Raw genomic sequence first — 144,179 nt, forward strand, 5'->3', positions numbered from 1 at the left:
TAGGTTGGTTTTTCCATTATAAGAACTCTTAGTTGATTATCTCAAAGGCTTTAAGCCCATTCCCCTTGATAATCTTTCCACTTGCTCTCTTGTTAAACCTTTTGTAAGCGGATCCGCAATGTTATCTTTTGACCTTACATAGTCGATTGAGATAACTCCATTTGAGAGCAATTGTCTAACGGTGTTATGTCTACGACGTATGTGTCGAGACTTCCTGTTATACATGCTACTCTGTGCTCTACCAATAGTAGATTGGCTGTCACAGTGTATACACACTACTGGCACAGGTTTAGCCCAGTTTGGAATATCCACTAAGAAATTTTGAAGTCACTCTGCTTCTTCTCCAGCCTTGTCCAATGTAATGAATTTTGATTCCATAGTGGACCTCGCTATGCACGTTTGTTTTGAGGATTTCCAAGAAACAGCTGCACCTCCAAGTGTAAAGACATATCCACTTGTGGACTTTGAGTTTTTAGTGTCAGATATCCAATTAGCATCGCAGTACCCTTCTGGAACGGCTGGATATCTTGTATAGTGCAGACCAAAATTTTGAGTATACTTTAAGTATCCCAAAACTTTTAGTATGGCAATCCAATGATCTCTGCCAGGATCACTCGTATATCGACTTAGCTTGCTCACAGAGTATGCTATGTCAGGCATTGTACAGTTCATGACATACATTAAACTGCCAAGTATACGAGAGTATTCTAGTTGAGATATGCTATCTCCTGTATTTTTGGCTAAATGAAGATTTACGTCAACTGGTGACCTTTTTGGTGTGATGTTATATTTCTTGAACTTTTCAAGAATTGTCTCAATGTAATGAGATTGTGATAGAACAAGTCCATCATCCGTCCTAGAGATCTTAATTCCTAGGATAACATCAGCTGACACCTAAATCTTTCATGTCAAATTTACTAGACAACATTTATTTGGTAGATTTTATGACATCCATATTACTACTCAAAATTAGCATATCGTCTACATAAAGACAAACAATGACACATCCCTTTTGAGTGCTTTTGACATAGACACACTTGTCACACTTGTTTATTTTGAAACCGTTTGACAACATTGCATTGTCAAATTTCTCATGCCATTGCTTAGGTGCTTGCTTTAATGCATATAAGGATTTAACAAGCTTGCAAACTTTCCTTTCTTGTCCAGGAGCAATAAACCCTTCGGGTTGTTCCATGTATATTTCTTCATCTAACTCACCATTCAAGAATGCCGTCTTTACATCCATTTGATGTATCTCAAATCCATGTATTGATGCTATTGCTATTAGGATCCTTATGGAAGTTATTCTTATAACTGGAGAGTAAGTGTCAAAATAATCCAATCCTTCCTTTTGTCTAAAGCCTTTGACCACAAGTCTAGCTTTATACTTGTCGATTGATCTATCAGTCTTAAATTTTTTTTGTGAATGTCCACTTATATCCCAAAGTTTTGGAACCTGGTGGTAAATCCACCAGTTCCCATGTATGATTTTGCATTATGGATTCAATCTCGCTATTTATTGCTTCTTTCCAATAAGTAGCTTCTGGAGATGACATTGCCTCCTTGAACGTTTGAAGATTATTTTCCAACAAGTATGTTAGAAAATCAGGTCCAAAAGACGTTATCGTCCTTGACCTTTTGCTACCTCTAGGTTCCTCCTCAATTTCGCTTTGTGTAGAATGGTTACTAGTTGTAGCGTCTAAAGTTTTCTTTGTTGAACTTGGCTCTATACACATGTTATACGGAAATGTATTTTCAAAGAGTGAAGCATTCCTTGACTCAATAATCGTATTAACATGTATATCTTGAATCTCTGATTTATGAACGAGAAAACTACTATTGTTTGCATATCCAATGAATACACAATCAATAGTTTTGGGTCATATCTTCACCTTCTTAGGTTTAGTGACTTCCACTTTAGAAAGACACCCCCACACTTTTAAGAATTCGTAGGAAGTCTGATGACCTTTCCAAAATTCGTAAGGTGTTTTAAGCGTCTTCTTGTTAGGAATCTTATTAAGAATGTAATTGGCAAAAAGCAAAGCTTCCCCCCACAAATTTTGGGGTAAACCAGAACTTAACAACATAGCATTCATCATCTCTTTTAGAGTTCGGTTTTTGCGTTCCGCTATACCATTTGATTGAGGTGAATAAGGAGCCATAGTTTGATGAATGATTCCATGTTTAGAACAGAAACCTTCAAAAGGTGATTCATATTCACCTCTTCTATCACTCCTTATAGCCTTAATCTTTTTGCTTAGTTGATTTTCATCTTCATTTTTATAGTGTTTGAACACTTCAATTGCCTCATCTTTACTTCTAAACAAGTAAACATAATTATATCTAGTGCTATCGTCAATAAAAGTAATGAAATACTTTTTACCACCTCTAGTTTGCATGTACTTAAGATCACATATATTTGTCTGTATTAAGTCTAGAGGTTCTGTATTTCTTTCAATGGAATGAAAGGATTATTTGGTCAACTTGGATTCTACACAAGTTTCACATTTATGGTGTGAGTTTATTTTTATCTTTGATATATAGTCCAAATTAATTAATCTACGCAAAGTATCATAATTAACATGTCCTAATCTATCATGTCATATATGTGAAGACTCAATCAAGTAAACAGAAGATTCAACTTTATTAGCGCTCTTTGGCGCAATAGTAAAACAAGACATCCTAAAGAGCCCATCCTGAAGATAGCCCCTTCCCACGAATACATCATTCTTAGTTAGTACAAATTTATCAGAAATAAAGACTAACTTAAAGCCATTCTTGCTCAGCAGCGACCCAGAAACCAAGTTCTTGTGAATGTCAAGCACATAGAGCACCTCATTTAGAGTTAGTTCCTTCCCAAAAGTCAACCTCATCACCACCTTTTCTTTGCCTTCAACTTTGGACGTAGAAGAGTTTCCCATAAAGCATTGTTCTTCCTTTTTCACAGCATGATAAGTCGTGAACATCGACTTGTTAGAGCATATATGGCGAGTAGCACCAGTATCCACCCACCATTCCCTTTCATTTCCAATCATGAGACATTCAAAAACCACGGCAGATAGGTTCATGTCATTAACATTATCAGAAAGCATGCCCATTGTCACATTTGCTTCAGTCTTTTGCTTCTTATACTTCTTTGGCTTGCAACATTCACTTGCCTTATGTCCAGCCTTCCTACAGTTGCAGCACTTGCCCTTGAACTTAGTAGGCGTACTACTCTCTTCACCTTGAGCTTTGTCTTGGCACTTCCTCTTTCTCTTAGCACTTGATCCTTCCACAACATTGGCCTTTGCCACCATGGGATCCTTGCCCTTCTTCTCAGATAGGCGGTTATCTTCCTCTATCCTTAGACGGACAATCAGTTCTTCAAGATTCATATCTTTACATTTATGTTTAAGATAGTTCTTAAAATCCTTCCAAGATGGTGGTAATTTCTCAATCATAGCAGCCACTAGGAAAGATTCTCCTAGGGTCATTCCTTCAGCAATGACATCATGGAGGATTACTTGAAGTTCTTGGACTTGGCTAATGACGGTTGATAAGAGCCCAAAACTGTAGTTTTAACCCCTTAATAATCATACTTTTAGACCAATTATGTGAGTAATAAATAAGAGTTAACACTGATTACGTGTTTTTGATGTATTTCAGGCAATAAAGTCAATTATATGCAGAAATGTGCTACTTTGACGAGATAAAGGAGCAACGATTGGTTGCTAAGAAGTTCCGTGATAAAGGCCAAGATTCAAGGAGACAAAGCCTTTCTAAAGCCCGGTAAAAGCTAAGAATCAAAGTCAACGCGGGCAGAAACAGTACACAAAGTCAGCAGAACTTCCGAAGGCCGTATATTTGGACTCAGACCTCGGAATTGGGTCTACCTTATGTCAAAATGACCGGCTTGGGGGGAGCTTTCTAATGGTCCAAGTCTTGACCCAATCATAGGAGCAGAAGTGGACGAAAAGTATGTTGAAGCTAAATCCAGTTGAAGAGCCCTTTTCGGACTAAAAGAATTGGGTTTTGGGCCCGATTTTCCGGCCCAAAACATGGCTCCAAGCCCATGCACGATTTTTGGATCTGAAGCATATAAAAACAAAAGCTTAGCTCTTTGTTAATGGTAGCTAATTAGACCTAAACTATAGATAATTCTAGATCTAGTTTTAATTGTTTTTAATTAAGTTTAGTTTCAATTCAATTCTTGTTTTAGATTAAACTCTTAAATCATTGTTCTTCATCGATTAGATAAATAAAATAGTAGATTCTTGTTCATTTCGATTTTGTCATTTACAATTGTTTAGATCTAAATTCCTTTATTACTTGTTATTCATTTCCCAGTTATTACCTAAGATTTCAATTATTGTTTAGACAAATTGCATAAAGATAGAATTTTATATGATGTCTAGTTTTAATTCAATGGGAAATGATAGTTGTATGAATCAAGGCTAAACCTCCATTAGAGGGGTTAAAGAAGCCTTGATTAAGCTTGATCTTTGTTAAACTTAGAAATCGTCGTGATAGTTATTCCACTCTAGAAACGATTAATTCACCATGAGAATGGGTTTAATCGCTCACATGCTAGTTATGAATTGGTAGAAATGTCATGTATAATTAGGGATTAGAATTACTATTTTGATATGTGAAGCATTCAATTTGGATCACAACGAGTCTTTGTTAGTAGGAATAAGTCGAGTTAAGGTGGATTCAATTCCCTTTAATTCTTTATCTAGATTCAAACCCTTAGCATTCTATCATTTCGTTATTTGTAACTTGTTAATTGAATTCACCTCGTAGTATAGAATTCCCCTCGTAAATCTCTCACTAGACTTATGATTGATTAGTTGACACGAAACCATCGCATGCTAAAGACCTAGGAGTGGAATGAACTTCCTACTCTACTATATCTTAATTTGATTGAGAGTAGAAAACTTTGATAAATTAGATACACGAAAATAGTTCTAGTTTTACTAACGTTTAGAGTTCTCGCGAGCTTTAGTCATTGGTAAAACTACTCTTTTTACATTTATCAAATGGCACCGCTGCCAACTTAGTTCCCTTTAGCTTTGGTTTCATAGTATAATTAGTCATTTTTAAGTCCCATTAAACCCACTCACCCTTGTTTGATTCATACTGTGGTTGTCCGTTTCAGCATTGAAAAGTTCCTCGAAAAATTACACGGGCACTTTCTTCAAACGCGCGATGGAACCCTCGGCGACTGCTACCAAACCGAAAGCCACGACCGTGCTCAAACACTATAACTTGAAGTTACATGGAGCGCACCTGCGCCCTCTGCTGAAATTGCCCGATTTCCTCAGGTTTGTTTCAAACTTTCCATTTCTTCATGTTTTCAGTGTTCTAACTTGTTATACACACTGATCACGCGTAAACAAGACGCTATTCGTAAGCGAAGCAAGGAGGCATTCAAGTACTCTTTTCTTTAACACCTCGCATCTCCAGTTAGAGGTTTATACTAGTATATCAAGATTGTTTGGAGTGTTGTCGTGTTTAGACTTAGACTTGCATGAGATTAAGGTCTGGCCGAAGAAAAACACCGAATGTAATTAACCGTCAACGTCAACAAACACGTCTATCTAGTATACCAATCACTACACCTCTAGCTACTATTCCACACACCACACCTGACATAATGGCTGAAGAAAGAGAGACTCCTCTCTCTGACTTTTACAAAGCCTTGAGCGATAGCCCCAAATCTTGCATCGTTCTAGCAGACCCAGTGGGGGATTTTTGAATCCCCCCAAACATATTTAATTTGTTACCCGTTTTTCATGGTTTAGACCATGAAAAACCTTATCAGCACATGCGTAGGATTGAACAAGTCCTTACAACATTCCACCATCCTACGGTTGGTGCGGAACAAATTAAACTTAGGGTATTTCCCTTCACCTTAGCCGATAAGGCGGCGTCTTGGTTAACTGCCCAAGCGCCTAATTCTGTGGACTCGTGGGCTAAACTTGTTCAGTTGTTTATGGAACATTTTTACCCACCCCTAAAGACGGATGAGATGCTTTCCAAGATTCATTTCTTTCGACAAAATCCTCATGAATCATTTTCAGAGGCTTGGAATCGTTTCAACGATCTCCTTATAGAATGTCCACATCATAACCTAGCGAAAGACACGTTAGTTCGTGCCTTTTTCAAAGGACTTCTACACCACCATAAAGAAGTCCTTGACATAATGAATGGGGGTAGTTTCCTAAGTAAAGGAGCCTCGGAGGCTTACAAATTTTTAGAAGATCAAACTAAGCGCAATAATAATTGGGTGGGGGGGGGGGGGTAGTGAGTAGTGATGATATCCCCCGCTCTGCTAGTTCTTCTTCAACAATTAAGGCCGCCGATATGTTTGAGATGAAACCCAATCCAGAACTTAAAAATTTAATCGAATCTCTAACTAAAAAGGTAGAGGCTATTTCTGTTCAACAAAAGCCTGTCCCCGTCATGAATGTCAACTCCAACCCATGTAATTTCTATTTGAGTCCTGAGCACCCTGACTCCTATTGTCCTCTCGCCTATGAACAACAACAATCAGAGCAAGATAATGTTTGCTCCATTAATAGCTATCCTATTCCTAATGCCCCATGGAGACAAAATCCCAACTTCAACATAAAACAATCAACAAGTTACACCTCCAGGGTTTAATAACCAAAATGTTAGGCAAGCAAACAATTATAACCAAGATCCACCTAGACAAGGACAAGGTCAGGGGAATTATAATAATTATAACAACCAAACGCAACCACGACAAGGTCAAGCACAAGGTCAGGGTAATTATAATAGTTATAATACCAATAGAGGTATCGTTTTGGTTAACAATAATAACTATCACAACCCGCCCATAAATAATCAACGTGAGATAGTTCCAGTCGCCCTGTGACTACTACACAAACACAACCGGATCGTATCGACGCCTTTATACAGGTTACCCAACAACTTTTCCAAACAATGACTCAATCAAACCAATAGATCTTACAATCCATAAATCAGGGCATACAACAGTTAGCCCAAGAGAAATCCCAACCAAAAGGCGTGTTTCCAGGCCAAGCGATACCAAACCCTAAAACATCAAACACAGCCTTTGAGGTAAACGGTTATACTAGTACGGAAACTACAACCGTAGGTGAGCTAAATTCCATCACCACTCTCCGTTCTGGAAGAGTGGTTGATAACAAAGTAACTATGCCTATAGTTACCCCATCAGTACTCCCTACACCGGATATCGAACTAGATACCGAAATAGAAACTGAAGAGCCTACCACTGTAGAGGTACCAGTTAAACCACAACCTAAGAAACAGATACCCAAGGTTAGACATCCAGTTGAGCCATACGCTAAATATAGAGAGAAACCACTGTTTCCCCAGAAATTAGCCATGCTAACCAGGGATACAAACTTTGAGGAGATTAGGAACGTTTTCAAAAATCTAACGATAAACCTTCCTTTTCTCGAAGCTATTAAAAAGCTACCTAACCACGCTAAAGTTTCTTAAAGAGTTGTGCACTACTAGGCGTAAGACCAACATACCTAAAGACGCCTTTCTAACTGAACAGTTCCCAACTTTATCAGAAAATAATGGACTTGTTAAGTACAAGGATCCTGGTCGTCCTAGTGTAAAATGCACCTTAGGAGATTCCAACACAACGACCGCTTTATTAGACCTGGGGACGAGTGTTAACTTACTCCCATTTTATTTGTATAAACAAATAGGTCTACAGGAAATGCAACCTACAACTATGACGTTGCAGTTAGCGGACAGGTCTATAAAGTATCCTAAGGGTGTAGTGGAAAACGTGCTTGTTAAGGTCCAGAATTTCTACTATCCTGCAGATTTTGTTATCTTCGATACAGAAGTCGCTAACGACTCTGTACCGATCATCTTAGGGCGTCCCTTCTTGGCAACTGCCAACGCGCTTATAAATTGCCGCGATGGTAGATGTCCTTATCTTTTGGCCATCTTTCTGTTGAGGTAAACATTTTTAAAATGATGAAACAGTTACCAGAATCGTCTATAGATGAAGAGGTTAGTGATAAAAGTGAAATGAATAGTCTACCTGCGAAATGAACGATGAATTCACTCCGTAAGTAAACTAAAACTGGATTTTTACTAGACTATTATCAAAGCTTCTACTCTCAATGCGAATTGCACTAAGTGGAGTAGGAAGTTCGTTCCACTCCTAGTTCCCTAGCATGGATTGTTTTCTAAGTCTAAGAAATCGTTCTTAAGTCAATGAGAGATTTACTTAATTACTTAACTAGACTACGATGCAACTACCCACCTAAATGCAACTAGTCGATTATCGGACAACTAAGGGAATGCTACGTTGATTCGATGATAAGGAGTTAGAGGGGATTGATTCCACCTTAACTCAACTTAATCCACTAACGACGAAGTCGTCAGAATCCGAATTGAATCGCTACACAGAACAATCGGTTCTTCCTAATCCCTAATTACACATGGCATTTCTACCAATTTATAACTAGCATGTGAACAATTAAACCCATTCTCATGGTGAACTAATTATTTTTGGCGTGGAATAGAAATTACGACAACTCTACGATAAACGGGATCAAGCTTTCATCAAGGCTTCTCAACCCCCTCTAATGGAGTTTAGCCTTGAATCATTCCGCAATCATTCCCATTTAGATTAAAACTAAACATACTATAAAGCATTGAAATTTACTAATTTAAACAATAATGAAATCTAAATTAATGACTAAAATGAAATAAGAACAAGAATTGAAATTAGATCTAGAAATGGAAATGACAAAATCGAAATTGATAAAAAATACTACTTTATTGATCTAATTAAATGAAGAACAAGATTCAAAGGTTTAATCTAATAAAGGATTTGAAACTAATTAAATAAAACAATTAAATCTAGATCTAGAAGCTATTTTAATGGCTACTTTCTATTCTAACCTATCTACCTAACCTAACTGCCCCTGACTTCCATTAACACTGAGTCAAGCTTTTGTTTTTTATACATCCAGATCCAAAAATCGTGCATGGGCTTGGAGCCATGTTTTGGGCCAGAGAATCAGGCCCAAAACCCGATTCTTTCAGTCCAAAAAGGTCTCTTCAGCTGCAGTTGGCTTCCACAGCCTTTTCATCCACTTCTGCTCCTCTGATTGGGTCAAGGCTTGGACCATTGCAAAGCTCTTTCCGAGTCGGTCGTTTTGACATAAGGTAGGCCTCAATCCGAGGTCTGAGTCCAAAGATATGGCATTCGAAAGTTCTGCTAACTTTTGCTCCTTTATCTCGCTAAAGTGGCACATTTCTGCACATAATGGACTTTGAAGCCTGAAATGCATAAAAACACGTAATCAGTATTAACTCTTACTTATTATTCACATAATTGGTCTAACAGTATGATTATTAAGGGGTTAAAACTACAGTTTTGGGCTCTTATCAGTTAGTATGATCGAGAGCTTAGCTCAAGATTATTTTAACAACACGTTTACCGAAAACCATATGTATAAATTCCTTTCTTTTAGAACTTCAGATTTTGTAAATGACTCCTACTTAAAGGAAGTCAACACCATCCTTGAGTCCACACCAATTGTAGACCCTTCGGTTGCTCCATATACTGAGTATGAAGACTTGCTACCTAAGCAAGTACTCATTACGCAAGATGAGGACCCTGATGAAACATCTATTTACATTCCTTCCACCCCAGTGCTTAAACCTCTTTCCCCGGAGTTAAAATATATTCAACTTGATCCGGATGATAGTCATCCGGTAATTATATCTTCTCTGTTATCTAAGGATGAAGAGACACATTTAATCAGGGTGATTACGGAACATCGGTCTGCGATTGGTTGGTCCCTAGCCGACATTAAGGGAATTGACCCTAATGTTTGCACTCAACGTATCCATTTGGAGGATACCGCGAAGACTTCTCTTGAACCTCAGCGTCGCTTGAACCCTGCCATGAAAGAGGTGGTTAGGGAAGAAGTCTTACGATTACTCGATGCGGGTATCATATACCCAATCTCCGATAGCGAATGGGTAAGTCCCATTCATGTAGTTCCTAAGAAATCGGGGGTTACCATGGTCGTAACGCTAAGGGTGACTATGTTTTCACACAAGGTCTTATGAAATGGAGAATCTGTATTGATTACAGACGTTTAAATGCTATGACACGAAAGGATCACTTTCCTTTACCTTTTATAGATCAGATGCTCGAACGTCTAGCTGGTCATCCTTTTTATTGTTTTCTGGATGGCTACTCAAGCTATTTTCAGATTATTATTGATATTGATGACCAAGAAAAGACTACATTCATGTGTCACTTTGGAACGTATGCCTATAAACGAATGCCTTTTGGCCTTTGTAATGCTCCTAGTACCTTCCAGCGGTGTATGCTTCATATATTTAGTGACATGGTAGAGCGCTTTATGGAAGTTTTCATGGATGATTTTTCTATCTATGGAGACTCCTTCACAGATTGCTTGTCTAACTTGTCTAAGGTTTTGACACGGTGTGAAGAAAAGAGCCTGTTTTAAATTGGGAAAAGTGTCATTTCATGGTGAAAAAGGGCATAGTACTAGGTCACATTGTATCTAGTGATGGCATCGAAGTAGATACTGCCAAACTAGATAAGATAGTGACTCTACTTATACCACGGACTGTCCGTGATATTAGAGCATTTCTAGGCCATGCAGGTTTTTATAGGCGCTTTATTAAAGATTTCTCGAAAATAGCAAGGCCTTTAACTAATCTGCTTTTAAAGGATGCCATCTTTGATTTTAATTTTAACTGTAAGCAGGCTTTTGAAACTTTAAAAGCCGCCCTAACCTCTGCACCAATTATACAGCCTCCCGATTGGTCTAAACCTTTCGAACTCATGTGTGATGCTAGTGATTATGCAGTTGGTGCTGTCTTGGGACAGAAACTAGATAATAAGTCCACTGTTATTTATTATGCTAGTAAAACCTTAAACGATGCTCAATGGAATTATACAACTACTGAAAAAGAATTCTTAGTTGTCATTTATGCTTTAAATAAGTTTCGTCCTTATTTGGTTGGTTCTAAAACTTTAGTTTACACGGACCATGTAGCCCTTAGGTACCTTCTTGCAAAGAAGGATGCTAAGTAGAGATTAATCCGATGGATTCTTCTCCTGCAAGAGTTCACATTAGAAATAAAGGACAAAAGAGGGGTCGAAAACGTAGTTGCCGACCACTTATCTAGACTTACAAATGACGATGATAGTGATTCTGAGTCCATACCGGACTCTTTTCCCCGATGAGCATCCAGATATGCTATTTTTCAAAGACCTTGGTATGCCGACATTGTAAATTATTTAGCGGCTGATGTTATTCCTTATAATTGGTCAAGAAATGAACGTAAGAAGTTCTTGGCGAGTTTAAGTTATACTACTTGGGATGAGCCCTACCTTTTTAAGTATTGTGCGGATCGATTATTCGTCGTTGTATTCCCCAAAGGGGAATATAATGAAGTTCTATCGCTCTGCCATAACAAAGAGTGTGGTGACCATTTTAGTGGAATGAAAACAGTCGCTAAAGTTCTTCAATGTGGATTTTATTGGCCTACCCTTTTTAAGGATGCCCAAGTGCATTGCAAGACGGTATTCGCTGCCAACAACTTGGGGCTTAATCACGGCGTAATATGATGCCATTAAACCCAATCTTGATAGTAGAAATTTTTGACGTTTGGGGCATTGATTTCATGGGTCCCTTCCCTGTTTCCCACGGTTTCATTTATATTCTAGTTGTCGTGGACTACGTGTCTAAATGGATAGAGACCATGGCTTGCCATAGCAATGACCATAAGACAGTTGTATTTTTTATTAAGGAGTATATTTTCTGTCGTTTTGGCATTCCTAAAGCCATCATTAGTGATGGTGGAACACATTTTTGCAACAGAGTTGTTGCATCTCTAGTGAAAAAGTATGGAGTTACACACAAGGTAGCAACTCCTTATCATCCACAAACTAGCGGACAAGTAGAAGTTTTTAATAGTGAAGTCAAAAAGATTTTAGAAACAACTGTAAATCCTTATAGGAAAGACTGGTCGAAGTGTCTATCGGATGCCTTATGGGCGTATAGGACGGCTTTCAAAACTCCTATAGGTATGTCTCTCTTTAGACTTGTATTTGGGAAACCTTGTCATTTGCCCGTTGAATTAGAGCATTGTGCTCTGTGGGCTATAAAAATCATTAACTTCAATATTGATGAGGCGGGTGTCAAACGCAAGTTGCAATTGAATGAGCTTGAGGAAATCCGTAGCGATTCTTACGATCTCGTGAAGGATTATAAAGCTAACATGAAACGTGTTCATGAGAAGCAAATCTTGCGCAAAGAGTTTGTGGTCGGTCAAAAGGTCTTGCTTTACAACTCCCCGGCCTACATATTTTCCCGTGGAAACTAAAACCCGTTAGTCCGGTCCTTTTCGTTATCAAGTCACCCCTTACGGGCAATCACCTTGGTAAATCCCAAGGACAACAGTACCTTTCAAGTTAATGGTCAACGGTTAAAACATTTTCACGAACTTCTGTCCCCTGATGTAGAGGAAGTCCTTTTACAGGACCCTGTCTATAAGGAGTGACCTTTGTCATTTGGTACTTTCTTTCACTTCCATATAGTGGTAAGTGCACCATTCAGGTAACCGGGTCCTCCCTATAGAGTGTGTGGCTGTAAGTACCGGATCCTAAGTCCACGTTTCACATAATTCACATTTTCCACTTTTGCATGTTTTCTCGGTTTTTGAGTCATGTTCCTCTATGGGGTGAATTATGTATTTATTGTTTTTCGTTTTTCTTATAATAAACTAATAAAAAAATAAAAATAAAATAAAATTTCTAAAATCATAGAAATAGCAATCCAACAAGTCTTGGGAATCTGACTTTAAACGGCCCACGTTAAAACAAATTTTGTGTTTAAAAATTTGTTTGGGGGTGGGCAGTCGGTCTTTCCATCCAGATTGCTCGAACTTTCCATTTGTGTTGCTTAGGCCCATTAGTCGTAGTTCATTCGGGTTGACGTTATCTATAACTTAGATTTCCTTCGTTCGCATAACTTACGTCACACACGCACTACAAGGCATTTTTCCACCTTCTTATACGTTACACATGGTCGGAATTAAGTGTTTTATGGATCATTGGATTGGAAATTCTCTACTGATCATTTCCATAACTCATTCGCCAAAATCGGACCAGTAACGAAGCCGCAAATTGAATTTGAAATTGCGCGAAATATCGAAAAAGTTCGGAATTCGAATTGGGCTTGGTCCCAAACCGCACGCACGTGCGTGGCACATGCGTCTCCTTCCTTCCCAAAACGCAAACAGTCGTGTTTCCTTTTCCATCCCGCCAATTAACAAACTTTAAAGGAAAACCTAAAAACCAAAAATAAAAATTAAAAATAAAATAAAATAAAATAAAAATAAAATAAAAAAAAAAAACACCTATCTAGACCACGCCCATTGTTAACCACCAGCCCGAGTTCTCTCAAACAAATTTCCCACACCACCGAAAACAACCACCAATTCAAGCTGCCACCGTACCCACCATCGCCACCACCATTATTTTTAGTGTGTTTTTCATCAAACTCGCCTCCTCCACCGTCTACAAAACCATTGTTTGTTTCAAAAACTTCAATGGCGCTACGACGAAGAATTTTGCCGGAACAAGCATTTAGACCCGACCGTTTCGCGCCATTCTACGCGACGGAGATGATTAGGAGGGATTTGAATGGACTGTGGTGCTCGACTGAGGAGTTCTATCACTATGATTTGGTAGAACAGTTTTATAAGAAGCGAGAATTGGAGGGGGATAGGATTTTCATTAAGGTAGTAGGAACGAGGAGGGAAGTAACGAGACAGCGTTGTTGGAAAATTAGGTTAGAAGCTACCGAAGCAACCTAGAAGCCACCATTCAGGAATCGCAGTTTACTGGAGTTCCTGCTTTGATGAAAGATACTGTAGTGGAGGGTGAATACAATACAAGTTCTCATTGCGTCTGCCAGTGAAGTCTGAGAACCAACCAACTGACTGTAGCTCAGTGGATTGGTAGGAACATCCTCGGGAAAGAAAAAGTCAGCGATATCGGTCTGCAATGTCTGCACGTTCTCTGGATTTTGCAAACGAATAAGTATAATTTATGCATCCTCGATTTAATTTTTAATGTGATTAGAGGAGTGGAAAAAATCATTGCGCCTCTTCCCGTATTGATCACTAAGATCATGCTCTCATTTAGAGCTGTCACAAAATCTGCTCCTATTATGATCAAGTTGCATTCAAATGCAACTATTTATACTGAGTGCATCCAAAAGACGTGGCAGTTGTCGGAAGATGATGTGGTTGAGTCGGAGGATGAAAAGGGGGATATGACATGTTTGGATGAAGATGCTCTGGATAGGTGTAGCTCTAATGTAGAACACATGCAAGTGTTGCAAAATAGCTTGCGGTGCGTTTATGCCATTTGTGAAGATATACGAGATAGGCAGATTATAGTTCGAAATAAACAAGCAAACCTTCGCATCGAACTTTGAAATATTCGAAACGCGTCGAAAGATATCTGGTATAATACGGAGACAATGCACCAGTGCCAAGAGGACCACTATATAGTACTAAAGGCTGAGATGGAAGCACAGCGCTTGTTCCAAGTAGAGATGCTACGACACATGCCACCCTTGGAGGATTCTGCTTCAGACGAGTCTGAGAGGCATGAGCGTCGTCGCCGAAGGACAGATGGCTCAAGCCATTCTTCATCCCAGGACCAATCTCCATCTCAGGGTCCATCTTCATCACATGGCTAGGTGATCACCATCAGTTTGTGTTCGCTGTTATTTCATTGTTTTTATTGTTTTATTAGTTGGATTTTAATTCAGTAGTTAAATTTAAATATTAATCTGTTTGTTTTATGTTGTTTGGATTTAAATTTTTTTAATATAATTGGTTATTTTCGAATTGTATGCGTGTTTTATCATTAATCTCACCTTCCTGAATTGTTTGGGGGGTAATATTTATACCGAGCATAATTCGTTATATGATCATCTTCTGTAAAGTTGTCTTGGAGTAAAGGTTGAGAATTTGGCCGATATCGGCATATCTATGATTATGTGTGGTGGTAGCATGAAATCTAGGAGAGTTTAGAAGTTACTATTCTAAATCCAGTATAAAAGATACCAGGGTTGTTATAAAATCAAGAATATGGTTTGTTTCCGTTTTCGGGTATGGAAATTTTCTATTTTCGGAAATTGCCTTAAACAATTTGGCAACTTGCCGATTCGTTTTGGAAGCTCAGAACCTATTTAAACTTCCTTCATTCTACACTCACAACCCACACTACACCCCACCATCATCTCTCACCTTTCACTCCAAGCTTTTCCTTCTTTTTCCTTGTAAACTTCTGCTTCAGCACTTACGAGCGCACCTGAGCCCTAGACACTGATAGAAATTTTACTCAGAGCGCACCTGCTCCCAAGTTGAGCGCGACTTCGCTTCAAAAACACTTGTAACTCCAAAACACCCGAAGCGCACTCTCGCTACGACCTCAAATGTAAACCACGAAAATTTCCAATTTTTTTAGGGTTGTTCCAGGATTTTTGGAGCTGTTCCAAAGAGTAGTTGAGATGACATCTCCTATAGTTATACCTGAACAGTCTTTCAAAGACGTGTTGGGAACCGAGACCAATGGACATTGGTTTCAAACAGGATCCTACAGTTAGGATGGCCATCTACTGGTAAGTGATGACGATTCATATTCAGCACAACTTACTGCTTATTTCTACGACCACGTTAGTTTCTATTGTAATCAGGATGGAGAACAAGAATTCTCCGTCGTAGTCGATGACACGACACTAGAATTCAATAAATATGTGGTAGCTTTAGTTTCGGGATTACCAATACCTGATCCTGTTCACACATGGGGATATATGACCAATAATGCATACATTTATGATTATACATATTTCTATGAGTATTATGGGGGAGGGGTATTTCGAGTAATGGACCAGGGGAGATATAACATTGCCCTTGGTAGCCTGTCCCTAAACGTAGGCACCACCATGTTATTCATCCTATTGAATATTTTGGGGGAATAGCAGTTCACGTCTGCAAACAGTACTGCTGGTGACATTTTGCTCGCTTTAGCTAAGGGACGTCGCCAATATGACATTCCCCGCGTTTTAGTCGCTAGTCTTAAGAGAGCCCAAAGCATGAGGCGTAAGTATCTTCTTATGCCTATTTTGGTAAGCCGCATCATGCGTAGTTGTTTACCTATATTCTGTGCATAATTCACAGATTGGAAAAGGGTTGAAGTCATGAGACCCACCAATTGGGTGGTTCGCTCATTGCAAATTATGACTTGGCCGGGATGGCAGGTGCATCCTCATTTGGTCGCCCTATACATCCCATCAGACATAATAACACTTGACAGGTTAGCATTAGTAGATGATAAATGGCGGCAAGCTTGGCAAGTTATAATGGCCTGGCAGGATGTGAAGGAACCTCATCTCTTTGATGAGGAGGAGGATGCTTAAGCGGGAGATAAGGTAAGTTTTTAGTTTTGTTATTGTCTGTTTATTTCCCAAGCAATTTAATTCTGTTAACCCCATAACGGGTGGAACTCTTATAGAGTTGCGTCGGTTTTCCTTCCTATATTAGTATGTTCTACCCTTGTTTTGCAGATGTTCCAGAATTTCACGCGTTTCCATGGTATTTTCCTACCCTCATTATTTAAAATACTTTGAGGACAAAGCATGCATTTTTGTTTAGGGGGCATAGAAACACGTGTAATTAAGGCATCTGTTAGGATATAGATATGTATAATATGCAATTGTTTTCTAGTTAAATTTTTTTAAATTTAAAAATATAAATAAATAAGTTTATGTTATACACTTAAGAATATTGGTATTGTTTTCTTTCTCTATGCTCTTAATAATCTAGAAGTCTCACGTAGCTTTTGCATTAGAATAATTTTTAGAAACTTAGGTTAATATGTATATAATAATCTTTGCATCTATCTATAAATATATTACATGAGTATCTATGATTGTTAGCAGTAAGTTTCTGAAATCTAGGCTAGAGTACTTATTCTACAAATCCTATGAGAATATAACCTAAAGCCTTATATGAGTGAAACATTTGAGAAATGACACAAGGGAGAAGTAAAATCCGGATACAGAAATCACACGTCCACTTGCTTGATCACTATACCATATCCTAAGCGAGAATTTAGGCCCTCTTTGGATCGATATAGCCAGAAATTCAACCCTTATGAAATTATTTTCCGCTAGTCGCCCCTCTGAGCCTTTCCTTAACCTTCCATAAACAGCAAATCCTTTACCTTGTTACAAAAACAAAACAAAATAAAAAAAATTCAACTTACCCAATCTAGAATAAGTTTGAGAATAGAATGAGTGAAGAAAGAAGAAGAGAAAAACCTGTGTAACCAAAAATTAGTTAGTTGCTTCATGAAAAGAAAAGAAGTTTCCATCCAAGGAAAAGAAAAAGAAAAATAGAAATAAATAAAAACTCCAAAAATAGAATAAAAGGGAGTCAAAAGCCAAAGAAAAGAAAAAGAAAAATATGGCTAAGGATGGAAACAAAGTGTAGAAGCAAAAGTAAATAACAAGGTTTTCTCTAGTTACATAATATGAAGACTCTATTATCTCAGACTTGTCCTTTTTGAATATCCATTTCCTTCCTTCTTAAACCATCTCCTAATCCCCGCAACACCTAATAAAGACCTCTAGCTCAATTGGGAATAGGTTAGTGTGATAGTAAGTGGCAGATGTGTTTGATCGACTCCGGCTTCCTTGTTTGTCATTAAGATTGTAAGGTAAAGTGTGCCCACTGCACACTGGAGTAGCGAAACTTGAGCGGGAAAATCAGAGTGTTTGTATCTTGACTTATATGTGAGAACCTACTTAAGGTCGCTATTCCGAGTTTTCAGAAACGGACCTGCTATTGCATTTCATAGTATTACTCATTGTATATATGTTTATTGTAGATGATTGATTATTATGCATATATTAGCTTAGGTTTCGACTTGATTATTCTATATTCATTGCTAGTGAAATGTATAGTTAATGTAGAGCATGAATAAGGAAACAATAGTTTTATTTCTTAGTCGTTGTAGTATAGATGAAGTTTGTGAGTACCTTCACTGGAAAACTCTCACGAGGCTATAACTCGTCCACTAGGGAATTCCTAGTGGTTTAAGGCCTTGTTGCATATGGTCAATGCAATCGCACTCAGCAAAACGAGATTAGTTAGAACTCCATTTTTGGTCACTTATTCTAATTTCTCATATTTGCTTGAGGACAAGCAAAATGCTGTTTGGGGGTGGTTTGATAAGAACCCAAAATTGTAGTTTTAACCCCTTAATAATCATAATTTTAGACCAATTATGTGAGTAATAAATAAGAGTTAACACTGATTACGTGTTTTTGATGTATTTCAGGCAGTAAAGTCAATTATATGCAGAAATGTGCTACTTTGACGAGATAAAGGAGCAAGGATTGGTTGCTAAGAAGTTCCGTGATAAAAACCAAGATTCAAGGAGACAAAGCCTTTCTAAAGCCCGGTAAAAGCTAAGAATCAAAGTCAACGCGGGCAGAAACAGCACACAAAGTCAGCAGAACTTCCGAAGGCCGTATCTTTGGACTCAGATCTCAGAATTGGATCTACCTTATGTCAAAACGACCGACTCAGGGAGAGCTTTCTAATGGTCTAAGTCTTGACCCAATCAGAGGAGCAGAAGTGGACAAAAAGTCTGTTGAAGCCAAATCCAGCTGAATAGCCCTTTTCGGACTAAAAGAATTGGGTTTTGGGCCCGATTTTCCGGCCTAAAACATGGCTCCAAGCCCATGCACGATTTTTGGATCTGAAGCATATAAAAACAAAAGCTTAGCTCTTTGTTAATGGTAGCTAATTAGACCTAAACTATAGATAATTCTAGATCTAGTTTTAATTGTTTTTAATTAAGTTTAGTTTCAATTCAATTCTTGTTTTAGATTAAACTCTTAAATCATTGTTCTTCATCGATTAGATAAATAAAATAGTAGATTCTTGTTCATTTCGATTTTGTCATTTACAATTGTTTAGATCTAAATTCCTTTATTACTTGTTATTCATTTCCCAGTTATTTCCTAAGATTTCAATTATTGTTTAGACAAATTGCATAAAGATAGAATTTTTATATGATGTCTAGTTTTAATTCAATGGGAAATGATAGTTGTATGAATCAAGGCTAAACCTCCATTAGAGGGGTTGAAGAAGCCTTGATGAAGCTTGATCTTTGTTAAACTTAGAAATCGTCGTGATAGTTATTCCACTCTAGAAACGATTAATTCACCATGAGAATGGGTTTAATCGCTCACATGCTAGTTATGAATTGGTAGAAATGTCATGTATAATTAGGGATTAGAATTACTATTTTGATATGCAAAGCATTCAATTTGGATCACGACGAGTCTTTGTTAGTAGGATTAAGTCGAGTTAAGGTGGATTCAATTCCCTTTAATTCTTTATCTAGATTCAAACCCTTAGCATTCTATCATTTCGTTATTCGTAACTTGTTAATTGAATTCACCTCGTAGTATAGAATTCCCTCGTAAATCTCTCACTAGACTTATGATTGATTAGTTGACACGAAACCATCGCATGCTAAAGAACTAGGAGTGGAACGAACTTCCTACTCCACTATATCTTAATTTGATTGAGAGTAGAAAACTTTGATAAATTAGATACACGAAAATAGTTCTAGTTTTACTAGCGTTTAGAGTTCTCGCGAGCTTTAGTCATTGGTAAAACTACTCTTTTTACATTTATGAACGGTCTTACTATCCGTCATTTTGAAATCAAGAAATCTGCCAACTATGAATTTCTTCATGCCAGCATCTTCACTCTTGTATTTCTTTTCCAACGAATTCCAAAGTTCCTTAGCAGTCTTGAACACACTATACATATTGTATAATGAGTCAGCCAACCCACTAAAGACATAATTTCTACACAAGAAATTAGCATGAAACCAAGCATCTTTGGCCAAAACCTTTTCCTTGTCAGTTTCATCAGGGCTTACATCGGGAGCTTTATCCCATAGAAACCTTGCCAAGTTAAGGGTGGTCAGATAGAAGAGCATCTTCTGTTGCCAGCGCTTGAAATCAGTTCCATTGAACTTTTCAGGCTTCTCCCCATGAGGAACAGAATGGGAAAAAGCAAGAAGAAAACGAATGCTTGATGAGTAACTGGTGGTGTTGCCATATTCTGAAATACAACTACACTTTGTTATTCCTTTAAACCAAAAAAGAAAAGAAAACATAAACAAATTATGTTCAGTAAAGAAGAAGAAGAAAAAAAAAATATGTCTTAAGTTGTTAGGAATATATAACTTAATTGTACTTACTCTTTACCAATTACCAAACTATACAAACCTTTTGTCTTGTAAGTGTCTTGTACATCTTAATTAAATTCGAGCCTAGTGTAGATACAATATGTCCTTAAGACAGATTTTCCCCCTCACGGTGCTTGAAAGTTGATGGGAAATTGTCCCCCAAGATAGAACGGATTTTCTTTTATAGAAAGCTAGCACTTCAATTCTATAGAATCAGCGAACACAACATAGTATTTGACTAAGAACAGATGGAGAAGAGAAAGATCAGAACTCTGTGTGATCTGGTGTGTCTTTCTCTCCAAATTCATCCACTATTTATAGGTGAGTGGTGCCTCTTCGAAACAACACAATGACTCTTAGGAAAAAGTAAACAACTCTTTGAAAAGTCACATGTTCGAAAAGACACACCATTTCGGCATAAAACACTGTTTCGAACCAGTGCCTATTTCTAAATGTCATACTTTTTTCGGCATAATGCACTGTTTCGAACTAGTGCATCCTTTTGAAAAGGTTTTTCTCACTTTCATCTCAAGTGAGGTAACTTGAGAGACAAATTACTCGTTCATATCTCAATGCATTTATGCAAAGCAACTCCATTTTTCTAACAATTATCACATCCTCAACAGGACAGCCATACTTTAATCCCATCTGTATAAAGTTTTACTAAGTCAAAAGAAAGTATCATTCTACTGAGTGCGAGCCTAATTATGATATATAGACAGATATACTTACCTCTTTCCCCATTCAAATTCTTCTCGGAGGTGCAATCTGCAAGGATCTTTGTCTGCTCTTCTAGTTCAGTTATACTTTCTTGTACTCTGTTGTCAATACTTTTCACAAATTCAAATTTATATTCCTTGCTGTACTTCCTCCCGCAGAGTCTCTCTCCTGTGAAACCACCCCGTGTCCCAGTGCCAATATAGGGTGGCCCTCCAAAACCATCTAGACCTGGAAACTCCATCTTTTAAATAATAAATAAAACAATAATAGTTCAGAGACGCACCAAAAACAAATCCATCTTTTAAAAAAATTATATAAAAAAATAGTTCGTAGACAGAAAATAAGAAAAAAAAATTGATAAAAATTCAATGTATGAAAGCTCTTCATGGTACTTACTTCCTGAATTACAGTTAAAACACCACCAGAGATATCATTTTGGGTCAGATTGTTGAAGCAGTGAGGATATTGTACGAAAGCAAACTCATGGCCTTGTTTTTCATCCATGAAGAAACACACTGCATCTCTCACCGATTCAGAGTTGTTGGATGACATGTCACAGTCAACGTTCAGAATAATTGTCCCATTACTTATCTTTGATGACACCCTTATCTAAATAAAAATGTTATCAAATGTGAACTTCTAAGCATGTATGTTATCCATGAATTGTAACTACAAATGGTGTATTGATTCTAAAGCTTATATTACCAACGCATTCATTGCTCCAGCTTTAAAGTTATGAGGGTGGCTGGGTCTATTCTCTCGTGCCATGTAAACCAACGTTGGCAAAGGAACTCCATCTATATCAACGGCAGAAGGATTTCTTCTGTCAATTAGTACCTAAAGGAATAAAATAACATTTACGCGTATGCTAAGGAAGTATGTTCATATCCACCGTGAAGCTGCGATTGGAATCACTATACCAAAATAGGATATCCTTAACGGTTTCTAGCCGTTACTAAAAATATTTGTAACGGTTTTTATGCGTAACTGTTTGGGCGTTATTAATGTGTTAATTTAATTAGTTACGGTTTTTAACCGTTACACATTATTTATAGTAACGGTTATTTAGCGTAACTAAAATTAATTACTAACGGTTTTTTGCCAACACGTGTGTTACTTATTTCCAACAATATTAACGGTTTCCTTTAGATTCTAACGGTTATAAAATGTAAGTTCCTTTAGCTATTAGTAACGGTTTGTATAAATTGGTAACATTTGTTAAGCGTAGAATATGTGTTACTGATTGAAGCATTTACTAACGGTTTTTGCACCCATTGCTAACGCTTTTACTTCCACGTAAGTGTTACTTAATGAAGAGATTAGTAACGGTTTTTTGCCGTTACTAAACAATTTTGTATTTAAAAAAAATTATTTTGGCCCTGCCACCCATTTACCACATTTACCTGCATAACATGTCTCCCTTTTATTTTTAATGAATTCCACAAAAGTTATCAATAAACATAAAACCTCACAAGTACATCTGATCAAATACTAATTTTCATTACTACAAATCACAACTAAAAAGTCATACATAATGAATGAGTATGCGGATTTTGAAATTTACAACTTATCTGTAGACTTATCCAAAACTTTATTGATTGACCTACCTTCAGTACTTCATTATGGTCACAGTTAACAAAACCTCGTGACAGAATTTGCTGCAAAGAATGCCGGTAACACCTAGTAACCACGGTAACAATAAGGAATCAACTCCCAAGTACAGAAGACCAAAATGATAAGAGAATATAAGTTCTAGATCATACATTCACACCAAAATGATATCATATTGATATCATATGCAAAAAAACACAAGTGCAAACTCACCTTTAACACACCCATGACATTAGCTAAAGAAGACTTCATCTCATTCATTTCCTCCTTCAACTCATGTGTAGTCTGTGGAGATCTTTAAGTGCACAAGATACTTACGAACATAGCGGAAAAAAAATAAAAAAGTAGTGAAGAAGAATTACTTAAAAGATGAATTTGACGACATATATGTACAGTATACTACTAAAAATGACTTTTGCCCAGTTGGCAAAGTACGAGTACCACATGCCAGGATTCAACACCTAACAGCATCATCAAACAAGTTATCTAGCAATGTAACGAAAGAAATAGCTTGATGGAAGGCAAGGAAAAAAAAAAGGATTTTGCACTTGAACTCATCTTGCCTAACTAGGGATTTACTAACTACTCACCTTTTCTAAGGTATTAGAGGCAAGATTGAGTAGAAGTGCTGAAGTAATTTACAATAATAAGTTTACACTGATTTGGAAAATGAAACACCAAATAGAAAGGATTGGTGCGAGAAGAGGAGTAAAATCTATATGTCAATGTTTCACATATTTTGCTTGCATGAGACGTTTAGATACCAAAAAAAACAAGTAGAGTTATAATACATCACACCAGTTCATTACTACTAATACAGGCATTCCCTCTAAACTCCCTAGTTTCTACACATATTTTTTGGTCGCTAAACCCAAATTCTCCCCTCGTAACCATTTGTTATTGTTCATATCCGCCACTGCACCATGCTATTGTCCTATCTCCAACTCAAATTCAACATTCTAAAATCTAAAGTACTGATACATGTTCAATTCCATAAAATTAAGAAAACACTTTGATCAAATAAGCATTGCTCACCTGGATTTTCAGAGTGCATCAGATTCAGCAGAAGCTTCTTTCTTATAACTTACACAACCAACACACGCCACACCACCAACACCACACCTACACCACCAGCACACACCTCGTATTGTTCAATTCCATAATATGATTGAACTGTTTCTCTGTATAAGAATGGTTCACCTAATTGTAAGTTGCATGTGAAGTTAATTACTACGACTGATCAAGCTACAAAAATTACAAAATTGAAGTGCAAATTTCAATTCATAAAAGAAAAATCATTTATACACAAATATCTACCTTTATCGAGAAAGCACCACAAACTACGAAGCATTCCACAATAACCAAAACCGCAATCAATAAAAGGAACTAGTGTTCATAACCTGCAAAGATTACAAACAACCTCATTAAAAACAGACAATAACCAGTAAAAGGACGGCCATCAATAGCTTGTCGTTGGTACATATAAAATAATCAAAATGAAGAGATTGTGAGTAAATCGTTTTGATTGATGCTTGGATAGTGGATAACCAAAAGCATGTACTCGAATCACGGCAACTAAGCATATGCTGACTTTACTAGTGAGAAAATACAAAGATAATAGATAAAAGACCCTAGCTACAACAAATCAGACATGTTACTGGTCTCTCATCCAATCCACAGCTTGCTGATTTTTTTTTAGTAAAATTTCTCCCTTACAATGAAAGTTATTGGTGCCCTGTAAAGTAGCCCTGAAGACAATTTCTCTCCAAGAGCTTCAACAAGGCAACTCTGTAATCCTCATTTTTCTATTCAAACTGAGAAGAGTTTTCATTATATTTTAATATTTTGGATTACAGGTTAAGTAGCTTGTTAGGTTAACTATTAGAGTCAACATATTGAGTGGATTGGGCAGGTGTCTCATCTCAAATCAACCATGACACCTACTATCTCAAGGGAGGACTAAGAATGGTTTTGGAAGTGAAGCAACACATTACACCATTTTAAGGACGTCATCTCAGCATATCTAGTAAATTTATTCACAATCATTCAAGCTAAGTTGTCAGGGGAGAGGGGAGGTGCAAGGCGTTAGGTTTCTTGACTAACGCTTTAATACCCGCCTTAGAAGCGCCTCTGACAACATAGCATTCAAGGTGAATAACTTATATCTGTTAATAGTGCAACCACAATTCAATCAATGAGAAGAATATGAAAAACATGTGAGTAGAGAATAAACTCCATAATAACTATTAATGAGCCACTACCATAAAGTACTCACAATTTCAGAGTAACTTGGATCATAAAGATCCTCATCATGTGCCCAGTCCTCCAAGCTAAGCTCTGGACATGAACGAGTACCATTAGAAAAAAGCCATTGACCTTTCTCAACTTTTCTACAATTAGGGCATTGCATCACTCCCTTTACATTGAAGGCTGAACCGATGCAATCTGTAAAAAATAGTATAAAAATACAGATAATGTTAATACAGGAGAGCACAATCATCACATGCAGAGATATTAATCTTTTTTATAAGTTGACACGTGATAACCTTGAGATGAAACATTAGAATTTACAAACACCGGAGAGTAAAGCCGTACCAATACATTGACATGCATATATCCATTATCCCTTCTCAACTCTAAGCCACAAGATTGTAACTTCTAACACGTACTAAAATTTTCTAAAATTTTCACTTACAGAAATTAGGGCACTATTCAGAATTTTCACTTACAGAAATTAGGGCACTATTCAGAATTACCTCAATTGTAACCTCCTATGCCCCAATTGCCATGAACCCTTTTTGGCTTTTGAAACCGCAGCACCACCATCAAATGGTTCTAGTTCATCTGCACCTTGGCCTTCCTCTCGCCAGCCGGCGAAATCAAATCAAAGATACTTCAAATAAGAACATACCATCTGCAGGGTTCACTGGCCATGATTCATTTAATCAGACAAACCAATGGGGTCCATTCTCGAAGACAACTGGTACTGGAAACGTTATTGCTTCTCCGTCTACTGCTGCTCAAGAACCAACTGCCATGATGGATCAGTAGTCCACATTGCTTCAAATCTAAAAGGCTTCTTATTTTTCTTCTTTTGGACAATGAGTTGTAGTAGCAGAGGTTTTGTGATCTGAAAAGGAATTAGGAAAATGTATATTTTTTGCTTCAGGAAAGATTGTTCTCCATGCAGCATTGACGAGAACACAATCTAATCTTTTGAACACATGGTTCCGTTCTTCTTGGCCATTACACCATGTAAAGATTGTTCCCGCAAAACCAATATCCATGAACCATCTCATGAAACGTTTGAATGTGATATCGGTTTGCTGGTCGAATCCCCCATTTTCCTTCTGAGATGAGAATAGAATTAAAATCTCCAATGCACGTCCATGTTCATCATTTCTGGGTTTCAACTCCTCCAACATTGACCATTGCAATTTTTGTAAAGCGTTTTTTGTACTCACATACACACCAGTAAAATACCAAGAACCATTAACATTATCATCTACAATAGCATGCAAAATCCAATTATCATAAAAGAGAACATCCAAGTTCAAACCTGCCTCCCATAACACCCGAGTCCACGACCTTCCAACAAAGAGGCCTGACAAAAAAAAAATTATAGCAAACACTATATCATTAATTAGATTGACTGATTTATCCCAATTTGGTAGAGTTTCACACATAAATACAATCTTCGGCCTATTCTCTTTGATTTTTCTTTAACCACACTAACCATCGAGGGTTGCCCCATTCCACAACAATTCCATCCCACCACCACCATTTACCAGTTTTATATTGACTATATTTACAACTCTCAAATACAAAGAACACCCAATAAGAAATCGAGAAGAGAAGCTTTGATTACGCAAAAACTCATCAATTGAAAGGCGAAAACAAATGCTTTTAGCAAACCCCAAACACTTGCACCACAAACAAAGAAAAAGGCAACACCTTTGCCAAGATCGAGACACTTCAATAAAAATAAATCCCGACTCAACCCGAGAGAAGACTACCCGACTTTAGAGAAACACAACCACTTCGGTTATTTGTCATGTCCTTATAGGGTGACGAGTGGGTAGTCTTATAATACCCGTAGTATGAGGTGTAGTATTTAACTAAGAGAGTAGGTGAGTTGTGACAGAGCAATGGATGTTAGCAATGGAGTTGTGACAGACCAACTGACATGATGGATCAGTAGTCCACATGCTGAAGAACAGATAACGACAAAAACAAAGGAGACGGTGGGTGCTGAGAAACAGATAACCAGAGAAATTCCAGAGGAAGGCTGTTGAGAATGCTGACAAACCCGATGGCTAAGACACATGGTGAAAGAGATTTAAGAGAATACCGCGTTACGTGTAAAAACGGAGATTGGAAAGATATGGTGTTGAAAGATGCCAAATGCCAAAGATGATCCGACACCTTCTTCCTAATGATTCTATCATGAGGTAGACGGTTACGACATATTGCTAAAGCAACTAACGTAAAAGTGTGACTAATGCTTGCGGTGTTAAAATTAGGGCACTATTCAGAATTTTAAGTTTCCTCACATTATAAATACACACTAACACACACATTGGAGACCAGAGAAATGGGTACTGAAGCTTCGAGAGCACTTAAAGCAATTGTGACGATGTGTAATCATCTTTGATGTTTACCACGAAGTTTCAAGGCAAGTGGAGAGCAAATCGAGTGCATCCGAGTTCAATTAAACCCAACATACTAGAATAGAGTAGAAGCGACAACGGGATGTACTAAAGTTTGTTTCCATATGGATCGGAAACGAAGATGCACTAAATTTTTGTTTAAATAATCAACCATGACACCAAAATTCAGCACACAAACACACCCAAGATGATGAACAAGGCAAAGCACAAGACAGGCAACAAAATTTCCAGGAGCTCTCTAAATCAAAGACAGTATAGACATTCACACTAGAATTTCAGAGTAATCAGACAAACAAACAATCTATCAATCTACCTTCAGAGAGAGAAAGGTTTAAGGGGAGCTGAAATTGGAACAAGGGAGAAAGAAGACAGACGGGTACAAACAGAGGGACACATAAGTTATAACCCCCTCCCCCCACGCCAATGTATCGTCAATGGATGAAGGTAAAAAAATACAGATGGAGGGACAAAGAAAAAAAAGTCTTTCACACCTCGATAAAAAAGAAACGGTAAAGTTGTGCATGCAAATATATTAGACAAGTGAATACCTGTGGGTCAACTATCCAACCATGATATAACGGAATGTCAAGAAGATCAAATATAGCACATTCTCGCGTAAACTCAAAATCATCCATCCTGCAAATAAAACCAAAATCCTCATTTCAATCCAAAAACCAATAATCACACCCAAACAAAACTTATCAAAACCTATAATAAACATAAACACCTACTTTCTAAACTGAACATTCACATCAATCCCAGTCGCAAGCCGATCAAGTAGATTCAAAGCATCTGATATATTTTGCCTCTGATTCTCAACATGTGTACAATCAGGCATGGAATATAGCAACAAAATCAAGTAATGCTAACGCAATCTATATACCAGTGAAACAAGAAGAGTGTAAGTGACAACCGTCTTAACTAAGCTAGGCACAGGCATCTTTTACATTATTCGACAAGCTACAGAAACACCAACAAGAGAAACTAAACTAAGTTACAACATGTTAAGCAAAGACTAGTACACACCTTTAGTTCGAGAATCCCAACGCGTTCAATTGGAAAACAGTCCAAGGCTCCACCATCCTCCCTCCTCCTTTATCCGGGCTTGGGACCGCAATGCAAACCAATTATATTAATTTGCAAAGGAGTTAAAATGGGTTAGGACTTTCTTCAACCTGCTAAGCAAACAAGCATACATACACCTGCAATCAAATTTAATAAATAGATATAGTATGCGAACATATTAAAGTAAATAATCATCCATACCAAAAAAAAGACCATAAGTTTGTCAAGTCACTATGACATCCATATTAAACAAAAACAAACGGCATTCAAAACATAAAGAAACCAAACCATACTAAAAAATCCCAAGTTCGGAAAGTTTGCATATCCCAAACAACTTATTAAGAAAAACTGCATCCTTGACTCGAGCCAAATTAAAGGACCTCCAAAGACTAAAGCCATCCAAAAATCTAACTCCATCTTGGGGCCCATCAGTAAACAAGAGCATCACCAACCAAGACTTCCTCTATGTAGACTTTTTTTTTCACTGCGAGAACTTTTCGCCATTGCAATCTCCAAATTTGTCTCTGTCATGACATACCCCTTAGCAACCACTACACCATCCCTATCTAATAAGGATGCATTTGGTGAAGAACCAAGCGTCCCAGAAGGAGGATTCAAATTTGCAAACATATTCATCAAGTTTTGTTGAGTCGAGGACGAAAATCGCGTGGAACCGACTTCAGTTTACGGTGTTAGGCCGCCGCGGTTGTTGAGTAGTTGATGTTCCATTGTTTTTAACAGCCTTAAGTACATCCTGACACAATTTATAGTAACAATTAGTCATACATAATGAAATTGTATGCAAGAAAGCACAAGTGCAAACTGCAAACTCACCTTTAACACGCCTATGACATTAGATAAGGAAGACTTCATCTCATTCATTTCCCCTTCAACTTCGAACCGGATGAAGAGCTTGCTTGCTGCAATAATGCCTTGGCAATACCTGTACGTTGCAATTGCTTCTTAGACTTGTTGGAGCTGATTCCACGAGTTCTACTCCCTTTGTCAGGCCCAAAGACTTCAGACAACTCATCATTATCGAAGTCTACTTCCATTACACTACCCTCACTACCCGCACTTGCTTCTTTTCTTCTTTTACTAGAAGCATCCACTTGTTCCTATATGAGTAATACATGCATAAATTATGAGAATGGTATGCAAGTATGCAACATAGTTTATATACAATACCAACACACAAGTAAGTTCAAGCTTCAATGTTATTAGAACTTACATAATGGGTTTGAGCGCTCGCTAATATAGTTCCATCACGACGCTCATGTCCTTTTTTCCAACTATCTACCCGTCCATGTTTTCTACTAGGATCTTCTTTATCCTACAAAAAAAATCCTTAATAGTTGTTAGCATAAGGTGATAAGAAAACGTTAGTACAAGAATAGACACCTACCATTTTATCCAATTTATGGGCATATGTGCCCCGCCCATTAGTATGTCGATATATATTCCTTTTGGCATTCTCAGCATTCTTTGCGTTTCTAGCTCTCACTTCAGCGGTACTTTCATTTCTAACAAACGCAGCCCAATGATTTGGATCCTTGCCATCTGGGCATGCTGCAATAGCTTCTTCCACGCTCCTGCACTTACGCAAAATCTCTTTCCTAAAGGCATACTTTGATGATCTGAACTTTTGGGAAAAGTCCTTTTCAACTTCTCGCGTCGCTGCTTGGGAACATTAGGCTCAAATTCTTCCTACATGAACAAAGTGATGTTTGTTCATTTCATATTAAGTAAATTTCCACACATAGAGCTGGACAACATGTAGATATAGGATTGGAAAAACATACTAATTATCAAAAATAATGGATGCTATAATTGAAATTAAAGTACATGTAAACCATACCATTAATTTGTTCCAGACATTATCCTTGAAGCTTCCATCTACTTTTCTCCAATCTTTGTAATGAATTGGAATACGAGCTCGAACATAAACTCCAACCTGGGTATTCCATTTGGCATGGTTAGGACCCACAGCTGACACCATCCCCATTGAACTCTATAGGTAACTTGGTAATCGTTGGTTCCGAAGGCTGAGATGTATGTGAATCGGAAGTTAAATTATGAGATGGAAGTGGGACTGAACTCGAAGGCTGGGAAGCAGTATGTTGTGATTGACCTGATGACATTATTAAATAGCCTAATATGACAAAAAAATTGTTAGAACAGAGAGGTAAAACTAGGATACCACAAAAAAAAAATGACAAAGTTCAAAAGTATACATTTATAAAGACCACTCTTGATAATAAAAAAACATAACTCTCACCTAATTGCACAAACAAACTTCAAAATAGAAAAAAGTAGAAAATGAGAAGTTCGCATGCAACTAAGAATCTTAAAAATATCTAAGAATCTTAAAAATATGATAATACAACTATTACAATCAGGTTAGACTTTGCATCAAAGGCTGCAAATTAGGTTGGTCCTCAAGAATAGATTGGAAGTCGGTTGGTGCATCTAGTTCATCAACTCGACTTGTCAATCGCCTAGGTGAATTTATCACTACCCACCAATTAGGATTTCTCAAATCCTTTGAGTAAAATACTTGACTAGCCTCGGAAGCAAGAATCGTCGGCTCATCAATATACTGATCAACACTCTTTAGCCTATTGAGATTAACCATCACCAAATTAGAATCTGGACAAAGTTTACAACCATTGGTCTTGTCCTCCACCTTCACCCAATTGCAGTAAAAGACAACATGCTGGAAGGTCGTATAGTCCAGCTCTATTATTTGTTCTATAACCCCATACCACTTAGTCGATGCATCAATGGGATTTTTGTCCTTCCTACTTGATGTAAATGTAGTGATTGCATTCATGCAAACACCACTGTCTTGTGTGGCAACTGTTTCATCATGCGACCTAGTAGAGAACACAAAACCATTAACACGATACTTTTTATACATTTTAGCTTTGAACAATGGTCCTTGGACAAATCGCCATAAGTCACAATTTGTGTCTTTTTCAGCCAACAACTGTGAAGTGAAAAAAAAAACGACAATTAGAAAGTTAAAAGTACAAATTGTAATATCCTAGTACACTAAATACATGAATATAAGAAAACAATACCTTGTCATATAACCACACAATGAACTCAGTCTGCATCTCCACTTCTGTCTTTGCTATCCCTTTTCTTCTACCACGGGCACTTGCTTGCAAGGCACGATACTCACTACAATTTGTTTATGCAATTTGACATGACTATTTATTACGACTTTCTAGACTAGTAATTTCAAGTCAAATGTGTCAAAAAAGAAATCAAACCTATAATGTTCATCAAGCTTTTCGACGTCTAGTCGAAAAAGAACCCATCTACGGATTTGTATCCATTGTTCCTTGCCTAGGGTCACAGTTTTACCCTCAAGTATAGGCCCCTCATCACAATACTCTCCATCTTCATCTAGAAACACCTCACGAGTAGCTTTGTGATTTCCATCCCGTGAATTTGGCATGTACTCCATAGCATACCTAACAGATTCAGAAACAATATAGGACTCCGCAATGGAGCCTTCAACATAGCGTTTATTGCTCGGAATATTTTTACACTCCTTCATTGCCCTATTAAAATAAACAAATCCAAAATTGTACTTAGTAGTTTTGATGATAATTGCCGTTAAATATGAAATAAAGGTAAAATTGTACATACCGTTCAAATGGAAACATCCATCTAGGATACACGGGTCCACAAATCAGCCCTTCATCAGCCAAATGCACCAAGAGGTGGATGCTGATATCAAAAAAAGCGGTTGGAAAATACTTTTCCAGCACACACAATGCCTCTGCTACCATGTATTTGGCAACTTGGATTTCTTTTCGGATTAAGACTTTCGAACATAGGAGATTAAAGAATAAGCTAATATGGTGAATAGCTCTACGCAAATCACGGTGTTTTGGAAAAGCGTGTTGAAGCAAAACTGGAAGCAAGTAACACATAATCACGTGATAGTCGTGTGATTTCATTGTAAGCAAACCAGGAGGACTCAAAGTGACAACATTTTTTAAATTCGACGAAAAACCTGAAGGAAGCTTCAAGTTCTTCAAAATTGTGCAAAAGTCAAGTTTCTCATCTTTATTCAAGACAAATGGAGCCTTTGGTTTAACAGATCTCCCTGTGATTAGGTCTGTTTGCATCCACTGACCACTATGAATCCCCATTTTCTTCAAATCCTCTCGCGCTTGTACTGTATCTTTTGTTTTCTCTTTCTTGTCAAGAATCGCATTTATTATGTGTTCTGCCACATTCTTCTCATCGTGCATCACATCAATAACATGTCGAATCTTATGTTTCGGCCAATATTCCAGTTCAAAGAGAATAGACCTCTTATACCATGCTTCAGTAACTTCATAATCTTCATCATCTTCATCATCCCCAATAGCAACCACATCCACATCATCTACACTCCGTTTGACACCTTTTAATACTTTACCAGGTACATAATGGACAGGACTTAGCATTTTCTCAATTACTTCTCCCTTTAACCTTGGTGGAGGGGTTTAACTCTTTTGTCTTAAGTCCTAAGTACTTGCCCTGCCTAAATGGGTGATCGATTTAAGAAACATCCGGTAATTTGTATAAACGATCTTCCTTGCATTCCCAAGATGTATAGACGGAGTTTCATCACCACAAATAGGACAAGCTTTGTAACCATGTGTTACACAGCCTGATAAGTTACCATACGCAGGTAAATCATGAATCCCCACATCAACATAGCCCCCAAAGTAAAGTGCTCTCTTTTTGTACATGTCATAAGTGCCACCCCTTCTTTCCATAACTGTTGTAACTCATCAACTAGTGGTTGAAGAAATACATCAATGTTTTGACTTCGGTGCCTTCGCCCCGTATTAATAATGACATCATATGGAACTCAGATTTCATGCACAAAGACGGAGGGAGATTATAAGGAACTATGTAAACAGGCCCAACAAGCGTAACCCGATTGGATTGAACTCCACGTGGATTGAATCCATCGGTTGCAATCCCAAGCCAAACATTACGCCCTTCCTTAGCAAAGTCCGCCAATCATCTTTACATGTCTTCCACTCGAAGTGAATCGATTGGGTGTCGCATATAATTCCAAGAAGGTGTCGCTCTATCGTGCCATGTCATTTCCGCGCGCTATCCATGGTATTGTGTACAACCTCTTTAGTCTTGGAATCAAAGGAAAATGTCTCAATACTTTTTCTCGCCTCTTTTTTTCTTTCTTTCTTCCCATTTTCCCTCCTTCACTTTGTATCTAGGTGTTTCACATTGAGGACATACCGTTAAGTCAGCTTCAGTCTTCCAATATAACATACAGTTGTTTTCGCATGCATCTATACACTTGGCTTTCATTCCCAAATCTTTTAACATTGCCTTCATCACAGGATACTTTAAAGGCAACGTGTTTCCTTCTAGCAACCATTTTCTTAACATGGACAAGAGCGCGGTCACACTGTTTCCTGACCAATTATATTGCTTCTTCAAGTTTTGTAGGTCCACCACTGCAGAGAGAGTTGTTATAGGAGCCTCGCATGAAGGGTATAATTTTTCTTCTGCTTTTTGTTTATATTCATTATACCTCTTACCCAAATCTGGTTCAAGAACATATGGTGGTTCCAAATCTCCACCCTCACTTTCATCGCCTCCATTCAAATCACCTGTTAGCCCTTCATGCATGCCATAAGCAACGTCAACAAGATTCCCCATTCTGAGTCCTTCAGCCTCATCGTTTTCTTCTACATCTTGATCTACCATTCGATCCTTATATGGGTTCTCACCATGTAAAACCCATACACGGTATGTTGATTCTATACCATGCAAAATCAAATGTTTTCTCACTATATCAAATGGAAACCTTTTCCTATTTCGGCACTTATTACAAGGGCAAGGACACGTGGTCGATGTAGGATCCTTGTCACTAGCAAATTGAATAAAATCAGACACCCATTGCTTGTATACAATCCCAAATCTGTCAATTTCATTCATCCAATCCTTTGGAATTGGTTGAGACATACTGCAAAATAACTCCTTACACTACACCGTTTAGAATAAAATAAAATCTACGCAAAATAGTTTACAGGCAAAAGGATGGAAGTGACTTCGAGCTTGCAATATGACAAATATGACATATACAGACACAACTATTTACTTAACTTCATTATACCAAATCAGGGAGTTCCTTCAATATGCAAGTCTAGTATAGGTAATAGCAGAGTATCATTTTTTTTCGGTAGAAATATCGGCAAAGTATCAAATCACTAAGGTAAGTATACTCAATATTTCAATCCAGTCACCATAACAAATTTGACAAGGAAACACTAAAGAAAAATACAAACACTTTCGAGTTCATTTGGTGACAATGGCGACAAGATATTTGTCCAAATAATGACATGTAAGAAAAGATCTCTCAAAGTCAGTTTTAACACCATCAATTAGTTTACTTACCACAATCATTTTACTTGAAAAAAAACCATAGAGATAAAACAACGATAATAACATGTAAACAGATAATAACCACAAAGATGCATTTCCACAAACAATCCAGAGACTCAAAAGAAGAGTTCAAATAGCATAGTATTCATATATTGAATAGTACTAATAGAGCATACCCATTACATGCCTGATTAAACCAACAAACTGAAACAGAGAACTAACAACACCCAAAAACAATTATTTTTTATGCCTGATTGTTATGTAATTTTATGTTTTTCTTGGTTACAAAATTATTTAATGAGTTTCTAATGGGCTTTGAATTTTATATTGTATATTTCCAATCGTTTTTGGATGTGTTTTAAGGGGTTGCATTTTTGTGGCAAGTATGATGTGGGCTTTGGGCTCATGGCATGTTAGGGATTTCTTACGTTTTAATGTGATAGTTCTGTTTTTTTTTTATACGTAAACAAGTTTGAACAATCTTATACAGTTAAAACAGATAAGTGTCCTTTTCATTGCACATCATGATATGGTTCCAATTTCAAAAGAGAGATCAATATTCCTTTGTATAATTGTATCTAATCATTCTTTCATGGGTTAATTAGACTAAACCCCCCATTTTATATACATGTTTAGACTAAACCCCCCATTTTATGATTTCTTAGACATAAACCCCTGTTCTGGTTTCTCCCCATCACACCAACGTCAATATTTTACTTAATACCCTAACTACCCTTCCCCAACTTGAAATAAATCTAGCAACATTCGTTCTGTTTCACACTCCCCTTTCTTTATAAATCTATCAATACATACCAACCAAACGCAAGTCCTTAATGCATAGCAACATAAAACCATCTACCACACCGAAGCAAGAACCAAAGCAGATACATCATTCTAGATGGTGAGAAAATACAGATTCATTCCAAAATATGGTGCTATTTCACTGTGTAGTTGGCAAAAGAAAAGGATCAAATGCCTCCATAATCATTTCGCCTTTCAACTAAGATACATTAGTTTGCTAATTAATAGATTTTAAAAGTTTAGATTAATAACCAGATGCATAAGGATTTTGGTCCTGAAACTACACATGCACTTTACTTTTCAACCGAAAACAACTATCTAAACACCTAAATGACAGTTATACTGTCCAAAAAGCAAGGCTAGCTGCTTAATTATCAATCTAAGCAACTAGAAACAACCCACAAATTAGGAGTTCACACTAAGTTCAAAAGATAGTGGGTAATGCCAAGTTCGCAGAAAATAAACTAGGATAGAGTTCAAATTCATGCATGGGAGAAGCACCCTTAGGATCAGGAGATATATATCCCGAGCAGCCAATAGCCTTTAAAGAGACCAGTGCGCCTGACGAGTGGAAGACCCATAGCCCCTGGAGTTTCTAAGTTCCACATACTGCCTATCACCCTGCTGAGCTATCTCGAGCTCACCGGAGAAATGATTGGTCATGGATTGTGAAACCTGACCCAGACCAAAGTCACGTGGCATTTCCTGGGAACTACCACCAACTTCATTACCCTTAAAGCTCCACGAGTTGCTCGTGAAATTGGTCACTGCAGCACTGTGAATTGCTGTAGATTGAGCCGTGGATGTCCCTTCACCATTCACCAAATTATTGACAACAAGATTGGATGTGTGGTTTCGGGGTCCCCATGGGAAAAAAACATTTTCCGAGAATTAGGAGTTCAAAGTAAATCCAGTTGAACTTCACATTCTAGAATAAGCTAACTGTATAAAAAAAAAATTGCTTTTCTTTTGCAAAATCAGTTGCCAAGCGTGAGTGTTTGCTAACTAAAAAACAATTTTGATATTCTTCTAAACCAAATGTGTCTATTCTCGTAACCAATTTCGGTTGTCGAAGATGAACTAATTCATGACCATCGAAGGAACATGACATCTACAATAACCGACTCAGACAGTAATAATGCTCTCACTAGGATACTGTTTAGTGTTTAACTAGTGACTCTACTAACATATTACAAAAATCAGCCAAGAGAATGCATGAATAATGTTAGACAAATCCCGAGTACAATCCACAATTAAATTGCCCAAGAGAATGCATGAATTGAAAACCAAGTAACAAACATCAAACAATATTGAATGTCAAGTATCTATCACCATTATAAAGAATCTACGAAGATTGCTTTAAAGTACTTTTGACCTGGAATTGAAGGTGGTGATGATCTTGGCAGTTGATAAGAACAAAAATATGCAGATTCTTCCTTGAGTTCTTGAAGCTCTTTAACCTCTGCACTTTCTAAATGGTAAGAGACTATTTTATTTTCCAATCTCATGAACAAACTTGAGGATCAACCACAATGAGGTAAGGAGGACTTGAAGAAGGCTCGAATGCGAAGCCTTGAACAATAAAATAGTGAGGTGGTCGAGCATCTACTACGGGGAGAATTGGAGGGAGTTTTGGTCTTTTATGACCGGATTGCAGATCTTTGTAGTGAACATTAAATTCAGAGGAAAGGTTTTGACACAGGAGCAAACCATTGGAGGAATTCAATACTGTAACCCAAAAATCATCCCTTTGCAAATAAAAACAAGAAGACTAAAAGATAGAGAGCACAGCACGCACAAATGAAAATAAAAAATCGCACCTTTTGCAGCAACTAAATCGAACTTGGACACAAACCGAGCAAATCCAATTAATCCAACTGAAGAAAGAGAGAGAGAGAAGTTAATTACCAAACCCTACGTAATTGAAAGGAGGAGGAAGGGGAAGGCATACTTACAAGCGGCGGCAGCAAACAACTTAAGAACGAAACAGATTTGAGAGAGATTGAAAGAAATTTGAGAGATATAAAGATGGTTTGTTTCCATAGGTGTGATACGTGAAACTCAGAGAGCGCAAGTTTTTAGAAGTTTCCCTCTATTTTCCAAATTTCTAATTTTTTTTTGTGTGTTTTTTTAATGTTCACGGTTTGGTAGCGAATAAATTTCGTAAGAAAATTAAAACAAAACGTTAGAAATTAATTCAATTTTAATGGAAAATCATTGTAACATTTTTTTATAATTGCTCACGGTATTAAAGTGAGAGGAACTCTCTTACGCTTAAAAAATGTTACTAATGAAAAAAAATGAACGTTACTAATATCCTGTTTTGGTGTAGTGAATATGTATGGTCTGGTACCTGAAGAATTGTTTGATGGTCGCGTGGAGATGAAACTGAGTCCCATTCAGAGAATCCTGTGTGTTTTATTCGAATATCTTCCGGAATTTGACCCAACTTAGATGCTGTTTCAATTGGATGCTCCATCTCCTCGTACAATTTCTATAATATCCAAAGGAAAAATGTATGCAAATGCAAAAAGGAAATAAAAAATAGTACAACACAGTAACACACTATATATATCATAATTTCACTTTCAAGAATTGAACACATCCAAATTTTACATCTTCCCTGTATAATTGAATAAGTTGAATGCAATTTTAGTACAGGGTTAAAAAACATGCTAATAGGGATAAAATAATTGATTTAACTGTGACAGAGGTTGGCATGCGGCCATTGTCTTTGCGAAAGAATAGTCCTTCGTGTAGAGGTAGATTGATAATAACCGCTATCCCAGTTAGAAGTATTTGCAAGAACATTGATTCCAAAACTTTGATTTCTACATTGACAACGATTCTGTGAAGTCCCCCAACTAAGCAAAAAAGGTTGAGCAGTGCAAGTGTTGCTAGGATTATGAACATGGGAGATGAGTTTCCAAACTCTATGACCTCTTTCTCGTACCGTTGTGACACATCTTCTTCAGAAACTTTCGCAGTGATCACAAATGCTGCATTTGAAAACCCAAACAACTTCAACAAGGTTTCAATGAAGCCAAAGAGATAGGAAGTTGTTCTTTTATACATCCACATCCTTTGGTCGTTCCACCAGCCCTGGAGTGTACAACCAGCCCAAAGGGATTCGCCTAAGGCATATGCGGTCTCGGTTATGATCAAGTATGCAAATGGCAAAAACCATGGACTTGAAATCTGATTGAAGAGTATAGTTTGATTAGTATGTTAACCTTAACGCAACAATCAATATTTAGAACTTTAATTACAAAGAACATTAAGAAAGACAAGCTTTCTGTCCTGAGAATTGGTTTATCAGAAACACCTTTTTTAAGTAGAAAACCAAAAACTGTATTTTAGAGGGCATATAGATGCAACTCGTCCACTCTTTTGATTTTATTAGACATGCGCACTTGTGTGTAAGTATGTACATTGAAAAGAGTATGCTTCACAAACACATGAAAAACGGAAAGAGGCTCACCATTGGAAATAGAGAGATACCCTTGAGGAGATAAAGTGGTGGAACAACGTTGTAATATAACGTTGCTAAGCAGTTAGGTGCCCATAAGCCGTAGACACAGTATGCGAGCTGGTGTCCAAGTTTGATCCTTCCTAGCCCACATGAGAAGGGACCAAATTTAGATAATAATAGTTGAAAGTTACCTTCAGCCCATCGCTTGTGTTGCACAAGTGTCTGAGCTAATGTGGCGGGAGCAACACCCAAGAATCCTTTCCTCGTTGGATTGCAATATATGGACTTCCATCCACGACAATGAATCGATAGCCCAGTTATAACATCCTCTACTGGACAACCATACTTTAAGCCCATCTGTAAATATTAAACGAGGTCATGAAAAAGTCTTACAAGTATACATATTTAAGGGTGGAATTTGAGCTGAGGGCTCGGAGCTCGGCTTGGGGTTGGCTCGTTTAAGCTCGGCTCGAGCTCGCTCATTTACTATATGAGCCGAGCTTGAGCTCAAATAAAAGCTCGTGTAATAAATGAGTTTGATGAAGCTCGGCTCGTTTAGTTCAAATAGCATATTTATAGTGTAAAATAACCGAGGGCTCGGAGCTCGGCTTGGGCTTGGCTCGTTTAAGCTCGGCTCGAGCTCACTCGTTTAACTATATGAGCCGAGCTTGAGCTCAATTTAAAACTCGTGTAATTAGCGAGCCGAGCTTGAGCATTGTAAAGCTCGGCTTGTTTAGCTCGAATTCCACCCTTATACACATGTGTGTGCTTATGCGCGAAATGTAGAGAGAGATATACTGACCTCCTTTCCCCATTGAGTACCCTTCTCAAAGGTGCAATCAGCTAGGATCTTTGTTGTCTCTTCTAGTTCAGTCATACTTTATTGTACTTTGTCTTCAATAATTTCCCTGTAGTCAAATTTATATTCCTTACTATATTTTCTCCCACAGAGAGTCTCTCTATTGTGAAAGCACCCAGTGCCTATATAGAGTGGCCCACCATAACCATCTGTACCAGGAAGATCCACCTTTGTAACGACAGAGAAGTCCAAGCCACAATCAGTAGGCCAGTTGATGTATAAAGAAGGCAAAAAAAAATAGGGTTCCAAAAAAATATTGATGAATAAAGAAGGAAATATGTTATAAAATTAATTATGAAATCCCACATTTCAAACATTGTATCTGCCGTACTTACTTCGCAGATGACAGTTAGTGAACCGCCATATATATCGTTCTTAGTGATGTTGATAAAGCACTGAGGAAACTGTACGAAAGCAATCTCATGCCCTTTCCGTTCATCCATGAAGAAACATAGTGAATCTCTCACGGTGTCAGAATTGTTGGAATACATGTCACAGTCGACGTTGAGAATAATTTTCTCATTGCTTATCTTTGATGACACCCTTATCTACACAATGACAATATTACCAGTGAGCTTAGTTAGGATGATTGTTTAAAGAATTATCATTACTGCAATGTTTGATGCTAAGCAATATTACCAATGCGTTCATAGCTCCAGCTTTGAAGTTATGAGGGTGATTTGGTCTCTTCTCTCGTGCCAAGTAAACCAGCGTCGGCATTGAACCTCCCTCACTATCAACCGCAGAAGGATTTCTTCTGTCAATTAGTACCTAAAGGGACAATGGTATTGCAAACATTAAGTAAAGATGTTCATCTGCACTGTGAACTTAGCTGCGCCTGCGCGCTATGAATATGGTTTGGTACCTGAAGAATCGTTTGATGGTCACGTGGAGATGAAACTGAATCCCATTCAGAAAATCCTTTATGTTTTATTCGAATGTCTTCTGGAATTCGACCCAACTTAGACGCTGTTTCAATTCTATACTCCATTTCCTCGTACAATTTCTACTATATCGAAAGGAAAACAGTTATGCATCTGGTAAGAAACTAAGTAGTACAACACTACGACATGCTAAAGTTGTCAAAGTATTGGTAAGAAAGCTATAAAAATGAATTTGTCTACACATACTGAAGAGCTGTGTGCATGTCCACATCACCATGTCATCCATTTGATCTGTTTTAAGTCTGACTCTTAACACAAGAGCTTCTCATGGGAGAGGTTGAAGTATGAATCCCACTAAGTGTTGTTTGAGATTTCTTTCTTGTGTAATTGTGTGATGGGCCTTTGGGCCAGGTGAGTTTCAGGTTTCAGGCTAGTGACAAGGGAGCACCTATGATAGGTGGACCAAAGAGCGGAAGCAAGTCTTCATGGACAAGGTGGAGGTGGGCAGCGGGCTAGGTTCCCTTCGGGGTTGATGAGCCTTCGGACAATTAATGTAAGGGGGTGTTTGGATCCTACTTATTTATTGCCAAAAAGTGTTTATTAGTGAAAAAATATTTTTTGAAAAAATAAATGTGTTTGGTCTCTATTTAAGAAAAAAATAGTTTTTCATCCAAAAAACACTTTTTGGTCCCAAAAATTTGTTTTATGATAATTAGGTAAAACTTGTTTTTCAAGTTAAAAAACTATTTTTCTTTGAAGGAAACATTTTAGGTGCTCAAGGCAAATGAACTCTCCGGATGTTTTAGACTTTAGTGATTTATGCCACGATATGCCAAAATATATCGAGAAACATAGTGAAATCTTATTTGATAAAATAGCTTTTAAGAAAAATCACACCCAAACGTGTTTATTGAAAAACTGTTTTTAGAATAAATATTTTTTCAAAAAAATACTTTTTAAGAAAAAATGATTTTTTGAAAAAATGAGAACCAAACACCCACTAACTAAGCCTTTGGGCTAGTGTCCCTCCGTAAAAAAAAAAAAAAAAAAAAAGTATGACTCTTCTGTTTCTATGTTACTAAAATACCTAACAGGAGGTGAGAATGGACACTGCTACAAAAATTTGAATAAATTTGTCCTTGGTTACCGTAATGCAGAGTCTAGTTCTGTTTCTATGTTACTAAAATACCTCTCAGGAGGTGAGAATGCACAATGCTACAAAAATTTGAACAAATTTGTCCTTGTAATGCAGAGTCTAGGTCTCTAGGACCATATATATGATAATAACAATAACAATAAACGGACCTTGATGGATGACAAAGCTTTACTATCAACAAGAAGAGGATCACCCTTTGTAGAGAAATAAGCAGCTGGCGACCTCGGTTCTATGTTAAAGTTCTTGCAGAAAGGTATCCAATGCTTGGCAAAATGAGAGGCCTCAAGGAGAGCATAGAAGGTCAAATCTGACCCACCGTCGTCTGATAGATACACACTTAACTTCTCAGATGGATAATTGTACGCCATAACCGATAAGACGGTGTTAATCACCATCATAGGTGGCTCTATTGTTGCGTCCGCAGTACATACAAATATGTCAACCCCAGGCAACTTGTCCTCAAATCTGCTTCATTAGACATAGAAGTACTTGTTCAAATTGCCATTATCCTTTTTTATGTTTTTCATTTTTTTTTTTATTCCAATAGGATTATTCTAACATACTAATAATAATAAATTCTGTAAAATCGTCTTTCTAACATTGAAGAGCATTGTGGTTTCCCGTCACCCCTAAAATATCAGGATTTGCTCATTTGCTTTGTCCTGTAACGTGGAGCATCCAGTAAGTTTTTAGTCAACAAAGGCGGTTTAAAGAAATCCCAGAGCATCATTTCTTTTTAAAAAAAAAAAAAAAAAAAAAGGCGGTTTAAAGGCCTTGGCCTACCACTCTACCATATATATAGTTTGAAGAGATCCGAAATACAGCAGAATTGGAGAATCTAACATCTATATAGACATATAGTCCAGGGACGTAAATTCATAGGGGCATCTCCAATGAAGAGTGTAAAGCGTATAATGTGTAAAATTTACACTCCTACTTTGAAAAAACTCTTTCCAATGGAGGGTGTAAACCGTATACAACAGCTATTAGTTGTTAAAATTTGGTGAAAATTCCTCCCAGATTATTAGTTAATAAGAAACACGGACGTAGCTTTAAATGTCGTGGGTGGGTTTTTAAAATTCGGACATCACTTCAACAGACGTGGGTACTTAAAATATTTCATTTGCGACGGCCCATGACCGTCGCTACTCTTGTTTCCAGATTTCTAGAATACGGACGTGAGTTAAAGTGACGTGCGTTCTCCTTTTAAAATTTTCTTTTGCAAACTTGCGACGGTTAACGTCTGTCGTTTTACTCTTTATTTCCACACCACCATTGGAAGAGCCATGTGGTGTATATTTATTACTTTAGAAATAAGAGTGTAAAATCCTAGTGGCGCCTATATAGAGCCTATGTGGAGGTGTAGATTTACACACTCCATTAGAGATGCTCTAAATAGTCTTATTATTATCTCATCTTGCTACGTCCCATGGTATGCCTTATCTAAACTAAACTAGAGCAAAAAAAGAGCACATTAAACTGTTGGAAATCACGAATCAAAACTTTGCCTTGATTAACTGGTTATGTAATAAATAGACTTGAAAAAAATAGAGTTACCTGTTAGAGAGTCTGTCTTTGAAGGTATAACGGCACACGCTGTTCCAACGAATGGATTGAGTCACTACCCAATAAAGACCGAACCACAGTTCTGCCAGAAATAAGAATATCCAAGCCCATCTTTGTTCTACTTCCACTGGTGTATAAGTTATTCTATAAACCCATACCATGATGATACCTACGAACCTGGACAAGGAAAACAATCTGTATACGTTTTGACCTTTTGCTTGTTTCGTCTCAAAGAGAGGAAGATATCCTTCTCCCTCACCCGTACTTTCCATCTCTCTCTCTCTTAAACATTTATGTGGTACTGCAGTGGTGCAGCAAATATATATAGCTAGACACAGCGTACACTATCAATGGTGTTGTTCAGTATTATTTTCTTTGACACTTCTTGTGGTATTCCAAACCCGAAGGCATGACGTCCTTAATGAGGGATGAGTACTATAAAAGTCTAAGAGTTGCCAATGTCTACATCCATTTTTTGGACAATAGCAAAATGATTATTAGCTAAAACCAAAAAAAATCAAACAATGATTGCATATGGCAGACTAACACCCACTTCTATGCACCGACGACTGCACCAAGAAATGATTTTGTGATACACGCGATTAATTTCAGCCCTCCGCTAATAATAAGATAAAGCGATAAATAAATAAATAAATAAATAAATATATATAAGAGTAAGTTCCGTTTACAACACTTTTTATAAAACGTTTTATACAATACCTTTTGAAAATATGAATTAAGCCTTGATTCCTTGTAGATATGATCTCCACACCATGGAGATCATCTCCACAAAAATTCAGCTCATTTGAAAACTCCTAACCATGAGAAAAATTGTTCTCAACCTATGAATTTTTATCAACGGTCTAGAAATATCGATTTTGTAACTTTTTTTTTGGCAAACTTAGAAATGTTCAAAGGACCCAATTTTTTGTGGAGATTATATCCATGGTGAGAACATCTTATCTACAAAAAATTAGCCTTTAAAACATCTTGAAGGGTCCGGTGGGGGGTATTGTATAAAACGTTGTATAAAAAGTGTTGTAAACGGAACCTGCCCCCATATATATATCAAGAAATTGGTTCCAAGGCCCAATTATGGGGAAAATGAAGTCTACAGGACACGGTTTTTTGTGAGTAACTCACAAGAACAAATTTTGCGGAAAAGTAACTTAGGAACCCACTATTTCAAAATTAGTAACCATCAAGGACAAAATAAGTTGGCCCTGCCTTTTTACATTTTTTAAAATGCCAGTTATACCCTTCTGTGAAAATAACCCTGAAGGACAAATGACCTGGATTTAAAATAAATATTTTTCGATTTTACCCTTTCGTTTTTTTTCTATGAAACAATGAGTGCTTCATACATTACATTGGTGTATGAACAATGATTGTTCATATCCAAATAGGTGAATGTACCTTATATAATATATTGATGTATGAACATTGAATGTTCATACCCAAATTAAAGGACTATGAACATTGAATGTTGACTATGAACATTCAATGTTCATACCCAAAGACTATGAACATTGAATGTTCATACCAAAAGGACCAACGATTATGAACATCGAATATTTATACCCAAAGGACTATGAATATTGAATGTTCATACCCAAGGACTATGAACATTGAATGTTTATATCCAAGGACTATGAACATCAAATGTTCATACCCAATCAATATTCATACCCAATCAATGTTCATACCTACCAATTGAAAAAAATTTAAAAGTAGTCATGAACAATGATTGTTCATGTTTGATGTATGAACAGTGATTTTACATACTTCCAAATAGGTATGAACAATTCATGTTCATAACTGGATCAATGTTCATACCAATTAGATCATTATTCATAGCTTCAATAGGTATGAACACTCATTATTTATAGCTAATATTTATAATTAGGGGTATGAACAATGAGTGTTCACACCTGCTTAAAGGTATGAACAATGATTGTTCATACTAAATACACCAGGTCGTTTAGTCTGGGCCGGGCCGGGCCGTTAATTATTTCGCGTCAGGGGTATATTTGACATTTCCTCTACCCGATCCTTTTTTTATTTCGCGTCAAGGGTATACTTGACCTTTCATCTACCCGGTCTTTGTGAGTTACGAAAAAAAAAGGTGTCCTTGAGAGTTACGTTTTCGACAGTTTTGTTCCTTGAGACTCATTTCCTGTATATATATATATATATATATATATATATATATATATATATATATATATATATAAGCTTGTAGGCCCGTGCATACGCACCAGCTCTTTTGAAAATATTTTGATTTTTTTAATAAAATTAGGACTACTGTTTTAGTTGCTAACCGTTTTAATTTTCTAATAAATTGGTTTAATTAAGTTTTAAAAATCCGTTTTTTTTTTTTTTTCATTGGGAGAGAGATCATGTTTTAATAGGAGAATAATTTCTGTTTTAATTAGATATGCTAGATTTTACCTTTTCAATAGGGGAGGAATTCCCATTTTAATATGATAATGATTCCCGCTTTAATTAGAAGTGCTAGAATTTGTTTTAATAGGAGAAAAATTCCCGTTATAATAGGAGAAGAATTCCCGTTTTAATAGGAGATGACGTGGAATTTTAATAGAACTCGAAAAATACCCCTTGTGGGAGCTTTAATATTAAGATATAGATATATATAGGGGAGGGATCCATTTACCATGACTTTTTATACCATGGTTTATACCACGACCCTTTACAAGATGAGTTAAAAACTAATATTTTGTAGATATGATCTTCTACCTATGGATAGATTTTTCACAAAAATTCAGTTTATTTGGAAATCTCTAACCTATTTAAAAATTGTTGACAACTTTAATTTTTTTTTAACGGCTCAGATTTTTTGATTTTGCAATAATCTTTTAACATTGTTAAACATCATCAAAGGAGGTGAAATTTTGCGGAAGTGATCTTCATGGTTTGTTGGACATATCCACAAAAAATTAGGTTCTAGTTCGTCTTGTGGGTGAAATTGTGAGTCATGGTATAAACCATAGTATGAAAACCATAGTATATTGATTATATATATATCTCCTGTTATTAATGTAAATTCCAAAAAGAAAATTCATTTAAGCATATACCCAGAGAAGAATATAGAATCAGAAGTCCTTAACACTGTTCTTTATTTTTCTGTTTTGTCTTTCATTTCAGTTGAAGTTAGGCGTATTTTAATTTCAGTTAGGACCATATATCAAATATATCAAAAAAGCTAGGCGTATTTTCCAAAAAAAAAAACGTTACGCGTATAATTTCAGTTAGGAATATATCAAATATATGTACTTCAGTTTAAGTTAGGAATAGAGGGGAAGAAATGTTGGTATTTCCAAATATCGATCCCGTGGAGTTAGTATCATGAGTATACTTCGTGGACCAAAATGCTTATAACAAACAAACTCGATCAATATCTAAAGCTCAAAAGTTGTGGTACCAATTTACCGAACGGGGAGTGGGCTCTCACAGATGGGGAAAAAAAAGTAATACCCATTTTTTGTTTGGGCTCTTTAGGTTTTGGTCTTCCTAAATAATCAGTATTTAGAGTTTGATCCTCACTAATCGGTTTATTAGATTTTGGTCTTCCTAAATCGTCTTGACTAACAGTCAACCAAATTGACTATCACAAGCTGTTAGTTAAAATGATTTAAGAGGACCAAAGCCTAATAAATCGACTAGTGCAGACCAAACTCCAAATACAAATTATTTAGGAAGACTAAAACCTAAAAAATGATGAATTATACTTGAAAGTTGTTTATTTCTTCACTTATTTTTTGGCTAGATCACAAGATGAGGGGTGCATATAAGAAAGTGTCCCTTACTCAGTGCAACAGTGAGTTCTTACATTGCTTACCTTAGTGAGCATGGTTAATGCTGAACACCTATTACTTTTAAGAGAGCATGCAACTGAAAGTCTCGTCCATGATTCCACTTTGTGAGTAACTTTATATCTGTTCCATAATTTATCTGTCATATTTATGTCCTTCAACTGAAAGTGTATCATGCAGTAGGAAAGACGTGTTTTGATAGTTGGTACTATGAATAAGTTAATAACCATGATTCACGGTGAATTTGTTAATAATTTATAAGAACTAAATGTGTGCTATCTTTTCTACCTAGTACAAATTCTGATCTTATTAGTAAAGTTGTTTCAATTATGGAAAAATTCTTTTATCATTAATCTTTTTAATTAGATTGAATCATTAACTCCAAATAATCATACCAATACTAGTAGACATGTAATGTCTCCGATAAATATTTAAATAGGTAGACTAGACAATCAATGAACTTTCCCTAATACAACTTTAGACATATATTACTGTTACAACTGAAGAGATCAATTGAGGGACATAAATATGACATATAAGTTATAGAATAGATATGAAGTTACTCACAATGTGGAATCAGGATGAGGTTTTCAGTTGCATGCCCTTTTAAAAGTAATAGGTGTTCAGCATTAACCATGATCACTAAGGTAAGCAATGTAAGAACTCACTGCTGCACTGAGTAAGGGCATCTCCAATGGGGGGTGTAAAATTACACCTCCACCTAGGTGCCATTAGGATTTTACAATTCTAATTGTAAATTATTGTATAGCCCATAAATATCCACTCTCTATTGTTCCCAACGAAGAAGTGTAAAAAAAATTGATATTAAACTCAGACGACACTTAAAGTGACGTCCATCTTTAAGTGTTATGACACTTAAAGGGACGTCACTTCAAGTGTCGTTTGAGTTTAAAATTTTCAAATTGTGACTTTAGAAATAGATAGGGACGTCAAGTGACGTCCGAACGTTTCTTTTGTTCAAACGTGTGTTCAAGTGTCGCCTAGGCTATTTATCAACTGATAGCGAGATGTGGAATTCTCCACCCCCTTTATCAACTAATAGTCTATTACCTACGGTTTAACACCCCCATTGGATAGAGGTTTTTTACACTTGGAGTGTAAACTTTCCACTCTATACGGTTTACACCCCCCATTGGAGATGCTCTAAAGGACACCCCCTTCCCTTGTAATCTAGCAAAAAATAAGTGAAGAAAGAAACAACTTTCAAGTATAATTCATCATTTTTTAGGTTTTGGTCATCCTAAATAATTGGTATTTGGGGTTTAGTCCGTATTAATCAATTTATTAGGCTTTGGTCCTCCTAAATCGTCTTGACTAACAGTCAGCCAAAGCCTAATAAGTCGATTAGTGAGGACCAAACCCCAAATACCCATTATTTAGAAGGACCAAAACCTAAAATACCCTTTTTGTTTTAATTACTCACAAGGACCCGGGTCAAATGCACCTTTGACGCGAAATTAAAAACGACTTGGGTAGATGAAAAGTCAAGTATGCCTCTAGCGCAAAATAATAAATGGCCCGATCCAACTGAAATGACTCAGTATATATAGTATGAACAATGATTGTTCATACCTATTTGAAGTATGAACAATCACTGTTCGTATGATGTTCGTATGAACAATGAATAATCACTGTTCATACATGTTTGGGGTATAAACAATTATTGTTCATACCTCAACATAATGTATGATCAATAAGAACACCTATTGGAGTATGAACATTCATACCTCAATGTTCATACCTCAACATAATCTACGATCAGATCAGTAAGAACATTTATGGGAGTATGAACAATCATTGTTTATGCCTCAACATGAGTTATGAACAATCATTATTCATACATTAATATATTGTATGAGGTACGTTCACTTATTTGAGTATGAACAATCGTTGTTCATACATTAATATATTGTATGAGGTACGTTCACTTATTTGAGTATGAACAATCATTGTTCGTATATCAACATAAGGTATGAACACCTATTGTTCATAACAAAACGACAAAAAAGGTAAAATCAGAAAATATTTATTTCAAATCCGAGCTATTTGTCTTTATGGATTATTTTCACTTGAAAAATGGTTTTCAGAGTTATTTTCACTCGAAAATTTGAGAGTAATTCAAAAAATAAAAACGCGTTGATTGTGAGAATTATTACCCCTAAAGAACAATATAGAATCAGTGGCCGTTTTTGTCTCTATTTAGGAGCAAAGTACGCAACAGAGTTGCACTTGGGTTGAGTCCAATGGTTTTGGACTCATTATCTTTATTCTTCAATTTAACAGTGTTTTACAAATATAGATAAGGAAAATGGGTCCAATGGTTTTACAGTTATAGAATGAAAATCTCAACAAGCCACTCCACTTCATCTGGCTCATAATGCAAATAAAGAAAGAAAGTCACATCACTCCACTTAAACTGGCGCCAAATAGAAAATTAAGTCATATCACTCCTCTTGAACTGGCGCCGAATGTACTCTGTATCTCAATAATACTCCCTATATATAGAGTATATAGAGAGTAAATCACATATAGAGAGTGAAAATCTTCACTTTGGCCTCCACCATTAGGGAGATAAAGAGCCATTGGACTTGGTCTTCGTATGTCCAAACAACAGTATATAAGACAAGAAATTTTTGTCGTTCTACTGTCTTCTATTGCCTATTCAATTCAAGTAATTAAGTGTGATGTGGAAATCTAACTCACAGGAGTAGGGATTTTGAGTGAAGTTTTAGGCTGTGCTGCAACTTTCAAAACTTTAGATCGTCTTAGAATATACCTCTGAATTATTTTAGAATATCAGTGCGACATCATTTACAGATTGAGACCATGAGACTTATCATGTTTCAAGTGGTGACTCGGAAGTATTAGAATTATGGAGGTGAAGATGATCTACAATTCCTGAAAAACAGTCCAAGAAAACTCATTATTCGAACACGTCACCTACTACTGGAAGTTGGAGCTTTCAGTTTGCAAAAGTTCTTCAAGTTAGAACGTGGGAGTAATATCTACTTGGATGTTGGATAGATGTTGATATCAAGGTTCATGAGTTTAATCACCTTGTTGGTTCATTATAACTCGTCAACTTACTCATGAAGTATGAATTCATTAAAACGGTTTTTTAGAAAAAAAAAATGTATCAGTACTTACTACTTACAAACATACAAAATCAAGTAGCATCATCAGTGATTATCTGCAGTATGTACTCTGCACCCAGTCTATGTTTGTGCAGAAGAAACAGGCTACAAAGTTCATTTTGTTTAGTATTCATTCTTGTCCAATGACATCCCTATTCCCATGGGTTGATAGCAATAAGCAGCTCTGCTTCCGAGATCAAAGTCATGAAAAAACCATGAGGTTACAAGAATCTCAAGGGAAAACATAATTTAGAGGGTGTTTGCAGGGGCGAAACCAGGACTTCAACTCTCCCCGGGCTAAATAGAGCCCATTTTTGCTGCAATAAAGCTATGCTAATTTTGATTCTGGCCCAATAGAAATCAGCCATGTTGATTTAAAAAAAAAGAGAACCGTTCTAGGTTTTTTTTTCCTCTCCTTCACAATTTCACGAGTCCTACCCATTTTGCCAAGTCACACAGAATAAAATCCCCCATCTTCACGAGTCCTACCCATTTTGCCAAGTCACACAGAATAAAATCCCCCATCTTTCTGAACATCCCATAAGAAACTTGTCATTCTTAACATCCCATAAAAAACTCATCATTGAGATTCTCATTGAACTAAGGTTTTCAATTTGTTTTTAGTGTGACTTCTTTTCATCTAGTTCATTGTTATATAGAAACCAAACAGGAGATATTGATAGTAATAAAAAGATTGTTTCTAGATTTGAAGGGAATTGAACATGGTGGCAAATTAACAACTATTATTTCAAACATTGCATGTTAAATTGTTGACAGATATGTTTTGGGTAATTACCACTCTGTTTTGAGAAGCAAAAGTTTATGTAAAAATTAAGTTTCAAACCATTAAGAAGATGACAACCTTAAACCAACACCCAATTTAGAAATTGAGGGACAATAAAACCTAATTAGACCCGTTGTTTTTCGACTCCAATCCAAAATAAATAAAAAGAAAAAACAAAGTAGCAGAATGAACATGGACTGATGGACAGGAGAAGAAAGATGCAAACTGAGCATAGAGTTTTATTGCAGCAAAACTGGAGGACTGGTATTGTACTGCATACTACTTTTTCTATTTTACCAAAATGACCCCAAACTGAAGCCTGGTGCAGCCCTCCCTTGGGTTCGCCCCTCGGTGTTTGGATCTTATTTATTTAGTTTATTAATGAAAAAATATTTTTTGAAAAAATAAATGCGTTTGGTCTCTATTTAAAAAATATATATAGTTTTTCATCCAAAAAACTAGTTTTAGTAGGTGTTTGGGTCATTTTTTCAAAAAATCAATTTTTCTTAAAAAACATTTTTATGAAAAAATATGGGTTAAAAATATTTATTCTAAAAACAGTTTTTGAATGAACATGTTTGGTTGTGATTTTTCTTAAAAACTATTTTATCAAACCAGATTTCGCACTATATTTCTCGATATATTTTGGCATATCGCTGCATAAAGTACTAAAGTCTAAAACAGCCGTGCAGTTCATTTGTCTTGAGCGCCAAAGTGTTTCCCTAAAAAAATCAGTTTTTTAACTTGAAAAACAAATTTTACCTAATTATCATAAAAGGAGTTTTTGAGAGCAAAAAATATTTTTTGGATGAAAAACTATTTAAAAAAAAAAAAGACCAAACGCATTTATTTTTTCAAAAAATGTTTTTTCACTAATAAATTATTTTTGGCAATAAATAAATAGGATCCAAACACCCTTATAATTAGGTAAAATTTGTTTTTCAAGTTAAAAAACTATTTTTCTTTGAAAGAAATACTTTGGGTGCTCAAGGGAAATGAATTGCCAAGATGTTTTACACTTTAGTACTTTATGCCGCGATATGCAGAAATATATCGAAAAATATAGTGCAAAATCTGATTTGATAAAATAGCTTTTAAGAAAAATTACAACCAAACATGTTTATTCAAAAACTGTTTTTAGAATAAATATTTTTTCATAAAAATGATTTTTAAGAAAAAATGAGACCCAAACATCCACTAAAACTATAATAGACAGGCAAAAACATCCGAGGATATATGTAGTAGTAGTAGTAAAGAATCTCCCAACATTGAATTATTTAAGTTATATATAACTCAAACAACAACATACAACAATCATTTCTATGGTATTCTAATTGGAGAAAGGCGAGAATCAGTGCAAAAAGGAAGGGTGTCAAAATAATAGATTATGAAGAAATGCTTCTACCAAAAAGGCCAGTTATTCCTTTTCCAGGATCATCTTGTTTTACAATCGACTCTCCGACCAAAACCTACAAAGGAACAGCAAGAATTTTAAGAAAAAGAGTATATTACTCGAGTCCCTACAGGGTAGGCATCAATAATGAACAAGAACAACCAAAAATTTATTAGATGTATGGAATGCAGGCATATGTCCAAAACCAAATATTACTTCGTCATTACAAAGACAATAAATTTAAATGCACCTACGCAAGCACATACTACTGTCACACCTACAAAACATCCTACTATTTCTTTATGTGAGCTTAGACGACTAAGGTTTAACAAAATGCATCGAGGCACGCCTCAGCAGTTTGCAGAAAAACGTCTTGGGGCTGAGGCTATAGCCTCAATGACAGATTTGCCCTTTAAAATTCCATTTTTTTTTAATGTTCAAAGGACAAAACAACCTTATTCATATGGTGAATTGTTCAATTTTAAAAACAATATTAAGTTTTGTTTTAGCCATTGAGGCTTGTGCTTCACTAAGCCTCTGAGGCACGCCATAAGTCTCTCGAAGGCTAGCGCCTCAAGGCTCTTATGTGTTTTTTAAACCTATGTATTCTCTAGTTGCTTATGAGCCGTTATGACAACCAGACTTAAACCTAAAAAATTGAAGAACGGAATCACCCAGCAACTATTCAAACAACACATACAAAGAGACTCTTCTAGTCTTCTCTCACACGATACACAAAGTTTATTAATTAATCAACCAAGTATTATGACCAATAGCCTACAGCTCAATGTATAGACTTAACCAACTAATGATTTCAAAACCTAGACTTCTAATTCAAATTAGAAACTAAAAACATCTAATCTTAAAAGTTAAATATAACCATCAAGTTAACCAATGCTAAACAGCTTCAAAATAGCAACCAAACATTATACTAAAGATCCCTAATAATAAAACCAATTAGGAATAAAATCAAGGGTTTGGAACCCTAGGACGCATCAGCTTGGACGTCACATATACAAACCAAATTAAAAATATTAAAACAAAAATAAAAGATTTTCATCAGTAGCAGAGGGAACCACATGATATTTAGAAAGATAGATACAACACACTTGTCTCTTCTAAATTCCACAAGTATAATAATAAAAGGAAAACTAAACAAACATAGGTGTAGATTTGAGGGCTTACTGCTTTGACTCCAGCTGCTTGTACATAGGCAATATCAGCAGGAGTAAACAATCCAGATTCGCCAACAACCTGACGATTCAGTATAAATTAGTTTCATTCCTATTTAAATGAACTAAATGTTTCAAATTTCTGTGGTTTTTAATATACAAATATCTTACAATTATATCTTTTTGGCGAATGATCTGACCACGCTCTCCCTCAAGAAGTTTCTTTGTATTACTAATATCAAGTTCAAATGTTTCTGCAGATGAGCCAAAAACATATATAAACTACAAATAAAAGAACAATAATAGATGAATGTAACATGTGCCATGCATATGCAAAAAAACTTGCTCCTTTAAAAATGTCGTGGACAAAAATAAATGAATCAAAAAATAAATTAACTGTAGATATAAAAACAAGAAATGCGGCACAGGTAGGATCCCACTAGACCTCAACTAAACCTCATTTCCTTTAAAAACATATATAATGAAATAACGAAGCTACAACAATATTGAGTTACATGAACATGCCATATTTTAAAAATAATTCATGTCGGATACATATGGTATGTGACATACCTCATTTTCTTTTATATTTCTCCATGTCAGACACTTCGGATACGGATACGGATACAGATACGGATACAGACACACATATCCGTGCCATTGTAACTTCGCAACAATACTATGTTCTCCCACCAAACACCAGACCTTCACTACCCTAGACAACCTCACAACCACTCCTAAAGAATTCTTAGAACCACAAAGAAACCTAAATGTTGAGTATATTAAGTCCAATAGTAACCCCAAAAGGCAACTAATGACATATGTATATATATAATGAAACTAAAGTGAAAGTAAATATGCGATGTGAAACAACAATTAGCATTTAAAAGAATAAGGCTTGCCTACTTGGATGAGTTAACTTTTACATAGTTGTTTCTATAAGAGATACTCATAAAGCCACAGAAGCTCACCGAGGTTACGGTTGTTGATCCCAATTAGCTCGATCCCTTCTATTCCTAGAACACGATCCATTTCCCGTTCATCATGTACCTTGAATAGAAAAGAATACAAAAATAAAATACATACTGTTATATGCAAAATCGATGATTATATTAGTATTTCTTTCTACTAAAGGACTTGTCATGGTTATTATTGGCCTAAGGTTTAAGGGAGGGAAACATACATAAATGTCTTTCTCAGACACTTCAAAGTTAAAGAAGGCTTATTATAGCCAAAAGAAAGTAAAATGATAAGTGAGTGGATGTTGGAAAATAACTCTTAAATAACAGTAAAAAAAAGAGAGAATTTGTTCCACACTCTAAAGGAGTGTGAATGTTCTCCTACCTAGGATCACCCTTGGATTGGGTTTTCCAAGGCTGGCCTACTTATTTTGTTTTGTCAAAAGTCGATTATATTCCAAACGTACATTCTTGCAAGGTGGGCCTTCTGACTACTTAAGAGTACGAAACAAACTGTTTTTTGCCAAAAACTTGCGCTCAATTCTTTCAGGAAAATAAAAACTTTAATGAGGTCATTGACGAAAAAAGCCTGAGTGATAGCCCTTTAAAAATGTGTTTATGCCTGGAATAAGAGGGCCGCCTTGCAAGCCTGTAAACGTCAATGTCATTCGAAAATGCTTGCAAATTTCTAGAAAGAAACAATTCCATTAAGTCACAGATAAATTACAAAAGCAAGTACAGAAATTTTTTGGGGCCTAAGTTTTGTCAGCAAGTGACACTGTAAGTTAAGCTGTTTACAAGACTTACAAGTACAACAAAGCCTGGACACAGTAAACTGGAACAATAAAACCTTATTGAGAGGCTAATAAGACTAGAATTGAACGTGTTCCTGCTCCTAGATACTAGGAGTCAAGATCAAGAGTAGTGTCTGAGAAATGTAGTAAATGTCCTTATAAACTATAGTTGAATCTGTTATTGTAACTAAGGGTTAGATCAATATATTTATGACAAAAGACTTTCATGTACCTAGTTAACCTATAAGTGTCGGTTATAAAAACAAATTAGAGAGAGGGAGAGAGAGATTAAAAAAAAAACAGAAAAGAGGCTTCAAGAGTAATGCTGACATAGGAAATGAAATAATCATTGGAAACAAATTACCTAAAGTCGGGATTCTGCCATGTTAAAGGAAAGTTGGATCATAGCTTAAAGATCTCTATCACATATACTGAAAATGGAAGTTTGATTAAGACGTTCTACAAACCTCAACTAGTGCTGCCAACCCAAGCATTTTACAGATCTTAGTCATGTATTTGATGTCAAGATCAGGCAGTACAGCAGCAATCAAAAGAACTGCATCAGCCCCTTTGGTCCGAGCATAGTAAATTTGCCATGCATCAATAATAAATTCTTTGCAAAGAAGAGGGCACTGTAACAATGCTCAAGAAACAGGCTAATTCAATAAAAGAACATATTAATAATGAAATGGAATGACTGTAGATAATCGATAAAAGAGATAAAGAACAAGACAGACCTTTATTCCAGCATTTCGGATCGCCTCAAGATTTTCAAAGCCTCCCTAAAGTAAAGAACACCCAAATAAATAGAATAGGGGGGGGGGGGTGTTGTAAGCGATTCATATACATTTCAAGTTATGATAACTGATCAAATAGTCAAATCATATACCAAATACTTACCTGAAAGTACTTCTTGTCTGTTAAAACACTAAGGCAAGCAGCCCCAGCATTCTCATAGGCTTGAGCTATTTTAACCTGTTTCAGAATCAAACCACAGACACGTGTTTAAACAATAAAACTAATCAATAGACTAACATGAAAGAATATTTTGGTGGACACATGTCAATCCCTAAAGCATTTTAACATAGGGAAGGATGTGATCATTCACCCCCAAGAACATAACTAAGTGAAACCACTCCAATTAGCATTTTCATCATTACACCATACAAAAAGCAACAAACATTTCAAATGTTCAAAGCAAGAGTGCACAAGTGATCGTATGATAGTCCAATGTCGGTTGAGAGGTAAAACATTTTGAAAAGAACATTTCAAAAAACAACACAGTAAAAAATTACCGGATCAAAATCCTCCCTCAATACTCCTCTGCTAGGAGAAGCTTTTTTAACTTCAGCAATCAAAGCCGGTACACCAGTCCGCACATACGACCCCTTTAAAGCTCCAACAAAATCTCTAACAGGATTATTCTCAATATCTTTCTTCAATGTATGCAACGGCCTTTTCTCTTTCAACTAAACAATTCAACTAATCATTATTCAATGCATAAAAATGAAAACACGAAACTTAAAACTTATAAGTAGAGATATACCTTTGCTACTTCAGTATGCTTATACCAAATAATTTCTTCTAGAATGTTCCTAGGAGTATTCCCTTCATTTTGTAACCGAAATTCAAATGGTCCCACGTAATGCTGAGGTGGACCAGTAGGTGGGCGTCTTCGAATTCGAATACCATCTCTAGCTGCTATCTCTTCTTGAAACTTTCCCACTTCCCATTCCTTTACTTTAAGTACAATCTCTGGATTACTCAGTGGTTCTTCATTGCTAGCCTCCAACTACAAACACATATATAATGAGTCATCATCTCATTCTTTATAAAACTATAAGTAAAACATAAAAATATAAATAATATAACCTGTTGAGCGCAGAGAGAGAGAGTCCTTGGTTTTGATGTGCCCACTATTTGAGAAATTGGAAACGATGTTTTCAGATTTTGACGAGATGTGGATAGGAATGCAATCTTGGGTGGTGTTCGAATGGAAGTTGTTTCCATGATTTTATTTTACAGCAAAAGTGTAGAACGTCTCCAGCCTTTAAAAGGAGAGGGAAGAGGTGAGATTTTTTAAGAAATTTGTTTAATTTAGAATCAGAATCTTATGATTAATGGGGTTGATTGTAAATTAGGAAACAGATTTGATGCTTAAAAAAGATAGAATAATAACTATAAGGGTCTGTTATTGACGGACCCATTTTGTGTTGGGCAGACCCCGGTCCAATTTGGGGTTTGTATACTCTGTAATTGTGCAACAGAGAGTGTTGGGCAGACCCGTCACCAAACCTGAACAAAAACAAACCAAATAACCCGTTACCACCTTTCGTCACCGCGGATTCACCAAAAACCAAAAACCAAAAATTGATTCGCACCAAGCACGTGCAAACAAGGGTGTTTTCGACGGCAATATATAATAATGGTTATGTTGTTATTTGACTCCAAAATCTGTGATTCCAGAACCCCCTCGTACCGAAAGGCATCATTCTGATGTTGATCCTGGAGAAGAACGTGTGCTAGGGGACATTGTAAACTCTTCTCAGGTACAAGAATTGTATGTTGTCTTGAGTCTTTTTCTTATTAGAGGTGATTCACTCCAATTATTTTATATTCTATTCTCAATGTAATACTGATATTCTGCCTTCCTCTTTTGTAGTTCAAGAATCTTGTAACTGGGAATGTAGATGATGTCGTACCATTGGAGGGGGTGCTTGAGGATCATAATAACCTAATATCAGAAGATCTGGAAAATCACATGCTAGGTGATAATGACGATTGTATTGAAAATTTGAAATGGTCGAAAGGTGAATCAATATCATAATATCTATTAGATTCTCAACAACTTGTCGAAGACTTGTCTCTGTGCAATGACCTACTTCAGAGCCATCCCTTAAATGGAGAAACAGGTGGTGAAAGAAAGAACAGACATCACCTACCTGATTATTCTCTCATCGAAGGAGTAGAAGTGTTTAAGGAAGACTTGGAGGAGTGCCAAAAACTTGGATCTTAGTGATCTTCCAAGTGATACTAGGAGAAGAACACTCGAACCTTGTCATCATGAAAAGGAAGGTTGGTATGGTTGGATAACAAAGACAGACACTGAGCGACTCCCACATGCCACATTTCCTATTTTGAAACGATTTAGCAGTGTCATTTGGGCTTAGCTTCTGCGACCCAGCCGGGTCGTTTGAGAATTAGATTCAATACGGTATCCCAACGATTTAGCAGTGTCATTTGGGCTTAGCTTCCGCGACCCAACCGGGTCGTTTGGGAATTGGATTCAATACGGTGTCACAATGATTTAGCAGTGTCGTTTGGGCTTAGCTTCTGCGACCGAGCCAGGTCGTTTGGGAATTGGACTGAGAATTGTTTTTTGGAATTAGATTTTAAGAATTATCTTAGAAAAGGGAAGCCATTTTCACATTTGAATTTGTGAAATTTCAAACATTTCTTAAAATTTTGTACTTTTATTGATCAAATTTTGAGTGGATTATTTTTTAATTGATAACAATTTATTAATATGGGATGAAACTAGTTTTTTCACGAATTTCAAATAACCTACAAAATTTCAAATAACTATGTATTCTGTAATTTGTGTGGTTCAAATTTCAAACTACACTGCAGTGTAGTGAAAGTGGAGCTTAAACTACACAACGGTGTAGAGAAAGTAGAGTTCAAACTACACTGTGGTGTAGTGGAGGTTGCAACCAGTGTTAGTTTTTTTTTTTTTTTTTTTTTTTTTTTTTTTTTTGGGGTAAGTTACCTTTGATGTAGGGGGGGTGGGGGTGCCCAACACAAAACATGTTTTTTAAGTTGGAAAATTTGTAATAAAATTTTATTTTTTGGAGTCTGCCTAACACAAAATGGAAGGTGCCCATGCGAATACCTAACTATAATAGGAGTTGATGTGATAACATAAAAGAAAAGAGTATTAGACTTGTTGGCTCAAGTAACTGAAGGTCTGAAGCAAGTCGTGATCCCGTGATGCGATGAGTCTTTCATTTTACGAGTCGACCCTTTTAAACAAAAACAATAACGAACCATCTCTTCTCAAAGGGCCGCGGTATTGACACCCCAAAAAATTGGGAGTTAGCACCCCTTTGTTTAAATCCGTGGTACTGGCACCCCTCCATTTAATGAGACATTGTCCATACACCCCGCCATCCAAAGCACCCCACCCCACTTTTCGAGTGGAAAATGAGCTACGGTAATTGATTGCCATCAGTGTTGTCTTTTAGTGACACCCTTGTGTCGTGGGTTTGTTCTGGTGGCGGCATCTGGCTGCCATGGAATTCTAGTAGGTGTAAATAAATTTTTGAATGAAAAATGAGCTACGACAATTGATTGCCGTCAGTGTGGTCTTTTGGTGGCACCCTTGTGCCGCAAGTTTGTTCTGTTGGCGGTATCGGCTTGCTGTGGAATTCCAGTAGAGTAAAGAAACGCGTTTGGCATCAACTTCCTTCTGATCGAGCATGGTTTTTCGATCCTTATATTGAGATGGTATTAGATTGTAGTATTAACTATACAATAATAGGTACATCGACATGCATATAAAAGATACAACAATTCCGGGATTCCAGTATCACAACTACAGTGTTGAAAAAGACAACTGCAAATCAACTTAGCATTTGCATACAGAAATAACACCAAAAGTTTTCATGTGAACCAAATCGTATTGAGAGTATTGTGCTAATTAGCAATATGGTCTTGCCACGCCCATGCAACAAAACCAGATATGCATTAAGCGACTTATAATTTGCAACAGCAAGATTGCATTGCTCGACCCTTTTAAAAGACTCATCTGGAAACCGCGAAACTTTGCCCAGAGAAACCAGAACAGAAGGGGGCACCACATAGGCAGCGAACCTTAGCACCACCATACCGTTCAAAGTTATAATCATAGGAAAATTCAGTTCCAATGGGTATACCTTGTTTGGCAAATATCCCAACTCTAACTTCCCCCAACACCTTCCACTTCCTTATTTCAAAATTTGGTTGGCTGGAAGTTACAAAAAGTATGAACCGAGAGTCAAACTAGAAATTTTCAAGTAAAAAATGAGCTACGACAGTTGATTGCCGTCAGTGTTGTCTGTTGGCGGCACTTTTTTGCCACGGGTTTGTTCTGTTGGCAGAATCTGGCTGCCGTGGTATTTTCATCACTCATATTTGAACGAAGTAAATTTTTGTGGAATTGAAAATGGCGGGAGTTCGGTTTCGCTAGGACAAGAAAAGGAATGGAGGGAAAGTGTCGGATGAGAATGAGAAATATAAGGTTTGGATTTCTTTTTTCAAACTTGGGTGCCGACTTGGACAAAAAAAGATGAGGTGCTTGGTGGGGGTGGTAAACCCATATGAAGAAGGGACACACGTGGAATAACCATTATTCCACTACCCTTTTACCAAATGGGTGCTAGTCCCATTTATTGGGGTGTCAATACCGCTACCCCTTCTCAAATCCTACCTACATTAATATCCGTCCTGCCAAGATGCTCATAGTGAGCCGTGTCAGCAAAATTTTCAAAAAAGTCCTCACTTAACAAATAATTAGTTGGTTGATTACCAAGTTAACCTTATTATTGGTGCATATAGTAATTTATAAAGAACCTTTTTGGTCTTTTCAATTGTGTCTGAAATGAAAAAGTAAACACGCATGAATTTTCTATTCACCGTTAGAGATACAAAACCCAATAAACAATAAAACCCTTCGACAACCTCAAAAAACAAACAAACAAACCATCTTCTTCTCAAAAGGTTGAAAGTTCTAGAGTCGGTAATGATCTAATAACCGAAAAAGAAAACAAAAAACATTCTAACTCTATCGTTTCTTTTCAATATAGCCTTCAAGCCCCTGCAATGTTTTTTACATTGATAAATGATAAGTGACTATCTCATCCCCAAGATGCGGTCAGCGAGAATTATTTATTGGGGACCATATACACAACTAAACCCAGGAAAAAGGCTCAAGATCTAAATCGAATTAAGGTATGTGATGAAAAAAGGCAAGGTCAATATTTATTATTTAAATTATTGTGTTCTCTTTTTTTTTTTTCTCCTCTCTTGGTTAGTTATTTATTTTTTGTTTCTATTTCAAAAACATGCATGTAATATATTGTGAGGTTCTTCTTTGCTTTGCTTCTGGTAATGACCTGACTCTGTTTTGGTGTCCTTTTTCTATTTGAAGAAACACTTATTGAGATGTATTAAATTTGGGCTAGAAAGAGCATACTTTTTTGACCTTTCCTTTTTGTCATTTAATTGCTTTTTAAATTGATGATGAAGTATGTTTAAATTCTCCTTTTGTTTCTAATATATTTTTTCTAAAAATGTTTGTTCAGTGTTATCATTTTTTATTTCTTGGTGTAGAGCAGATTTTTTGATGGAGAAATTGGGACACTAGAGGGAATTCAAGACTTGAGGTGGAAGTTCAGTAGGCAATGCTACTGAGCAATTGCTCTCTCAAAGTGCTAAGCATATGCATATTAAGGTGTTTATAACAATATTATAATTAAGAGATGAAATAGGAGACAACAGAGTGGATGACAAGATTTCTTAGGATTTAACTTCTCAAGCTCTTTCGGAACAGACAATGATACATACCATAGATTATTGCAAAGGTGTCTAGAAAGGGAGTTGCTATAGTAACTAGTGTGCCATTAGTGAAAAATCTGGCATCGGGCTAGCTATTATATAGAGATATATCTAATCTGAATAAGCATTTGCTATAAGCATGACTTATTATAGGCATTTATTTGCACCTGCCTTGAGATACCCTGGATCATTTATCCGTGGCAGTAGTGCAAGCATTGGGTAGCAAGATAAGGAGATATACCCTGCATCATGAAAACCAAATGGCTAAAAAAATATGGGATCACTAATTATCAAGTACTTACCTCTTCTAACTTTTGATGTTCACCTGTTTAAGATCAATAAATTTTAGCCTATGCATCCTTATAGGCATTTCTATGCCATAAAACATCTTGCATTCATTACTGTTCACTTATTCTAATGCAATTGCTGCTATTATGCAACTCTGGAAGCAAATTTAAGAGTTGGAAAGGGAATTTTATGCAAGCTTCATATATGTTACGCCATCTCTGATTTTTTATTTTTAATTTTAATTTTTTGTTAACAATGGTGTATCCAAGAAATAAAGTTTGGAAGCACTGATTGTATGACATGCAGCTTAAGAGGTAACTATAAATTTTTCATCCAATATTAAATCATTTTGTTTTATAATTTTTATAAATTAATTTCTTAACCTCTTCCAAATGAAAATTTGATTTTCTAATAAGAAGCGACCCTTGGCTACAGTACAGGTGTAGTTTTTCTATCGAGTTTTCATCAACAATTTTCTATTATTGCACACCATCAGGTTTTGCTCAAGGATGGGAGGGAAACGTGTCTGCAACTGTGATGCCTACTTATTTACCCATTTTGACATTGTACATTCTATTTCCTTAAATCACAAATTGAGTAGTTATTATAAGCTTCCCGCCTACCTAATTTATGTCTTCCATGATTTAAATATCGATAATGTTTTTTGTTGAAGCTCTATTTGAGACCGCCATGGTTCTATATTTCAAAATTGTAGAAATGGTTCTTTGATGGGTATTTCCATAGCTTAGACTCTACGTTAATCATTTAAGCCAAAAAGTAAATTGAATTTTTTTATTATACTTTATATCATAGTTGATGTTAATTGCTGATAAGAGCCAAAAACTGTAGTTTAAACCATTTAATAATATTTATATTTAGCCAATTATGTTATTAATAATATAGATTTATCACTAATTACGTGCTTTTGAGTATTTCAGGGTTCGGAGTTGAATAAATGTCAATTCGTTACTAATTAGGCGCTAAAAGAAGCTAAAATGATTGCTAGAGAAGTTCCATGAAGAAAGCCAAAGTTTAATGGAGAAAAAGCCCTTAAAAAGCCCAAGTTAACACTGTTAAGTGAAAGTCAAACCGGATTAGAGAGCTGAAGAAAAGTCAACAGAACTTCAAAAGGCCATATCTTTGGACTTAGGCCTCGGATTTGGGCCCATTTTATATCAAAATGACCGGCTCAGAAAGCTCTTTCTAATGGTCCAAACCTTGATTCGATTATAGTAGTATAAATTAGTAAAAACCCACACTACAATAACAAGACCAGAATTGGAAGTCTTGGATTAAACCAATTGGGTTATAGACTTGATTTATGGGTCCATAACCTAACCTAACAACCCATGCACGATTTTGTATCATTATATAAGAGAATAAAAACCCTAAACTCTCTCTCTCCCTTCCATTAGTTAGAATAAATTAGGGTTCTCTCTCTTTCTCTCCTTTTTAGTTTTAGTTTATGAGTTTAGTTTGTAGCCACCATTAATTCAATTCAAGTTATCTTTAATAAAGTAGTTATTCATTATATTTTCTTCTTTCTATTATTATGTCCATGATAGTCCCATGATTCATAGCTAAACTCCCATTAGAAGGAGTTTGAATGAAGCTTTGAGAGGACTTGATTTGTTAGGATATATTTGTTGTTTAGGGTTTAAGTTTAGGTTTTTCTTGACTTAGAGATAAGAAAAGTTTAACCTCAATTAAAGAATAGTAAGTTTGCCATGAGAATGGGAACAAGCTTTCTCTAATGCTAATTAGTTTATGACTAGAGATAGTATAAAGTAATTAGAGATCATTAAAGGTCTAGTCTTTATATTTTAACCTTGTGTGAGAATATCTAGGCTAGAGTTTTCTATACAAATCTATGCTAGCATATTAAGAAATTAAAAGTGAATTTGAATCTCTCTCTAGCTATCTCCATATTTGATTCATCTATATTTAATTATTTTAGTTAATATTAGTATAAGATCAATTGATAGTATTATCTCGTAGTATAAATTCTCAACATAATATTACTCTCACAATTGTTTCTTTGTGTTTGATTTTAATTGGATTCTATTTAGTCTTGGTAGTTTAGGAGTAGAACGAATCCTGACTCTTTATATATTACTTCATTATTATTTGAGAGTAGAAATATTGATCTAAGCACTTGTTTAGTTGATTGATTATTTGTGTTTACGCATAGATAGTTAATTTGTATAAATTTGTCTTTATCAAATGGCGCCGCTGCCATCTTAAACTCATTCAGGACAATAATTCAATTGGTTGAATCCAAGGGGCAATCCCCCATTCTCGCCCCACCCACCATTTTAATTTTTCTTTCTTATTTCTTGTATTTTCGGTACTGTTCACTATTTTAAGCACAGGGGCGCACGCCCTCCATTTTGTTATGTCTGGGGATTCACAATGAAGAACACTACAGAAATGGTATTTGTAAATTTCAACAAATTATGAAAATTTACAGACATAATCCTTAAGGTGTTGTTGATTTACTGAAATATTTTCAGATTTTTCCTAGTTGTTTTAGCTAGTGAACTAATACCATCTTTACAGTGATACATTTCAGCTTTCAAACGGTAAGTTTCGGGAAACAGTGACAGGTAAGGGTACTTAGGCAGTTCCAAAAATTCTAATATTTTTATGGAAGTATCTATCATAAGTCAGGAGTTTGTAGTAAATATTTGAAGAGTTTTTTATTTGTTTTGACCATCTAACTAGTTGATTGTTTTCAGTGTATTTCTGTAGTTTTGCAACACTTAATTTCTGGAACAACAGCTGATAAGGAGGGTTTGTAGAACTCCAATTGCTCTAACATTTTTACAGGAAACTGCATGATCTGTGAGAAGTCTCCAGAAAAATTTTGGCAATTTTTGGCTCTGTTTTGATTGGTTAACCATTCAGTTGTTTGTGTTGTGTTCGAAAACTGTTTCACAAACTTTGTAGGGTAGTAGAAGGACTTTCATAACTCTGATTGATCTGAAATTTTATAGGCGACTTACTGGATGTCTTCGCAAACTACTATAAAAATTTCAAAGTTTTTGGAGCCCGTGCCCATGCCCTATTAACCCTATCATTTGGGCGCACCCGCCCTTAAAGTACTGGACATCGAGTCAGGCAAGAGCGCGCCCGTGCCCTTCTATGCCTATTTTTGAAGCACGCCCGTGCTCTAAACATTGGACATCGAGTCAGGCAAGAGCGTGCACGCTCCCTTATTAACCTGATTCCAAGCGCGCCCGCGCCCCTTTCTGAGGTAGCCCAATTTTTACAGGTTAGTTTCCAACTTTCTTCGTTTAAGTTATTCACTGTTTCCAACTTCTTAAATACACTGAGATTGCGTATACAAGACGCTATTCATACGCGTAGCAATGAGGCAATCAAGTACTCTTCCTTCCACTCCTCGTTTCTTTTATCAGAGGAGTTTTAATTTTAGTATAATCAGGCTTGTTTTTTGTAAACACAATACCATACGCCTATCTAGAATTTCACACACTACACCTGCATCAATGGCTAAATAACCAGAGACTCCTCTCTTTGATTTTTATAAAGCACTAAACGATGGCCCTAAGTCGTGCATCGTTCTTGCAGACCTAGTGGGGGATTTTCGAATTCCCCTAAATATATTTAACAAGCTACCGGTTTTTCATGGTTTAGACCACGAGAAGCCTTATCAACACATGCGTAGGATAGAACAAGTTCTCACTACATTTCATCATCCTAGCATAAGTCCGAATCAAGTTAAACTTAGGGTGTTTCCATTCACCCTAGCCGACAAGGCGGCGTCTTGGTTAACTGCCCAAACGCCAAACTTTGTGGACTCATGGGCTAATCTTGTTCAATTGTTCATGGAACAGTTTTACCCACCCCTGAAGACAGATGAAATGCTTCAAAAGATTCATTTCTTCCGCCAGAATCCTTATGAATCCTTTTCAGAGGCCTGGAATCGTTTCACTGATCTTCTCATTGAATGCCCACATCATAATCTTGCGAAAGACACGCTTGTTCATGCCTTCTTCAAGGGGCTTTTACATCGTCATAAGAAGGTTCTATATATCATGACTAGGGGTAGTTTTCTTAGTAAAAGAGCCTTAGAGGCTTATAAATTCTTAGAAGATCAATCTAAGAGGAACAACAATTAGGGAGGTAACGACTCTTCCAGCTCCACTCCTTATTCTTTTGAGGTTAAACCTAATCTCGAGCTTAAAACTCTTATCGATGCCCTCACTAAAAGGGTAGATGCCCTCTCTGTTCAATAACAACCCACTCCAGTCATGAACATTAACTCTACTAATTGTAATGTCTGGTTTAGTCTTGAGCATTTCGACTTCTATTGTCCTCTTGTCTATGAACAACCACCACCACAACCATCAAACTTCAACTAGTTAACTCCATATTAAGGATAATGAAACTTAGGTGACCAGAATAGAGGTTTAGTGCCCATGACCCTAAACTACCCAACATCAAGACATGAACGCTCAACAAGCCTTAATTCCAGTACAACCATCTACAGACAAAGTAGTACTGACCTTGTTGGAAAAACAAAATCAAATTATGCAACAAAACTCCAACTTGATGAAATATCAGCATGATCAAAACTCTAATATGATGAATCAAACGATGAAAATGATGCAGTCTTTGTACCAAAAGGTTATTGACATGTCTCCTAACCAAAATAATAACCAAACAGGCGTGTTTCCAAGTCACCCAGTGCCTAATCCTAAGTCAACAAACACCACCTTCGAAATAAACAGTATTCACTGTAATGGTGATATAAACCAAAGGGACCTACAGGTAGTCACTACCCTTCGTTCAGGTAGAGTAGTTGATAACAAAGTGACTATGCTTACAGATCGCCCGCAAACGGAAGTTAAAAATGAAACCATACCGAATACTGACATAGAAACTGAAGACCCTACAACTATAGAAGTTCCAGTCCAACCACAACCAAGAGGATCAACCTTACTAAATACCACCATAGAAATTAATGATCATACACTTGTAGAGGTTCCAATATGGACACCTAGATGGAAAACAGCTAAAGATAAAGCAAAGACTAATAATACTTTTGAACCTTATGCTACATATAGAGATAAACCACCTTATCCCCAAAGACTAGTTGTGTCTAAAAAGGACAAGAATTTTGATGAGATTAGGGAAGTGTTTAAAAATCTGACTATATACCTCCCTTTTCTAGATGATATAAAAAATCTACCTAGACACGCTAAGTTTCTAAAAGAGTTGTGCACCAAGAAGAGGAAAACCAACATACCCTACGAAGCCTTCTTAACTAAACAATATCCCTCTTTATCTGAACATAACGAAATTATTAAGTACAAGGACCCTGGTCGTCCTACTGTACAATGCACCTTAGGTGATACCTTCATAACAATTGCTTTATTAGACCTGGGGGCAAGTGTTAACTTACTCCTTTTTTATTTATATAAATAACTAGGTCTAACAAAACTTCAACCAACCAAAATGACTTTGTAGTTAGCCGATCATTCTATTAAGTATCCCAAAGGTGTAGTTGAAAACATTCTCGTTAAAGTTCAGGATTTTTACTACCACGTTAACTGCGTTATTCTCAACACAGAAGCTGCTCATGATTTTATTCCAATCATCTTAGGGTGTCTTTTCTTGGCAACTGCCAATGCCTAAATCAATTGTCGGGATGGCTCAATGACTCTTTCTTTTGGAAATCTTTCTGTGGAAGTTAACATGTTTAGACAAAAGCAGAGACAACTAGGTTTGCCTGTAGAAGGAGAAGTGAAGTCCATTGACAGTTTTGTATCTCACATTAGTGTGGCCGACGCTTTCGTCCCCACACTAGTAGATACCTCTCTTATGGAAGAAGACAAAGATCACAATTTCGACTCCTTAGACGAGATTGATGAATTTTTCAAAGATGCAGATGAATACCATAATTATGTGGATGTGACCAAGCTAGATGAGGAATTCTATGAGTTTCTAAGAGCCTGTGATGATCCATCCTCTAAAAAACTACCTAGAGCACCACCCGACCACCATCCACCTTAGCTAATCCTTCATAAAATCCAATCATTCTTCCTACCCTTTTCTTCTAACACTTATTCACATTCCAAGTATTTTCCACAACCATTCATTTTCTCACGATCATTCACTTGGACACCCTCTCATTCAACTAAGTTACATCGTAGAAATTCTTGGTGTTTGATTATGTTTGGGGGTGCATTCCATGTTAATTATTTATGGAAAGACCCACAACTTTTTTGGTTATTAATATATGGTAAACTACATTTCAATACATATATATTATATAAAGTCTCGAGTATCTGACTATAAAAGACTCATTTTATTCTTTGGTGTACTCCATTCCAATCTTATGTTATGGGAGTGCACCATTAAGGTAATCGGACCCTCCTTTTGGAGTGAGTGGTTGTAAGTGTCGGATCCTTAGTCCACGTTTCTTGTGACTCACGCATTCATCTCTCGCACTTTTTCTTGTTGTTTGAGTATTGCTTCTCTATGGAGCGAGTTTCCTTTTTATTTCTTCTTTGTAATTTTGTTTTTCTAAAAATTAAACATATAAAAACTAAATAAAATAAAAACATAAACATATATTAGTAAGTCTAAGAAATCTGACTTTAAAATACCCAAGTTTTTGTACAATACCACCTTTCTGGAGTATAGGCCAAACAAAAAAATTTTAAACTTACAAAGAGTTTTCCAATTTTGTTTAGGGGTGGCGTATTTTGGTATTTCATTTCAAAATGTTTTGCCACCCATTGTCTATCATGTTTACTCCAATTTAGTTAGTATGTAATAGTTTAATTGTTCTTCATGTTATTATATCATCTTTACAATATTTTTGTTACAGGTATTGCCAATTTTTGCCATATTTGGGGGTGGGATAGAAACATTTGAAAAAAATTAGGCACTTTTATGATGTAAATTATGCACTTTTCTTTATAAAATATTAAAAATTATAAATATTGTTTATACTAGGCACTTAGTGATAATGGTATTGTTCCCTTCTCCATGATGATATTAGTCTAGAAATCTCACATAGTACTTGAATTAGGATTTAATTTTTGAAACTTAGATTAATATATAGGTAATAGTCATTGCATCTTTTCATGAACATCTTACATGAGCATCTTTGATTGTACTTGGCAGTATTTTTCTGAGACCTAGGTTAGAGTACTTAATACATATCCTGTGAGCATCTAGCCTAAAAGCCTCATAAGAGTGAAATATCTGAGTGATGACACAAGGGAGAAGTAAATTACGAGTAGAGAAATCACACATCCACTTGCTTGATCACCACACCATATCCTAAGCGAGAATTTAGGCTCTCTTTGGATAGATATTGCCATAAATTCACACCTATATGAAATTTATTATCCGCTAGTCACCCCACTGAGTCTTTCATTAGCCTTTTCACAAACCAAAAATCCTTTACCCAATCAAACAAAATAAAAAAATAAAATCAGCCTACCTATTTAGATAAGTCTGAGAAATAGGATGAGTGAAGAAAAGAGAAGAGAAAAACCTGTGTAAACAAAAATTAGTTAGCTGCTTCAGAAAAGAAAAAGAAAAGAAAGTTTCCATCCGAAGAAAATAAAAATAAAAATAGAAATGAAATAAAAACTCCAAAAATAGAATGAAAGGAGTCAAAAAGCCAAAATAAAAAGGCTAAGGATGGAAACAAAGTGTAGAAGCAAAAGAATAAGGTTTTCTCTAGTTACATAATATGAAGACCCTATTTTTTCAGACTTATCTTTTTGAATATCCATTTTCTTCCTTTTTTAACCAACACCTACGCCCCGTATCACCTAATAAAGACCTATAGCTCAATTAGGAATAGGTTGGTGTGATAATAAGTGGTAGATGTGTTTGATCGACCTCAGCTTCCTTGGATTGGTATTGAGATTGTGAGAAAACATGTGCCCACTGCACACTAGAGTTGGCAAACTTGAGTGAAAAAAATCAGAGTGTTATTTGTTTTGACACATTCTTTGTGAGAACCTACTTAGGCACGCTACCCAAAAGTTTCAGAAACGGACCTGCCATTGCATTTCATATCATAGTTCATTGTATAGTTATTTATCTCAAGATGATTTGATTATTATGCATGTATTAGTTAAGTTTTAGAATGATCATCGTTGTTTAAATACTAGTGAGATGTATAGATTCTGAGATAAAATTAGGGAACAATTATTTTTATTTCTTAGTCATTGTAGTATAAATAAAGTTTGTGAGTACCTTCTCTAGAAAACTCTCACGAGGCTATAACTCGCCACTAGGGAATTCTTAGTGGTTTAAGGCCTTATTGTATATGGTCAATGCAGTCGCACTCAGCGAAACGAGACTAATTAAAAATATATTTTTGGCCACTTATTTTAATTTCACATATTCGCTTGAAGACAAGCAAAATGCTGTTTGGGGGTGGTTTGATAAGAGCCTAAAACTGTAGTTTAAACCCTTTAATAATATTTCTATTTAGCCAATTATGTTATTAATAATATAGATTTATCACTAATTACGTGCTTTTGAGTATTTCAGACTTCGGAGTTGAATAAATGTCAATTCGTTACTAATTAGGCGCTAAAAGGAGCTAAAGTGATTGCTAGAGAAGTTCCATGAAGAAAGCCCAAGTTTAATGGAGAAAAAGCCCTTAAAAAACCCAAGTCAACACTGTTAAGTGAAAGTCAAACCGGATTAGAGAGCTGAAGAAAAGTCAACAAAACTTCAAAAGGCCATATCTTTGGACTCAGGCCTTAGATTTGAGCCCAATTTATATCAAAATGACCGTCTAAGAAAGATCTTTCCAATGGTCTAGGCCTTGACTCAATCAGAGTAGTATAAGTTAGTGAAAATCCACACTACAGGAACACGACCAGAATTGAAAGTCTTGGATTCAACCAATTGGGTTATGGACTTGATTTATGGGTCCATAACCTAACTTAAAAACCCATGCATGATTTTGTATCATTATATAAGAGAATAAAAACCTTAAACTCTTTCTTTCCCTTCCATTAGTTAGAATAAATTAGGGTTCTCACTCTTTCTCTCCTTTTTAGTTTTAGTTTATGAGTTTAGTTTGTAGTCACCATTAATTCAATTCAAGTTATCTTTAATAAAGTAGTTATTCATTATGTTTTCTTCTTTCTATTATTATGTCCATGATAGTCCAATGATTCATAGCTAAACTCCCATTAGAGGGAGTTTGAATGAAGCTTTGAGAGGACTTGATTTGTTAGTATATATTTGTTGTTTAGGGTTTAAGTTTAGGTTTTTCTTGACTTAGAGATAAGAAAAGTTTAACCTAAACTAGAGAATAGTGAGTTTGCCATGAGAATGGGAACAAGCTTTCTCTCATGCTAATTAGTTTATGACTAGAGATAATATAAAGTAATTAGGGATAATTAAAGGTATAGTCTTTATATTTTAACCTTGTGTGGGAATATCTAGACTAGCATTTTCTATACAAATTTATGCTAGCATATTATGAAATTAAAAGTGGATTTCAATCTCTCTCTAGCTTTCTCTATATTTGATTCATCTATATTTAATTATTTTAGTTAATATCAGTATAAGATCAATTGATAGTATTATCTCGTAGTATAAATTCTCAACATAATATTTCTCTCACCATTGTTTCTTTGTGTTTGATTAATTGGATTTTATTTAGTCTTGGTAGTTTAGGAGTGGAATGAATCTTGACTCTTTATATATTACTTTATTATTATTTTAGAGTAGGAATATTGATCTAAGCACTTGTTTAGTTGATTGATTATTTGTGTTTACGCATAGATAGTTAATTTGTCTAAATTTGTCTTTATCAATTGCTATTGTTTGAAATGCTTCCATACCTTTGTCGATTATTGCCATGAAAATGTTATGTATCTTGGAATGTTTCTCACGCCTTATAAGCTTATGGAATGGTAGGACGAATCTTAGTTTTACTTTTTATTTAAATAAAATTACATTAGACCTCAAAATCTTAAACTGGAATGTGTATGGAATTATATTTTCATTTGTAAAGGTAACTTCTATTTCTTATCAAAATAGTATTATATTATCTGACTTCAATTTACTTTGTAAGATGTTTGCAAGTCAGTAACGGGTAGTTGAATGCTTAGCATTTTTTGGAGCTCTTAGACGTTGCGGTAGCTTTGGTTGTCCCTCTTAATAATTAATAATATAGATTTTTGCTTTCTATGAAAGTTTGAATTTTTTTTCCTATTCTTTAGTCATAGTAATGGCTATTTTTTGATGTGATAAGATGGTTTAAATTGTGAGTTTGACTATTTGAGAAGTTGTCTCATAGAATGGCTCCATTAGTTTTGATTTGGCACTTTATTACCTATGCTAGGGATGTTGGTCAGTATATATAACAGTTAAATGTGATAATTTGTTTACTCTTGCATTTAAAATTTCTAATATTGCTTTCATTAATAATTTCAGTAGCTATAGAAGCTTAAAGAAGAACCAAAGGCACTCACAGGCTCTAGAAAAGTTGTACGGTGATTTGAAACAAGACCCTTACGAGCCAACGACAAGCAAAGTGAGTCCAACGTACCCTACTTCACAAATATTATGGTTGTGATCTATATGATATATGCAGTTAGAACTACCACTAAATATATTTACTTGCATTTGGCAATATATTAGATATTCCATTCAAAGTTTAGGCTAGACATATTGGCACTTTTTACTGTTATGCAACATCTCTCAAATCTCTATGAACAAGAAGAATAAGGATCTGAAAATTTGCTTTGGGGTTTAACAAAATAAGGGAGAGATGTTTGCCATGAAAATTAAAAAATCAAAAATAAAATAAAATTCAACATTCATTCTCTTCGATAAAAACCCAACGAGCCGTACCCTAAATCAATCAACAAAAAAGGGATCGGAAAAGGAGGGAAACCAAAGAGAGAACGAAAGAGAGAATGTAACAAGAAGTGATTGAATTCAAACAAAGAGTGACTACATTTGGTATAACCATATAAGTGCTTATTAGAAGCTCTAATAATATTATTATTAATCTGCAAACGATGGATTAAATCGTTCAATGTTAAGTGAGAGGCCTAAAGCTATGGAGCTGGGAAAACAAACCAAGGGTTTGGGCTTTTCGCGATAAATAACCGAAGAAATAGAAATAACACAATGCAAAACCCAATTTACAAGTATCTTTAGTTGTCACACCCCGAGACCCAACACACATCCCGAGGACGTGGAATGAATCTCGAGGCAGACACCTATCCCGATTCTACCGAAATTTCGGCAGAGTTTCCTTTGTTTGATCAACATTCGTAAACCCTAAAAACCTGTCATAAACCTGTCATAATCCCTGGACATCTCATAATTCATTCTTCCAACCATATATATATCCAACAACCATACATACTACTCCTAACTTTAAATACTACAGGGATATGATGGTATATCTACAAAACAAGGAGAACCGTCGCTAAATACATCGATTATTACATCAAGATGGCCTAGCTCACTATATATACAACCAAAGGAACTAGCCTCTTACTATACAACCAAAAGAAAAGAGCTATGCTCATTATATACATCAAAAGAATAACCTAGATTATCTCTATACAGCCCAAAATATAAACTTGACTCTGTCTCTCGTCAAGCATAAGGGAATCCTCCCAAATCCCCATAACCCTCATCACTAGGGTTAGGAAAAGCCTCCTCCGCAACTGGCTCGTCTGAAATGTTAAGTAGGATGAGCAAACAACTATGCCCAAGAGAGAAACGCATTACAAACCAATACTAGACTACTTATAACAAAACATTTAAAACATGCAGGTTTTTATAATAATATCCAAATATTGTGACTATACAATAAATCACTAGCTAGCATAAATCATATCGGCATGCTTCTTTAATATTCAAAATATAGTTTTCACAGTCATCATACAACTATTGTGGCACCGCTGCATCCTATTAGAATGGTGAGGGTACGACCGCACGGTACGGCCCCCATCCACGAGCAATCTCGGGTTCAAGACTTTCCAAAGTGTGAACCATGCACCGTTGTTTTCCTGATTTTACCGGCAGGGAGCTGAAATGCCGTTGTTGTGTTCGTACACACAAAATCCCCAAAGCTTTTAGGGCTCAGGTGGGCCCTGTGACCATGACCCCCATACGGGCTGTCACCTAACTTACGGTGGTCAACCGTTCGACGATCGCAGACCGCCAGATCCCGATCACACATCCAGGAGTGGACTAAACTCTCACTCCTCGCGTCTAAACCTCATCGAGGTAGCATGTAACCCCACACAAGCTAATCACCATACAGCGTGACACGTACAAGCATGGTTATCTAGAAAAGGAATTCCCGGACTACATCCAGTGATGCATCCCTTTAAAGGTGGCCCACCACCTCGAAAGGTGTACACCACAGTTGGAATCCTAGAGCGAACTGCCGTCTCCGGAATTGTGACAACAGTTCCTTCTTTTTAGGAATTCACAATTTCTTTTCTAAATCCCCTCATGATAAGCATAGTAATATCTATATATATATACTCGTATTTCCGATGGTTTTCAAATACTCTAGTTACATATTTAGTTTTTCTTTTAAAACTGTTGATTATGTAGGTGTGAGTTCCTGGATTTCCCACCATCAAGTAAAAGCAACCTATGACACCCAAACGGGTCAGTCATAGTAAATAACAACCGATGATTCCCAAACGGCGAATCATCGTAAATAACAACCATTCCGGGAAAAATCCAGAACCTCGCACCTAGTTACAAACAACAGGGTAATCCTTACCCGCATTTCAAAATCCATCTCTCTGTCTCCTTACTGAGACAAGAGACGCGAACCTTTCCCAAAACCAGTTTCTTCACTTTTAACAAAGAAAACAATCCCTCGCTACCCCGATTTTACAGAAAACCCATTTCACACGAAAGCTATCTATATATATAGTTTATAGCGAGGAAATACAGTGCAAAACATGAATATCATATATACATGCATGGTTGATACTCAACTATCTATTTCCTATTTAAACAATTCAAATCATGCATGAAAATAAGCAGGCTATATATTGGTATGTAGGTTCCTACCTTAGCAAGCTCCGTTCTCCTCAAGCCCACTTAATCGAATCAAGCCCACTTAATCAAATTCACTCGAGATCACTCCTATAACATCAGATACATATACGTCGGTTGTTAGAATTAATCGAACAACGAGAAATCATTATCTAAGCGTAGTTTGTAGAAATTCTCGGCGTTAAGAATTGGGTTTCGGATAATTTTTCATCTAACTACCGTTAACAGAGCTACAGGCCATTTCTGGCACTGTTACTCTGACGGTCTCTACGGCTATTTCGGCCATTGCAGGCCCTCATATCGACGCCAATCCTATCACATCCCAATTCCAAGTCCAAATTTCAACTACAACCCATTCTACACCTCTCAATTAACATTAATTCTATTAAAAAAATCGGTGGGTGTTCCTTATCCCTCGATCATTACTCAATCAATTCTTATACAATTATAAATCGACATAAATCTCTTGAAATTGTAATGAATAACCAAATTCTTACCAAGTCAGCAATAAAATCGTTCCTAGCTCATTTGCTCCACCAAAATCGCAGCTCTCCTTCTCCAAACCGAAGCTCTTGCCAAAGTATACAACCACCCCATTCAAATATCTTCAAGAACACATCAAATCCATTGAAATGAGTTTAAACTAGTTGTTTGAAACAAATTAAACTCACCCGGCAGCGGCGGTATGAAGAAATTCCACTCAATTTGAATCTTCACGCTTGGTTTTAGTGTTACTAAGATTGGGGGTGAGGAATTATGGGTTTGGATCACTGAAATTGGGGAGAATTAAGTTTCTCTCTCTTAGGGTTTTAAGAGGTGCGAAAATTGGGGGAAGAAGAAGAGAATTTGATTTCGCGATTTCGGTTTTGTTTGGTGCGTTTCTTTGTTTTCGCGATTTTGGTTTTGGGCCTATTTTTGGTTTAGTGCGATACGGTCAAGGCCCAAGCCCAATATGACCAAATTGGGCTTAAGGTCCTAATACTCCTAACCACCAACTCGTTTGACGTCGCGTCGTAATCATTTTTCCGGCCCATCCCGCTAAATTTAATCTTCTATATTCTATCTCACCGCAGGCTATAACAATAACCCACTCATGCGTGTAAGCTGTTACTCGTGCCAGCTTCGAACGCAAAAAACCGCTAACCGACCTTTTTGCCAAATTTTCGCCTATGGTCGCTTACCTAACGTGACTTAAGAGTCGGAGTTAAGTTTCAGTAAGTTACATACGGTTGAAATATAAACCCGACGACCAATTTACATCAATGACCCTAGATTTGATATGAAATTTACAAAAATACCCTTTACAAGAATTTAGGACTTTACATCCTACCCTCCTTAAAAGAAAATTTCGTCCTCGAAATTAAATCATACCTTAGTTCTCGAACAATTCTGGATATTGTTGCCTCATATCGGCTTCTTTCTCCCATGTAGCTTCCTCCACGTTGTGATTTCTCCATAAGACCTTTACCAATGGAATGACCTTGGACCTCAATCTCTTCTCTCTCGCATCTAGGATCTGAACTGGCCCTTCCGGATAGGTAATGTCTTCTTCCAACTCCAACGATTCCAAATCAACAACATGTAGTGGATCCGGCTCATACTTGCGTAGCATCGAGATATGGAACACGTTATGAACACGTGATAGCCTTTCTGGTAGCTCGAGCTTATAAGCTAGCTCAGAGATCTTCTGAATAATCAGGAATGGTCCCACATATCTAGGTGCAAGTTTCCCTTTCATCCCGAACCTCTGAATGCCCTTCTTCGGAGATACTTTCAAGAATACCCTGTCACCTTCATAAAATTCCAAGGGACGTCTACGCCTATCCGCATAGCTTTTCTGACGACTCTGGGCTGTGAGCAACCGATTCCGTATCACTCTAATCTTCTCGGTGGTGTCACTAACCATCTCTGGCCCCAACATAATACTATCTCCGGTTTCAGTCCAACAGAGAGGTGTTCTGCAAGGTCTGCCATACAACGCTTCAAACGGTGCCATACCAATACTAGATTGGTAACTGTTATTGTAAGCAAACTCAGCCAATGCCAAATGAGTCTTCCAACTACCCCCAAAATCAAGCACGCAAGCCCGAAGCATATCTTCGATGATTTGGATGACTCTTTCCGATTGCCCATCGGTTCTCATGGATGAAATGTTTGTCTTCAATTTCAGTTTGGTCCCCAATTCCCTTTGAAGACTTCTCCAAAATGAACCGGTAAATTGAAAACCTCTATCTGAAATTATAGAGAGTGGTGCCCCATGCAACCTCGAAGACATCGACACGTAGATCCTACTTAGCTTTTCAGCAGAGTAAGTAGTCTTAAATGTATGAAATGGGCGGACTTGGTCAGTCTATCAACAATGACCCATATAGAATCCATTCCCTCACTGGTCCTCGATAACCCGGATACAAAATCCATGGTTATATTCTCCCACTTCCATTCCGGAATCTCCAGAGGTTTAAGAAGACCAGGTGGTCTATGGTGTTCAGCTTTCACCTGTTGGCATGTGGCACACTTCTTAACATATTCCGCAATGTGTCGCTTCATGCCCGGCCACCAAAACTGACGACGCAGATCTCTGTACATTTTGGTACCCCCAGGATGAATGGTATACTTCGATCTATGTGCCTCCTTCAAGATACTATTCCGCAAAGAGTGATCAAAAGGTACCCAAATTCTTCCTCTGAATCTGATGCTTCCGTCTCCGGATTTTTCCCAATCAACATCCTCAGCATTATTCACATATCCTTGGTACCTAGGTCCATCCCTCGATGTATTCTGAGCATTCACAATCTCTTGAACCAAGGTGTTTTCTGCTGTCACTGTCATCTGTGCTAGATAACAGCACTTTTGAGAATCTCCACTTCCATTTCCCGTGAATTCAAAACCATAAGAAGCAGCAGACTCCAGCAATTGCCACTCCTTCATCATCATCTGAGCACAAACATGTTCTCGCTTCCTACTCAATGCATCGGCAACTACATTTGCTTTACCCGGATGGTATTGCAATGTGAATGTATAGTCCTCCATGTACTCAACCCATCTCCTCTGCCTCATATTCAAATCTTTCTGCGAGAACAAGTACTTGAGACTCTTGTGATCACAGAATATCTCAAACTTCTCACCATACACATAATGCCTCCATATCTTTAGAGCATGAATAATCGCCGCTAACTCCAAGTCATGAGTAGGATAATTCTTCTCATGGGCATTCAATTGTCTAGACGCATACGCTATCACTTGGCCTTCTTGCATTAAGACACATCCTAACCCGGTGTTAGAGGCATCAGTATAAATCACATAACTCTTCTCCAGATCTGGAATAGTCAAAACTGGCGCTGTTATCAATCGCGTCTTTAGCTCTTGGAAAGCGTTTTCGCATGCCTCTGTCCATTCAAACTTCACATCCTTCTATGTCAATCTAGTTAAGGACGACGCTATGCTAGAGAATCCTTCTACAAAACGACGGTAATACCCTGCCAATCCCAAGAAACTTCTGATTTCCGTCGCTGACGTCGGTCTCGGCCAATTATTCACTGCCTCTATCTTTGAACGATCAACTTTGATTCCATTCTCCGATACAACATGCCCTAAGAACCTCATTTCATTCAACCAGAACTCACACTTGCTGAACTTGGCATAAAGCTGATGATCCACTAATGTTTGGAAGACAATCCTCAAGTGTTCCTTGTGTTCAGCCCTAGTCTTGGAATAAATCAAGATGTCATCTATGAATACGATAACAAATTGATCTAAGTATTTCCACATCACTCGGTGCATGAGATCCATAAATGCAGCCGGAGCATTGGTCAATCCAAATGGTAACACCAAAAACTCAAAATGCCCTAGCCGTGTTCGGAAAGCTGTCTTCTGTATATCTTTTTCTCGAATTCTCATCTGATGGTAACCTGTTCTGAGATCTATCTTCGAGAAATACTTGGCACCCCTTAACTGATCAAATAGGTCATTGATCCTAGGCAACGGATATTTGTTCTTGATAGTCACATTATTCAGCTTCCGATAATCCACACATAGCCGAAATGACCCATCCTTCTTCTTCACAAATAACACTGGTGCTCCCCAAGGTGACTGGCTTTCCCTTATAAACCCCAATCTTTTCAATTAATCTAATTGGGACTTGAGTTCTCTCATTTCGAGAGGAGCCATTCGATAAGGAATCATCAAAATGGGTGACGTTCTCGGCATTAGATCTATTACAAAATCTATTTCACGCCAGGGAGGCAATCCCGGCAATGCATCTGGGAACACTGCCGCAAACTCACTAACTACAGGAACAAGCTCGGAAGATTCGAACTTCGGCCCTTGGAGACTAAGACCAGCTAACAATCCGTATCTATCATACTTGAAGTCAGACTTGGCCTTCACCACTCGAGATACCGTATTTCTAATCCCCTCAAACACAACCTCAGGCTGTCCCGGTACTCTAAGCGTCACTATTTTGGCAAAACAATCTACATGGGCATGATACTTCCCTAACAAATCCATCCCTACGATGATATCGAAATCTTTTAGGTCCATCACCGTTAGATCGACTATCATCTCCCTATCACCTATCTTTATCACACAATGGTGACAAACTTCAAAGAACATAGTTTTCTTTCCTAGAGGAGTAGATAAAATAAGCTTCCTCTCGGTATTAACTACTTCCAACCCAAGAATTTCCACCGTAGTTTTAGAAATGAAGGAGTGAGTAGCACCCGTATCAAACAAGACATGCACCTTATGAGTAAACAAACATATCATACCTTCCACCACTTGATCGGTAGCACTGATATCTGCCCCCATAGCATTATATACCGTGGCTTCCTCTTGGGCTGATGCAGGATCCACAACTTCTTCCTCTGGCACTAGATAATACACCTTGCCCCGCGTGGTCTCTGCTCCACCCCTCGAAGTGGACTTGGGACAAAACCGCTTGATATGCCCAGCTTCACAGCAATTATAGCAAACCACACTCTCTCTCCCCGACTGTGTACTCTGTGGTATTACAGATTGCAATCTAGCTCTCTGACCTTGAGGCCTCAAATTCTGCACTGGTGCTCTGGTCTGAGAAGGAGCAGGTACCCTCGGTGGCCTCTGTGATCCACTCATCGGTCTCGCAACTGGTAAACTCTGTGCTGGCCTAACCACATTCAAACCCCTATGTACAGCTGGTGCCCTCCACTGTGGTGCCTGCTGAATGACTGGCCTATACATCTGTTGCAACCCCCAACCACTACCTTGGTAAACTGCCCTCTTTCCCCGTCCCCGCCTACCCCGAGATGCCGATCGCCTTACCGCTTCCAACCTCTTGCCTCTGTAGCAATAACCGATCATCCACTCTTTCAATACCTTGAGCCCTTCTCATAGCCTCAAAGATAAGAATCGATCCAAGGACCGACATCTTGCTTTCTGCATATACGGTTTCAAATTCTCACAATGAATTTCCTAGCCTTAGCTTTTTCTGTGGAAATCAACTCCTTCCCGTATCGTGAAAGAACAGTGAATTTCTCTTCATACTGCCCCATTGTCATGTTTCCTTGTTCTAACTTGAGGAATTCCATTCGCTTCTTATCTCTCGCCGCCTCTGTAACATACCTCAAAAGGAAGAGTTCCTCAAACTTAGCCCAACTCATAGGAAACGTCTCCATGTCCTTAACACTGATCCACCAGTGTTTGGCTTCACCTCTAAGCATGAAGGCAGCCAAAGTAACCCGTTCCGCATCAGTACACATCATGGAGTCCAGCATACTAGACATGTCTAACAACCGGTCTTGGCTACTTTTACCTCGAAGACCCCACAAATTCAGGTGGGCGTGGCGATGAAATTTGCAAGAAGAAACCCCGATTGACTTTGCACTGGTGGTCTGAACTCCTCAACTCTCACTGTGGTTGGGGATGCTACCTCTGGTGTTACACCAGGTGGAATAACAGTGGATGTCAGAAGAGGTTGGGGCTCATTCCGACTAGCCCTCAAATTTTCGATCTCAGCTCTCATCTCATTTTGTGCTTGAGCCATTTGATTCATCATAGCGAGGAGCCTATCCATTCGGTCCTCTCGACCACGATCCGTAGTATCATCACCACTAGTACTTTCCGGATCCATGGTAACAATTCTGCACATACACAAAGAGCCAACTCAGTGTATGATAAATTAGAGAGAGAGTTCTCAAAATTATGCAAGAGACGCAGGTCGCGCCCTATGGAACTCACATGCACAGAATGAGCGGAGTAGAATTTCAAGAGATGAGCGCAAGTGCGCTCCTACAGAGGGCAGGTTGCGCCCTCCACCTCGAAATGAAAATTCACTCCGACCTTATAGTGTCCGATTCGTCAAATTTTTCTGACTCGTGTCCGCGCTCTCCGCTGTGACAAGACGACTAACCGTACGACGTCTCTACATTGCTAAGCTATTATTAACGCTTAAAGTACTAACTAGGGGTAGTGTATCTAGGGTTTATCGGGTTCCGATGAAACTTTAGAAACGCGTCGCGACCGAGTCCCCCACTATAGCTCCCAGACGGATCTAATAGTGGACGCTCTGATACCACGTTCTGTCACGCCCCGAGACCCAACACACATCCCGAGGACGTGGAATGAATCTCGAGGCAGACACCTATCCCGATTCTACCAAAATTTCGGCAGAGTTTCCTTTGTTTGATCAACATTCGTAAACCCTAAAAACCTGTCATAATCCCTGGACATCTCATAATTCATTCTTCCAACCATATATATATCCAACAACCATACATACTACTCCTAACTTTAAATACTACAGGGATATGATGGTATATCTACAAAACAAGGAGAACCGTCGCTAAATACATCGATTATTACATCAAGATGGCCTAGCTCATCAGATATACAACCAAAGGAACTAGCCTCTTACTATACAACCAAAAGAAAAGAGCTATGCTCATTATATACATCAAAAGAATAACCTAGATTATCTCTATACAGCCCAAAATATAAACTTGACTCTGTCTCTCGTCAAGCATAAGGGAATCCTCCCAAATCCCCATAACCCTTATCGCTAGGGTTAGGAAAAGCCTCCTCCGCAACTGGCTCGTCTGAAATGTTAAGTAGGATGAGCAAACAACTATGCCCAGTAGAAACGCACATAACCAATACTAGACTACTTATAACAAAACATTTAAAACATGCAGGTTTTTATAATAATATCCAAATATTGTGACTATACAATAAATCACTAGCTAGCATAAATCATATCGGCATGCTTCTTTAATATTCAAAATATAGTTTTCACAGTCATCATACAACTATTGTGGCCGCTGCATCCTATTAGAATGGTGAGGGTACGACCGTACGGCCCGATCCGCACCAAATCTCGGTTCAAGACTTTCCAAAGTGGAGCCATGCACCGTTGTTTTCCCTGATTTTACCGGGCGGGGAGCTGAAATGCCGTTGTTGTGTTCGTATACACAAAATCCCCAAAGCTTTTAGGGCTCGGTGGGCCCTGACCCACGACCCCCATACGGGCTGTCACCTAACTTACGGTGGTCAACCGTTCGACGACTGCAGACTGCTCAGGATCCTGACACACATCCAGGAGTGGACTAAACTCTCACTCCTCGCGTCTAAACCTCATCGAGGTAGCATGTAACCCCACACAAGCTAATCACCATACAGTGTGACACGTACAAGCATGGTTATCTAGAAAAGGAATTCCCGGACTACATCCAGTGATGCATCCCTTTAAAGGTGGCCCACCACCTCGAAAGGTGTACACCACATTTGGAATCCTAGAGCGAACTGCCGTCTCCGAAATTGTGACAACAGTTCCTTCTTTTTAGGAATTCACAATTTCTTTTCTAAATCCCCTCGTGATAAGCATAGTAATATCTATATATATATACTCGTATTTCCGATGGTTTTCAAATACTCTAGTTACATATTTAGTTTTTCTTTTAAAACTGTTGATTATGTAGGTGTGAGTTCCTGGATTTCCCACCATTAAGTAAAAGCAACCTATGACACCCAAACGGGCCAGTCATAGTAAATAACAACTGATGATTCCCAAACGGCAAATCATCGTAAATAACAACCATTCCGGGAAAAATCCAGAACCTCGCACCTAGTTACAAACAACCGGGTAATCCTTACCCGCATTTCAAAATCCATCTCTCTGTCTCCTTACTGAGACAAGAGACGCGAACCTTTCCCAAAACCAGTTTCTTCACTTTTAACAAAGAAAACAATCCCTCGCTACCCCGATTTTACAGAAAACCCATTTCACATGAAAGTTATCTATATATATAGTTTATAGCGAGGAAATACAGTGCAAAATATGAATATCATATATACATGCATGGTTGATACGCAACTATCTATTTCCTATTTAAACAATTCAAATCATGCATGAAAATAAGCAGGCTATATATTGGTATGTAGGTTCCTACCTTAGCAAGCTCCGTTCTCCTCAAGCCCACTTAATCGAATCAAGCCCACTTAATCAAATTCACTCGAGATCACTCCTATAACATCAGATACATATACGTCGGTTGTTAGAATTGATCGAACAACGAGAAATCATTATCTAGCGTAAGCCAAGAAGAAATTCTCGACGTTAAGAATTGGGTTTCGGATAATTTTTCATCTAACTACCGTTAACAGAGCTACAGGCCATTTCTGGCACTGTTACTCTGACGGTCTCTACGGCTATTTCGGCCATTGCAGGCCCTCATATCGACGCCAATCCTATCACATCCCAATTCCAAGTCCAAATTTCAACTACAACCCATTCTACACCTCTCAATTAACATTAATTCTATTAAAAAAATCGGTGGGTGTTCCTTATCCCTCGATCATTACTCAATCAATTCTTATACAATTATAAATCGACATAAATCTCTTGAAATTGTAATGAATAACCAAATTCTTACCAAGTCAGCAATAAAAATCGTTCCTAGCTCGCTGCTCCACCAAAATCGCAGCTCTCCTTCTCCAAACCGAGCTACTGCCGAAGTATACAACCACCCCATTCAAATATCTTCAGTAACACATCAAATCCATTGAAATGAGTTTAAACTAGTTGTTTGAAACAAATTAAACTCACCCGGCAGCGGCGGTATGAAGAAATTCCACTCAATTTGAATCTTCACGCTTGGTTTTAGTGTTACTAAGATTGGGGGTGAGGAATTATGGGTTTGGATCACTGAAATTGGGGAGAATTAAGTTTCTCTCTCTTAAGGTTTTAAGAGGTGCGAAAATTGGGGGAAGAAGAAGAGAATTTGATTTCGCGATTTCGGTTTTGTTTGGTGCGTTTCTTTGTTTTCGCGATTTTGGTTTTGGGCCTATTTTTGGTTTAGTGCGATACGGTCAAGGCCCAAGCCCAATATGACCCAATTGGGCTTAAGGTCCTAATACTCCTAACCACCAACTCGTTTGACGTCACGTCGTAATCATTTTTCCGGCCCATCCCGCTAAATTTAATCTTCTATATTCTATCTCACCGCAGGCTATAACAATAACCCACTCATGCGTGTAAGCTGTTACTCGTGCCAGCTTCGAACGCAGAAAACCGCTAACCGACCTTTTTGCCAAATTTTCGCCTATGGTCGCTTACCTAACGTGACTTATGAGTCGGAGTTAAGTTTCAGTAAGTTACGTACGGTTGAAATATAAACCCGACGACCAATTTACATCAATGACCCTAGATTTGATATGAAATTTATAAAAATACCCTTTACGAGAATTCAGGACTTTACATCAGTGATGATTTTTGTAGGATTGGTTTTAAGAATCCTAAGATAATCCTATTATAAACCATAATCCTAAGAGAGTTTGGGGTGTTTTTCTTTGGATTTGTTGTTGGTATTTCATTTCATTCTCTTCTAGTTAACAAGGTAATCTAATGTGAATTTCTTTATATCCTTATGTATGAACAGGAATACACACCACTAAGATCCTATGTCCTGGTCTCTCCCTCTCTCACCCTCCTCTCTCTTTCTTTTCCTTTCTTTCCCCCCCCCCCCCCACTTTTTCTTTCTCACTGTTCCTTTTTTTGTCCCCCTCTCTTTCCTTCTGTCCCTCGATCTTTATCTCGTCCTCCGGCCCATCTCAGCACACCTGTCTTCTTAGGGTTCTGCGGCCCTCTTCTGGTACACCCCGCTCCTGTTCCCTTAAGTTGCCTCTCTTTTGACTTTGACCGCCATGCACGCACATGCCACTGTACGACCCAACCAATCCTATCGTGTCGCGGTCTCAATCCAGTGATTCGCACCTCCCCTTCCTTATTCTACTTAGGGCCAGCAGACATGCCCCCTCAGTGGCCACAAAATAGGCTAACACAGATGCCCTCTCAGTGGCTACAAAATAGGCTAACACAGATGCCCTCTCAGTGGCCAAAAAATAGGCTAACACAGATGCCCCTTCTCGGCCCTCGGATCCGCCTGGGTCTGCGGGCCGAGACTCGACAGCTAACCCCTTAAGGTGTTGTCCCATCCTAGGGCTTGTCGCTTACTTCCGAAACATCACTTCATCTGACATCCCTGTTCCCATGCTCGTTTCGAACCTTGGGTCATTGAACACGTGTCTCGTAGCACGTGCTTCTCATTGCACGCGCCACAGCATTTACCTCATTGAGTTTTGTGCGAACACGCGTCTCTTCCTGGGTGGCCCCCTTTTCCCCGCTTTTTACGCTTTTACCCCTGTCTCTTCAAATCCTGCCCAAAATAAAACTCTTTGCTCATCCTTTTTTCTTCTTTACTTCAAACTTTTCCTCTCCAGCCCCCCACAACTGATTTCCATTCTCTAGCATCTACATTGTCAATGTCCTTCCTTCCTTTCCTTTCGGCGAGCATTCCCTCTCTCTTGCTCTCGCTCCACCGTAGATCACCGTCGGGTTTAGCTTCCCTCTCAACAGGTTCGTACTTTCCCCTTTTCTTTTTTCGTTTGTAGATGCTTTTCTGCTAAACGCGTTTATTTCGCCCTCATCCGTTCACCTCCTTTGTTCTCGTGTGCTCTTTGCGATCCTAGACCTAACTTGTCATTAAACACTAGTAATCGCTATGTCAGACTCCCATTATGGTGGCTCCTCCGCTACCAGATCTGACGGATCTAGGGCTTCGTCCTCCAGATATGCTGGCTCCACCGCCCAATTTGAATCATCTGGACCCACCGCAGACCGGTCGGAGTCCCCTTCTTCGGGGCCTACTCGTTCGTCCACTATCCCCTCCACCTCGGGGAGACCCTCTACGCTTCCTCCCCAGCCTTCTCATTATCGGCGGCCTAACTTGGCCGCCGTTCAAGCCGCTTACGGCATCCTGGGACGTGGTGTTAGAACATGTACCCGGCGTCACCCACTTTCCTCACCTTGTTCCACCGCGGCCCCGCTGTTTAGTGGCCACTATGGGGCAAATCGCCACTGGACTCCGTTTTCCCCTATCCCTACTGGACATTGAAGTCTGCAATCACTTCAACATCTCGCCGTGTCAAGGTATCGGCAACTTCTGGCGCATCATGTATGCCGCCAATTATTACAACAAAACAAACACCCCGCGGATTGGCTTGCACGACATCACAGCTCATTACTTCATAAAGAAGAGTACCAAGCTGGGGAGCGTAGGATATTAATCGTTCTGCGTGTGTCCGCAGAAGAAGTCTTTCATTATCCGCATCACCACCTCTGACAAGGTGTGGCACCACTACCCTCTGTACGTGTCTCGGAATTTCCTTTCCGCGCATCTCCCTCCCGAGCTGTCTCTTAGACACTCCCATTTCATTAATCACGGTGAGTGTAGTTAGCTGCTGTGCTTGCCATTGGGGTGATACCTTTCTTAGCAAGTTTGTTTTTCTATGTTTCAGGTTAGTCCCTGGACTCGCCTCCCAAAGTATATGCCGTCGTTTCCTCTGAAATTTTCGACAGACTCTGCAGCTTAGGAGAGAGCCAATATGATATCCTCGGCATGGACCCCGACAAAGGCAGCCCGCTCCTGCTAGACCCTTCCCTCAAAGATATCAGAAAGTACCGCGGTCCTTTGTACCTTCTTCCGCCACCCAAAGAGAGGAAACCCAAACCATCTCCCCCCAAAAGCCGGCGACGCAAGCGCTTGGTCCATTGGTCTTTTGGGTTTACCACCAAAATCTCCCATAGTCAAGCTCTTGCACGGAAGGCCGCAGCTTCCCAAACTCGGAAGGCCCCTGTTGGTTCTCCAGCGCCTATCCCTGACCCTGCTCCCAGATCCTATTCTTCCATAGCGGATTGGGAGGACGACTTTGCTCCTACTGCAGACATGGACGTCTCCAAACTTAAGCTTTGGGAGAGTGATTCTGAGGGTGAAGCCCCCTCCAATGCCGCGACCAAGGGTCCTCCTGCCAAGAAGGCCAAGACCACCGCCTTTACCTCCAAATCCACGACCTCTCGGTCAGCTTCACCGCGTCCTGTAGCCACCTCACGCCATCTAGGGAAAGAGGCTGCCCCCATCGGTCCCCTGCCTGCAGGGCCAGTTGAACTCTGGCACCCTCAATTCAAGGCTAGGGGCAGAGACATCACCACACGGGACTCCGCACTGGACAACCCCGCGGTGGCCGCCTCCCTATTCTTCAGCTCCCATCTCCCGAGGGACCAAGCTTACGGGGACTCTGGATCCCCCCCCCCCCCCCTTTTTTTTTTTTTTTTTTTTTTTTTCCCCTTTTCTCCTTTACTACTATATTCTTCCTAATTTTGTTTCCTTGTCCAGCTAAGCCATGACGTGGGCTATGTTATCCATGGCCTCACCAACACCCTGGATGCCCTTGAAATGGTGAAGGCGGAAATCCATGGGCCGGAAGGATGGAAGGCCAAGTATGCTAAAATGGAGGCAGAGAGAGATGATGCCCATCTTACAGCCCTCAAACACCATAGGGAGCTCCAATGTGCAGAACAAGCGCATCAAGATTATGTGGCTGGCGTCACTTCTTAGTTAGAGAGACAGAGGGAGTCGGATAGGGCCGCGGCTAAGAAGAACCTTGAGCAATCACTGAAGGATGCAACAGAACATTTCAAAGCCTTGGCCTCTAAAAAGATAGCCAGGGAGCTGAGGCAGTAGCTAGAAGCCCTCACCGCAGCTGGACATCTTCTCCCTGACCCACCATCGGCCACTGCCCCTCCTAATTCCGCGGTTACTTCTCCTACCCTGGACCCGGAGGCCGCTGTCCAGACTGGTGTGTCATCCTCCCCTATAGATGTGGATGAAGCTATTGAGGCAGTGGAAGATGATCGACTGCCGATGGAGGCCTCAGAGGATCCTAAGTGATGCTCTCCTGTGTTTAGCTTTCACTATTTATCCTTTTGATCATGTACTTCTACGAATTCAACTTTTTTCTATGTTGTAACTTGCGGGCTTGGATTTCTGGGTAGTCCCAGCAGGCCGTGGGTGAAACTCATTTCTAGTCCAACACTTTGCCCTAAGTTAACTGGGTGATATATATATATATATATATATCACCCACGACTTCTTGGGAATATATATATATATATATATATATATATATATATATATATATATATATATATTCTTATATATATATATATCCTTGTGCACCTTTATATCCATGTTTTCTTACTCATTTGCATCACACCATCATTTGCCTACCCTACCTCTACATTCAATGCTTCCTCCGAGGCGTTGGGGCCGCTGGGTATGCCCGTGCCACTCAGCGTGCCCCCAAGTTGACCGTGGTGAGGTTGAGGGCCGCTGAGTATGCCTGGGCCTCTCAGCATGCCCCTAAGATGACTGTGGAGATGTTGAGGGCCGCTAAGTATGCCCGAGCCACTCAGCCTGCCCCTAAGTTGACCATAGAGATGTTGAGGGGGCGGTATGCCCGGCCACTCTCGATCAGCCCCCAAGTGGACCGTGGAGATGTTGAGGGCCGCTGAGTATGCCCGGGCCACTCAGCGTGCCCCCAAGTTGACCATGGAGATGTTGAGGGCCACTGAGTATGCCTGGCCACTCAGCGTGCCCCTAAGTTGACCGTGGAGATGTTGAGGGCTGCTGTGTATGCCCGGGCCACTCAGCGTTCCCCCAAGTTTATCGTGGAGATGTTGAGGGCCCTGAGTATGTCCGGGCCACTCAGCGTGCCCCCAAGTTGATCGTGGAGATGTTGAGGGCCGCTGAGTATGTCCGGGCCACTCAGCGTGCCCCCAAGTTGATCATGGAGATGTTGAGGGCCGCTGAGTATACCCGAGCCACTCACTCAGCGTGCCCCCAAGTTGATCGTGGAGATGTTGAGGGCCGCTGAGTATGCCCGGGCCACTCAACGTACCCCCAAGTTGATCGTGGAGATGTTGAGGGTCGCTGAGTATGCCCGGGCCACTTAGTGTGCCCCCAAGTTGATCGTGGAGATGTTGAGGGCTGATGAGTATTCCCAGGCCACTCAGTGTGCCCCAAGTTGACCATGGAGATGTTGAGGGCCGCTGAGTATGCCCGGGCCACTCAGCGTGCCCCCAGATTGCTTTGTACTTCGAACCCCCTGTCCGCTGCCTTTAGCCTAAACCACACATAAAAGAATATACATACATCAGATGGAGGAAGATTGCTATTGCTTTCATTGACATACTAACTAATTCAAAATATCATTACACAGTGCTAATGAAGCAAATACACTTTTCTTGAACTTGAACAAAACAAAGAAAAACTAATGACTAAGTTACTCCTGGAACTTCTTTAACATCCGGATATTCCACGGCCGCTTGATGTCCTCCCCTAGGACTGTTTGCAACCTGTAGGTCCCGGACGTGCCAGCCTCCACCACGGTATAAGGTCCTTCCCAGTTGGGACCCAACTTCCCGTCTGTCTCCTTCTTGGTGGATGGGGTCACCCTCTGAAGCACCCGATCACCAACTGCGAATTTCCGCGGCTTCACGCGTTTGTTATACTATCTCTGCAGCCTCCGATGGTATTCTTCCAGTCTAATACGAGCGATGTCCCATCTTTCCTCTGTAAGGTTCAACTCCTCAGCCAATATTTTCTCATTAACCCCCGCTTCCACAGCTTTGGTTCTAGTCGTCGATGCCATCATCTCAATAGGGATCACTGCCTCTACCCCATAGGCCATCACGAATGGGGATTCCCCTGTAGATGTTCGCGGTGTCGTACGGTATGCCCACAGTACCCGGTGCAACTCATCTGCCCAACATCCCTTGCGTTCCTCCAACTTTTTTTTTAAGTTATCCCTGATCACTTTGTTGGAGGACTCTGCCTGACCATTCCCCTCTGGATTGTAAGGGGCAGAAAAACCTTTCTTCATTTTGAAGGCTTGGAGGAAGGCTCTCACCTTCCCCCCTGTGAACTGAGTTCCGTTGTCCACGATGATGGTGTGCGGTAGTCCAAATCTGCATATTATATTTTCCCACAATAATTTTCTCACCTGTTCCTCCTTCACCTGCTGCAGAGCCACACCCTCAACCCATTTTGTAAAATAATTAGTCGCGGCTAGCATAAACCTCATTTTCCCGCTGGCCATAGGCAAAGGTACGATGACATCTAACGCCCACATGGCGAACAACCATGGGCTGAAAACTTTGTGTAGTGGTTTGGGAGGCGCATGTATCAGCGGCTCAAAGATCTGGCACTTTTGGCATCTCTTAGCATACTCGGTTGCATCTTTCTTCATGTGAGGCCAAAAGTACCCCTATGATAGCAGCCGGTGAGCAGTTGTCCTTCCAGCCGAGTGGCTTCTACAATCTCTTTCGTGAACCTCACCCAACACCTCTTGCACCTTCTGCAGTCCCAGGCATTTTAGGAGTGGTCCACTGAGGCTCCACCAATATAACTCACCATCCAGCAAAACATATCTTTGTGACCTCTGTTCCACTCTCTTCCTTTCCCCCTTGTCCTCTATTTCTGTCCCCGAAAGGTAACTCTTGATGGATTCCACCCATCCGGGCTCTTGCTCAGTAACTGACCACATCCCCTTGTCCTTTGCAGTGCTTGGTTTACTCAGCACTCGGACTTCAATGGATCTACCCTCTGTCCTTGGTAGCACCGCGACAACGTATGCCAAGGCGTCAGCGTGCCTATTCTCTCCCCGGCTCAGATGAGAGAAATTGATTTTCTCAAAGTGGCCAGCCCTCTGCCGCAATACCTCCAAGTACTTTTCCATCCTAGGACATCGGGCCGCGAACCCCCCATTGACCTGACATACCACCAAGTTCGAATCAGAATATACTTTCAGCTCTTGCACGCCCAGGTCCCTGGCCAAGTCCAATCCTGCTATCACCGCCTCATACTCCGATTCATTGTTCGAAGCGGCAAACTCCAACTTCATTGATAGCTCTAGGCGAGTATTATCGGGGGTGACCAACACCACCCCAATCCCATTACCTGTGTCAGTAGCGGATCCGTCTGTGAAAACCCTCCATCCGTTTTGTGTGTTCCACGGGTCCAGGGGGTCGTGGTTTAGGTCTGCCTCTTGTTCCATGACCATCTCCTCCCCCCATGTGGGGTCCTTGGCTGGAAACTCTGCTAGAAATTCTGCCATTGCCAGGGCCTTCTCTGCGGTTCTGGTTTGGTACTTGATGTCATATGAGCTCAGCAGCATAGCCTACTTCAACATTCTCCCTGACTTCTCTACCTTCAATGCCTGCTTGAGTGGCAAGTTGGTCATCACTACCACTGAATGAGCATCAAAATAGGGTTTCAACTTGAGTACCGAGAAGACCAGAGGCAAGGCATACTTCTCAATGTTACTATATCTTGTTTCAGCGTCTAACATTGTTTTGATTTGGAAGTACACCGGTCTCTCTGCCTTGCCCACTATCCTTATCAACACTGAACTGATTGCACCCTCTGACACCCCCAGGTATAAGTACAACTTCTCCCCCTGCCCTGGCCGTGACAAGATCAGGGAATTGCCTAAGTATTCTTTCAACTCCTGGAAAGCCTTTTCGCATGCCTCGGTCCACTAAAAGTCGGTCATCCTCCTCAATAGAAAGTACAAGGGTCGGCACTTATCTGAGGACTTGGATATGAACCTATTTAGTGCCGCGACCCTACTAGCCAGCCGTTGAACCTCCTTCACGTTATGTGGAGATGGCATTTCCAACAACGCCCTTATCTGATCTGGGTTTGCTTCTATTCCGCGGTACGTGACTATGTACCCCAAGAACTTCTCGGATGTCACCCCAAATGTACACTTTTCTGGGTTCAACATCAGTTTGTGCCTCCGCAGTATAGAAAATGTCTCCTTTAGCCCCGCCAAATGCTTGTCTCAGTCATACTCTTTTCCACCATGTCATCTATATAAATTTCCATCCGCTTTCTAATTTTACTCTCAAACATCTTCTCCCCCACTCTTTGAAATGTTGCCCCCGCATTCTTCAAACCAAAGGGCATCTTGGTGTAACAGTACGTTCCTCTTTCCACTATGAATGCCATCTTTTTTTGGTCCGGGCCATACATCACCACCTTATTGTAGCCCATCGATGCGTCCATGAATGAAAAGAACTTATACTCTGCGGTTCGGTCCACCAACTCATCTATCCGCGGCATCGGGTAATAATCCTTTGGACACTCCTTGTTGATGTCTGTGAAATCCACGCACATTCTTACTTTCCCGTTCTTTTTAGGCACCGCTACCATGTTCGATAGCCATTCAGTAAATTTGCATTCTCCTCTCTAAGCATACCCACTTCCTCTTGAAGCAACCTAGTTGCCTCAGCCACCGAATCCTCAACCTCCTCTTCCTCCCTCTCTATGTTTTCCACGCTTGCAGTTTCATTCTGAACGTCCTCCGCCCTCCTTGGTCTTCCCCTACCTCTTCCTCTTCCCCTCTTAGCTGGAGCCATGTTCCGCAACTTCTCTGATCGTGGATTAATCTCGTTCCCACAGACGGTGCCAAATGTATGAACATGAATACACACCACTAAATTCCTATGTCCTGGTCTCTCCCTCTCTCACCCTCCTCTCTCTTTCTTTTCCTTTCTCTTCCCCCCCCCCCCCCCCCCCCCCACTCTTTCTTTCTCACTGTTCCTTTTTATATCCTCCTCTCTTTCCTTCTATCCCTCGATCTTTATCTCATCCTCTGGCCCATCTCAGCACACCTGCCTTCTTAGGGTTCTGCGGCCCTCTTCTGGTACACCCGCTCCTGTTCCCTTAAGCTGCCTTTCTTTTGACTTTGACCGCCCTGCACGCACATGCCACTATATGACCTAACCAATCCTATCGTGCCGCGGTCTCGATCACATGTGATTCGCACCTCCCCTTCCTTATTCTACTTCGGGCCAGCGGACATGCCCCCTCAGTGGCCACAAAATAGGCTAACACACCTTACTTTTTTTTTCAAAGATATGTGGAAGGTGATGTTATTGGATGTTATATTAATTAGTTTGCTTGATGGGGATTTGTATGTGCTGAAGTGACATATAAGGGGCAGAGGTTCGCGTTTATTGCTGACCAAAAGGAAGAATCAAGCAAAGTTGTACCAGGCATGTCATTGTTTAACATAATAAATTTAATTTGAAGAATGTAGGTAAACTACTACATTGCTTAATAAGTTTGAGTGAATTATTTTTCGAATGTTCCTTGAGCTAATCTGCTCCAATAGACTGTTGTTTTTTGTGTTTGAATTGTAATGGTAAATGCAATAGGCAGGAGGCACGCATTGGGTGAGATGGTTCTATGGTGGATCCCTCTAAGCAAAGGATGTAAATTATTTTAACAATTTTCGTTCATACAAACTCAAAATTTTAATTGATATTAAGGATTTATTCAGAGATAAGTATATTAGGAACAAGATACAGCTTTATGTGAGATTAACAAATAACAAATCATTTTAAATTGTGACCATATGTGGGTCCAATTAGTTCTTTCGGTGGAGGGAGACAAAAACATAAGTTGGGGAAGACAGTAAGGATGGAGATAATGGATAGGGGGTCAAGGTTGCAATGAAGAAACTCAAATATGTATTAATAAACCATACCTTCAAGAGGGGGACATGTGGAAGTGGTGACATGGGCTCATGGTGACCTGACCCATCTAAAGCTAAACTTGGATCTTAAGTTTTAATGGCGAAAAGATGAAAAGTAAAAAAGGTTGAATAGATTACACGGAAGATGTCCTCAGTTGAAGCCTTTGGGAGTTGTTTTCGACATGGTATAGGTGATTAATAAGCAGGCTATGTATAATTCTTGATAATGGAGACTACTTTGTTTGGGATTCCCAGTAGGTTATTGAGGCTTCTCACTATATGGTGCTTTGTATACCCTTGCTAGGCACGGATAGTAAAATGGCTCATATGTGATTACATAGGTAGATGCAAACAATCTACAAGTGTTTGTCAAGAGGAATGTCATTCCATTAGTCCTAAACCAGAAGCATTATCGATTTGTTATATCCCATTGCATGTGGTAATGGTACCCGTTTGTAAATATGGTGTTTCAGTTCAGGGACCTTGAATCATTTGGCATTTAAGCAATAAACTCCTTTTAAGTTTCACTACTTTAATTAACTTTAGCGGAAAAAAAAAATCAAAAATCAAAACTTAATTTTTGTCTATCTTTTGACTTTTGCTCTACTATTTCTTTATTAGTTTAGGAATGCATATGCTCAATTTACTTAGCTTCATGTATTCTAAAAAGAAAATTATGATACTTAAGCAACTAAACACTATTTGGAAGTAAATCAAGTAAAATTACAGTAGATACTTAAAACCTTGGTGATGAAGGAAAATTTGATATTTCCAATTGAACATAGACTTCTCTATGAATTCTTAAAAAGTGTTTACAAGAATTTTCTGAACTACTCCCTTTGACATTAGCTCTAAGTTATCATGCTTCACTCATCATTCAGATATGGTAAAAAACGTTGTAAGAAATAGAAACTTAGTCCTTTCGACTTTAGTACAATGTTATGGAAGAACTTTAATTGCAATGTTGGAACGGCTCATGGAGGGTATGTGGGTTCAAGTCAAAGATACATTGATTATATGATATTCACAACTCTATTCAATGTGTTTGCACTAATATTTTGTGGTATGCGTATTAATTAATTAGTAAATTTCAAGTATTTTATATATACTTCCTCCGTTTCAGGAATGATGTTTTTGATTTAAGAATATGATCTTTCATATAAAGCATTTGACACAATTATGGAAGCAAATGGAAGAGTTACCCGTTCTTCATTCAAGCTACGAAGAAAGGTACTAATCATCCAAATTTACCTAAAGCACTTTGTTGTAGAATTTGTTTTAATAAAGATTATTAAAATGGGTTGTTTTGGCAGATTCGCCACTAATGATAGCAACGGAATTGACATTAGCTTTATGCACTTGAGATTGTTGTTAAGGTTAGTTCCTTGATTTTCAGTTCAACCATGCCATATTTTTTTTAATAAATTTATATCAGAATATGTAGTTTTTCCATCTATATCATTTACCTTTATCTTGATGTAAGATTAGAAGCAGCGTTTCCATAGTTTCATTCACAAAAATTGTCAAGTATTGATTAAAATACTTTGAGGCAGTTAGTTGAAATTTGCTTACGAAGATGATATAGAATTTTTAAAAAGTAGGTAATGGAAAGTTTGACGTGAAAAACATATGGGTAGTTAGGAATATTGGTTATACAATACAGAGAAATTGGACATGATGTTGCATCAATTTGGTATGTGGATTTGTATGAGATGATTTAAGGATAGTGTCGCCAAACAACAACTATAATCGATTATGCCACCTTTGCCGAGGGTAATTGAGCAATTAACCTACCTATATTAATATATGTTCTCCCACGATGCACATAGGGAGCCATGTTAGCTCAATTTTTAAAAAAGTCCCTACATAAAACATAATTAATATGTAGATTACCTATTTAACCTTATTATTGGTGTATTTTGAAATTAAAAAAAATCATTTTGGTCTTTTTACATGCTTTTGAAATAAGAAAACCAAATACGTACACACCCTTATTTGAACTATATGCCGAGGATAATTGAGTAATTAACTACAGAAAACATAAATAAAACCCAAACTCCCTTCATGAAACACTCCAAACTCTCTCACAAAAATAACTCTTCATCAAACTCGCCCTATGTCCAAGTCTTTTCAAGGTTGAAGCTTCTCTATCTTCTCTTTTAATCACAAATCATCTAATTACCAAAAAAATTGATTTGTGCCAAAGGTTTTCCAGCAAATATGTTTTAAGTAGAACTCTTCAGGTGCATTTGAGGTATTTGAAGTATCTTTTTCAAAAATTGGCCGGTTATGTTTGATTCTTACAGGAGTTGTAAAAGGTTTTAATGAAATTCAAAATTGAAACCCAAACAAACCCCATACCAATTCTAGATTCCTAAAAACCCAACACAGTACTGTCTCGAACAATCAGTTGTGAATAGAATCGTAGTACGTGAAGTGATTCAAAGACCAATTTCGACTGTCAAAGAATTCATCAAGAAGTCTCTAGATGCTTTTTATTTTTCTATGGATAGGTTTCTTCATTATGGGTTCAAATTTGTTGTTGAAAGCGTTCGATTGGTTGATCACTTCAGTCTAAGTCATTGTAGGTTTATTTATTTCTTTATAACTTTTAATAAATCTTGAAATAGGTTTTTGAAATTGAACTATTTATTTCCAAATGCTCCATATATTTTTTGTTATGTATTTATGTGACAATATATTGGTTTAAGTGCTGCTTATGTAGTAAAAACATGTCGAGGGACAGTCTTATCTTATTATAATGTTATAGATTCATATATGGTGTTGTGTGGTTGATTTGATATTCTCGAGCCCATCCCCATGGAAATTATGGAATTTCTTGAAGTTTTGCAAGAACAGAAGTCTGAAGCATGTGTGGAAAAAGATTGGGCACTACAAAATGAATGCAGGTGGTTTCCTGGCTTTAATGAAGCCACGCTTAACAATTTTGTCCATCATAGCCATTGTTTTCTAGACGAATCTATGCCATTGAAAATGATTGTGCTTGAATGAGCTCATTGGATGTGGTCAAGTTTGAAGTGAAGGTAAGCATTCTTCTTATTTATTTTACCATTCATTTTACCACATATTATTGAACCATTGATTTTGAATTTAGGTGGGCAGAAGAATGCAATTGGAGTTCTGCAACAGTTCTCAGGTGCCAAGGAAGTAGAATTTTGGAATAAGGTTCGGTCAAGACATTTATTATAATACAACAGTTGTTGTTACATTGTTGTTGTTGTTGTTGTTGTTGTTGTTGTTGTTGTGTGTAACTTTTTGTGTTGGTTGAGATGGATCGAATTAGCAGTGAAATATAGAAGAAAAAATAATTAGAGCAAGAAAAGCAGAGAAAGATTTTTATTTTCATTTGTTCTATGCCGATTTTTATGTTTATAGGAGTAAAACCTTTTTATGTTGATTGCATTTGTGTTTGTTCTGGCGTTCAACTTGCCTTTGCAAATAATATGGGTTCATATCCTTTACCTCAAACTATTGGGGGTGTTTTAGATTTAGTGATTTTCATATCGGGTTAAAAATGGATTAAGAAAATTCTAACGTGTGATTTAGAATGTGTATGTGGTAGATATTCTCTTTGGTATGTGTATGCCAATACATGGGTCAAATACTCAATAAAATCATTTGTTTGATTTTCTTTTTAGAATATGAAGACACATTGCATATTATGGAGCTACAAGGATCGGATGAGCATAAAAATGAGAATTAAAAGTATTCGCATATCGGTAGATTGGAGGTATTCCACTATTATTATTTTTTATTATTATTATTTATTTATTTATTATTATTATTATTATTTTTGCATCGCTAGAGCATAAATATTTATTTCAATAGCAATCTCTCTTCATTGAAGGTAGAGAGGAACTCAATATAATTTGTGCATGTTGTTGAGCATTTTAACTTTTTGCAGATAGCCAAGGCATTTTTGTAACTAAGGTAGTTTGATGATGCTATAATATAATGGGTATTTACTGAGATAGAGCTTAAATATTTATTACAATGGCATTCTCTCTTCATTGAAGGTAGATGATCGAACTCAATGATTTTGTATGTTGCTTAGCATTTCATTCATTGAAGGTAGAGGAACTCAATAATTCAAGTGGTGAAAGTGTTAAATTTTGATGGTGATACGATGAAGCTAATTATATATGATGCATTTTGTATTTCATTCATTGCTCGGCATGCACCACCTGTGATCTATCTCATGATTTAACAAGTAACTATAAAACTAACTACATGATTTTTTTTTTTAATTATTTTTTGCAATGGAACACTTGGGGTTTCATAGAGTCAAAGCTCTTTAAGAGTGCCTTGCTATTGGTTAGAGCATCTATGCTCCCATTTTTTAAGCTCAACAAGGTTTTATGTCAAGGTGTATGTATAAACTGTGTTTAAAATGCAATAGTATTTTTCACTGCTGTTATATAAATTTTGAGTGGCTTTAGTAGTTTTTATCCTATTTTTCATTATTGAAGCTTTTATATTCTAAAGTGACAAACACAACTTCGGAAATTTTATATTGACACGTAAGTTTTGTGTTACAGACATTGTTTACCATAGGGCTAAAATTGTCTAGAACTCTTTAGAAAGTTTGCATTATTCATAGATTTCGAAGTTTAAGTTTTTGCTTGAAGTCTAAGTACTTTATATGTGGTGTTATGTTGTGTAGCTTCTTGAACCAATCGTGCATTGTCAATAATAATCTTATTAAGAATCAGAAGGTTGGCTTATAAAGGACATACTATGGTTGCTAACACACGTCGTCATGACTTAATAAATAGATGGTAGCGAGAAAAAACTTAGATAGAGTTGTTCTTATTTTTGAGATATACACAATTGTACGTATAGGTTTTTTGTAATAAGGTGATAAATGAGAATGCAAGTAAGGATGGGAATATATAGATGGGGACCAAGTACTACACTTGAATTGTAAGTAATTAATCTGTCATTAAGCGATGAATTCATTTGGAAAGATACTCCAAACTGCATGTAGACTATGAAATCCTACATCATATGAGATGGGGTTTAGCATGGGATTGGTGTGGTATGTTAAAATTCTCTAAAACTATATGTACTGATGTAATCACATAGTAGTGCAAGAACTTATGTACGTGCTATTGTTATTGAAACATTCCCACGTGTCATTCACCCATGAGAGTACCAAATTTAGCTTTTGAAATTCCAAAAATATAGTTAAACTTGAAGTATGCAATATGTTTGTTATATATATACGTATATATAGCTTAGGTTTTTGTATAGACTTTTGAATTAGTGTGGCATATTGAGCTTTTTTTAACATTGTAGAATGAGTACTCTCAACAACATAATTTGGCACAGATACAAAACCGACGTGTACACAATATGCATGTTTGTTATATATATAAGCACATAGCTTAGATTTTTCGTATTAACTTTTGAATTGGTGTGGTATATTGACCTTCTTTTGGCATTACGGGACGAGTGGTAGAACAAACCATGGTGCACAGTGAATTGCAACTATTTATGATCGTACAAGTACCAAACAATGAAGGATCACCGTAGAAAACAATTGTGTGGTATACCATAGAGAGTGATTAGACTAAGCATATGGTTTTTTTGAATGAAAAAGAAAAAAAAAATGTACACTTGAACGAGTTTTTGGAGTATGTGAGAGTTTAGGACTACTAATGAGATCATTTAGTTATGTAAATGTATTACTGTCTATGTGAAATGTGAAAGAGAAATATAAAGTTAAACGTATTTTTGTGTCTACTGATATTTTTGTGTATCTACTGATATGTTCAATGGTAATGGCAGTTCATTTTTGTGTTTCCAATGATTATCTTCTTTTTACTTCTTCAAGCCTTTTAATCTTCTTTTAACTTTATGTTCTTTTCAAGGTAAGTTAGAAGTTTGCAACTACTCTTCAGCAGCAAATATATCCTCTTTCACCAGGTTGCAAGCTTCACAACCCTTATCTTATCTTTTGTTTCATGGCTAGGATTTCATTACACAATCATTAGGTGAGGTTCTTTGGCTAGTTGTGAATAAATAATAGGAAAATAAAAGGCCATTGATATAAGACCATGTTAAGTTCTTATTGATGCATGTAAGTACCCTCCGTTCTGCACTATAGTACACGTGTCCACACATCGTCAGATCTCCATTAGTTAAGTATCTGATTGCTGAGTACGCTTGTAATGACCCGCATTCGAGTTGTCCCAAATCTCGCCATCCATATATGGAAGCAAATCATCTAGCGCAATCCTGGAGCTCAGTCAACGCACCAATCAAGGAGACATTAACTTTGTAACATCAGGAGTAATGGCAAATCATCAAGATAGCACACACACAATGCGGATCTACACCTAATAACGGTTTGAAGCAAATAAGAAAAGTCAGCTCAAACATCTATAAGTAGAGAGAGATGAACTATATGAGGCTTGATTCAAGTTGACCCCGAGAAACTTGATACGTAGGCAGCTCTTATCCCAAGGAGAGTGCAGCCATTCCCTAGCAAACAGAACACCAGGTCGTTCACCCCAAAACACCAAACCTCAACAATGCGTATGTCTTAAAAGTTATAACTCATGTAATTTCCGTTAACTGAGAAACTTTGAATACAATAGTTTGCTAACATCTATCTAATAAAAAGCAATGGTGTGGAGCCCCAGAGACTCCATCCAATGGTTGCCATTGTCTTTTCTAAGTTGTGACATGGCAGATCCAAGTGTTTGGAGAGTTTGTGTAATTTTGTTAAGTGTAATCAATACTATGGGATCTATCCAAAAATCAACCAAAAGTCAACAATTGCAGCTGAACTTATAAATTGTTGGGCTAGCCCATAAATTGTTAGCGCCTCCAATTGATTTGGGGTTATAGATAATTGGTAATTGGGATGGCCTTGTGGCTGTATTTATAAATTGAGTTGTTTTGCTAGTCTTGTGCCGAATATTTTACGCCTAAGATGCGTGTACGCCTTGCGACGAAGACGCGATGAGTTGTCGGGGTAATGTCGCAGGCGCGTCGAGGTCTCGCGGGCCGTAGGCACGGGCATACCCTAGTTGTTAAATAACATGTGAGAATTTTCTTACTCTTAAAATTGTTCGTCAATAACATTCATTTTTCTCCATTGTTACATTAATAAGTTTGGGATTAATTTGAAAAGAATCGAACACATAATGGGTTTAAGAATATAAGCCCCGACCACAAATCGGGCTGCATGGATAGTCATTAATTATTATGTTACTAGTTTTGAGCACGTGTCCATACCACAATTAGTTTGTCAAACAAAACCAAAAAGCGAAGCAAGAGAATGCGAAGGGTTTGACTTAATTAACAAAAAAAAAAAAAAAAAAAAAATTATTTTTGTCGTTTTGTGGGCGAACGGTATTTTCCGAGGCGCATTCGGCTCACTCGCCTATGGCTCATTACAATGTAGAATAGATAGATGCATTAACAGTTTAACACAATAAGTCAAAAACACCCGAGCTTGCCATTTCTGAATAATGTCCTTAACTGCCAAGAGTATTTTGTTTGATTTAGTTAAGTTGTATCCTCATCCTCATAAAAAAAAAAAATTAAAACACTTCCTGAGAATATCCTCTTAACCCCAAAATTCCAAAAGTTTATCATTTGATTCACCTTCACCTTGTCAACATTAGTGGCAAGTCATCTTGATTTTGATTTGTAGTTGTCTGTTTTTTTTTCTTAATTTGGTACTTGTTTTTAGTTGTTTGCAAGGGCCATGAAGAGAGAAAAATTGTGTTTCTAATGGCTGTGGGGAGAGAGAAGAAGAAGAGTCCAGATTTGTTCATCTTCACTCAAAGCTGGTAGAATCTTCCAGTACACCTATTGGTACACGTTGCACCCAAACAGTTAGCATTGACCATATTTTTAATTTATAATTTCCACTAATATAAATAAATAAATAAATAATTATACTCACCAATCAAAAATAGGATAAGAGAGCCACTTTGCTCTTTCAGCTCGATTATTTTCTTCAAAAATGCAAAATCCAAAATCGTGGGAAAACAAAAAATATATAAAATATAAAAAGGATCAAAATACCTGGAAACAAAGATTCTAAACTGTTTTTATACAGTGAATTTGATATTATATTGGGTTGAATGAATAAGTGATTCCTATGCGTTGATGGTGACTATCTTCTAGTTTGTTGTTGTTGTGGTAAGTTTTTAAATGGTTTTGGACTTTTTGGGTGACTTTGTTTGCTGGTGGTGATGAAGGACTTTTAGGGGTCTTCTACTAGAAAATGGGGCCTTTTAACTTTCGCTGAGAGGTTTGGAGCATGGCCAAATATTTCGATATCGGATGATATATTAGACGGACCCTAAAAACCGATATATATCAGTGGATATATTTTTTTTGTTGACCGGTTAAGATTTTGTTTTGTATATCGATATATTGACAAATATCAAAAATATCGTTGATATATTAATAAAAATTAGTCAAAAATTGGTCAAAGTCAACAAAATCAACAATCTATATTGTATATATCGATCGATATATATATCGATATATCAGAAAATTTGATATATATTGGATACAAAATGTGTCAATATATCCATATGATATATCGCAATATGTTCATATTGGGTACCTCAAAAACCGAGATATATCAGCGATATTTTGGTCCTTGGTTTGGAGATGGATTATTTATTGTAGTTGACCAAGTAATCTATGTGTTTCGAGGTGTTTGGGAAGTAGGAGTGTAAAAAAAAACCGTTGACCCATCATCCTGTAGGGTACCCGATCTTCACCTACCACCCAAACCCACACCGACCCGAAAATAGACCCGTCCCGCCCAGTCACCGTTTTTACGCGGTCGGTCTATGGGTGTAAGTTCTATGCTCAAACCTGACCCGTCAAGCCGCCCGACTCTCACCGTGTCAAAAGCCGTTGATCCAACCCTGTTGACCCGCATAATTTCAAGACTCTAACTCTAATATTTTTGTATTTTGTTTATATTTTCTTTTAACTTTTGTAGGAATTTGGGAGATATGAACACAAACTTATGAGTTCAACATCAATTTTAAATATTCAAGTTTAAACATTGGTCAAATATCAAAAGTTCAAATTCAACTTTCGAATTTTAGAGAAGATGAATCATTCATCCTTGTATTAATTTCGAATTCTTTGTGTATATTTTATTGTTTTGTACTATAGATCTTCACTCTCATCTTCATTTTATCATGCTATATATGGAAAATAATCAATTTACAAATAGTAAATCACAATAAAGAAGTTTCAAATTTGTAGATATGGTTTTGGGTTCAAGTTCAAGTTTTTTATTTTTTTATTTTTTTTATTTTTTTATTGATTGATTCTATTTTTTTTCTCTATGTTGTGAATTGGAAATATATTACTTGCAGAATTAGAAAGTTTTTTTTTGGGTGAAATTGGGTTTAAATGATAATTTCCATCCGACCCGGATGACCCGCCCCGTAAGCTGACCTAACAGGCGGGGTGATGGTACTAAGACATGACACTTCAACCCACCCCGCCCCGCCCCATCGGAGACCACTGGATTTGTATCCCCTAGACCCGCCCCGACCCGACCCATCACTATTTGACCCGCGGTTGACCCGCCCCCCCCCATATTACACTCCTAGTGGGAAGGATGGATTTTTCACAACTTTAATTTATATGGATTGCTATTTTTTTTTGGGTGTTTTGCCACGACTTGACCCCTTGACCAAAGTAGCTAATAGTCAACCACAGTACCTACCAACCGATCAATGGGGTTGTGGTACTTGAAGTGAGTTATGATAAGTTTCTTCATGTGGGCAAAGAGCTCCTCCCCTGTTTCTTGAGAAAATATATAATCTATTTTTTATTGTATTTATCAATATTAAAAGAGTAGTGCTACACATACCTATTTTTTAGATCTACTATTGCGACTCACTATTTGGATAATGTTGGTTTGCATTGCAATATATACGGACACGTATCTCTATGTAAATCAATGATTATGACTTTTGACAAATTAGTAGGTCCAAGTAGTAGGTCAAATAAATGGGTTGGTCTAGCATTACTGATATTAAAATACTATTTTTTATTTTGTTTTTTTTTATAGAAGAATGTGGTCAAAGATGCTAATTGATAGCCTTGTTAGCAATTCGGGATACGGCAAAAATTCGGTATGGGAATAATTCGGTGATTCAAAAAAATGGTACGGTAAAAAATTCGCAATACAGCAATTATGCGGTGTTTAATTAATACGCGTTTTAAACGTTTGGTTACAAAAATTCGGAAGTCAAAAATTCGTGCAGCGTAACAAACATAACAAACAATTTAGCTACAAAAACATTAAAACCAACTGAATGGTCCACATAGGTACCTTCATTTATTTGTTCTTGGATTGAAATTACCGTTCAAATTTCAAAATACACACACCATGACATGACAATTTAAATATTGCCCCAAAAGTATAAAAGTAAAGCTTTTGAATTAATTTATCATTAAAAATGTAAGAGTTGGGGACTTAAAGTAAAAGTGAGTACATAAAGTACATAAAAAATAACAAAAGCGCAACCGAATTTTCATTCATTTTTTTTTTTTTTTTTTTGGAGCCGAATTTTTGAAAAATTCGCCAAAATTCGTATTATATGATTCAAGACAAAAAATCACGAATTATTCAGAATTTTTCAAACATTCGGAAGTATTATACGTTTCGCCCTTCAAAAATTCGATTCGCGAATAATTCTGCGAATTGTTAACAAGGATCGATAGTGTGCAACGCTGCACAATGGTATCACTGGTAGTATCTACTATCTACCAGCACTAGCCGATGGTGAACAAATTCTGACTAGAAAAAGGCTAAGAGAAAAACAAAGGGGTTGTTTCAGTTTAGGAGTGCTAGGTGTCATTGTCTTTTGCGTGTAATACATTGAGCAAGGCTTGTCTAGACTCTGGAGCCAAGCCGTATTTTCTAATTTTCAGGTGCATAAGCTAGCTTGCCATGTCAGCAAATTTGTAGACTTTAGATCTTCGAATCTCCGACATATATCATGAGTATCAATGGCCAAATGGGTGAGTAAACCGATCCCTTCCCAAATCGCAACTATAATTCAGAGTTATTGACATCATTCCCAATGCAAGCAGCAATTTTTCACCTCTACGTAGAACTATTTTCCCTCTTTGCTACCTTTCTGGTGAAAAGCTGCCAGAGTGGTTGCCCAATGCAAAAGTGATTCTAAACTTCGGACGGAATGTTTTATTCCGTCTGAATGTAAAAATCGAAAAAACACGCCGGACGGAATGAAACATCCCATACGAAGTTAAAAAAGAAACGAAAAAAGTTGAAAAACAACGGTTGGATTCTGTCCGTAAAAAAAATAAAGAGTATATATATATATATATATATATATTAAAAAATACATGAGACAGAATAAAAGGTTCAGTCCGAAGCTCACAACTCAGTAACAATCTTGGTAGCAAGTGCTATGCTCATTGTCACTGAGTTACAAGCTACCCTCATTGTCACCCTTGCATTGGGCAAGGGGTTTTAGCTCCATAAGGATGACAAGTCCCTATTTCCCCTCATAGCGACTTGCATTGGAAATGCTCTAAAGTGCTAAACTATAGACCGGCTCGCCCCCACAAAAAAACTAGTAGCTTGCAAAGAAAGTTTCCTCGATCTATCCAGTTCAACAATGGAAACTTGTCAAGTTTTACCTGCAGTTAGGAGAAGCTACCTTACAACAACAACAACAATCAAGTCATCCATCAAAGAGATTATGTTCAAACAACAACCAAAGGGATTACGACAAGCTATTGGTAATCAAGGGCCTGATGGATGGGGTTGGGTTTGTACTAATTAAGGGATGAGGATGGAAGATTCATACTTGGTTTACCTTAGCCACTACTCCACGCAATGGCCTTGTGTTCTGAATTTTATGTCTTTCAGTTAGACCTTCATGCAAGCAGTGAGGTCATTATACATACAAACAAATTTCGCTTACCTCCATCATCTTCTAATATCACATGAATGCGAGATCCAAACTTCATTCCACCACCACGATTGTTCGATGTATATGTCCGGCTACCTTAACAATTCTAATTGACATAATGATAGCCGTAAAAATAGTAGAATCCTAAATATTAATGTTAACAACACTAATACGTAATCCTACCGTTCTTACGTTTAAATCAATTCTTCTTACTCTCAAAACATAATCATGCAATATAATGAGTAAGGATTCGTTCCACTCTTAACTCTCAAAACTTAAACAAATTCAACTAATCAAACCCAAAAGGAACAATGGTGAGAGTAATGATTTGATGTGAAATTTCTATACTATCATTCCCAACACAAGAACAATAATAAGAACATGTCATTATGGAATAAGTAATTAACTTTATAAATCTAATAGAATAGCAATAACAATAATTTAATACTGAATTTAAGGCAAGAATAAAAACTAATTAATTAATCGAAAACTAGATCTAGAACTAAGGTTTAATGGCTACTTTTCTTATCCTAACCTAATTTATTTTCTAACCTAACTATCTAACATTAACAAAGAGTCAAGTTTTTGTTTTTATACTTTCAAATCCAAAAATCGTGCATGGGCTTGGAGCCATGTTTTGGGCCGGAAAATCGGGCCCAAAACCCAATTTCTTTAGTCCAAAATGGGCTCTTCAGCTGCAGTTGCCTTCGAAAGATATTTCGTCAACTTTTGCTCCTCTGATTGGGTCAAGGCTTGGACCATTGGAAATCTCTTTCCGATCCGGTCGTTTTGACATAAGATACTCCCAATTCCGAGGTCTGAGTCCAAAGATACGGCCTTCGGAAGTTCTACTGACTTGTACACTATTTCTGCCCGTGTTGACTTTTCAGCCTTTGACCGGGCTTTACAAAGGCTTTGTCTCCTTGAATCTTGGCCTTTCTTCACAGAACTCCTTAGCAACCGACCTTTGCTCCTTTATCTCGCTAAAGTGGCACATTTCTGCACATAATGGACTTTGAAGCCTGAAATGCATAAAAACACGTGTCGGTATTAACTCTTAATTATTACTCACATAATTGGTTTAAAAGTATGATGGTTAAGGGGTTAAAACTACAGTTTTGGGCTCTTATCAAACCACCCCAAACAGCATTTTGTTGTCCTCAAGCAAAGATGAGAAATTAGAATAAGTGACAAAAATGGAGTTATATCTACTCTACCGTTTGAGAGTGTGATTGCATTGACCATATGCAACAAGGCCTTAAAACCACTAGGAATTCCCTAGTGGACGAAGTTATAGCCTCGTGAGAGTTTTCCAAAGAAGGTACTCACAAACTTCATCTATATTACAACGACTAAGAAATAAAACTATTGTTTCCTTATTCATGCTCTAAATTAACTATACCTCTCACTAGCAATGCATATAGAGTAATCAAGTCGAAACCTAAGCTAATATATGCACAATCAATCATCTGCAATAAACATATATACAATGAGTAATACTATGAAATGCCTAGCAGGTTCGTTTCTGAAACTCGAAATAACGTCCTTAAGTAGGTTCTCACAATAATAGTCAAGATACAACACTCGATTTTTCCACTCAAGTTTATTTACTCTAGTGTGTGCGGTGGGCACACTTTACCTTACAATCTCAATGACAACAAGGAAGCCGAGTCGATCAAACACATCTGCCACTTACTATCACACTAACCTATTCCTAATTGAGCTAGAGGTCTTTATTAGGTGTTGTTCATGGGGATTAGGAGATGGTTTAAGAATGAAAAGAAATGGATATTCAAAAAGGACGAGTCTGAGATAATAGAGTCTTCATATTATGTAACTAGAGAAAACCTTGTTATTTACTTTTGCTTCTACACTTTGTTTCTATCCTTAGCCATATATATATATTTTTTTCTTTTCCTTTGGCTTTTGACTCCTTTTATTCTATTTTTTTTGGAGTTTTTATTTTATTTTTATTTTTATTTTTATTTTCTTTGGATGGAAACTTCTTTTCTTTATTTTCTGAAGCAATTAACTAACTTTTGTTTACCCAGGTTTTTCTATTCTTCTTTCTTCCTCATTCTATTCTCAGACTTATCTAAATTGGGTAGGTTGAATTTTTTATTTTGTTTTGTTTTGTAACAGGGTAAAGGATTAGTGGTTTATGAAAGGCTAAAGAAAGGCTCAGAGGGGAGACTAGCGGAAAATAATTCATAGGTTTGAATTTCTGGCTATATCGATCCAAAGAGGGCCTAAATTCTCTCTTAGGATATGGCATAGTGATCAAGCAAGTGGACGTGTGATTTCTATATCCGGATTTACTTCTCCCTTGTGTCATTTCTCAAATGTTTCACTCATATAAGGCTTTAGGCTATATTCTCACAGGATTTGTAGAATAAGTACTCTAGCCTAGATTTCATAAACTTACTGCCAAACAATCATAGATACTCATGTAATATATTTATAGATAGATGCAAAGATTATTACTTACATATTAACCTAAGTTTCTAAAAACTATTCTAATGCAAAAGCTACGTGAGACTTCTAGATTATTAAGAGCATAGAGAAAGAAACAATACCAATATTCCTAAGTGTATAGCATAAACTTTTTATTTTTATTTTTATTTTTATTTTTATTATTTTTAAGACAAATAATACGTAATATACAACCTAATATGTGCTTAACATTTACATCGTGTTTCTATACCACCCCAAAACAATTTGGGAGAAGGGGGTTTATGAAACAATTCAATAGCACAATTAAATTATGTAACTAACTAATTTTTATAATTTTTAACATTTTATAAATAAAAGTGCGTAATTTACATCCTAAAAGTGTCTAATTTTTGCAAATGTTTCTATCCCACCCCCAAACAATCGAACGCTTTGTCCTCAAAGTGTAAAGAGATAAGGAAATAATTTACCATAGAAACGTGGCAAAAATTGGCAGTACCTGTAATAGAAATATTGTAAAGATGATATGATAATATGAAGCACAATTAAACCGGTATCGTATTTAACTAACACAAACTCTAATTTGAGTAAACATGACAGACTTAGGGTGACAACATGATTTGAAATGAATACCAAAATAAATGCACCCCCAAACAAAATTGGAAAACTCTTTTTAAGTTTGAAAATTTTGTTTGGCCTATACTCCAGAAAGTTGGTATTGTATGAAAACTTGGGTCTTTTAAATTTAGATTCCCTAGACTTATTAATATATGTTTATGTTTTTATTTTATTTAGTTTTTATATGTTTGATTTTTAGAAAAACAAAAAAAAATTACGATAAAGAAATAAAAATGAAACTCACTCCATAGAGAAGCACTACTCAATCCACGAGAAAAAGTGCAAGAGATAAATGCGTGAGTCACATGAAACGTAGACTAAGAATTCGACACTTACAACCACTCACTCCAAAAGGAGGGTCCGGTTGCCTTAATGGTGCACTCCCATAACATAAGATTGGAATGGAGTACACCGAAGAATAAAATGAGTCTTTTATAGTCAGATACTCGAGACTTTATCTAATATATATGTATTAAAATGCAGTTTACCATATATCAACAATCGAAAAAGTTATGGGTCTTTCCACAAATAATTAACATGGAATGCACCATCAAACAAAATTAAGCACCAAGATTTCCTATGACGTAGCTTAGTGGAATGAGAGCAAAGCCTTATAGATCTAAAACCTAATCGAGCATACAGTTTCTTCTTTGTCCTCTTACGAAGGGGATGCCAAGTAAATAAACATGAGAAAATTGATGGTTGTGGAAGATACGTAGGATGTGGATAATTTTGAGAAAAAAAAAATGGAAAAAATGAAAAAAGTGTCGGTGGCTTGTCCTTGGGTGTTACTTTTTACCAGTTGGTTTTAGATAGTTATGAAGCATAGGAGAAACGCCAAGGTCAAGTACAAACTCAATGGTTCTTTGAAAAGGTAGAGGGCGAGGAACATTAAGATGGAAGGTGAATGAGTGATATGAGGATGTGAGGTGGGTTAATGGTGTTCAACTAGTGTTCTTAGGTCTATATCATCAGAGGCCTTGAGATATGCAAGACATTCCTCAATAGGTGGGTAAGAAGAATCACTGGGATAGAGGGCGAAAAATTCTTCTTCCGTCATGGCTTCAAGAGATGAATGGATGTCAATAGGAGAGAACTTCATGGAGCGGCAAAAGAAGGGTTGCAAAAGAGTCGAAGGAAATCCTCCTTGATGCTATCTACGTCTAGGGAGTAGAAATTGTGATCCTTGTCTTCTTCCATAAGAGGGGTATCTACTAGTGTGGGAACTAAAGTGTCATCCGCACTAATGTGAGGTACAAAACTCTCAATGGACTTCACTTCCCCTTCTACAGGCAAACCTAGTTGTCCCTGTTTTTGTCTAAATATGTTAACTTCTACAGAAAGATTTCCAAAAGAAAGAGTCATTGAGCCATCCCGACAATTGATTTGGGCATTGGCGGTTGCCAAGAAAAGACGCCCTAAGATGATGGGAATGGAATCATGAGCAACTTCTATGTCAAGAATAACAAAGTCGGCTGGATAGTAAAAATCCTGAACTTTAACGAGAATATTTTCAACTACACCCTTGGGATACTTAATAGAACGATCGGCTAACTGCAAAGTCATTTTGGTTGGTTGAAGTTTTGTTAGACCTAGTTGTTTATATAAATAAAAAGGGAGTAAGTTAACACTCGCCCCCAGGTCTAATAAAGCAGTTGTTATGAAGGTATCACCTAAGGTGCATTGTACAGTAGGACGACCAGGGTCCTTGTACTTAACAATTCTGTTATGTTCAGATAAAGAGGGATATTGTTCAATTAAGAATGCTTCATGGGGTATGTTGGTTTTCCTCTTCTTGGTGCACAACTCTTTTAGAAACTTAGCGTGTCTAGGTAGACATTTTATAGCTTCTAGAAAAGGTAGGTTTATAGTCAAATTTTTAAACACTTCCCTAATCTCATCAAAATTCTCGTCCTTTTTAAACACAACTAGTCTTTGGGGATATGGTGCTTTATCGCTATTTTTTTTAGCGGAAGGGATAAAAGTATTATTAGTCTTTGCTTTATCTCTATCCGTTTTCCATCTAGGTATCCATATTGGAACCTCTACAGGTGTAGGGTCTTCACTTTCTATTATTGGGTCTTGTAATGTTTTCCCTTTTGGTTGTGGTTTAACTGGTACTTCTACAGTTGTAGGGTCTTCAGTTTCTATTATAGTATTTGGTATGGTATCATTTTTAGTTTGCGGGTAATCTTTAGGCATAGTCACTTGGTTATCAACTACTCGCCCTGAACGAAGGGTAGTGACTGCCTCTAGGTCCCCTGATAAGAGCCCAAAACTGTAGTTTTAACCCTTTAATAATCATACTTTTAGACCAATTATGTGAATAATAAGTAAGAGTTAATACTGATTACGTGTTTCAGGCTTCAAAGTCCATTATGTGCAGAAATGTGCCACTTTAGCTAGATAAAAGAGCAATGGTTGGTTGCTAAGGAGTTTTGTGATTAAAGGCCAAGATTCAAGAAGACAAAGCCTTTCTAAAGCCCGGTCAAAGCTGAAAAGTCAAAGTCAACGCGGGCAGAAACAACAAACAAAGTCAGCAAAACTTCCGAAGACCATATCTTTGGACTCAGACCTCGGAATTGGGCCTACCTTATGTCAAAACGACCGTCTCGGAAAGAGCTTTCCAATGGTCCAAGCCTTGATCCAATCAGAGGAGCAGAAGTGGACAAAACATCTGTCGGAGCCAACTGCAGTTGAATAGCCCATTTTGGACTAAAGAAATTGGGTTAATCAGGCCCAAAACATGGCTCCAAGCCCATGCACGATTTTTGGATCTGAAAGTATAAAAACAAAAGCTTAGCTCTTTGTTAATGGTAGATAGTTAGACCTAGATTAGAATTAGATTAGTTAGCCTCCATTAATGAGTTTTAGAACTTAGTTTTAGAATTTCATTTCTTGTTTTAGATTAATTTCTTGAATCATTGAATATCATTCATTAGATAAATAAAATAGTTATTATTCTTGTCATTTCGATTTTTGTTATTTCAATCTATTAGATCTAATTTTAATTATTGTTGGTTACCATTTCTTAGTTGTTAATTAAATTTTAATTATTGTTTAATTTAGATTAGTAAATTTCGAATCTTGATATTATGTTTAGTTTAGATTCATATGGAAATGATTGCGGAATGATTCTCGGCTAAATCTCCATTAGAGGGGGTTGAGAAGCCTTGATAAAAGCTTGATTCCGATTATCGTAGAGTCGTCGTAATTTCTATTCCACTCTAGAAACGATTAATTCGCCATGAGAATGGGTTTAATCGTTCACATGCTAGTTATGAATTGGTAGAAATGTCATGTGTAATTAGGGATTAGGAAGAACCAATTGTTCGTGTGTAGCAGTTCAATTCGATTACTGACGATTAATTCGTTAGTGAAGTTAAGTTGAGTTAAGGTGGAATCAATCCCCCTAATTCCGTATTATAGAATCAACGTAGTATTTCCGTAGTTGAATCAATTATAGTTTGTATCTTGTGGGTAGTTGCATCGTAGTATAATTCCCCCTCGTAAAACTCTCATTAGACTTAAGACCGATTAATTAGACTAGGAAACATTCCATGCTAGAGAACTAGGAGTGGAACGAATTTGTTACTCTACTTTATTTCGATAGAATTGAGAGTAGAAACTTTGATAAATATAGGCTCATAACCTAGTTTAGTTTACTTACGTTTTGAGTTCATCGTTCATTTCGTAGGTAAACTATTCATTTTATGTTTTATCAAATGGCGCCGCTGCCATCTTAGTTATCAAATGGCAGCGCTTCGTAGTTATAATATTCATTTCATAGTTATCAAATGGCGCCGCTGCCATCTTACTTTCACTTTAGCATTGTTTTCATAATATAATTAGTCATTTTTAAGTCCCATTTCACCCACCCACCCTTGTTTGATTCATACTGTGGTTGTTCGTTTCAGCATTGAAAAGTTTCGCAAAAAAATTACACGGAGCGACCGCCCCATACCGAAGCGCGACCAGCTTAAGTTATTGGAACACCGAAGCCGACCGCCCCCATACCGAAGCGACCAGCGCTAAGTTATTGAAACGGAGCGAGAAGCGCTCCAAAGCGAAAGCGCTCCGCCACTAAGCTAAAATTTGTCGGATTTCCACAGGTTTGTTTTGAATTTCGATTTTTCAAGTTTTTCAGTTGTTTTAACTTGTTATATACCTCAACACGCCAAAACAAGACGCTATTCATAAGGCCTTAATGGGACGCTTGTCGGGTATTCCTTTCTTCCACACCTCGCGATCTCCGTTAGAGGTTTCTACTAGTATATCGAATTGTTTGGAGTGTTGCATGTTTAGTTAAGTTCGACTTAGTCTTGCATAAGATTAAGGTCTGGTCGAAGAAAAACAACTAACGTAATTACACGGCAACGTCAACAAACAAGTCTATCTAGTTTCCCACCCACTACACCTCTAGCTACTATTTCACACACACCACTTGATATTATGGCTAAAGAAAGAGAGACTCCTCTCTCTAACTTTTATAAAGCCTTGAGCGATAGCCCTAAATCTTGCATCGTTCTAGCAGACCCAGTGGGGGATTTCCGCATCCCCCCAAATATATTTAATTTGTTACCCGTTTTTCATGGTTTAGACCATGAAAAACCTTATCAGCACATGCGTAGGATTGAATAAGTCCTTACAACATTCCACCATCCTATGGTTGGTGCGGAACAAATTAAATTGAGGGTATTCCCTTTCACCTTAGTTTTATAAGGCGGCGTCTTGGTTAACGCCCTGCTTTTAATTGGACTCGTCGGGCCAAACTTGTTCAAATTGTTTATGGAACATTTTTACCCACCTCTAAAGAAGGATGAAATGCTTTCCAAGATTCACTTCTTTCTCGGCCCGAATCCTCATGAATCATTTTCGAGGCTTGGAATCGTTTCACCGATCTCCTTATAGAGTGTCCACACCATCACCTAGCAAAAGACACGTTAGTTCGTGCCTTTTTCAAAGGATTTCTACACCACCATAAAAAGTCCTAGACATAATGAATGGGGTAGTTTCCTAAGTAAAGGAGCCTCGAGAGGCATATAAATTTTTGGAAGATCGGACTAAAGCGTAATAATAATGGGGGGTAGTGACGATTACTCCGCTCCGCTAGTTCTTCTTCAACAGCTTAAGGCTACCAAGATGTTTGAGGTTAAATCATATCCCGAGCTTAAAACTCTAATTGAATCCCTCACAAAAGGTAGAGGCCATTTCTGTACAACAAAAGCCTATCCCGTCATGAATGTAAATTCAAATCCATGTAGTTTTACTGGTTGAGTCCCGAGCATCCCGACTCGACCATCTGCCCTATAGCCTATGAACATTCTTGTTCCATTAATAGTGAACCTAACGCCCCTTGGAGACAAAATCCCAACTTCGGTTGGAGAAATAACCAACAAGTCACACCTACAGGGTACAATAATCAATATGTTAGGCCAACGTACAGTTATAACCAAGCTCCACCACAACAAGGACATGATCAGGGTAATTATAATAATTATAACAACCAAGCGCAACCTCGGCAAGGTCAAGCACAAGGTCAATGTAGTTATAATAATTATAATGCTAATAGAGGTATCGTTCCGGTAAATAATAACTATCACAATCCGCCCATAAATAATCAACGCGAGATAGTTCCAGTCACACTACCCGTGACTACTGCACCCAAACAACCGGATCGTCTTGACACCTTCATACAAGTGAGCCAACAACTTTTCCAAACCATGGCTCAATCTAACCAACACATTCTACAATCCGTTAATAATTTAAACCAACAGTTAGCCCAAGAGAAAGGCAAACCAAAAGGCGTGTTTCCAGGCCAAGCGATACCCAACCCTAGAACAGCAAACACAGCCTTTGAGTTAAACGGTAATACTAGTACGGAAACTACAACCGTAGGTGAGCTAAATGCCATCACCACTCTCCGCTTACGGAAGAGTGGTTGATAACAAAGTAACTATGCCTATAGTTACCCCATCAAGATTCTCCACTACACGGATATCGAACTAGATACGAAATAGATCTTGAAGAACCTACCACCGGTAGAGGTACCCGGTTAAACCACAACCTAAGAAACGTAGAAAGCCAAGGTTACACATCAAGTCGAGCCATACGCTAAATATAGAAGCCCGAAACCACCGCCCTCGAGAAATTAGCCATGCTAACCGGGGATACTAACTTTGAGGAGATTAGGAACGTTTTCAAAAATCTAACGATAAACCTTCCTTTTCTCGCTATCAAAAAGCTACTTAACCACGCTAAGTTTCTTAAGGAGTTGTGGTAATTGCTAGGGCGTAAGACCAACAAACCTAAAAACGCCTTTCTAACTAAACAGGTTCCCAACTTTATCCGAAAATAATGGAATTGTTAAGTACAAAGACCCCGGTCGCCCCATCTCATAAATGCACCTTAGAGATTCTCACCTGGCGACGCATACTAGACACGGGGGCTAGTGTTAACTTACTCCGTTTTATTTATATAAACAAATAGGTCTAGAGGAGATGCAACCTACTAAAATGACATTGCAATTAGGCGATCGGTCTATTAAGTATCCTAAGGGTGTGGTTGAAAACGTCTTTGGTTAAAGTCCAAAATTTTTACTACCCCGACTTAATATATCCTCGACCACGAAGTCACTAACGACTCTGTACCTATCATTTTAGGGCGCCCCTTCTTGGCTACGCCAACGCTCATAAACCGCCGCGATGGTTCAATGTCCTTGTCCTTTTGGCCATCTTTCTCGTTGAGGTAAATGTTTTCAAAACGAGGACACAGTATCCCGATTCATCTACAAATGGAGAGGTTAGCATGATCGAGAGCTTAGCTCAAGATTACTTCAAAAACATGTTTCCGGAGAAACAGATTAACAAATTCCTTTCCTTCGGAAATTCTGACTTTAACAATGACTCCCTGGTAGTAGACGAAATCGAAGAAGAATTCCTGCAACTCTTTTGCACCGCTTTTTACCATTTCAGCGAGTCCCCTTTGCAACAACCATTCATCCCTTGATGCTATGACGGAAGATGAATTTTTCAATCTTTATCCCAGTGATCCTTTTGACCCACCTATTGAGGAATGTCTTGCATATATAAAGATTTCTGATGATATGGACTTGAGAGCTCTAGTTGAGAATCATTCACCTTCCATCACCAATATTCCCCACCTCCACCTTTTCAAAGGAACCTCGAGTTTGCACTTTCGATCCTTTAGTTCTCTCCCGTGCTTCATGATTTTTAAATCCACCTAGTAAACAAATACTTGCCAAGGATAAACCACTTGACACCTTCATTTTCGGACTTGAGGCAGTCCCTAACTACACCATGAATGAGTTTTGTGCTAAACCCACATCCTCATTTTTTCCATGCTTTCCCTCTAAAACTTATCCCAATCCACCATATTTTCCACAACCATTCACTTTTCCACACTTATTCACTAGGACACCCTCTCGTTCAAAGATGAAACATAAGGTGCATGCTCGGTTATGTTATAGGTCTATCCGACTTCGCTTTCATTCCACTAGGCTGCGTCGTAGGAAATCTTGGTGCTTGATTGTGTTTGGATATATTTTCTGTGATATTTATTTATGGAACGATCCACAACTATTTCGGTTGTTGATATATGATAAACTGCATATTCATACATATGTTTAGATAAGTCTAGGGAATCTGACTTTAAAAGACCCAAGTTTTCGTACAATACCAACTTTCTGGAGTATAGGCCAAACAAAATTTTCAAACTTAAAAAGAGTTTTCCAATTTTGTTTGGGGGTGGCGTATTTTGGTATCCATTTCAAATCATGTTGCCACCCTAAGCCTGTCATGTTTACTCCAGTAGAGTTTGTGTTAGTTAGTACGTACCAGTTTAATTGTGCTTCATATTATCATATCATCTTTACAATATTTACATTCATGTACTACCAATTTTTGCCACGTTTCTATGGTAAATTCTTTCCTTATCTCTTTACACTTTGAGGACAAAGCGTTCGATTGTTTGGGGGGTGGGATAGAAACATTTGCAAAAATTAGACACTTTTAGGATGTAAATTACGCACTTTTATTTATAAAATGTTAAAAATTATAAAAATTAGTTAGTTACATAATTTAATTGTGCTATTGAATTGTTTCATGAACCCCTTCTCTCAAATTGTTTTGGGGGTGGTATAGAAACACGATGTAAATGTTAAGCACATATTAGGTTGTATATTACATTATTATTTGTCTTAAAAATAATAAAAATAAAAAAATAAAAATAAAAATAAAAAGTTTATGCTATACACTTAGGAATATTGGTATTGTTTCTTTCTATGCTCTTAATAATCTAGAAGTCTCAATGTAGCTTTTGCATTAGAATAGTTTTTAGAAACTTAGGTTAATATGTAGGTAATAATCTTTGCATCTATCTATAAATATATTACATGAGTATTTATGATTGTTGGGTAGTAAGTTTTTTGAAATCTAGGCTAGAGTACTTATTCTACAAATCCTGTGAGAATATAGCCTAAAGCCTTATATGAGTGAAACATTTGAAAAATGACACAAGGGAGAAGTATATTCGAATAGAGAAAATCACACGTCCACTTTGCTTGACCACTATACCATGTCCTAAGAGAGAATTTAGGCCCTTTTTTGGATCGATATAGCTAGAAATTCGACCTAAGTATATTTTCCCGCTAGTCTTCCCACTAAGACTTTCATTAGCCCTTTCATAAACCACAAATCCTTTACCCCTGTTACAAAACGAACAAAATAAAAAATTCAACCTACCCAATTTAGATAAGTCCGAGAATAGAATAAGGAAGAAAGAAGAAGAAGAGAAAACCTCATTGTAAACAAAAAGTTAGTTAATTGCTTAAAAAAAAATAAAGAAAAGAAGTTTCCATCCAAAGAAAAGAAAAATAAAAATAGAAATAAATAAAAACTCCAAAAAAAAAAAAAATAGAATAAAAGGAGTCAAAAGCCAAAGAAAAAGGGAAAAAAAAAAATGGCTAAGGATGGAAACAAAGTGTAGAAGCAAAAGTAAATAACAAGGTTTTCTCTAGTTACATAATATGAAAACTCTATTATCTCAGACTTGTCCCTTTTGAATATCCATTTCCTTCCTTCTTAAACCATCTCCTAATCCCCGCAACACCTAATAAAGACTTCTAGCTTAATTAGGAATAGGTTAGTGGGATAGTAAGTGGCAGATGTGTTTGATCAACTTCGGCTTCATTGTGTGTCATTGAGATTGTAAGGTAAAGTATGCCCACACGCATTTGGAGTAGCAAAACTTGAGTGGAAAAATCGAGTGATTTTTTGTCTTGACTTTTATGTGAGAACCTACTTAAGGACGCTATTCCAAAGTTTTAAACGGACCTTTCTTGCATTTCATAGCATTACTCATTGTATATATGTTTATTTATAGATGATTGATTATTATGCATATATTAGCTTAAGTTTCAACATGATTATTCTGTATTCATTGCTAGTGAGATGTATAGATAATTGAGACATAAATAAGGAAACAATAGTTTTATTTCTTAGTCGTTGTAGTATAGATGAAGTTTGTGAGTACCTTCACTGGAAAACTCTCACGAGACTATAACTCGTCTACTAGGGAATTCCTAGTGGTTTAAGGCCTTGTTGCATATGGTCAATGCAATCGCACTCAGCGAAACGAGAGTATATAGAACTCCATTTTTGGTTACCTATTCTAATTTTTCATCTTTGCTTGATGACAAGTAAAATGCTGTTTGGGGGTGGTTTGATAAGAGCCCAAACTGTAGTTTTAACCCCTTAATAATCATACTTTTAGACCAATTATGTGAATAATAAGTAAGAGTTAATACTGATTACGTGTTTTTATGCATTTCAGGCTTCAAAGTCCATTATGTGCAGAAATGTGCCACTTTAGCTAGATAAAGGAGCAATGGTTGGTTGCTAAGGAGTTCTATGATTAAAGGCCAAGATTCAAGAAGACAAAGCCTTTCTAAAGCCCGGTCAAAGTTGAAAAGTCAAAGTCAACGCGGGCAGAAACAGCACACAAAGTCAGCAGAACTTCCGAAGACCATATCTTTGGACTCAGACCTCGGAATTGGGCCTACCTTATGTCAAAACGACTGCCTCGGAAAGAGCTTTCCAATGGTCTAAGCCTTGACCCAATCAGAGGAGCAGAAGTGGACAAAACATCTGTCAGAGCCAACTGCAGCTGAAGAGCCCATTTTGGACTAAAGAAATTGGGTTAATCAGGCCCAAAACATGGCTCCAAGCCCATGCACGATTTTTGGATCTGAAAGTATAAAAACAAAAGCTTAGCTCTTTGTTAATGGTAGATAGTTAGACCTAGATTAGAATTAGATTAGTTAGCCTCCATTAATGAGTTTTAGAACTTAGTTTTAGAATTTCATTTCTTGTTTTAGATTAATTTCTTGAATCATTGAATATCATTCATTAGATAAATAAAATAGTTATTATTCTTGTCATTTCGATTTTTGTTATTTCAATCTATTAGATCTAGTTTTAATTATTGTTGGTTACCATTTCTTAGTTGTTAATTAGATTTTAATTATTGTTTAATTTAGATTAGTAAATTTCGAATCTTGATATTATGTTTAGTTTAGATTCATATGGAAATGATTGCGGAATGATTCTCGGCTAAACCTCCATTAGAGGTGGTTGAGAAGCCTTGATGAAAGCTTGATTCCGATTATCGTAGAGTCGTCGTAATTTCTATTCCACTCTAGAAACGATTAATTCGCCATGAGAATGGGTTTAATCGTTCACATGCTAGTTATGAATTGGTAGAAATGTCATGTGTAATTAGGGATTAGGAAGAACCAATTGTTCTCAAGCGTGAGCGATTCAATTCGATTACGATGATTTGTCGTTAGTGAGTTAAGTTGAGTTAAGGTGGAATCAATCCCCCCTAATTCCGTATTATAGAATCAACATAGTATTTCCGTAGTTGAATCAATTATAGTTTGTATCTTGTGGGTAGTTGCATCGTAGTATAATTCCCCCTCGTAAAACTCTCATTAGACTTAAGACCGATTAATTAGACTAGGAAACATTCCATGCTAGAGAACTAGGAGTGGAACGAATTTGTTACTCCACTCTATTTCGATAGAATTGAGAATAGAAACTTTGATAAATATAGGCTCATAACCTAGTTTAGTTTACTTATGTTTTGAGTTCATCGTTTATTTCGTAGGTAAACTATTCATTTTATGTTTTATCATCCCCTTGGTTTATATTACCATTACAGTAAATACTGTGTATTTCAAAGGCGGTGTTTGTTGACTTAGGATTAGGCACTGCTTGACTTGGAAACACGCTGATTTGGTTATTATTTTGGTTAGAAGACATGTCAATAACCTTTTGGCACAAAGACTGCATCATTTGCATTGTTTGTTTCATCATATTAGAGTTTTGATCATGCTGATCTTTCATCAAGTTGGAGTTTTATTGCATAATTTGATTTTGTTTCTCCAACAAGGTCACTACTACTTTGTCTGTAGATGGTTGTATTGGAATTAAAGCTTGTTGGCGCTCATGTCTTGATGTTGATAGTTCCGGGTTATGGGTACTAAACTCTCTATTCGGTCACCTAAGTTCCCTTTGTCCTTGATATTGAGTTAACTGGTTGAAGTGTGATGGTTGTGGTGGTGTTTGTGCATAGACTAGAGGACAATAGAAGTCGGAATGCTCAAGACTACAATAGACATTACAACGAGTAGAGTTAATGTTCATGACTGGAGTGGGTTGTTGTTGAACAGAGATGACATCTACCTTTTTTGTGAGGGCATCGATAAGAGTTTTAAGCTCGGGATCATATTTAACCTCAAGAGAAGAAGGAGAGGAGCGGGAGGAATCGTTACCTCCCCAATTGTTGTTCTTCTTAGATTGATCTTCTAAGAATTTATAAGCCTCCAAGGCTCCTTTACTAAGAAAACTACCCCCAATCATGATATCTAGAACCTCCTTATGATAATGTGAAAGCCCCTTGAAGAAAGCATGAACAAGCGTGTCTTTCGCAAGATTATGATGCGAGCATTCAATGAGAAGATCAGTGAAACGATTCCAGGCCTCTGAAAAGGATTCATGAGGGTTCTGGCTGAAGAAATGAATCTTGTGAAGCATTTCATCTGTCTTCAGTGGTGGGTAAAACTGTTCCATGAACAATTGAACAAGTTGAGCCCATGAGTCCATCGAGTTTGGCGTTTGGGCAGTTAACCAAGACGCCGCCTTATCGGCTAAGGTGAAAGGGAATACCCTTAGTTTAATTTGTTCCACACCAACCGTGGGATGGTGGAATGTTGTTAGGACTTGTTCAATCCTACGCATGTGCTGATAAGGTTTTTCATGGTCTAAACCATGAAAAACGGGTAACAAATTAAAAATATTTGGGGGAATTCGGAAATCCCCTACTGGGTCTGCTAGAACGATGCAAGATTTAGGGCTATCGCTCAAGGCTTTATAGAAGTCAGAGAGAGGAGTCTCTCTTTCTTCAGCCATTATATCAGGTGGTGTGTGTGAAATTTTTAGATAGGCGTGTGGTATTTATGTCTACGAAAAACAAGCCTGATTATACTAGAATTAAAACTCCTCTGACAAAAGAAACGAGGAGTGGAAGAAGGGAATACCTGATTGCGTCCTTGCTTCACTTATAAATAGCGTCTTATTCACGCGTGTTCAGTATATATAACAAGTTAGAACACTGAAAAACTTGAAAATTGAAAATTTGAATCAAACCTGCGAAAATCCGGCAAAATCAGCTGAAGGCGCAGGTGTGCTCAGTGCAAATTTGAGTTCCAGTGTTTTGAGCGCGGGTCGCGCTTGTTATGGGCGCGGGTCGTGCTCAGCTTCCAATGTTTTGAGCGCAGGTGCGCTTCACTTGGGCGCAGGTGCCCCTCAGGGTCTTCGAATGTCCAGTGTTTTGATTGCGGGTCGCGCTCGGTATGGGCGCAGGTCACGCTTCAGGGTTTTCAAGTTTTAGGCCTTTCATCGTACTCCAAAAAATTTGAAATTTTTATAGTAATTTGTTAAGACATCTATCAAGTAGCCTGTACAATTTCAGATCAATCGGAGTTACAAAAGTCCCTCTACTGCCCTGCAAAGTTTGCAAAACAGTTTTTGGACACAATACAAACAATCGAATGGTTAACCTATCAAAACAAAGCCAAAAATTTCCAAATTTTTACTGGAGACTCCTGACAGATCCTACTTGTTCCTGTAAAACTTTAGAGCAATTAGAGTTCTACAACCTCTCCTTATCAGCTGGTGTTTCAGATATTAAGTGTTTGCAATACTGCAGAAACACACTGGAAACACTCTACTATTTAGGAGGTCAAAACAAATAAAAAACTCGTCAAATTTTTACTACAAACTCCTGACTTAGGATAGATACTCCTGTAAAAATTAAAGAATTTTTAGAACTCCCTAAGTAACCTTACTCATCTGTGTTTCAAGAACATACGGTGTGAAAACTGAAATGCAGCACTGTAAAGATCATATTTTTTTCACAAGGTAAACCAACTTTGAAAAATCTGAAAATATTCCAGTAAATCAACAACACATTATATATTATGTCTGAAAATTTTCAGAATTTCAAAAATTTAGAAATACCTTCACCGCAGTGTTTTTCTCTGTGAATCCGCAGCCCCTATGCCTAAAAACAAAGGAACAGTTTCAAAATTCAAGAAATAAGAATGAAAAATTAAAAGGGTGGGTGGGTAGAGAATGGGGGATTGCCCCTTGGATTCAAGCAATTGAATTCTTGTCTTGAACGAGATTAAATGGCAGCGGCACCATTTGATAATCGGCAGCGGCGCCATTTGATAAACATAAAAATAGTAGAATCCTAATATTAATGTTAACAACACTAATACGTAATCCTACCGTTCTTACGTTTAAATCAATTCTTCTTACTCTCAAAACATAATCATGCAATATAATGAGTAAGGATTCGTTCCACTCTTAACTCTCAAAACTTAAACAAATTCAACTAATCAAACCCAAAAGGAACAATGATGAGAGTAATGATTTGATGTGAAATTTCTATACTACCATTCCCAACATAAGAACAATAATAAGAACATGTCATTATAGAATAAGTAATTAACTTTATAAATCTAATAGAATAGTAATAACAATAATTTAATACTGAATTTAAGGCAAGAATAAAAACTAATTAATTAATCGAAAACTAGATCTAGAACTAAGGTTTAATGGCTACTTTTCTTATCCCAACCTAATTTATTTTCTAACCTAACTATCTACCATTAGCAAAGAGTCAAGCTTTTGTTTTTATACTTTCAGATCCAAAAATCGTGCATGGGCTTGGAGCCATGTTTTGGGCCAGAAAATCGGGCCCAAAACCCAATTTCTTTAGTCCAAAATGGGCTCTTCAGCTGCAGTTGGCTTCGACAGATATTTCGTCCAGTTTTGCTCCTCTAATTGGGTCAAGGGTTGGACCATTGGAAAGCTCTTTCCGAGTTGGTCGTTTTGACATAAGATACTCCCAATTCTGAGGTCTGAGTCCAAAGATACGCCTTCTAAGTTCTCACGACTTGTACATTTATCGCGTGTTGACTTTTCAGCTTTTGACCGGGATTTACAAAGGCTTTGTCTCCTTGAATCTTGGCCTTTCTTCACAGAACTCCTTAGCAACCGACTTTTGCTCCTTTATCTCGCTAAAGTGGCACATTTCTGCACATAATGGACTTTGAAGCCTGAAATGCATAAAAACACGTAATCAGTATTAACTCTTAATTATTACTCACATAATTGGTCTAAAAGTATGATGGTTAAGGGGTTAAAACTACAGTTTTGGGCTCTTATCACATAACCTATCCTAACAACTTATCTTGATCATCCAAATCTAATCAAATTGATGGACAAATCTCTTTTTTAAACAACAAAGGAAATTCCCGGGGGCAGATAAGTAATTTAACTAATTAAACCCTAAAAACATACCCAACTTCTTCTCTTTCTCCTCCCATTCTCACATCTAACCCAAACGTCTCTCTCTCTCTCCTTAGAAACTCAAACTAAATAACAAAGAAGAAGAACGTTCCCTGACTCCCTAAACCCCATCTCATGAACTGAAGCTGAGAATTTTGGTAAGTTTAAGTCTTTGTTTTTTGTTAAATAATTTTGTTTAAGTGGAGGTTTTAGGTATATAAATTGAAGGAAATGCCACAACAATGTCGTAGGTAGCAAATGCACGACAATGAATGCTTGTAGTTCCAAAATATAATCTCCAAGCATTAGATTTACATAGTCTGGTTTGCAATCATGTAAGCTAATAATTCCACTTTCACACAGACTTCAATAATTTTGTAGGATTAAATTGTATATGCCTGAACCTTGCTAGCTACTGTAGACACCCCATTTTTGCACCCTAGGCATAATTCATTCACGATTTTGTCTTGAATTAAATATGATCATATAAGGTGATTTGCTTTCTAGAGTCTTCTTTTCTATATCAAACTTCTTTCTTTTCATCTTCTTTTAGTGTCTTTGGACTCTCCTCATCATGTTCTAGCTATGGCTGAAGTTTCGTTGCTTTCTGAGTTTTAAGCTAAAAATTACCAAAATGCCCTTGTAACCCTTTGGACCACAAATCTCGTTTTTTATACTCTTTCTTTGGATGAGATTATTTCAAATTTGAATTCCCCTTGAAAAATCCTTCGAAATGAGTACAAGCTTGCCTAGGTCCCTTTTAGATTTCAGAAACCCTAATCTTGCCATATCCTGTTCCGGCCCGTTGTGCGCGCTGTTCAGTGCAATATATTATTGGAGTAAGATTTCGACCTAAGGGTATTTTTAAGAGTTCATGGACCTTCCTAATGGATTAATTAACAATTTTTGTGAAGAAGAGTTTGCCTAATTTTGACCCGGTCAAAGGGAATGTGCAGCATTGAAAATATGGTAAAAATGGGTTTTTTTATAGATTTTGGACCCGTGCTCGTGGGCTGTGGATCCAGCTCGAGTTGGACCTTTTCATTAGGGTTTCTAGCCCATTTTCAAGCCTCCAAAAACCTAGAGAACCTTCTTTAATTGTTTGATTTGATTTTCTCCCTAAAATCAAGAATATTCTAGAAAATATGCCATTTTGGAGCCAAGTTTGGAAACTCTGAATTATGGGCTCCTTGAGGACGTGTAGGGCTTGATTTTTTGCCTAATCCATCTGAAATATCCAAAGATCAAGGGCCAAGATCGCACCCCTTATCCCACCTCTTGAATCAATGGCCAGATTTAAGAGGTGCAACCAAAAAGAGATCAAGCCATTGGATTTTTCTTCATCAACACTCAGCCATTGGATCAAACTCATTACCATATTTGAATCCACGCACAAAAGCTATAAATATGGGTCTCATTCACCCACAAAAAAATCTGGAGCTAGGAATTCTGAGTTAATAATCTGGACCTAGCTATTTAGAGCTAATAGCCTAGTAGTTTTCTTTTCTTGAATGTTCTTTTTTTTCTTTTCTAGTTCATCATTCTAGAGTAGAATTTCTTTAGTTTAATCTGGAGTTGAAGGTAAAATTTTGACTTTGAGGTTTTTCTAATGAAGTTCTTCGTGTTCTTCATCTTTAGCATTCTTTTCCCCTCTTTCGATCTTGAGTAGAAGCTTCTTTTCACCAAAAGTTATTTTTTTTTTCTCAAATCACCTGTTTCAATCCAAAAATCATAGTTGTCAATTCCAAATCAAGTTTATCATCATCATTTATCAACAATCAATCAAGACCATCAATCAATCAATCTACAATCAAGTATGAGACAACATTCCAAACAAGGTGACATCTTTCTTTTCTCTTTTATTTTAATTAGTATTGCATATTAGGATTATTTGTTTTTCTTACTTTTATTATAGCATATATTTATTAGTTTTTAAATAATTTAGTGAAGATCATCCAACTTGGTAGATTAATTTTTCAAGCTTTCTTCGTGCGCCTATCTTAATACATTACACCTCAATAGAAGTAAGGCTGGTTTTACTAGGCGAGCGTGGGTGCCTAACACCTTCCCACATCGTACCTTGACTCCCGAACCCAATAATCATCTAGTTTTGAGGGCTAGTCCTTCACATAGGTTTTACTCAACTTTTCCTTAATAAAGTTAGTGGCGACTCTAAAATTAATTGCATAGACCTAGGTACAGATTTTTGTGCGTACAGGTTTTTTGGCGACTCTGCTGGGGATGCCTTAGAGAGTCAGACTTACGTTCTCTTTTGAGGTGTTTCAGTTAAGATAGGAAAGAAGAAGGCTTATTCGGAAGCCAGTTGGAATAGAAAGCCAGGGTTAAGGTTATCTCGTGCAACCATTAACTCGCTTATGGAAATGGAGAATCTACCAGCTAATTCTCCTCAAGGGTCTCTTCCACTAGCGTCTCATCCAATAGTTAGTTCCCCGCTTATCTCTCAAGGTAAACAATCACTGTCTAGCAATGGGCAACCACCCCAAAGAGGTGGTCAGAGTCCAACATCACCCCCTCCTGGATCAGAAGAACTAATGAGACAAGCAATGGAGAGAATGCTTCAAGAAATGCTACCAAAATTCATGAACATGGGGCAAGGACAATTTTCTCAAGGGCAATCCACTCCGCTACTGATAAACGTAAAAATGCTAGTTTACCTACGAAATGAACGATAAAACTCAAACCGTAAGTAAAACTAAACGAAATTACGTGCCTAGTTTATCAAAGATTGTTCTACTCTCTATATATTGAACAGATATAGTGGAGTAGGAAGTTCGTTCCACTCCTAGTTCTTTCACATAGTAATGTTCTCTAAGTATAAATAATCTTAACTAAAGTCTAATGAGAGATTTATGAATTATAAACTACGATGCAACTACCCACAAGATACGACTAATTAACTTCGAAATGATGCGTTGATTCTATGATAAGGAATTAGGGGGGATTGATTCCACCTTAATTCAACTTAACTTACTAACGACGAATCGTCGTAATCCGAATTGAACTGCTATACAGAACAATTGGTTCTTCCTAACCCCTAATTACACATGACACTTCTACTAATTCATAACTAGCATGTGAACGATTAAACCCATTCTCATGGTGAATTAATCGTTTCTAGAGTGAAATAGAAATTACGACGACTCTGCGATAATCAGAATCAAGCTTTCATCAAGGTTTCTCAACCCCCTCTAATGGAGGTTTAGCCGAGAATCATTCCGCAATCATTTCTATATAAATCTAAACTAAACATAATATCAAGATTCCAACTTTACTAATTTAACGAACAATAATTGAAATCTAATTAATAACTAAGACATGATCAACAACAAGAATTTTAACTAGATCTATAACTGCTATTGACAAAATCGAAAGGACTAATAATAATACTAATTTATTTATCTAATCAATGAATAACAATACTTTTAAAGGTTTAATCTAAAACAAGAAATGAAATGAACTAAACTTAATTAAAAAAACAATTAAAAACTAGATCTATAAGCTAATCTAATGGCTACTTTCTATCCTAAGCTACTAGATATCCTCAGAGTTAAGTCTTCTTTGTTGATATGGAGGAAATCAGATCCAAAATCGTGCATGGGCTTGGAGCCATGTTTTGGGCCAGAGAATCAGGCCCAAAACCCAATTCCTTCAGTCCACAGACCCCTTTTTAGCTGGATTAGGCTTCAATAGATTTTTCGTCCACTTTTGCTCCTTTGATTGGGCCAAGGCTTGGACCATTGGAAAGCTCTTTCCGAGCCGGTCGTTTTGACATAAGGTAGGCCCAAATCCAAGGTCTGAGTCCAAATATACGGTCTTCAGAAGTTCTACTGACTTTGTGCACTGTTTATGCCCGCGTGGACTTTGACTTTTCACCTTTTGACTGGGCTTTACAAAGGCTTTGTCTTCTTGAATCTTGGCCTTTAATCACAAAACTCCTTAGCAACCAACCATTGCTCCTTTATATCATCAAAGTGGCACATTTCTACACATAATTGACTTTGAAGCCCGAACGAAAAACACGTGAATCGAGATTAACTCTTAATTATTACTCACATAATTGGTCTAAAAGTATGATTATTAAGGGGTTAAAACTACAGTTTTGGGCTCTTATCAGCTACCACCACCAAGGTTTGATTGTAACCTACCTACTCCACAAGCTCAGCTGCCTACTAGGAATTTCATGCATCAATCCACCCAACTACAACTTCCTATACCAACTCAGACTCCAAGCTAACCCATCTCCTATATCGACCCTACCTACAAGGCACAACCCACCATTCACCATTCATACTATAACCCAAACCAATATACATCCACACCCATGTTCACCCCAAATATATCCCAACCCATGAGCTCCACACCATTCATGTTCCCTCCTCCATACGTCACACAAACACCACAACCTACTACTTACATGAACACCCAAAATCAAAATCCTATAAGCCAAGATCAATACCAAGGTCCAGTGGTAGACAGATTGAAAAAGATTGAGGAAGCACTGACAAAGATCAAAGCGGACGAGTTTGACTTGGATAGTCTCTGTCCATATCCATAAATTAGGGTTCCACATGGTTTCAAATTCCCTAAGATGGAGAGATATGACGGAACTGGGTGTCCCAAAGCCCATGTAAAAATGTACGCTAGCTACTTGCAGCTTATGGGGATCGGGCCAGAACTATTGGTCCAATTATTTCAGAGGAGTTTAAAGGGTGCAACACTGACTTGGTGGATGAACACAGACGCTCAGAAGATGAGAATGTGGGCTGAACTTGCAACATCTTTTGTGACCCATTTTTCATACAATACAGACATCCAGATGGGTCGAAGACAATTGAAGACACTCAAGCAAGGTCCGACTGAGACATTAGCTCAGATTCTAGACAGGCCGTCAGAGACCGAACATATTCGAATGGTGGTAAAAAGTTTGAACTCTGAATATGCAAATTGATTGAGTCTTAGCTATCATCCATCTTTTCAGGCTTTGGTTTTAGCAGGGACTCAAATTGAAGATGCTTTAACTTGTGGAACTATGACCTCAATTGTGTCATCAGGTTCAAACGATGCTCAGAAGAAGAAGCCACCTTCAGTTACTGTCAATAAGCCGAAGGACACACATGCCATTGCCACACAAGTACAACCTCAGCCACATACGCAAATTCAGTCGGAGGTGACAAATCATCCTTTTTCCAATCAAGTCATTTTCCCTCCAAGACAGCAAGACAGGGGTTTTCCCAGGCAACAGAGGCAGTTCACAGAATTGGGTTTCCCATTTCAAGTTGTATTGAGAGCTTTAGTCCAACAGGGCTTGATTACATTAATGCAGCCGAGGCCTCCTCCAAATCCAGTGTCGTTCTGGTACGATGCTTCGAAACATTGTGACTTCCATCAGGCTCCAGGTCACACGACGGAGAGGTGCATGCTCCTTAAACACCTTATCCAAAACTTAATTGATGAGGGTAAGATAGATGCCTCTAGTCTCGACAATCCCAATATTTCGACAAATCCATTTCCAATTCATAATGGAAGAGTTAATACTTTGGAAGCTGTTAAGAAGGATCCGACATCATTCATCATTCTGATCAGATAGACATCCATTGTTAGCACCACAAGGCCAGTTAATCTTCAAGATGCAGTCAGAAGATGCATGGAAGCAAACAAAGCCTAGAGGTATCCAATTAAATGAGGTGGTAGTACCATTTCTACATACTCCACAGATTCAAAAGCTGTTCAAGTTGACTAGAGAGCATCTGGAATCCTTTATGATGCAGAGGCCCATTACGAAATGGGTAGATCCTTTGAATACATCTCAATCCGCGACATCACAAGTTGGGTCAGAACCTCAAGGACCCGTGATTCACCAGAATCCAACTCAGTAGCAGGTGATCCCAACTCTTATCCCCAAGGTCCAGTTTGTGCTAGCCAAGAGTCACGATACCGAGGAGGTTCTAGGGAAGAAGTTAATTGAGCCCGAGAAAAGTAAAGATGACTCAGCAATCTCACTACATCAGTTGAAACAATTAGAACCTAGTTTGGCAGAGGAATGTGTTGAGACTCACGATTTGACAAGAGGAGGAAGGATATACAAGGCACCACATTTACAGAAGGATCAGCTTTTGGCCCAATAGCTTGACCCACAGCTACTGAACCAGAGAAGCAGGAGGTTAATGAAGTAATCCAACAATTGCAGAAAACCAAGTCCAACATTTCCATATGGGGTTTACTCATGGCATCACCCCAACATAGGCAAGCAGTTTTTCAAGTCTTGAACCAAGCTCATGTTCCAGCTTCTATCCAGCCGAATGATTTGGCACGTACCGTCGCTTCTCTCAGGAAGACAAACTCCATAATATTTTCTGATGATGATCTAACCGCAGATGGAATAACCCACACGAAAGCGTTGACTATTACGATGCATTGCAACAACCATAAGGTGCCATTTGTACTGATTGACAACGGATCTGGTTTAAATATCTGCCCGGTCAATTCTGCGAAAGCCATTGGAATCATGCCGAAAGACTTCACTTTCACTAAGGATACAGCCAGAGCAGTTCATGGGTTTGATAATCAGAGAAGAGAAGTCCTTGGCGAGTTCACAACTGACGTCCAAATAGGTCCAGTCACATTCAAAGTAACATTCTTGGCTATGGACATCGAGGCTAATTACAATTTCCTTTTAGGCAGACCGTGGCTACCCTAGTCCGGTGCAATTCCATCTACACTTCACAAAAAGCTCAAGTTTTTATGGCAAGGGAAGATTATCTGCATCACTGGTGATTCAGATGATCTGGACTCTTCAGAGGAGCATAAGGTAATACCAATGATTGAAGGAAAGTGTAACTACACCGAGGAACCATTAGGGATTGTGGAGTTTAGAGCACCTGACAAGGAGAAGCTCCCTACCCCGTTTTGCAATGGAAATCCCAAGACGGCTCAGTTGTTCCATGAGCAGAACTATTTTCTAGGATTTGGATTGGGAAAAAACCAAAACGGCATTTTAGAACCACTACAGATTCCTAGTCAAGATGATCGAAAAGGGCTAGGCTATACTGAGGAGTTTGTGGAAGGACTGGCAGAATTATTTATCGATTCTAACGCCACGGTGAATTATCTCAGATTGGCTCTACCTGATCTAGGGGCAGAGATTGAGGCTATTATTGATTCCAACACATTTTGGGGCAAAGACGATGACCCAGATCCCAACTCAGAAATTACTATTTCAGAGCCAGATGTTAATTCCTATTCAGGATATCGCCAACTTAGGTTGGATCATGAGGTTAGATAGTTTAGTTGGATAAATGAGGTTGGATCAACATCCTCCTCGTCAGGTATGGACTATACTCCATCTTTTACTTTGGCCAGTTCCCCCGGGTTAGATACTGACCCAGGAGACGAGACTGTCACTCCTTATCATGTCCAATTGGACCCTCAGACCATACTTGATTTGGATGATTTGTTGAATATGGAATCTATTGTTGACCCAGTTCCAGTGGATGTTGAGAACATGCCACTTTCTGACTCCCAGACGCAATATGAGATTTGGGAAAGGTTTTTAGAGACCTTAGATTCTGATGAGGATCCATTCATTGATGGAGACTATGATGATTAGGGAATGCAAGTCATTATTGATCCAATCCCCAACCATCATATTGCTCCGGTTGAGCCACCAGATGAATCCAATAGGGCTTAAAGGGCGTGAAACTTTTTGTTCTAACTCCTTTTGTATATAGTTATATTTCAAAAAATCCAAAAAAATTCATATATTTCAAAAATCCAAAAAAAATCAAAAAAACTTTCAAAATCCCACAGAATATGACTTACCCACTTGCCTTAGTGCAAGATGATTGAATGACTTGTGCAGATTATTATGATCCCCTCTCCCCCGACAATGATGAAGAATGGACAATGAAGCTACTGAGTCCATTCTTTCTCATGAGCAGTCTGAGGATTGACAGACGCTAGTCATTGTGGAGACAAAGACCATCAACCTTGGTACCACAGATGAACCACATTATGTGCAGATTGGTATAACCTTGATCCCCTCTGAGCGTTGAAGCTTGATCAAATTACTAAAGGAATCCATAGAAGTGTTGATCATATCTATGACAATCTATTGTCTTAAGGTGGTACATGATTTTCATTGTTTGTAGATGACAGAATCACTCACCGAGAAGAAGAAATTGAGGAGGAGGAAAGTTCAGCGGTTATGTTTGAGAAGATTTTTCAAATGTCTAAGAGCATCTTTAACAGAGCAACCAAAAAAATACCAAACCAAAAAAACACTAAGCAACTTTAGGAGCAACATAAAAAAAACACCAAGCAACTACGCGATTTTGCCAAAACCGCGCCATATAGCCCATGCGGTTTTGCCAAAATCGCACCACTGAAGCCCAACTGACAGGCCCAAGCCCACGCGGTTTTGGCAAAATCGCGCGGTGTTCAGAACACCACGTGCTACTTCTATATAAACAGCTCCAAAGTCGCGCGGTTCAGTCACTTTCACCTCTTCTTACAATTATAAAACCCTCTTTTTAGTTTAAAAAAAAACAAAAACCTACCTAAACTCTTAAAATTTGATACGGATCATTTTGAACCTTTCGACGGTGATGATTGGCAGTACACAGATGACATTGGCAATGAGGGAGAAGAACCTGAGGAAGTAGAATACGGTGGGGGAGAAGACAGTGGGGAAGAAGAACCCGAGGATGTCGCGCCGGCTGATAGACATCCCTATGTACTGGAGTATCAGATGAACGACTTCGATTGGCAATTTGCACTTGGAGAAGCACTTGATATGGAAGTTGTGTCTTCTACACGTGATACAAAACACGGTCGAGTCGCGATGGCTAATACTCGGTAATTAATTAGTTTTGATTAAATATTTTGAATATTAATTAGTTGAGTTGGACCAATTAATTATTTATCTTATACGCATTATTTTTTTTTATAATATCAGCATGTTGTTGACTATCGAGTTAGATCGGCTTTACTTGGTGTTAGAGAGTGGTGGAAGGTTATTAGGAGTTTGGATGAGTTTGTACATATTAGAGATAGTATTTTGTATACACCTTTGGGTATTTTGATTGATACAGATTATGAGAAGGCTGATTGGGCAGTGGTCATAGCTTTAGTAGAAAGATGGTGGAGTAGAACTCATACATTTCATTTTCCTTGTGCGGAGTTATGGTTCACACCACTAGACTTCACTATGATTTCTGGGTTGAGTATCGGTATAGGCCAACCGATACCTTTTCATACAAATTATGAGAATATGGATAGTATGGTTATGAGTTTTCCTCGTTTGGGTGCGGATGCTTATGATTCTTCTGGGATTAAGCTATCTCATATTAAGACTGCATATATGGAACACCTCTTGCATCCTGATACATGAGTGGAGTTAGCTTTGACTGTTCTACCGGGTAGTGAGGGTGCTGATCAGTATGTTAGGGCTTTTTTGATGTTTTTTTATTAGGCATGTTTTGTTTCCCAATGGTCATTCTACCACGCGACGACCGATATTATGCTTATGTATCCGATTTGCATACTATGAGAGATTATGACCTGGGTAGCTCAGTATATGCCACATTGATATCGGCGTTAGATAAAGCTTCACAGACATTCGGAAGTAGAAGTCCTCAGATTGCAGGATTCACGAGACTTTTAGAGATTTGGTTTTATGAGTACTTTCGATGTCTTTGTCCTAACATAGACATGATTGCTGATACTCGCCCTAGATTTGCTAGTTGGTTAGGGCCTCACTTGACTCGTAACAGAGGGCAGATTAGGAATAATATCTGTATAGCTTGTGCTCAGATTGATATTAGATCATTGTCATCTATTGAGTAGAGACCTTGGCATTTGTCTACTGCCTTTGACGATCCAATTGTACATCATGCTTGTGTGTTGTCACGTCACAGAGTTGTTTTTGCCGCACATGACTGTCAGGTTTGGTACTGTGGCGATAGATGTTGGAGGCAGATGACTGGACGTTATGGAGTTCCATGTGCTCCTATGCTAGATATTAGTGATGCAAAGTCGTGGGGTAGAATTCAAGTTCATGAAGTTCATGCCAGTGGTGGTCCTTGGCCAGATGCGTCTTCTTTTGTTGTTGAGCAGACTGCTGATCAGTATTATAGATGGTGGAACCGTGTCTCCATGAGTCCGTTGTTGCCTCCTGTTAGTCGGGCTAGTAACTTCAAGTTTGTGGGCTTGGAAGGGATGAGACGTGAGCTACGTATTCCTCATCCGCCACAGCCTGTTTACAACCCACAACCTCTGAATGCATATCAGCCAGCTCCTGTGTCTGCCAGTAATCCTCAGATGTTTGTCGTGTGTGGACCTGATGGGGAGCCTACTTATATTTCCATTCCTGAGGTGCCTCATGCTCGTTTCTCTGAGTTAGAGCCGCATATTGATCAGTATACCATGGTGAGTTTAATTGTTTTATTTATCTTCTTCATTATATATATAATATGTACTCACACTGTATTTTCTTAGATTTTCAGGCTGAGGTTCGGGAAAGATATGAGAACCAGGTTCTTATGTTTGATGGGATGAGGACTGCCCTGTATCATTATAGCCAATAAAGAGAGGAGGCATATTCTCAGACATATTAGCAATCCCAGCGTGCGTATGACGAGACTCGGAAAGCGTATGAGGATATTCAGCAAGTGTACACGCATTAACATCAGGGATATGAGGAACTTCAGGCTGAAGTAGTTAACCTCCGTGCAGATAGAGAAGATCATCAGTCTCAGATTAGGAACTTAGAGGAGCAGCTTCGGAACGTCCAAATAGAGAGAGGAGAGGGATCGAGTGGTAAGAGGCGTAAGAAGAGAGCTAAATAAATTTGATGTAATATGATAGGTTTTGGATTATTTTGGATATTATATGATTATATCATAATCATAGATTTTGGACTGCATAATCATAATCATAGGTTTTTAATTTCTTTAATTTTTTCGATTTTGAATTACAATTCTTAATTTCTTCAATTGCACAATTGTTAATTTCTTAACTTCTATGCACAACTCATAATTTTTCAAGTTCTATGCACCACAGTTCTAATTTTCAGAAAAAACGCACGCGGTTTTGGCAAAACCGCACCCATTGAAGCCCAAGCCCACGCGGTTTTGCCAAAACCGCGCCATAGAAGCCCATTTAGTAGCCTAAGCCCACGCGGTTTTGGCGTGAGTGATTTGATACAGCACCAAACCTGGAACCAAATATTGGTCAATTTGGTGTTTTCATCAACATGTAGTTCTCTTGAAGTTGAAAAAACACCAAATTCTTGATGCTAGGTTGATATCACTGCTAAAGATGCTCTAAGATCACCAACATCAACATCAGCATTCAACATTATGCATTTACCCTCGTGGAGAGGGCAAAACTCCACAATATCATTTGATCAACTACCCTACTGAAGAAGAGGAATATTCTGCATTCCATCAATCAACGGCTACTTAGCCAATCAACCAACCAGCTACCCTACCGTGGAGAGGGCAAATTTCATATTGCATCATTAACCTCCATCGAAGACATGAGAGCTATCTATCAAAGAAGCCAGCTAACTCGAATCTGACCACATCAAAGAGCGGAATGCTAAGAGGAGTTCATCTATGACCAACATTCTTGAGAGCCGAGATATGAAGGAGGACATTGATTTTCTACTTGGACTTAGATACCAATGGAGACAGATTGTTGCAAGTAAAGCTGAGCAAGCGGATCCAGACTAGAGTGGAATCAATGAACCAGAAAGTTCAAACCCAACAATGAATGTCCATTCACTACGAAGATTCTACATGGAAAATCCTACCAATGCCTACCAATTAAAGAGATACTACTTTTTTACCCAACTTTGTTTATTTTAAGACGAAGAGTATAGTGGAAATCTTAGAGAGACGATGGAACAGGCCATCTTTGATAGTTTTGTTTTTAGCCTCATAAGCCACCTAATATAATATGTTCCCGATTGAAGCCCATTTCAGCCTTAGCCTATTTTTTGTTTTCCTACAATATAAGCCCATATCTTTTATGAAGCCTAATAAATCATTGGCCTACCCATAAATTACCCATACCCATTTTTATAGAACTTGTCATATTCCAGGGGCATCATTCCATCCATCTTTGATCACGAAACAATTACCCCCATGTTATTTATCCCAAGAAGGTGTTGAAAAAAAATCCTAATGCAAGGGGCAAAAAAAAAAAAATCATCAAAACCCCGTCATAGCTCAAAATGCTTAGAGGTGCACAAAATAATCAACACTGGTCCGAAATGGAAAACCTAAACAAAGGACAGTTTCATTTGAGATTTGGGATTCGTATCATCAATCTCACTACCATCATTCCAATTACTCATCCCTTTATATGACAAGTTCTACTCCAAAAATAAATTTTGATCCTATCCCTTTTTTCTGAGCCCATCACCTAAGCCTACATTAAAGTCCTATGAAAGTCCGCTCTTGATCTCTAAGTCCACTATATCCCCTAGTTGAGAAGTACTCGAGGCAAAAAAACAAAAAAAAAAATGGAAGGCATTGGAGGATTCACTACTAGTGATTGCAATGTATGAGGAAGTTGTCTCCAGAAGATTGGTCCTATGCTTTATGCTCTATCTGTTTTGGAAGAAAGTTTTTGGGTGTCGTTCAGTACTGTGTGAAGGTCAAGCAATCAAAGGGAAAAGAACATCATCTACTTCATAGGTGCCAAGTTTGATCGTACTTCTATCCGATGGTCGTCTTCATGCTCATCTTCTTGTCGGTAATGCATTCCCCCACCTTCACTTGTGATGCAATCATTTGTGGTATTTCTTGTTCTGTGGATAAAAAAATGTTTTGTTTCACATTGTTTTCAAAATGAATTTCAAAAAAAAAAAAAAAAAAAAAAAAAAAAAAAAAAAAAAGAATTGGTTTTGCTTTGGATGGTTTATGATGAAAAATCTAGGATTACAAGCATATAGAAAATTCTGAGGCCAATATATCCTAACTAAACCATGTACTTTTTCTACTAACATAAAATGTTGATTAACTCATGCATATTCCACTAATAACATAGTTGTATTATAGTTTTATGTACATCATGTATATATTGTACTAACTTGTCATGGAGAGAAATAATGCCCTGCGCCTGATCTTTCACTACAACAAAAATGAGATTTGACATCACTCGAAAAGTGATGTCAAAATACTATGACATCACTTTTGCAAGTGATGACAATAGTGGTGTCGTAGAAAGTCAAAAGTTTTGACATCACTCTTAAAAGCGATTTGGTTAAGTGTTGTTGTAAGTGTTTCGAAGTCACTTTTGAAATGATGACATAGGGGCGAAGAAATCACATCACTCAAAAAAGTGATGCCCAAAAGTGATGTTATTAGAATAGACGTCACTTGTTAGGTGATGAATAATAATTGGTTCAACATCACTTTTGTAAGTGATACCAAATTGTGATTCAGAAAATATTTGAACATCACTTTTAGAGTGAACTGTAAACTAATAGTATAACATTTTAAAAGTGATGTTATACACATTTTCGTACATCACTTAAAAACTGATGTCAAATGTCATTCCAAATCACTCTAAAAGTGATGTCTAATTTTCAAAAAATTAAAAAAAAAATTAATTTCATTTTGCACCATTCATATCCTTCGATGAATTACATTGCAAATAAGTAACAAATTACATTGCAAATAAGTTGAATGGAATTTCTTATTACTTATTTGCAATGTAATTTGTTACTTATTTACACTAGGGACACAGATTGTAGAGGCTGATGCCACTTTTGACCCTAAATTCCAGCAGATGATCCAACACTAGGAGTTCCACCAACCGGAAACCCTGGAAGACCTTGAACTCCTGTCCTTGATAGGGATGAGCTAATGCTTGTTGACAAACCACCTAGGGAAGGATGCCCTTCGGATTGACCTGAAACTCTAGAATTCATGCCAATAAGGTTAGAACCATCTCCCCGAGTTTGACTCTCGCGACACCATGTTGATGATGTCCGAGGCCCAAAAGTCGCATGTCCTTTATGTCTTTTGGAAAAAGGAATCGATGACTGTTTCCCTATCAATTCTCGAACCAATATCCATCTCCACACGTGGTAGTGGTAGATGATCTTCAATCTCCTCGCTTCACGGTTGAAGAAATCAAGGAACAAAGTCAATAAACCAAGAATTACAAAATAATTCAAAAGCACTTTAACTTCGGTAATCATAATAAATCAAAGATCTAAAGTCAGATATAATTGAGGAAATTATAGTTTGTGCTTGGCAATGATTCAAGAATCATAATATATAAGAAACGAAAACAAGAGAATGCTCCACACGGTACAAACCGACTTCCAAATGACCTCTCATCCTAATACATAGAAGTAGCCATACAACACAATAGATTTGGAGAATCTTGATGTCCAAAATAATTATTTCTCTATAAACACTTACCATTTTATCTGCATCATCACCAGTCCAAACCTTCTTTCCTCGAGAATCACGAGTTCATATCATCCCACATGTACTCCTCTTCCTCGAGTTTTTCCAGTTCTCATTTATTATTCTCACATGTGCGGCGCTCGAGTTGGAGCCTTTTGTTGCACTTGAGTACCAGGCTAGTGCAGATTTGGGTTCCCTTAATTTAGAATATCCCAGTTTTGCTATCAAAACCATTCCTTTGGCTAACTGTTGCCTCTCCAAAGCATTTTTGTTAGCTCCATACCAAGGCTTATCATGTCCGTCTGCTTTCGGTAATCCTCTCACCAAATCTCACATATCCCAAGTCTGAATCCCTAGAAATATCGAATCATGTCGTTATCTTCATATCTTGCACTGTTCTTCTCATGAAAAGATTCACTTGATGTGTCTCTTTTAGGATGCTTAAATTCCTGCAGAGTTCAACTCATGTTATAGCCAGTTTAAGAGATAGGGAAAGTATTTAAGTCGCAAAATACATGTTGTTTACAAGTACCTTACTGGGTAGATCTGTCCATGCCCTTTCTCTTCCAATAAGAGTTACATCATCATCATCTGGAGGAACTGAAATCCCACTGTTGGCATTGACTCCCTTTACCTACATCACATTGACCCAATTGGGCAATTAGTGAAGTCCAAAATGATGTATGATATTTTCTGAAAATAATCAACATAACGAATACGGAAAATAGAAAAAATGTTAAAAAAAGAACATGTGAGCACCAAAGTCTCCTTGGAGAAGAAATCCCAAGAGAATAAACTCGAGAGGGAGCTCCTTCATATGTCTCCATTTCTTGCAAAAAAAAGAGCATCATAGTCCTAGTGCCTAAATTTTCTAAGATATGTCGTAGCATGTGACTCAATGTGAATGTGGTTGCTCTAATCATCCCAAATAAAATAAAACTGTATAACCACTTCCTAGCTCGAGAAGCACCCATAGGAAGGCCAAATAAAAAAAAGGTTTGGCCCTCCATAAACATCCTTATTAGTCCACTAACACCAAGGAGCTTATCCTAACGGCGATGTGCCCATAAAGGTCCTTAAGCCTGCAACTAAGTATCAACCAAACATCCTATTCACGGAAAAAGGAAAAACACGCAAGTCTGACTCCTTTATGACCCGGGGTCTCTCTTGATGTACATTGTTAAAAACTTTCCTTGAACAACACACTCAATTTAGAGAAATGGAAGTTCGCATTAAAGACCAACCACACATCAAGTACTTTTAAATTGAATAACACAAAGAGAAATTTACAATTCATATTCAGAAAATGAGAGCTATAAGTATACATCATACGCGAAAATGGTCTTACCCCCGCCAGATTGGAAGGCTGCCTCGACTCTAAATACTTGGGATTCACATGAATGCTATGTGTAGGCTGTTGTGACTGTGATTTAGACCTAGAAGTCACATTTCGGAAGATGAACAATTAATGGCGGTGGAAAACCAAGCTCCTTCCCAATCATCCGAGAAGACAAGCGGGAGGAAAACACAAAACAAGAATGGATTGGCACGAGAATCTGCTGCTGGCGTGTTAATTTCATATCTGGCGCAAGACTAATGCTTGTACATTTCAAAACTTCATTTCCTAGTATCCGACAAGCAAACAAAGACAAAATATAAAAATAAAAATTTGGTGCGTTATGAGAAACAACCAAAATGCAAATTGTGAACAATCTTTTATTAATAAAAGTTAACAACAACTATTCGGTGTTATTAGGAAGAAACATTTCATTAGATTGAAGTTCGAGACTTACGGGAAATGGTAGGAGATGGTAACATGACCTCCAAAGAAGAAACATTTGGCTATGTGCCTAACTCCGACTCTGCAACCATCCCCGGTCCCGGAGAATCCACCGAACCACGATCCAACAGTTCTTAAAGCCAAGGCTTGTAAGCTCACTTGCAACGATTTTAGAATTATCACGGTTCGAGTATTTCAACGATGTATACACGTATAAATTAAACACATAAACACAGCATCCAATCATCAAGCTAGAGTAATAAGCTTTGAAAATGATGCAAAGTAAACATAATGAGAAAGTCAAGAAAGACTCACGAGTCCATGATCACGATGTTTGAGTGCCTATGGAATGTCCTTAGGTATGAAATTTTCAGGGCAACTATCCCAGCTCCTGCTTTCTTTGCGTTTTTGACAAGGTCTTTAATCTTGCTTGATAGTTCTTCTATACTAAAATCACAAATTAAGGTATACTTGTTTTTAGGATCTTATCAAGAAATCGAGAAGTTCAATTTGATTGGAGAAATGAATGCAATATGAACAGCATACATGACTTATAGATGCATCTAAACACATTCAGTTGATAGGCAAATGAAGCTAAGTCATTATCTTACCAACCTAAGGATAGACTCAAAGAGGTAACCATGAAAAATAAGAAATTTTGAAATGTTCGCCACATCATATTACCTAAGCAACAGGAGTAATTTATCATCACCTCCCTCTTTCCTCACAGTATACACCTCTCAAAATCGTTCCTAGAGGAAATTAAGATATATGATTGAATTGACGCAAGTACAAAATGAAGGAACACTTACAGAACTGAGATCATCTTGTTTTTGGCACTAGAAGGAAGAAGAGGAATACCAAAGCATTGTTCTTGTCATTCTCTAACCGATATCGATCATATAGTAGATAGCAGTTAATAGACACTGAACATATAGTAGATAGCAGTTAATAGATCTTGAGAATAACTTTGCTTACGTGGCTTATACTTAACAAATAGGATTCTTACAGAGAATAGAATCGGCCAATGATGCCACCTGATGCAAATTACTTATAGCCATCACTCTAGAACAAAAGATAATATGACCTATATTACATTTACACAGATCCAAAGAACAACATTTCCAAGGAAAAAGCACAACCTAATACTTACACCAACATCAAGACATTTATTCACTCCATGTCAGCCTTCTTAAGGCAGGGGGCATCATTCACTCTATCATCATCTTTCTCTTCAATTTTCCCTTTTCCCTCCTCCTTTACCGGGCTTGGGACCGGCAATGTAAAGCTATAGCTTTACACAGGCGGAGTTAAAAAAATGGTTGCCTGTAAGATGAAATCAACAACAGTTAGTATACATGTAGCATTCAATTACACAAACTTTAAAATGAGCAATTAATAAAGAACCAAAAGAAGCAACTTAACCATTCAGACTTCCAAAACATAAGTAAATAACATACTTCGAAGTTTAGATAGCCTTCAATACATTAATAGACAAAAATGAAAGGAAATAAAATGTTTTCAAAGTTTAGGCAGTGTTCCAAAACACCAAAACTCAAGCACTCCAAAGGTGTAAACATCACATCAAGACTTTACTATAGAATTTTTTGGCCAAGCCACAAAGCTACCCACATCATCTTCTATTGTCTTCAAATATCTATTTCCCCTAACGAGTAGTGCATCCTTTTGAATTGCAATGTCGATGGAAACCTTTGAATAACCAGGGCCGAGAGGTGAATGATGCACTGTTGTCGCAGGATTATCAGTGTACCAAAGACCTTCTGCCATGACATCTTCTGGGACAAGTCTAAACAATTTGCACTTCACTGGATTAGATGAACGACCTCCCTGCATGAAAATACATTAAAAAGCAAACTCTATAGATATGGTCAAATCATAAATGCTTTAAGTATAGGAAACCTACTGAGTTTGACTTCTGATTTCTTTGCTTAGAATGACTTTGATGGTCATTGTGATTTTCAAGGGGTTTTTGTGTAGGGGCAATTTGTTCTTCACAGGCAGGCTCGGCAGAAGGTTCAACAAATGAATTGTTCAACTGAAAAAAGATTAATATCATATTAAATGCCAATATATATATATAATATACAAAAAGAAAATGGATATACCTCTTGATTATTCAACAATTTGGCTACAAGCTCCTTGACAGAAGATAATTCATTCAAGACATTATTATATTGGTGTTGTAATTCATTCACCTTCCCTGAATACTGTTGAACACCATATAAAGTTGTTAGTGTAACTCCAAATCCAACGCCTCTTGCACGACCATTAGGATCTGGACCTAAAACCTATGATAGAGCATCATCTCTTCCACAATCCGTAGTACAGTCTTTTTCATTCAGTTGATCCTATATTAAAATCAAAGATAACAAGGAAAAAAATCATTAACTTGAGTCATCACTACCGCAGTAGCATATATCTATGAATATATTTTTTAAATAATGAATGACATACTATTGTTTCTTTGGTGTACTGATTAACTGGTTCCCCATTCTTCTTCTTGTGGCCTGCCCCATACAAAGGTTCTTGTAATCGGCAAATGACTTTTGTTTTTACGTCTCTACAAAATAGATAAATGGAACATAGTATTCAATAAAGGTGAACACAAAATTATTTGTCGAGAAAAAACTATAGCAAGCTAAACATAAATCATCTAAGTATAAATATAGTACCATGTCATCTTCCAATCTAGCAAAACCTTTACGACTAGAAGTGTGGGGCATCTTGTGCTTCTTAACTGCTTCCTTTCCTCTTTGCCTTAATATCTAGGAAATCAAAAGTGACACTAAATTAGTAATAATTTCTTTTTTGTGCAAGTCATACTATATATATGACCAAAAATACCTTGTAGTCGTCGTGAGAAACATAGGTGACAAATGCTTTCCAATCATCTAGCCTTATTTTTTTGGGGTAGTTCGCAAGTCTATCCTCGCCATTATCAAAAGCATCATAAAACTTATTTCTCAACTTAGTTTTGTACCCACGCCAATTCTTCCCAATTGTCTTAAATGTCTGCTTCTTAACTACCACCCTGTCCGGTACTATAAAATGTTGCTATAACATTTAAACAAACTAAAATCATAATATATACTTATTTAATCATATCTCAAGTTCTCCACTATGGCAAAAAAAAAAAAAAAGTATCTTTATCAGATCCCATAACTTGTCCTTAACGTTTACTTTGTCAACTTTATGCCAAGTAGTATACCTAATTGGAAAACGAGCCCTTGATAATTTACCTAAGTAGCTGCTGTATATTTCGGAATTTTCACGAATTGGTTGACCTTTTTCATTGAAGTCCACAACCTTCTTTTTACCAGTTTCTGTGTCCAAGTGAGTCAGCATTGTCGGTCCCCTCACACCCTTCTTGGTACCTTGCTCTTGAGGATGGTTTGAACCTTGAGATGCGTTACCCTCTG

At 37.6% G+C, this 144,179-nt stretch overlaps 9 protein-coding genes, 2 long non-coding RNA genes and 1 pseudogene across 13 annotated transcripts; 1 reads left to right on the forward strand and 11 right to left on the reverse strand.

The window, feature by feature from the left end:
* Positions 1 to 6,023: 6,023 nt before the first annotated feature.
* LOC147503406 (small nucleolar RNA R71) lies at positions 6,024 to 6,117 on the reverse strand (annotated as a pseudogene).
* A 13,799-nt stretch (positions 6,118 to 19,916) lies between these two features.
* Positions 19,917 to 38,144, reverse strand: LOC147503407 (cellulose synthase-like protein E6). The gene is made up of 6 exons (XM_086604825.1): positions 38,015 to 38,144; positions 21,794 to 21,925; positions 21,485 to 21,697; positions 21,101 to 21,329; positions 20,027 to 20,241; positions 19,917 to 19,934 (listed from the first exon to the last, which is right to left on the reverse strand). Exons 1-6 carry the CDS (start codon positions 38,138 to 38,140, stop codon positions 19,917 to 19,919), a joined length of 933 nt encoding a protein of 310 aa, XP_086460951.1. The 5' UTR covers positions 38,141 to 38,144.
* On the reverse strand, positions 22,487 to 23,879 carry LOC147503408 (uncharacterized). 2 transcript variants are annotated; one of them, XR_015220184.1, is made up of 3 exons: positions 23,735 to 23,879; positions 22,913 to 22,994; positions 22,487 to 22,768 (listed from the first exon to the last, which is right to left on the reverse strand). It is a non-coding gene; the product is annotated as an uncharacterized LOC147503408 (long non-coding RNA). The 2 variants fall into 2 exon arrangements; XR_015220185.1 differs by having other exon boundaries at positions 22,913 to 23,012.
* LOC147503409 (uncharacterized) lies at positions 24,027 to 28,230 on the reverse strand. 2 transcript variants are annotated; one of them, XR_015220187.1, is made up of 4 exons: positions 28,101 to 28,230; positions 27,918 to 28,005; positions 24,975 to 25,144; positions 24,027 to 24,099 (listed from the first exon to the last, which is right to left on the reverse strand). XR_015220187.1 is itself a non-coding variant. In XM_086603961.1 (3 exons), the coding sequence occupies exons 1-3, from the start codon at positions 28,205 to 28,207 to the stop codon at positions 25,710 to 25,712; spliced, it is 315 nt and encodes a 104-aa protein (XP_086460087.1). In that variant the 5' UTR covers positions 28,208 to 28,224; the 3' UTR covers positions 25,596 to 25,709. The 2 variants fall into 2 exon arrangements, 1 of the variants encoding a protein (XP_086460087.1); XM_086603961.1 differs by lacking the exons at positions 24,027 to 24,099; positions 24,975 to 25,144 and adding an exon at positions 25,596 to 25,829 and having other exon boundaries at positions 28,101 to 28,224.
* On the reverse strand, positions 29,313 to 30,100 carry LOC147503410 (uncharacterized). Its single transcript, XM_086603694.1, has 3 exons — positions 29,840 to 30,100; positions 29,666 to 29,767; positions 29,313 to 29,552 (listed from the first exon to the last, which is right to left on the reverse strand). The coding sequence occupies exons 1-3, from the start codon at positions 29,840 to 29,842 to the stop codon at positions 29,313 to 29,315; spliced, it is 345 nt and encodes a 114-aa protein (XP_086459820.1). The 5' UTR covers positions 29,843 to 30,100.
* Positions 30,118 to 37,787, reverse strand: LOC147503411 (uncharacterized). The gene is made up of 4 exons (XR_015222012.1): positions 37,617 to 37,787; positions 37,482 to 37,538; positions 30,293 to 30,586; positions 30,118 to 30,141 (listed from the first exon to the last, which is right to left on the reverse strand). It is a non-coding gene; the product is annotated as an uncharacterized LOC147503411 (long non-coding RNA).
* On the reverse strand, positions 30,604 to 34,440 carry LOC147503412 (uncharacterized). The gene is made up of 6 exons (XM_086603695.1): positions 33,744 to 34,440; positions 32,972 to 33,220; positions 32,095 to 32,869; positions 31,713 to 32,006; positions 31,518 to 31,620; positions 30,604 to 31,423 (listed from the first exon to the last, which is right to left on the reverse strand). Exons 1-6 carry the CDS (start codon positions 34,438 to 34,440, stop codon positions 30,830 to 30,832), a joined length of 2,712 nt encoding a protein of 903 aa, XP_086459821.1. The 3' UTR covers positions 30,604 to 30,829.
* A 62-nt stretch (positions 38,145 to 38,206) lies between the features above and the next one.
* Positions 38,207 to 39,490, reverse strand: LOC147503413 (cellulose synthase-like protein E1). The gene is made up of 2 exons (XM_086608068.1): positions 39,143 to 39,490; positions 38,207 to 38,859 (listed from the first exon to the last, which is right to left on the reverse strand). Exons 1-2 carry the CDS (start codon positions 39,488 to 39,490, stop codon positions 38,314 to 38,316), a joined length of 894 nt encoding a protein of 297 aa, XP_086464194.1. The 3' UTR covers positions 38,207 to 38,313.
* LOC147503414 (cellulose synthase-like protein E6) lies at positions 39,351 to 44,010 on the reverse strand. The gene is made up of 7 exons (XM_086608069.1): positions 43,590 to 44,010; positions 42,182 to 42,497; positions 40,858 to 40,998; positions 40,632 to 40,763; positions 40,328 to 40,540; positions 39,936 to 40,160; positions 39,351 to 39,490 (listed from the first exon to the last, which is right to left on the reverse strand). The coding sequence occupies exons 1-6, from the start codon at positions 43,868 to 43,870 to the stop codon at positions 40,014 to 40,016; spliced, it is 1,230 nt and encodes a 409-aa protein (XP_086464195.1). The 5' UTR covers positions 43,871 to 44,010; the 3' UTR covers positions 39,351 to 39,490; positions 39,936 to 40,013.
* An 8,625-nt stretch (positions 44,011 to 52,635) lies between these two features.
* LOC147503415 (indole-3-glycerol phosphate synthase, chloroplastic-like) lies at positions 52,636 to 58,241 on the reverse strand. The gene is made up of 10 exons (XM_086608070.1): positions 57,561 to 58,241; positions 57,235 to 57,480; positions 56,984 to 57,157; positions 56,589 to 56,663; positions 56,426 to 56,470; positions 56,156 to 56,320; positions 54,907 to 54,985; positions 54,107 to 54,189; positions 53,949 to 54,017; positions 52,636 to 52,839 (listed from the first exon to the last, which is right to left on the reverse strand). Exons 1-10 carry the CDS (start codon positions 57,696 to 57,698, stop codon positions 52,756 to 52,758), a joined length of 1,158 nt encoding a protein of 385 aa, XP_086464196.1. The 5' UTR covers positions 57,699 to 58,241; the 3' UTR covers positions 52,636 to 52,755.
* A 33,021-nt stretch (positions 58,242 to 91,262) lies between these two features.
* On the reverse strand, positions 91,263 to 92,111 carry LOC147503416 (uncharacterized). The gene has a single exon (XM_086604826.1). The coding sequence runs from the start codon at positions 92,109 to 92,111 to the stop codon at positions 91,263 to 91,265; it is 849 nt and encodes a 282-aa protein (XP_086460952.1).
* A 42,397-nt stretch (positions 92,112 to 134,508) lies between these two features.
* LOC147503417 (uncharacterized) lies at positions 134,509 to 135,682 on the forward strand. Its single transcript, XM_086604827.1, has 2 exons — positions 134,509 to 134,958; positions 135,036 to 135,682. Exons 1-2 carry the CDS (start codon positions 134,509 to 134,511, stop codon positions 135,114 to 135,116), a joined length of 531 nt encoding a protein of 176 aa, XP_086460953.1. The 3' UTR covers positions 135,117 to 135,682.
* The last annotated feature ends 8,497 nt before the right edge of the window (positions 135,683 to 144,179 follow it).

The sequence above is a fragment of the Coptis chinensis genome, chromosome 4, assembly GCF_015680905.1.
Source record: "Coptis chinensis isolate HL-2020 chromosome 4, ASM1568090v1, whole genome shotgun sequence".
Classification (NCBI taxonomy): domain Eukaryota; kingdom Viridiplantae; phylum Streptophyta; class Magnoliopsida; order Ranunculales; family Ranunculaceae; genus Coptis; species Coptis chinensis.

What these genes read in the sequence shown, in the direction of transcription:
- LOC147503407 (XM_086604825.1), bottom strand. Translation starts at nt 38,140, where the DNA reads ATGGAGCATCCAATTGAAACAGCATCTAAGTTGGGTCAAATTCCGGAA. An exon ending in CTGGAGCAATGAATGCGTTG is followed by an intron (nt 21,698 to 21,793) that starts GTAATATAAGCT and finishes ATTTTTATTTAG; the next exon opens with ATAAGGGTGTCATCAAAGAT. An exon ending in TTTTAACTGTAATTCAGGAA is followed by an intron (nt 21,330 to 21,484) that starts GTAAGTACCATG and finishes ATTATTTAAAAG; the next exon opens with ATGGAGTTTCCAGGTCTAGA.
- LOC147503412 (XM_086603695.1), bottom strand. Translation starts at nt 34,440, where the DNA reads ATGTCTCAACCAATTCCAAAGGATTGGATGAATGAAATTGACAGATTT. An exon ending in CACCCATTTAGGCAGGGCAA is followed by an intron (nt 32,870 to 32,971) that starts GTACTTAGGACT and finishes TACCTGGTAAAG; the next exon opens with TATTAAAAGGTGTCAAACGG. An exon ending in TTGTGTGGTTATATGACAAG is followed by an intron (nt 31,424 to 31,517) that starts GTATTGTTTTCT and finishes TTCACTTCACAG; the next exon opens with TTGTTGGCTGAAAAAGACAC.
- LOC147503417 (XM_086604827.1), top strand. Translation starts at nt 134,509, where the DNA reads ATGACTGGACGTTATGGAGTTCCATGTGCTCCTATGCTAGATATTAGT. An exon ending in ATATTGATCAGTATACCATG is followed by an intron (nt 134,959 to 135,035) that starts GTGAGTTTAATT and finishes TTAGATTTTCAG; the next exon opens with GCTGAGGTTCGGGAAAGATA.
- LOC147503414 (XM_086608069.1), bottom strand. Translation starts at nt 43,870, where the DNA reads ATGGAAAGTACGGGTGAGGGAGAAGGATATCTTCCTCTCTTTGAGACG. An exon ending in ACCATCAAACGATTCTTCAG is followed by an intron (nt 40,764 to 40,857) that starts GTACCAAACCAT and finishes TTGTCCCTTTAG; the next exon opens with GTACTAATTGACAGAAGAAA. An exon ending in CACTAACTGTCATCTGCGAA is followed by an intron (nt 40,161 to 40,327) that starts GTAAGTACGGCA and finishes GTCGTTACAAAG; the next exon opens with GTGGATCTTCCTGGTACAGA.
- LOC147503413 (XM_086608068.1), bottom strand. Translation starts at nt 39,490, where the DNA reads ATGGGCTTAAAGTATGGTTGTCCAGTAGAGGATGTTATAACTGGGCTA. An exon ending in GTATCTCTCTATTTCCAATG is followed by an intron (nt 38,860 to 39,142) that starts GTGAGCCTCTTT and finishes CTCTTCAATCAG; the next exon opens with ATTTCAAGTCCATGGTTTTT.
- LOC147503410 (XM_086603694.1), bottom strand. An exon ending in CGAGCGCTCAAACCCATTAT is followed by an intron (nt 29,553 to 29,665) that starts GTAAGTTCTAAT and finishes TTACTCATATAG; the next exon opens with GAACAAGTGGATGCTTCTAG.
- LOC147503415 (XM_086608070.1), bottom strand. Translation starts at nt 57,698, where the DNA reads ATGGAAACAACTTCCATTCGAACACCACCCAAGATTGCATTCCTATCC. An exon ending in TCTCTCTCTGCGCTCAACAG is followed by an intron (nt 57,481 to 57,560) that starts GTTATATTATTT and finishes ATGTGTTTGTAG; the next exon opens with TTGGAGGCTAGCAATGAAGA. An exon ending in TGAGGGAGGATTTTGATCCG is followed by an intron (nt 56,664 to 56,983) that starts GTAATTTTTTAC and finishes ATTCTGAAACAG; the next exon opens with GTTAAAATAGCTCAAGCCTA.
- LOC147503416 (XM_086604826.1), bottom strand. Translation starts at nt 92,111, where the DNA reads ATGGCAGAATTTCTAGCAGAGTTTCCAGCCAAGGACCCCACATGGGGG.
- LOC147503409 (XM_086603961.1), bottom strand. Translation starts at nt 28,207, where the DNA reads ATGCCTGATTGTACACATGTTGAGAATCAGAGGCAAAATATATCAGAT. An exon ending in GTGAATGTTCAGTTTAGAAA is followed by an intron (nt 28,006 to 28,100) that starts GTAGGTGTTTAT and finishes TTTTATTTGCAG; the next exon opens with GATGGATGATTTTGAGTTTA. An exon ending in GTTGGATAGTTGACCCACAG is followed by an intron (nt 25,830 to 27,917) that starts GTATTCACTTGT and finishes ATTCCTTTTCAG; the next exon opens with ATCACAAAACCTCTGCTACT.